Raw genomic sequence first — 144179 nt, 5'->3', positions numbered from 1 at the left:
ATGGGGTGTTTAGCAGCAGCAGCGGGGGTTTGGAGCTGTTGCAAATGGGGTGCCTGGCAACAGGGAATGTGGCTGATGGGATGTTTGACAGCAGTTGAGGGGGGAGTTGTGGTAGATGGGTTGTCTGACAGCAGGGTGTGGGGGGTGTGGCACAGGGGGTATTTGGCAGTATGGACGGGGTGGAGGGAGTTGTGTCATAATATTGGGGTGTCTGATATCAGCGAGGGGGAGTATGGCAGAGAGGGTATTTAGCAACACAGCAGGCTGGGGGGGGTGACAGATGGGGTGTAAGAACACATACATATAAGCAGGAAAACCGCAATGTACAGTATGGGTGGGTGAGACATATACATATAAGGGGGAAGCACACTACAATGTAGAGCAGCCTCGGTGGGAGAACATATAGCTATAAGGGAGAGAGCGTGGACTGTGTATTCCCCAAAAGTGATCTCATGGATACAGATGACCAAACTTACAACTCTATAGCACCTGTCAAACAAAGGTTAACTCTGACACACACTCACTGTCTTACACACACTGACAAACAAACACACACACACTGACTGCTCAGCTGATGAAGAATTAAGTTAGGATGGGTGTGATGACATTTGGGGGCGACCTATACTTTGTTGCCAGTGAGTATAACAGAATCAGCTGGGGTCCCATTGACAGAATAATAGCACCTATTGAAGAATGGAGTGTCATCTGTACCCAGTGGATAATCAATATAAAATAAAAAGGTACCCCACACGGCCCTAAAGAGATTAATTATAATAAATCATTGCTGCTTAGCAATCAATACAAGATAGTACATAGATAAAAATCAGCTTTCGACAAACATCAAGAATGACAGCTAATATGTTACGAAATTAGAGCTAGGCCTATATGAATAGAGGGGGATGTGATTGCATAGACACAGGTATGTGTTGTAGATGTTCAAGAATGCCTACAGTTTACCAAAGACATTCTGCTTGTATTAAGTATTGGCACTATGTTTTTGACACATTTACAGTACACATTTCTCATACACCTGGGAACACAAACACAATCCATATCTCATATACATACACATACATTTTTTATACACTGACACATTTCTCATTCATACTGACTCACACTGTCTCAAACACACTGACACACCAGCTCCCACATACTTACCTCTTCCTGCTGTGCTGCCTCCATCTTCCTCTGTTGCAGTGTGATCAGGGGGCATGTCTATACTCCAATTGGTTGAGTGACTGTGTGATGTCAGCCAATTGGAGCACAGTAGAGGCAATGAGTAGTTCCTGCATGAGCAACAATCTGTACTAAAGAGTAGCTCAGACTTCTCCTGAACTTCTTTCATTGTGCACAGCAACAAATGGAAGATCGTGGGGGCCCTGGTGATTGCCTTCTGATCCTCAGCAGTGGGGTCCACCAAGGATCTCCCCGAAGGGCCAGTCTGACGCTGTGTCGGTCTCTGATCTGGCCTACACACTACAGACCAGAGTGTAAGACACGGAGGAGTGAGCCAGTGGTCCTACAGGACACCTGATGTAATATAATGAACAGTGTGCACTATGCTTTAGCAGTCAATTTCAGAAGAAACTGTGAGGTTCACACATCAAGGGAAGTATGGGGGAAAAAGCATTGCATTTCCTCTATTTATTCCATATTTGCTACCGGAGGGCTGCTTTACATAGCTGTCTATCGGGAGAGGGGGATGGAGATGTCCAGAACAAGAGTAAGGCAGATTATGGAGTGGACTCATGGTATGTGATTAATTATTACCATGCACTAAAACCTTCATCACCTCTGCGATGGCAGAGATCAGCTCTGTTCCACTTATGGGCAGAGCTGTTATATGTATTACCTAAGTATTATATATGTTGAAGCTCTTTTTCAAAAATGGAGCACCAGGGACCTATGTATGTTAGTGCATAGAGACCTATGTTTGTACACATAGCTTCTGAGTAAAGGCCTGCACAGCTGGGAGTAGGGGAGCAGGGGTAGGAAAAGGTTTATCACCTGAAGGGTGGCTTGAAAAATAGATTAAATGTTTCTTGGTCTTCAAGAAAATTAAGAGAAGAAATCACTGAGCACTAATACACAATTGTTATTTACAGATGTTATTACACATATTAAAGTAATTTCAATATTCTACATAATATCAGCGAGTTTTGTGTTACATTCACAATGTGTCTCATAGAAAGAAAGGGTGTGGCTATCAGGACTAGCCTGAATAAGGATTGCCCCGAGAGTCACAGTACCCAAACTTAAACCCTAGTTGGCGCTATTGGCTGTAATGTATAAAGTAAAGCTGCAGTCACAACGGGTAGTGGGTATACCCGATTTAAATTACATATAAGAGATATTGATGGGGGTGTCTGCGCTAAACAATAACAGTAAGAGTGTAAAATATTAAAAGTCACATTCCCTATTTAATAAAACAATATATCAAATTTAATAATATATAAATATAATACATTCATAAAAAAATGAAAAATAGAAACATAAACAAAAACATTATCGATAAATAACGCCAAGTGTATCTAATAATGACAGAAAACTTATGCATCTATATGTTCATTAAAAATATATACATAGTGATAGAAATGAACCAATCAGCTGTATATCACTTGCAATACATGACAATAATGTCAGTTTGTATGAATAACTGTAGCCGGCTACTAGCAATAAAAAAACAGTCACTGATGAATGAAAACGAAAAAGTGCACTGTGCAATGAGTGTATTGAAACTCAGTGAAGTTGTAAATAAACAATGAGCCCATAGATGTTATAGTAGCATTCGTAGGTCTCCAAATCCTGTATATCGATATGGAAAGACAAATCTTAATCAAGTTCTGACGATAGATGAAGCAGGAATGAAAGGAGAATATTGCTGGCTGTAAGAAAGTGCTCAGTAGCACTGAAACGCGTCAAGGATCATACCATTTAGAACTTGAACCACATCATATACAATATTTACAGCCGGCAATATTCTCCTTTCATTCCTGCTTCATCTATCGTAATCGGTAATACCTTGTCTGTATCAGCTACAATTCTCATCAGACTTCTGGGATCAATAGTATTATATCAAATCTCTCTGCGATTATCGATTATTATTTACAACCATTGGTGACTAAGAATCCGGCTACAGTTATTCATACAAACTGACATTATTGTCATGTATTGCAAGTGATATACAGCTGATTGGTTCATTTCTATCAGTATGTGTATATTTTTAATGAACATATAGATGCATAAGTTTTATGTCATTATTAGATACACTTGGCATTATTTATCGATAAGTTTTTTGTTTATGTTTCTATTTTTCATTTTTTAATTTTATGAATGTATTATATTTATATATTATTAAATTTGGTATATTGTTTTATTAAATAGGGAATGAGACTTTTAATATTTTACACTCTTACTGTTATTGTTTAGCGCAGACACCCCCTCCAATATTTCTTACAATGCATCTCATGTTTACTAGGTACTGAAGTTTCAAATTTACACAGAAACAGAGGTGGAGGAAATTTAGATTGTCTTCCATGACACCAGATAAAGACCAGCCAAACTAGTAATAGAAAGAGTTAAAAGTTAATTGTTCTTGATTTATTCATCACCCATAATTCTTCCTTAACTCCATAACACCTCTTATTGCCTAGTATTGTTGCATATAATATTATGATCTAAACTATCTCGTGAAAAACTAAAATAATTGAAATCATGAGAACTTTTTAACCCAGAGAAAAGGTCTACTACTGCTAGTAAATCTATACATGTTTTAACAAATTTGAATTATTCACTAGTATAGGCAAGTGATCACCCCATGGAAATAAACCAGTAAATGATGTACTGGTCTCGGCACATGCTAGTAGCTGAGGCTGTTTATTTTTGATTTGTGCTCTAGAACATGACGCATCATCCCACCTGAGATATTCAAACTGCCTCATATCTGTTGAGCATCGTGGAAGTAATGGGACACAGAGACACCAGCTCCTTGTCTATCATCAGATATATGGTCCAAAGCTGAATCCTACTTGGTTTTCACACAGAATATACAGCACCTGTAGATATATATACTTGTATATACTTACACTTTGCACCAGAGAAAATACAGGTAAGTCCTAATAAGCATTTTAAGATTTGTCAGTTTAAACAACCTGGTTATTACAGAAATCATGAAAGTATTTATAATACTTTAGGTAAAGGCAGGCTGCTGGATTGATTTAAAGAAATAACATGAGCGGAAATTGTATTGATAGATAGAGCATAGATTGCTGGTACTATATATACAACTCTGAGTTACCTACACTATAGGGGGCTTGTTAAGGTGTTATGCAAATTATAATTAATTATTAATATTATCAATAATATTATTTTTTTATTATTATTATTATAGTGTCCACTACCTTTTGCTCTACTGTTTCACCCATAAATAGAGTATTTGGATGTTTTTGTTGATACCACTTTCAGCACAATCATTCTTATTATGTGTTCTTATAAGTCCAATAAATGATGTTTAATCTTTTTTGGTTAGAAATCTCACGCTGTACTTGTGCTCCCCCATTGTGGCATTGCTGGTATTCACAAAGAATCCCTATACTATTGCCTTACAAATTGGCTTTCCACTTGATATTCACACTGGCTCATAGCTGTTGAGCTTTGTGGAAGTGACCAGACACAGACAGGGCCGCCAAGAGTAATTTGGGGCCCCGGTGCTGCAATTTTCTGGGCTCCCCTCCACACACAGTGGGAGAAAAAACATACCGGACTGTGAGCCTGGGGGCCCAAGGCAGGCCGGGCCCCAAACATTTGTACCCGCTACCCCACCTCTCAGCGCCCCTGGACACAAACACTGTCTATATATCTAATCAGACATATGGTCCACAGCTCAATCCTACTGGGTTCATACATAGAATAGACAAGACCTATTGTACCAAGGTAAACACAAATGAGTTTTAATAGGCATTTGATAATTTTTGTGTTTACACTGTTGTTTCATATTATAAATACTGAAGTTCCCCAAATCCTTTACCATAAATGAAAGAAACACATTATTATGGCTATATTTAAAGATAGAAAATGTACCACAACTTATTTGAAAGATGATGTATATACTGATGATATTGTATGAACAATGTTTTATTATGTTATAAGGAATATCTCTGTAAATAATAACGCACAATTACTGCTATTTTCAAGGTCACCATGAGTTTCCTCAATAAACAGGAAATAAACTCACAACTATCCACAGTATCGAGCCCTAATGTTCCACCCACAATTATTTGGGGCAATGAGATACTAAGACCAGTGTGTGTTGTGACCTCTAATAGTGTGACTATTCTGCCAAATGACTCCAACAAGACTATCCTTGGTACTACAAATGATAGCCTGGGACGGAACAACCTCCTAACTGGTTGATATAAGAGGGTAAAAACTTGTAGTGAGGTATTGGTTACATACAAGTGTCAGACAACTTAAACCTTGACATTAAATGGGAATGTTTTCATACACATTTGTGAAAGTTACAAAATGTATTTCTATATTATGCAACTTGTATTCTATGATTATAAAAAAAAATATTGTCACTCCACGTTATTCTGCCACAAACACATTTAAAATTACTTAAGATAATTGTAACTAAATAGAATATTAATGTCTCAATTTATTAATGCATATTTGCTAATATGACCTGTTTCATAAAGTATACATTTGTCTGGTACATTATATCCCTAAGTAATTCATTTAAAATGTAATGTGCAAATTCTGGGCTTTAGGTAACTCGGAATTGTGTTTGGGGCATTTTTGGGGAATGGTTTATTTAGTTCCTATTTTTATTTTCACAATAGTAAGAGGTATGATATACAATGGATGCATCCATTGTATGACCTGAGCTAACACTAATAAGAATACAAACTTCCTATTTACTGACTCCCAGCCATAATCTTTATCAAATGGCTTCTTCCACTGAGTAAAGGTGAGGGGCGAAGCTTTAACTTGGGCTCAGTTAGTTAGTTGATGGAACATGACAACCGATACCAGATTAATTCAGCCTAAAGTGGGGATACCAGCAAGTCACATATCTGCCAGATGTAAAGGTTATAAATAATAGGTTGTATCTATATTTTTGAATATGGTGAAAGCTATAGAATACATTTTCCCTTCCCGTTCATAGAATGCATATATATATATATATGTGTACATGTATTAATATACATCTATAAATTATCGCAGAATTCATATTATTGATCTATTATTTAGATTAAGATTTTTGACATGCATGTACCATACTGTATCTTCTATTTTACATTTCGATTTAGATCTCAAATTTATGTTATATTATTTATATTGATATGTATTGGTATTCTATTACTTTATTAATACATTTTATTAAAGCTTAAGAAGTTTATTGCAATGAAAATTATGGTCATAAAGGGATAGAAAGTTGGACTTTGATGTAATGTTCACAAGTTTGTACAATCTTCACCTCCCTGCAAAAATAGGCGCAGTGTAAACGAGTTAGTCATTATCATTAAAGTGCATCTATTAGCTACACACAGAGGAAGCTGCTATTTTGTGCAGAACCATTATTCATGAGGCTTATTAACTAGATATGGATGAACTTACAGCTAAATTTTACACAAATTGAATTTCACGTTTCAACAGGAGTTTCTACAAAAGACCAAAGTAGCAATGATAAAATCTGTGTGTTTTGCTTTTTTTTCCTATTCATGGCAAAGTAATGTTACATTGTATTTACAAAGTAACATTTTGCCAAATTTATAGATATATCAGAGAGACAGTTAATTCATTCTGCTGTTTGGTATGATTGGGGTAAAACAAAACATCCTTAAATGCATAGACAGTTGTGGAATGAGGCAAATATTTCCTGAATATCAATTCAATTTAATAGGAGTCAGTGACAGCACTCTGCACATTATCATAATGGCCTTCAAAGTCTGTAGATGATGGATGCACTTTAAAATGTTTAATTTGTGCGTGAACCTCGATACTGAGATGCTGTGTTCAAGAATACAACTGTAGGCATAACAATCCATACAAATTCAATAGGTCCAAAAACCATATGGGGCTCCAGTCTACAGGAAACTTATATATAGAAAAGTTTCCTTTATGTGGCTTCAATCAGAGGTGTATGAAACTCCAGATATTATATTTCATCTGTTCAGCAAATGGCTTGTACCTTTATAGGGAAGTCAGAAAAAACAGCATCCCTACCCTTCCAGAGGGTACCAGCCCCCTGCTGATCAATGATGGCACTCCTCCTGATCGCCCCTAGGCTATGACCCAAAATGCCAACTATGACATCTCAGTGATCCAACAGAATGCACATGAGTCACTAAGATCCTTGTCCATTATACCAAAAAAGTTTTAAAACAAATAAAAAGGTTTTTTTTAGAGATTTTTATTTGCATAATCGTTTGTGGTCTCCCATTTATAGAGGAAATTAGCCCAAGTTGTCTAGCACAGGGGCTAATCCAGGATATTGAGAGGGTGCCCCCTTCTTTATTTTAAAGTGAATGGTCCTTTGAAACCTGGACCAGCAATGATGCCTACTGGGGTGGGGATGGTCCCATTACCATTATCAGTAGGAAATATGTATGAGCAGTTTTCTACAGTGGGGCAGGTTTGTCTCATTCTTCAGTGGGTGTAAATTAACTTTGTGGGCTGAAACAATAGTCCTGAGAATGTAGTACATAAATACACTAGAATCTAATGACATTGAGATATGAGGCATGAATATTGGTTCAGTCAACACAATGGCTCCCTCCACTTTGTGTAGGCAATGGGTACTCTTAAATAAACAACAGCTGAACTAGGAGAGAAACGTATTATTTGTATTTTTGCTAGTTAAAAAAATCTACATTTTTCAATAGAATTTAAATATTGGAAAAGTAAAATGCGCAGAGTACTGTCATTCCAAATCTCAATTATTGTACATGGATATTCGCATCAGCTAGAATATGATTACCAGAATCACATACACCACACTATGTGTCAGTTAGATATTTTAAATATAATATTTACAGCCCCTATGTCCCTGCAATTACAAACTGCGAACAATACTGAAGAACCAATGACAGTGAATCAAAAAACATTTCATTTTAAAGCCCCAAGTGAAAACAGAGATGGAACAGTAAATAAATTGTTTGCTAATCAAATGTCAATTCACATTACAGATGATGTTTTTGTTGTAATATACACAGCGCTTCTCACTGTTCTAGTAACACATGTTTGGAAGAACTACAATGTTTGTATAAATAATATTAAACTAAACTGTAATCTAATTTTATTATTCACAGTCCAGTACTTCGTTCCCTTACGCGTCTTCATCCTGATATGAAGCTGTGCGCTATACTGTAAGAGAATGGATAAAAACGAGTGAAGCTGATTGTAAGATCTTCTACAAGATGGCTAAGAAGTAAGTTTTTCTCCCTAAACTAGCATAACAATAGGCTATCCACTTTATTATCCCATTTCTGAACTGATTTTGTGTGGTTTAGGTTCATACAATCTGAGCAAGAGGAAGCAAAGCAGATAGAGGCATCAATCCAGCGGCAGGCAGAAGCAAGAAAAACATATGACAACGATATGGAGACAGAAGGGTCATCAGAAGCTGGCATACATGAAGAGATAACTGCAATGACTGAAACTGCTGTACAAGGGGACATCTATGACGAGCAGGCTAAAAACAAAGCACAATCAGTGATGAAAATAAAGATCAATGCAAACTCTGAGAGTCCAGTACAGGCCAGTATTCACAAAAAGAGCACTGTGCACACTAATAGACGTGTGCGAGCAGGTATGTAGAAAGAAGAATTCTCTTATCAAGTGTTTGACCTGGGCCCTACAATGAGTTTATGAAGACGTGACTTTTACATCCTGTGTACTGTGACTGTATAGAATTTTATTGACAGGCCTTCACTAATCTGTTTCTAGACTCTCTTCTTCTCCCAACAGGTAACTGGAAAATAAAACATAAAAGACAGAAGAAATTGCTGAAGAGACATCTCTATAGACAACACCGAAAGATCGCCCCAGGCTATATGGAGACACTAATTTGGCCACGTGGTGTAAAGCTCCCAAAGAGAGTAGAAGGACGCCCATCAGAGGACTCACCTGAAACAGAACATCTACATTACATAGAGACTCTGTGTGATCGGCCGGAGTTCATGTCACAGGTAAAATACTTGTTATACAGGTCACCAATGGCACCAGTCTGTATTGTATTGTTCTATATGATCTTCAGGTTTTCATTTCTCTTGGTAAAATAAGATACATTATCATCTAAAAACATACTAATGATCATTTACTAGCCACATATTATCCCGGTATTTAATTTGCACAAATGTGGTCATTTGGCAGCGGGGTGTGTAAGGAGCTCGCTCACCTTCTGCTTTGGCAAGTGTTCTCCAGCAATGTTCTACATTACTGTTTGCAGGATCGCAGTGAGAGATGGGAAGTCAGATGCTGGAAATACAGTCATGGCCAAAAGTTTTGAGAATGACACAAATATTATTTTTCACAAAGTCTGCTGCCTCAGTTTTTGTGATGGCAATTTGCATTGAAGAGTGATCAGATGAATTGCTCAGTCCATCTTTGCCATGACAATGAACTTTACCCCCCAAAAAACATTTCCACTGCAATTCAGCTCTGCCACAAAAGGACCAGCTCACATCAGGTCAGTGATTCTCTCGTTAACACAGGTGAGAATGTTGACAAGAGCAAGACTGGAGATCACACTGTCATGCAGATTGAGTTAGAATAACAGAATGGAAGCTTTAAAAGGAGGGTGGTGCTTGAAATCATTGTTCTTCCTCTGTTAACCATGGTTACCTGAAAGGAAACACGTGTAGTCATCAATGTTTTGGACAAAAGGGGCTTCAAAGGCAAGGATATTGCTGCTAGTAAGATTCATCAAGAACTTCAAGAAGAGAGGTTCAATAGTTGTGAAGAAGGCTTAAGGGAGCCCAAGTATGCCCAGCAAGCGCCAGGACCGTCTCCAAAAGTTGATTCAGCTGTGGGATTGGGGCACCACCAGTGCAGAGCTTGCTCAGAAATGGCAGCAGGCAGGTGTGAGTGCATCTGCATGCACACTGATGCGAAGACTTTCGGAGGATGGCCTGGTGTCAAGAAGGCCAGCAAAGAAGCCACTTCTTTCCAGGAAAAACATCAGGGACAGACTGAAATTCTGCAAAAAGTACAGGGACTGGACTGCTGAGGACTGGGATAAAGTCATTTTTTTCTGATGAATCCCCTTTCAGATTGTTTGGGGCATCTGGAAAAATGCTTGTCTGGAAAAGGAAAGATGAGCGCTACCATCAGTCCTGTGTTTTGCCAACAGTAAAGCATCCAGATACCTTTCATGTGTGGGTTTCTTCCCAGCCAAAGGAGTGGGCTCAATCAAAAAGTTGCCTAAGAACACAGCCATGAATAAAGAATGGTACCAAAACATCCTCCAAGAGCAACTTCTCCCAACCATCCAAGAACAGTTTATTGATGAACAATGCCTTTTCCAGAATGATGGAGCACCTAGCTATAAGGCAAAAGTGATAACTAAGTGGCTCGGGGATCAAAACATTGTAATTTTGGGTCCATGGCCAGAAAAATCTCCAGACCTTAATCCCATTGAGAACTTGTGGTCAATCCTCAAGAGGCAGGTGGACAAACAAAAACCCACATATTCCAAGCATTGATAGGCAAGAACGGGCCATCAGTCTGTATGTGGACCAAAAGTTGATTGACAGCATGCCGGGGCGAATTGCAGAGGTCTTCAAAAAGAAGGATCAACACTGCAAATATTGACTCTTTGCATGAACTTAATGTAATTGTCAATAAAAGCCTTTGACACTTATGAAATGTTAGTAATTTTACTTCGGTATACCATAGCAACATATGACAAAAAGGTCTAAATATACTGAAGCAGCAAAATTTGCTAAAAACAATACTTGTGTCATTCACAAAACTTTTGTCCATGACTGTAAATAAATGTCACTCTGGAAGTCCTGCTTACCATCCTCTCTGGATCACTCCAGTAATTAATAGCAACTCTTACAATGGATATCTCCTTGAAAACTCATTTCTATCTTAGTAAGATGAGATAATAGTAAGAGGACATTGGTTCTTTATTACTATTCATTTAAATATAGTATTTTGTGATAGTATATCTGGTTTTACATATGAGGAGATTGAAGTTCTGTTTTGTGCCCAGTCTATACTGAAAATGGAACTTCCCAATCCCCCAGCTCCTTGTATCAGATGGAGCACAGTTTTACACCCTGGCAGTCAACACCATCTAGTAGCACCAATCACTAGGAAAACCTGTATAAACAGGCACAGTCATAGGTGTATGACATCATAACTGTATTTTCTCTGCAGGGCCGCACCTTTGCACATTCGCAAATAATTCTTAATTACTATGTCCAAGGTACATTTATGTGTACTCGCGCCAATTAAATTCTGACACTTACACAGTGATAACGAATCTGTTCCTAGGTTGAAGAAATTATCCAACCGGCATTATTAGACACAATTCTGTCCACAAACAGAAATATGGATTTCCAGACCCTCATTGATGAAATGGAGCAAGAAGACAATGAGTTACCAATGGAGGTGAGGAAATGACACTTAAATGTTTTTAACTTCTAACAATTTATTCCCTAAAGTGGGCTTGGGTAAGCCATGGTTATCTGATTGTTGTAAAACTATAAGTGCCAGCATTGTGATACATGTAATTCTCTATGACTTGTATCACATTTGTATATTTTTATTTTTGTTAATCTTGTTATTTGTGGCTATAAAAATGTTCTGTTCTTCATAAAATGTACCGAGTTTCACCAAAAGTCTTTTCATTGAAAGTACAGATTGACATCTGTTCCCCACACCTGCCTATAAGTAAATATAATATCATTTTGAGTGGGCAAAGGGACTCTTCAGCCATCTACTAAAAGTGAAATACCCCCAGAAGCTCATTTATATATCTTTTTGTAAGTTAATATATCTGGTTTTACATGTAAGGAGATTGAAGTGCTGTTTTTTACTCAGTCCATAATGAAAATGGAACTTCGCAATTCCCCAGCTCCTCGTATGAGAAGGAGCACAGTTTTACACCCTGGCAGTCACCACCATCTAGTAGCACCAATCCCTAGGAGAACCTGTATAAACAGGTGCAATCATAGTGTCATGACATCATAACGGTATTTTCTCTGCAGGGCCGCACCTTTGCACATTCGCAAATAATTCTTAATTACTATGTCCAAGATACATTTATGTGTACTCGCACCAATTAAATTCTGACATTTACACAGTGATTACGAATCTGTTCCTAGGTTGAAGAAATTATCCAACTGGCATTATTAGACACAATTCTGTCCCCGGACATAGATTTGCATTTCCAGACCCTCATTGATGAAATGGAACAAGAAGACAACGTGTTACCAATGGAGGTGAGGAAATAACACTTAAATGTTTTTAACTTATAACAATTCATTCCCTAAAGTGGGCTTGGGAAAGCCATGGTTATCTAAGCATTCTGATACATGAAATTCTCTATGACTTGTATCACATTTGTATATTTTCATTTTTGTTAATCTTGCTCTGTTCTTCATAAAATGTACCCAGTTTCACCAAAAGTCTTTTACTTGAAAGTACAGGCTGACATCTGTTCCCCACCTCTGCCTATATATAAATATAATGTTATTTTGATGTGGCAAAGGGACTTTTCAGCCATCTACTAAAAGTGAAAACCCCCCAGAAGCTCGTTTGTACTATTAATCTATACTGCCCAGTCTCTGTTAGGCTGGTATGTTTCCAGCCTATCAGAGACTGGGATCTGTCGCAAAGCTGGGATATTTTTTAAATGTTTTTTTAAGTTTAATTCAAAGGGGTGGGCAGGCAGATCACAGTGGGCTCCCTTGGCAGTCTTGGCCCCTTGTCAGAGCCCCTGTCTAAATAGATAGTATCAAATCGTAGGACAAGAGGGTAGTCAGGAACAAGCCAGGAGTCAGGACCAAAGTAGCAAACAACAGGAACAAGGAAACTGGAGTCAGGAACGCTGGAGCTGGTGAAACCAATACTCTGGCACCAGAATGGTGCCTTATATACCAATATGTGACCCCTGATTTGAAGGATGTGATTTCGGCGGTCAGATGCACCTGACCGCCGACATACAGGAGATAGAAGGACCTACTGCGCATGCGTACACAGCGAAAGTCGGAAGTACGTCCCGTTGCCTTACGCGGCTTGGCACAGGAGATGGACATCCATCCCCGGCATGTATGGACAGTGCAGGGACAGCGCCTGACACCTTATTGACTATTGGGCAGCACGGTGGCTTAGTGGTTAGAACTGGGGTCAATGAGTTTGATTCCCGACCATGGCCTTATCTGTGTGGAATTTGTATGTTCTCCCCGTGTTTGCGTGGGTTTCCTCCAGGTGCTCCGGCTTCCTCCCACACTCCAAAAAACATGCAGGTAGGTTAATTGGCTGCTATTAAATTGCCCTTAGTCTCTCTCGGTCTCTGTGTGTATGTTAGGGAATTTAGATTGTAAGTTCCAATGGGGCAGGGACTGATGTGAGTGAGCTCTCTGTACAGCGCTGCGGAATTAGTGGCGCTATATAAATAAATAGATGATGATGATGACTATGTCCTAGATACATTCATATCTACCCGAACCAATCAAGTCTTGACATTTACACAGTGATTATTAATCTGTTCCTAGGTTGAAGAAAACATCAAACCAGCATTCTTAAACACAGATCTGTGCCTAGATACATATGAAGATTTCCATACCCTTAATAATGAACCGGAGCGAGTAGAGAAATTGCTACCATTGGAGGTGAGGAAAAGACACTTATATTCTTTTAACAGTTAATTCCTTAAAGCAGGCAATTGTTGTAGAATTGTAAAAGTGCCAGCATTATGATACATGTAATTCTGCAACAGCTGGAGAACCACAGATTGCCTGTTTAGGCCTTAAAAATTATTTACAACTTTGAGATGATCAACTTAATTCAAAATCAATGATGGTTTTCTACTGTTTATATATCCGCAGTTCGTGGAAATAAGAGAAACCAATCTAAAGCAAACAAACCAATTGTGTTGCCAGAGGAGAAAGATGCACCTTCTTCTAAGTTTACTTCTAATTCTCATAAGACCAATCAAACAATTCCTGCCATGAAAATATTGGAGATGTCCAACTACACTGCTGGAACCAGGAAAACAAAGGCATTTCCTAAATCGACACAATCCAGAGGCTATTCAATCATTAATGATGTCATAGTAATAGATGATGACTGACCAATATAAAAGATAGTACCAATGGACCATAGCTAATACTTCAGTCCTAATATAATATTATTTCATAAAACTACCAGTTAAAATATTTAAATAAATAAAGTTTTTAGACTTTTACCACAGCATTGATAGTATTTTTTTTTATTTTTCTTTTTAGTCCACAAAAAAAAAAACATAAGCAATGAACAGAAATGTTAAAGATAGTTGCCATTGTAACAAGATAATCAACGTTATTCACTTCACTTGCAAGTTATTTTAATGTTATGGGTGATTGGTGTATATATATACATTCTATTAATTTGCAAAAGTATTTAGTTCTTCAGTAAATATAACCACAGTCCATAATAATGATCTCCATTATATTTGTGCTGTATATAGATAGAAAATGAGCAGTTAGGAGCCAGCTGTTGATAATATCATGGTTTGTGTATTTAATGCGCCGAGAAAACAGTGTGTTCTGGCAGTAACGAGGCAGTGCAATACAGTACCAGTGTCAGTGATGTCAGGTCGTTCTACACAAACAAGAGACTTCAGAACCATGAGTGGCTCCAGATACTACCTGACTATGTCCTTTAATTGCTCCTCTTGCAAAGGAGCAGATACCCCTCAATTCACTTACCTTGATATGTCTTTGCCTACGTTCTTCCTCTACAGCTCTCTCCCTCTTTGATGTGATGCAGCAGCAACCATTCACTGATAGACTGGTAGCGCACCACATGCTAATGAGGTCACTGAGCGATATGTTTACAGCCTATCAGAGACTGGGATCTGTCGCAAAGCTGGGAATTTTTTTTTTATTTTTTTTTTAAAGTTTGATTCAAAAAAGGGGTGGGCAAGCAAGTCAAAGTGGGCTCCCTTGGCAGTCTTGGCCCCTTGTCCGCCATCAGACCCCCTGATGGTAACTCTGCCCTGACCAAACATACAAACACCACAGACGTAACATTGAATACACACATATAAATCATATATGGCTCCCAGCTATTTTGTCCTACAAAGCTTGCCTTTTCCAAAGTGTCACAATGCTCTTGTCACCCCTGCCCCTTATATTACATATGGCAACACTAAACCCATGTCATTAAAATCTGCTACTCCCTTGTCTTATGTTCACCCCAACCTCCATTTATCTATTCTTCCTTCATTATTTCCTCATGCTTGTGTCTATCTAGTGCCCCTACCTCCTTACCCCCTCCTGTCATCTGCCCTCCATGACCACCCATTATTTATTTATTTTACTTCAGTGTTAACATTATTTTGTGGAGCGTTAGAGGGGGGAGCACTCCCACGTCTACCCATATCTTATTCTCCCACCTCCTCTATTTGCCAAAGTGCCACCTCTATGCCTGGCCTGTTCATATTCCTGAGCTGTTGGGGCTGTGGGAGATAGGTGATTCTCCCACTTTTGCTGGCATCATCTTCATCACTGTGTCCCATACAGTCTTCATCCCAGGAAACAAACAGGACAAGGCTGGATAAGTGAGACAAGTAGGGAAAAGTGGAGAGGAAGGGACAAGGGACAGAGCAAGTAGTACTACTCCTTACAACTCTCAACCCCAGACTCCTAACCAGACCATCTGCCCCTTGAAACAGTTCTGGAGGTGTGAACCTATAATTTAGCAATATAAGACAACTGCCACTGGCAACTGATTTTGGAAGGGCATACAAAGCAAAGTTTCTTTAAATGTTCAAATAAATAAGTAACTAATTTAAGAAAGAATGAATGGCCCTCCTCCAATCAATGACTAGCATCAGTACTAAAGCCTGAGGCTGGTTCCCACTAAAGCAGGGATCATAGGGACAGAAACTTGACAGCAGGAGTAGATGCCGATGCACTCAAGTAAAGTGCATCTTTAATTAGAAGATAAGCAATATATAAATGGCCTTACAGTAAGGGGTACTGTACAAATATGGTGGCACACTGATGAGGTTGAGGATTAATGAATAAAACTTTTTTCATTTGAAAATGCTTCAATGTATTGGGCAGCTGATGGTGTTGTGGAGAACTTCAAAAATGTGTTGCTTAATTGTGCCTAGTACAGGGGGATACATATGTTGGACATTACCAGGAGCTGTTTGGGAGGGAATTAGGGGTTTATGAAACAAATACTGTAAAGCAAAATAACTCTTACTAATCATAATTAGTAAGAACTTTATAGAATCTAAGGAGAGTCTGCAACATATATATTCTTATGCATTTTCTACATTTCCCCATTAGACAACTACAAAGGGGAAACACAATATGGGTTAATGTATGTTTAAGAATACAATCAAATTCATTTGATAATTCTCAGCTATCACTGGCCTAGAGAGCTACCAAGACATCATTACAATCACAACCATATCCTGTATTATTATGAAGTTATTTACACCTTCTGCTGAGCAGACGTCTTCTGTACTATTGCCAAATGAAAACGCATGTCACAATTTGACATATGACTCAAAACTTTAAGTGTAAAACATTTCTCAATAATCTCTCACAACTCGGGTCCTTCCAGGGGCGGATTGGCCATAGGCCTTACCGGGAATTTTACCTGGAGGCCGATGAACTAACAAGGCCGTCTGAACACAGTGTCACGTATTTTTGTGTTTTGGTGCTTTTTTTAAAAAATTTCCTCCCGGCAACGCTTGAGATGGTGGTGGGCGGTGGGGGAATGGTAGCTCTTCTCCGATCCAGTTTTTCCTGAAGGGGCGGACACCAGTGACACTGTCCTGGCAGCAAATAAGAAGGCTGCCTGTCATAGAGAGGCTGCAGAGGATCTCATGTGACTTACTTTAGCTCCGCCAAGACGGAGCTGAGCGGCGCCGGTGCAGGTAAGTTAGTAATATAACAAAATGCGGAAAAGTGAGGGGAAAAGCGACTTCCAAACTTATGGAAGACAGGAGACCTGCTCTGACGTGGACATAATAGGGGTCAAAGAGGAAACCGCAGTGCAGATCCTGCAGGCCTTAGAACCACAACTCACACTTGGATTAGACTAGGTTAGAGTTAGGCTGCAGATTCATTTTAAGTCGGGTGCAAATTAGTGGTCCCATGGGGGAGCTTTCAGTAGGTAAGAGCATAGGGTTAGGCTATGAGGAGGTAGGAATAGGTTAAAGTTAGGTTGTGAGGAGGTTAGGGATAAACTGTTAGGAGGTGTTTGGGGTTAGACTATGAGGTGGTAAAAGTAGGTTAGATTTAAGCTGTAGTGGAAAGATTAGGGTTAGGCTATGATGAGGTAGGAGTAGGTTAGGGTAAGGCTGTAGTGAAGAAGCTAGGGTTAGTATACAGGTGAAGTTAAGCTTATGATGAGGAGAGGTTATGATTAGCCTGCAGGGGGGAGGTTGTAGCTAAGGCCAGTAGCAGGTTAAGTTGCAGCAAGGGAGATACTTTTAACACTTTGGACTTCATTCAGGTCCAGGGGCAGATTGGCCATAGGCCTTACTGTGAATTCCATGGCCTAATGAGGCTCTCTTGTGACTTAGTTCAGCTTCACCCAGACGGATGTCTCCTGCAACACGGAGGTGAGCCGAGCGTCGCCGGCACAGGTAAGCTAGTAAACTAAGAAAATGCGATTGTGGACATTGGATGTGTGCAAAATTCAGCGTTATATTGTTAAAAGTTAAATAGTACATGTGACTATAAATCTTATGCAGTTCATGCACTTTTCCTACAATAGGCCAATGTAAGGTGCATATTGGTGGATATTTATACAGTAACAGTATTACTAAAGTCATTTATAAATGTGGAGCATTTTTACTGTCTTTTTTTGTGTGTTTGTTTTAACTAATGTGCATGTTTTTAAAATAGCCACTATTGTAATATATTATTGCTATAACTCCCAATTATATCTTTTATAGCTGTGTTAATTTTCTCTCATACTATCTATAGCAACTATTCAGACGTTTGGATGCGGTGCAGTTACATCACCTTTTCCCCTTGTACCAGTATTCATAAATGTCCCAGATTGTCAAAGTTGTCAACCATTGAAACAATTATTTTTTATTGACCATTTTTTAAAACCTTCTTAAATAAAGAAAAAAATAAGTTACTTGCACATTATTATGCTGACTCCAAATTTGGACTGAAAGTAGAAGAGGGCTCAGGGATTATCAGTAAGGGGGTTGATTGTGATATTTCTGTAGTACTGTAGATTCAAAAGATAGGTCTGTTTTTTAAGTACCTCTATTTTTTCTTACTGATGTTAAAAGTGTCATCCAGTTTTTTACAGACAGTGCATAGTTTAATGGTTGGTATGTCTGTTCACTGTGCACGTTATGTGTTGATGAGGGACAGGGCACCACTGTGAATAGACAGATATGCCATAATAAAGCATAAAGTTTTATCATAGCAGAGCACATTGCATCTGTTGATTTGGTTTTATAAACTTCCTAAAAATCATTACCAACAATGGAACGATGTTGGGCAAATGTGGAAGTGTGTATGCACTCGTGACCAGCAGCGTTGCTAAACATCCGTAGAGTATACAGTGTCACGGTCTTTCAGCAGATGGTTATGAGAGATGAAGAGCACTGATCTGAAGGTAAATTGTGTAGGTGTGTACACATGGATCTGCATGATCATCGGGACTTTCAATTGTGGTAAAATCTTAACAGAAATCACATCTGAAGTAATTTTATATAGTGTTTACCCAGTTTAAGTGCAATGCACAGACAAAAGAGTGAGGTAATCACACAGACAAACCGATGCCTATCAACTCTGAATCTGAATACAAGGGGTTTATACTGAGAGAAGTATGCATAGTATTGTCCCGCCAACATCCATACAATGTCTTCTACCTCGATAAGATTTCTTCTTGGTAATGGCAGCATGAAGTATTAAGCTGCATTGATTCGTTCTGGGATGAGCACAGCAATGTATGCTAGAAGTTCTGGCAGGGGGTAGTAGCACAAATTTTGCAGGCAGATCATGAAGCTGCATAATTGCTTGGTAGGTTTTGCAGAGAAATCATTGCACAGATATATGTCTGTAGTGGATGTGTATCACTGAGCAAAAAATACATTTATACCGAATTTAAATCATCTCTAAGAAGTAATTTGTCACTTGTCTTCTGTTTCAATTAAAATATTTATTAATACTGAATACACCCAATGATTGCTATCTGTTGACTGTCGATATAGAGACCCAGATTAGGAACATTTGTCTGTGGAAGTTCAAATAATCTCGGTTGGGGCTGCAGTGTGATTGATCTGCATAAAGATTTCAGTACACAACTGGTACAGATTGAGTTACCCAGCATCATGTTGTTTACAAATGTTGGCAATTATGTCTTCCATAGTAAAATATAAGTAAATGGAATGTGATAGCTTTACAAAGAAGGCAGTAGGAGAAGTGATGATATGGCATATAACTGTTTAGCAGCCCACTTCCACAACTGGTTAATATAATTCATATCAATAAATTCATACAATAACATGCTACCTATATTATATTAAACACCGCATATTTGGTGTACTAACTTACAGAGTAGTAGCAAAAGCTTGAGTACCCATGTGCTGATCCCAGGGGCGGATTGATCATAGACATTACTTGGAAAAATCCCGCCTACTTTTGTGTTGGCCCCACCTACAGTTGATTTAGTCCCGCCCACATGAGGCCACTTCAAGAATTTTTTCCAGGGCCATTTTAAGTTCCCAATCCGCCCCTGGTTCCTTCTACTTCTTTCATTATGATTGAGTCACCCCATATAATCCCTTATTGTACAGCTCTATGGGTTACACTGGTGCCATTTAAATACAAGATGATTCTAAATGTGTTTATTAAGATTTTTGAAGCTATTTTCTAGTGTGTTTATGTTCTACAATGTTACCCTTTGTCTGATTGTCAAAGTAATTAGTGTTTCTATTCTCTGCTGAAATGTGCAGACTTGCAGGAGGAAGATGTAGACTGCTTGTCAATAAAGGATGGGGAGCAAGATGCAGACAGTAAAGAAGATATTGAGCCTATAGCACTTCCTCCAGACATTTCTATTGGTGAGTGGGTAATGGTTTACTGCAGATTTCCTGACCTGTTAGTAGTCATGAAACTAAGACCTGGACTACAATGCTTATAAATCACTCTTGGCACAGGACACTGTCCCTAGCTTCTGTCCTCTGTCTACTTTATCTGCCTGTCCCCCTACAGAACTGACTGCAGTAGCTGCTGATGTTGCACTGTGTTCCGATTGTTATAGACCTATATAGGTTCAGCATGATAGTAACATTAAGTCGCAAGCAGTCAATCACATGGCATTATCACCAGTGTAGCCCATGTATCTGTAAATCTCACGCCGATGTTCTGGCTGGGATCTCCGCTCTTTTTTCTTGCGTCCCCTTTAGGTGCAAGTAAATGAGCAGAGATTCTTACCATAATTGCCGGCAATTTGCGCAGCGAGATATACACACACCACATCACCGGCAATCAGGGCTGCCATCAGAAATCGTGGGGCCCAGTACAAATGAAACAGACAGGCCCCCCCTCCCCCCCCATGCCGACCGCTACCCCTCCTTAACGTCCCTTCCCCCTTCCTCTCCCCAACCCCCCCCAGTGCATTGGCTTGTACAACAGACAAATTGATATATAATTAATTGTACTGTAGAATAATATTATACTTTACGAGATGACATCACTGATACATGACTGAATTCTACTATTTTATTCTTTTGCATAGGATCAACAGTTATTATTCTGTGTTATATATCTGTACAACCCAATATAAAGAATAATATGTGACATAATTAGACGGATTTCAAGACCAGCCATTTGCTATGTATAAATGTAGCACAACTGTCATATTTTGGTTCACACATTAGCTCTTAAAGGAAAGATCCAATTGTTGCACATCATGTATATTTATAACATATACTCTCCCTAATCATATGGTCCAAGAAAACATCGGGCTTAAATCACAGCATCTGCAGAGTTGTTGGATTGGCATCTCTTTCATCACATTTTTGGGTTGGTGCTACCTGAATATGTCTGGTATCTACCCCCTGATCAAACAACTGCAGGCATCTTGTGGCCTCCCTAATACATATTTTCCCTAATACTTGCAAATTAGAATATTTTCCATTCTAACAAAAACTTATCACTACCATACCGCTCACTAGATCTGGTGTAACAGTCTTGGCAACCACTCCTAGTAGGACCTGATCCCAAACTTTATATAATTCCTTGCTTTTGTCTCATGCGGATGTTAAAGTTTCTTATAAAAATAAATGGGAAATAGACCTTGGAGATACCCTGGCCTGGAGGCAGATCTGGATTAAGGCTTTGGGGGGCCCGGGGCACTTAAGACAGGGGGGCCCCTAAGATCTAAAATTAAGGCAGTGGTTCCCAAACTTTTGCAGTTTGCGGCACCCTTAGAGTCATCCACACACTCTGTGCCCCTGCATCATCTCCACACACTGTGCCCCTGCATCGCATCCACACACTGTGCCCCTGCATCGCATCCACACACTCTGTGCCCCTGCATCATCATACACACACTCTGTGCCCCTGCATCATCATCCACACACTCTGTGCCCCTGCATCATCATACACACACTCTGTGCCCCTGCATCATCTCCACACACTCTGTGCCCCTGCATCATCTCCACACACTGTGCCCCTGCATCGCATCCACACACTCTGTGCCCCTGCATCGCCTCCACACACTCTGTGCCCCTGCATCGCCTCCACACACTCTGTGCCCCTGCATCATCATACACACACTCTGTGCCCCTGCATCATCATACACACACTTTGTGCCCCTGCATCATCATACACACACTCTGTGCCCCGGCATCATCATACACATACTCTGTGCCCCTGCATCCCCTCCACACACTCTGTGCCCTCTGCATCCACACACTCTCTGCCCCTGCATCATCTCCACACACTCTGTGCCCCTGAATCATCATACACACACTCTGTGCCCCAGCATCATCATACACACACTCTGTGCCCCTGCATCATCATACACATGTGAGGTGCTCCCGGGGGGCCGGGTGGGGGGGGTGTCCGAGCGCCCAAACGCCTCAGGGGGAGAAGGCCCCTGACTTTGTGTACAGAGCACTCGTTTTGCTGTAAGGGAAAGGGAGAATACGGGAGGGACAGCTCCACAAGGTGAGTGCACCAAGGGAACAGTCCTCGCCGCGGCTATACTCACGTACGCGACTCTCCGACGATGCCCCCTTGACTCCTGCCGCTACCTTGTCTTCCGATCAGCACCTGCAAGACAAGAAATACAACACAACAACAGCCCTTCCCCAACACCTCTGTTACTTACCCAATCCCGAGGGAACGCTATGGACCTCACCACACCGTACCTACCTCCGACTGACCACTCTCGCGTCCTGAGACGCTGTGCCCCCACAGGCCTACGCCCGTGGCCCGAGCCCCGGACGTTAAGCCCGCCTTCTCCTGGGGCTCAGGACTTAGGTGCCCTTCCGGACGGATGGAGGGGTTCTAAACACCGCTCCAGGACTCTACTTCGTACCTATGTAAGAACCAAGTGTTCCCTACTCTATGTCAGGACCTAGCATCCCGCTAGATCTGGGCCGAATGCCCACTGCCAACTACAAGGGCCTACTGCCCGCTCACCGTCAGGGACCTTATGTCCCTCTACCAGCAAGGACCCGGAGTCCTTGCTAAGCTACAGGGCAGCCGCCCTGCTACGCTCACGGAAGCCTATCGCTTCCCTAACCAGAGGCCTATGCCTCTCTGCACTAGAGGGCCTTGCGCCCTGTGGGGGTGGAGCCGCGCTCTTACCTGAGGGCCTCCTGCCCTGTACCCACCTGAGGGCCTTGTGCCCTGTGGGGGAGCCGCGCTCCTAGCTGAGGGCCTCCTGCCCTGTAACAACTAGGGCCTCGTGCCCTCTAAAGACCAGGGCCTTGTGCCCTTCTAATTAACTAGGGCCTGGTGCCCTCCAAACAACTAAGGGCCTTGTGCCCTTTAAAGACTAGGGCCTGGTGCCCTCCTAACAACTATGGGCCTTGTGCCCTTTAAAGACTAGGGCCTTGTGCCCTCCTAACAACTAGGGACCTTGTGCCCTTTAAAGACTAGGGCCTTGTGCCCTTTAAAGACTAGGGCCTTGTGCCCTCCTAACAACTAGGGGCCTTGTGCCCTTTAAAGACTAGGGCCTTGTGCCCTTTTGAACACCTACAATGGCCGCCCCTACCTGTGCCACAGGCCTAGTGCCTGAAGGTGTCCCCGGGCCTTGTGCCCGATCTAAAAGAGTAATTGATACTTACCTGCTCCGCGCAGGAAACTCCGCTTGTCCCGCCGTCTTGATCGAAGTCTTCTGGCGGCAGGGTAGCTCACAGCCCTTACAAGGGCTCCCTGCCACTTCAGCCGCTGGACCTCTGGACGCGGCGTCCTCCTTCTTCTCCTCCGCCGCCAGACTGCCCTCGTGTTGGCGCCCGGCGGCTTATAAAGCCGTCGGCGCGCTGACGTCATCAGTCGTCGCCGCGAGCCCTGATTGGCTCGCGGCGGCAGCGCCAGTAGTTTGGATGGCCGGAGGCGAGCCAGGATTGGCTCGCCGATCCGGCCTCTGATTGGCCAGCAGCGAGAGGTGAGCCGTGATTGGCTCGCCTGTCCGCTGCCGCCGGGACCTGTAAAAGAAGATAGAGGATACTCACCGAGGGAGCGAAGGTCTGGTGAGTCTCTTTCCTCTGCTATGTTCACCCTCTTCCCGGGCCGACGGATGGGGCACTTCTCCACACACACACTCTGTGCCCCTGCATCATCATACACACACTCTGTGCCCCTGCATCATCTCCACACACTCTGTGCCCCTGCATCGCCACACTCTGTGCCCCTGCATCATCTCCACACACTCTGTGCCCCTCTGCATCCTCACTCTGCCCCCTCCTTCATTCTTTTGCCCCTCCATTGTTGTTTCCTATCACCATTCCCCTCCGTTTCTTTACTTACCATACTTGACCTTCTTTCTTCTATTTCTTCTGTCTTTTCTTCTTTCTTCTTACCAATTCGGCGGTGCCTGGGACCCAGCATCCTCTCTCCTTGCCGCTGCTCACTGAATGTCGGGCGTGATATATATATATTAATATTAGTACAGGTACTTGTAAATTGTACAAGCACCTCTGTATAAAACGCATGTAAAATAACGCCATTGGGTATAAAGCTATAGGCATTGACACATCCTGCATTACATCACCTACAGCCCACAGTATGACACTAACAGCTCTCCCAGAGGGCTTGCCTAGGTTGTCTGCATAAGACAAATCATTGCTTCCACAAACTAAAATACTGTACATTAAAACAATCATCAAAGGCCCACATTAAAATGGGTATTGACACCACACATTAAAACTAGCATTGAAACCGCACATTAAAAATAGCATTGATAACGTACACTAAAACTCGCAATAATACCGCAAGCTAAAACTAGCACTGATACTGCAAGCTAAAAGTAGTACTGATACTGCACGCTAAAACTAACATTGATACCGCACTTTAAAAATACCATTGATAATGCACATTAAAACTAGCAATGACACCGCACATTAAAACTAACATAAAAAATAAACATTGACAACATAACACCAATTTTGACTATATATGTCTATATATATATATATATATATATATATATATATATATGTGTGTGTGTGTGTGCAGCTATGTAGTATATATCATGCAGGACCCGCTATTTTATTAATCATTATTAAAGTAATTATCGAAGCCTGCCACATATATTAAAGCTTTAATTAGATTATTTATCTAGATTATTTATTTATTTATATAAACAAATATTCATGTGTGTATGTATGTGTGTATATATATATATATATATATATATATATATATATATATATATATATACATATATTAGGGCATTGGCGCTACCAGTCTAATATTAATGCTCAATGTATATTTATTGAAACATAACTGATAAAATGAATAATCATATGTATATACATATTGAAGAAGACCCTTCATAGCAGGATTATTACTTTATTGCTTGATTAAATATGTCAAATGTAGCCTGAAAATATATATATATATATATATGCATGCATCCACTCTCTGTCAGCAGCACCACGGCTGCTATCAGCAGGTGAGGGTATGCGGGGGGCCCTTGGAGAGAGGGGGGCCCGGGGCACGTGCCTCCTGTGCCCCCCCCCTTCCTTAATCCGGCCATGCCTGGAGGACTGGTCAGATATATAGATCAGGGCAGCTAAATCCAGTATACCACTTACTGGTACCACGTTCCAGTAAGACTATGTTCTCAGATGTTTCCGAGAGGAAGCACACAGAAAGATACCCTTTTTCATATCTGATGGTGCTGTCCCAAAATTTAGAGTTCCAAATTTAGAATCTTTGCAGTGTTAGAAACCACTTATTTATGTTTTCTTAAAAGGAAACAATACAGCAACAGCTAGTTCTGAAAATCCCAGCAAGTAATCTCTTTTTATATAAACAGTTTTTATTGAGGTATACAATATCACATATACAATTGAATGCATTATGAAATAAATACATATTTTCACATTTTTTCAAACAATTCAATAAGTCATTAACATGCCCCATCTCCCATTCTCAAATAATCCATCTTGTCTAGGACTTAACCATTAGAAGGTGGAGATAAGTCAATCGGAGGGTCCGCTGAGACCATTCTTAACCCGTACCACTCAGTATTGTGGAAGCTATTCCAAACTTGTGTACGTACGATACGGGGTAAGAGAGTTATAAAGCTCTCCCATGCGTCAAAGAACTGCTTTACTCTAACCTCTTTCTGCAAAGACGTCTCTATCCAATCCATTCGGAATATGTGATAGAGCTTTTCTTTAAAAAGGGAAAACATAGGAGGGGAATCCTGGGCCCAGACCTGGAGTATGCTCTTCCTGGCCGCAGCAGAAACTGCTAATAGTAGTTTATTGCATCCTTTACTAACTTTGCAAGTATTTGGAAGTATTTCGAATATCGCCCATTCCGGAGATAGAGGCGCATAATTTACCAGGTGTGTATTAGAGAATCTCCAAATCTGGGTCCAGAATCGTTTAATTGGGGGACACTCCCAAAAACAGTGTGTCAAATCCGCTCTCGGAGACCCACATTTCGGACAACAGTGTGATTCTGATAGACCTATCTGTAATCGACGAGATGGCGACAGATATGCCCTATGATAGATATTTAGGAACATTTCTGTGTAGGTCATTACCGCTAATATTTTAATGGAATTGGTCAGTGCCTTTAAAATAACCTCTGGTGTCAGGTGAGGGAATTGTTCCTGCCACAATGAAAGGCCAGTTTTAGAATGGTTATAGTCAAATTGGGTACGTAATAGGGAATAATGCTGTGAAATGGCTTGACGGGTCAGGGGAGGTCTCGAAAGCATAGCCTCCAAGGGATTATCCCAATCCTCCGGAGAGATTTTACTCAGTACTGTATTAATGTAATGTTGGCATTGAAATATTGCTAGATGATAAGGGGCTAGTTGTGGATAAGTAGAGCTTATTTGAGTATAAGTCATAGGTTTTCGCGTATTTGCATCAATTAATGATCTTATTTTAGTAATTCCTAATTTCGCCCAGTTAGTAAATGGGAAGGAAGCTGATCCGTCCTGAAAGTTAGGGTTGGTTAATAATGGGAGGTTCATTGAAATATAAGGGCTTAAATGGTATATGTGGCAAAGCCTATGCCAAAGTTTACGCACAGTATACAAGATTGGATTATTTATAGTTTGAATTGGAAGTTCTTTTTCATGTAGATGAATAAAGGCTAATAAGCTAAGGTTAGGAATGAAATTCTGATCTAATGTAGTATTAGTATAAGTATCCGTGTTATGCAACCAGTCTTTAAGGTGTCGCAATTGGGCCGCTTGGTTATATTTGGTAGCATTTGGTAAATTCAGCCCTCCTCTATTTTTTGACTGTTGTAATTTGATCAACCCAATACGCGGTTTTTTGGAATTCCAGATAAAACGTCTAAATTCTGTATCCAATTTCATTGCATCTGATCTGGTCAATAATAAGGGTAAAACTTGTAATGGATACAATAGTTTAGGAAATATGATCATTTTAATTAATTTTATTCTAACTCCATAGGAGAGGCATAGATGTTTACAACCTTTCATCTCATGTTCCACTACATTTATCACCCTAGAGATATTAAGGTTATATAGAGAGTGAATATCTTTTGGTAGTTGGATGCCCAGGTATGGCATGGCCGACTTTGCCCATGTAATGGTAATATCCCTTGCCCATGTTGGGACTATGACACCCTTTCCCAGATACCTAGCAGTAGATTTTTCAAAATTGACAGAGAACCCAGAGACAGAACCAAACTCCACTATTTGGTCCATTAGGGATCTAAGTGAGACTTCAGGATTAGATATGTAGATCATTACATCATCAGCAAAAGCTGTAATTTTGATTTCCTGATCTCCAATCCTTATTCCCTCCAGTTGCGTCCAGTTTTGCAAGACTCTAAGCATAGGGTCCAATACCAAATTAAAGAGTAATGGAGAGAGTGGACATCCCTGGCGAGTGCCTCTATACATTTCCAGTGGGGAACCCGTGATACCATTGACCAATAGAGATGTTTTAGGGGAGGTGTAGAGAAAGGCTACAAGTGCTCTAAAATCAGTGTCAAAGCGCCTACATGAAAGAATTTCGTTTAGAAAAGGCCATGCAATAGAATCGAAAGCCTTTTGAGCATCTAAACTAAGGATCATGTTTGAGGTGGAACTTACACTTGAGGCCACAATCGCTGATATGGCTGTCCTAATACCTTTGACCGAGTGGCGTCCTGCTACAAATCCCAGCTGATGGGATGTTAACAACCCAGGAAGGATACCTTGTAAACGGTCCACCATGATCTTTGCTAAAAGTTTGTAATCTGTGTTTAAAAGAGTAATAGGGCGATAAGATCCTTCAATCATAGGGTCCTTACCTGGTTTAGGGATAAGGACTGTATGGGCTACATTAAACAATGAGTATACAGGACGTTCCCTATGTATCATTGAAAACAAATCTGCTAAAACATGAGCCAGATCTCCTTCAAGGATCTTATAATACTCTGCTGTAAAGCCATCTGGGCCTGGTGTTTTATTGAGTTTCAAATGCTTTATTGCAATCTCTACATCTCGGGAAGTGATATCTTTTGCCATAACTTCTCTCTGTTCTGGCGTTAATGAAGGCAATTTGGCCTCAGTCAAAAGTTTGGACATTAGCTGGGGATTTTGTGTAGAGCCCTTGTATAAGGCAGAATAGTAAGCCTGGAAGGTTTCTAATATATCTTCCGATTTGGTAAGAATCTTATAAGAATTATGGGCTTTAAGAGCAATTATGTGACTTTTACGTTTCTGAGGTTTGGTTATATTTGCAAGTAATTTGCCAGCTTTATTTCCCCATCTGAAAAATTTATTTTTTGAAAAATCAATTTGTTGTTTTGCTTGGGAAGTCAAGAAACTCTCTAAGAGTTGTCTCGCCTCACGATAAGCAGACCATGACATATCCGACTGGTTGGAAGCAAACCTGGCATATGCCTCAGCCGATAATTTGCTCAAATTATCATAAATTTCCTTAGCCTTCTTACGATGCCTAGATACATACGCAATTATGTGTCCCCTCATAACTGCCTTTGAAGCGTCCCAGAATAGAATTTTGTCATCCCATTGGTCAATGTTATCATCTAGATATTCAGCCCATCTGTGTCTTAGAAATTGTTGAAAATGATCTGAATTGTATAGGTAAGTAGGAAATCTCCAGTGCCTAGACCTCCGTTTTGAGTTCGGATTTTGGATTGTAAGAGAGATCATTGCATGGTCCGAGATAACTATATCAGCAATATCTGCCCTACGAACCCACGGCATTAGGGTGCCCGTGACTAATAAATACTCTATCCTCGAAAAAGATCCATGTACACTAGAATAGAATGAATAGGATCTGTCTGTTGGGTTTAAGAGGCGCCACGGATCAACCATGCCACACCTGGACATCAGACCAAAAAAGCATTCCGAGGCCCTTGGGTTAGTTGTAGAAGATGCGTTTGACCTATCATATTTTGGATCAATAACGGAATTGAAGTCACCTGCTATCACAAGGTTAGGGGTGTCACGTTGTAGGACAAGTTGAATTAGAGACTGGTAGAAGTCACGTTGTGATCCATTGGGGGCATAAATATTCAAGAAGGTATATTTTTCATCATTAATTTGTAAAAAAATTAGTAGATATCGGCCCTCAGGGTCTATGACTGTATCTAAAACTGTATATTGGAGGTGTCTAGCTATTATTATGGCTACGCCTCTGGTTTTAGTTTTATATGAGGCCGAAATACAATCCCCAACCCAGCCTCCCCGCAAGATAAAACCATCATCCTTTCTCCAATGTGTTTCTTGTAGAAACGCTATATCTATATGAGCTCTTTTGAGGTGGGTAAGGACTTTTTTATGTTTAATAGGAGAATTAAGCCCACCCACATTCCAAGATGACAAATTAAGGGTCTGTAGAGTATTAGGTTCCTGGGAATCCAGCTGCGTAGGTTGCATTTCTAACCAATACCCACAATGGGGCAATTAGTCAAACCAAAGGTGTGTAGGGAGAGGTTGCAAACAAACCCCACCAAAACCATCAATAAGTAAACTTGATCCAAACCATGGGATTCACCACCCCACATTTGTAAAATGAGACATTGGATATTTAACCTTTTTGTGAAATATGAAAGCAAAGTATATAATGCATTACATTTTCTATACCTCAAACTTTTTCTTAACATTTTCCTAACCAAATTTTGCGTGTGATCCCTGGAAGTATTACCAGAGATCACAGAACCTTCAACAATGAACATTTGTAACATAACTAAATACATACGCACATACATGTGTATACATATAGAGAGAGTTCACATTATCAACATAATCAGGTATCACATAGTCACTATGTGTTTCATCAACCTTCTAATGCCATGTTATCTAGGTCTAGAATGCTATATCATTCAAGTCAGTGCATTAGAAGGGGAGCGAGCTCCAGCTGGTGACCTTGAGTGCGGAGTAGGCACTTGAAAATGACTCTTTGCCATCTCCGGATTTTCAAAAATTAGTGTACGGCCATTCTCCACTACTCTGAGCTCAGCTGGGTATAGAAGAGCAAAACTTTTGTTATTACCAGCCAAGAATTAGCAAACTGGTGCAAACTCTTTTCTCTTCTGTGACAACATAGCTGAATAGTCTTGAAACGGTGGGCTCGTTCTATTTGTAAATTATCTAGTTCGTCATGTAGATTGAGAGCAACCACTAGATCTTGGCTAAGGTAAGAGGATAAGTCAGGCCCTTTCACCAATTCTGGAATACCTATAAACCTTAGGTTATTTCTTCGACTGCGGTTTTCTAGATCATCAAATTTTTCTTGCATTTGTGACCATCTGCGCGAATCTTGTTCAGATCCGTTTTGCAAGGCTAGAACATTATCCTCCACATCGCTGGTACGTTGTTCCAGCGTGTTAATTCTAGCCGTATTTTCTGCTATTTTGGCAACAGCTGCATCAAAGGTATCCTGAATAGCTCCGAATTTTTTGTCTATAATAGGAAGGAGAATGTCTAGAATAGTCTGAGCCGTGTCTGTACTTGTAGTATCAATGCATTTAGTAAGAGGAGTTTGGTTCCCTTCTTCCACGTCCCCCGTTGAGAGGGGCGAGGAAGGAGAGGAAGCATCTTTGCTCGCTCCAGGCTTGTTTTTGCCCGTTTTACTCTGATCCAGCTTGCTGTTTCCACGCTTGGATGAATTTTTGTTACAGTATTTTTCCATTTCTAAGCAGACCAAGTACAATTATAAGGCACTAATCTAAGATTCTGACAGAGGTTGTTATATTAGAAATTCAACAATATGCGACTAAGGTTATGTTGTAAACTCTCTCTTTTTACATTAAGCTAATCACATATAAGTGGATGAAAGAAAATTAAAATAAAAGAAGTATTAAAGAACAAAAGCATCAAAATTACTTTTTGATCCTGTAGTGTCGATACTATACCACAGTGTAAGTGTCACTCACCGGACCGTGAGTGCCTCTTCCCGGACATTTAGGAACCGTGGTCGTCCTCCATCCTGAGGGTCTGCGCATGCGCAGCCCTTTCCTATACTTCAGTGTATGTCCCTTTAACTCAATTGGCAGATCAGGCAACCTCCCTATATTAAGCACCTGTGGTCAACACCACGTTGCCTGATCTTGGAGTCTCATTCCCTATGAGTCTCTGAAGGTGTTCCTGTATTCCTCGTGTTTTCAGCGCTGCTGATTCCTGTGGTTTCCAAACCACTTCTACCCCTGTGGTTTCCAAACCACTTCTACTACTGTGGTTCCCATACCACTTCTACCATCAACTGTATCATCGTGACTGTTTGCTGATTCCTATCCGCTGCCTCCGTGCACTACAGTCCTCTAATCCACATCACGCTATTATATTTCACTGTGACTGTTGGCTGGTTCCTACCCGCTGCCTCCGTGCACTCCAGCCTTTACTTCACATTCACTCACCTGTTCCTCATCAAGTCTGTGAGCTGATTCCTATCCGCTGCCTCCGTGCACTACAGCCTCCAGCCTGCAACTCGCCTGTGTTCATCATTGTGACTGTTAGCTGATTCCTATCCGCTGTCTCTGTGCACTACAGTCTCTTCTCAGCTCTCCTGTGTTTCCTCGAGACTCCTGCTCTCATTGCCATCCGCTACTCTCCGTGATCAACAGCTCCTGGTCTACTCTGCTCTCCCGTGTTCCATCGCTACTGACACCTATTGGTTGCTACTGGTTACCTCCGTGTACCGCAGAGTCCTGCTGCTGCTGACCGCGCTATCACCCATCTACTGCTGATCCGCTCTCCACGCCTTCACGTGTCCCGCTGGTCTCTACCCTCCTGTCAGCATTGGATTTATATCTCATCAACTACTCCTCTGCTGGATCATCTCCATTCTCCTGGGTCCTCCATGAGTCCAGTTCCACGTGTTACTGATTCCTGTGGATTCGTATCCCTGTTGGTCTACTTACCTGTGCGCTGCACCTACTAGACCGCTGCCTCATCTATCCTGGGACTTCTCACCCAGCCGGCCTCTGGCCGCTCAGGTATCGCTGCACTCCTATCGGACTGCCTGCTTCTGAACCACGGTATGCATACTTCTCATTGACTGTGCTGGTGTATTGCATATCTTGCTGGACTGTGTTGGTTCTCCTCTGGAGTCTGCTATCCGCTGAGTCTATTGCCATCATTGACTGTGTTAACTTGTGCTGGACTACTTCAAGAGACTTTCTATATTTGCAGAGCTGTTCAGTCATTTATATATATTGTGCATGTTACTGTGGATTGTGTATAAGGTGCCTGTGTATATCCTGTGTTGCAGCCTCTCCCCGTGCACCCCCTCACATATATATTCAGTGGTACAACTTGCTAGTAGCAGACCACTGATCCCTGTTTCCAGTATCACCTGTTCCAGTATCCTCTCACACAGCAGTGGTACAACTTGCTATCGCAGACCACTGACTCCCCGGATACCTCCACTTGGATTCCATTCCTTCACTCCGACAGCGGTACAACTTGCTATCCGCAGACCGCTGACTCTCTCGTTTCTGTTGGACATTCCTCCTCACTATAGCAGTGGTACAACTTGCTATCGCAGACCACTGACTACCTTCACGTGTCCTTGTCCATACAGTTCCTCGTGTACTACTACCTCCATATTACCAGTGTTGCTAGTCATAGACTTTCCTGAGCATCTCATCATCCACCATCTTCTGTTCCGTGATCACCCAGCTACCAGAGTACCCTACTACCATCTCCATTGCTCTGGTAAGCCTACCACCTGGTGATCCCTGGGTAAAAACTCCTAGTGCCAGTGACAGTAAGATCAGGCCATGACAGACCCAGATACGGAACCTACGGCCAAAGAGATGCTGCAGCATCTGGTCAGCCGTGTGGAGCAACAGGATGCCCGCCAACAGCTGTTACTTCAGTGTTATCAATCGTTAACCTCCCAAGGAACATCTGGACAGACTGTGACAGCTGCTACTGAGGCTCCTGTGCTTTCCTCCGTTTCCCCAGTGCCATCCCAGGTGTCTACAGCTTCTACGCTTCACCTGCCTACTCCGTCAAAGTACGATGGGGACCCCAAAACTTGTAGGGGTTTCCTTAACCAATGTTCAGTCCATTTTGAGCTCCAACCTCAAAATTTTTCTACCCATCGTTCCAGAGTGGCCTATCTTATCTCTTTGTTTTCTGGACAAGCCCTGGCTTGGGCCTCCCCTCTGTGGGAAAGAAACGACCCAATATTGCAAGATAGTGCCAAATTCATTTCTACATTCCGAAGTGTGTTCGATGAACCAGGTCGTGTGACCTCCGCTGCTTCCAGCATCCTCCGTCTGCGACAAGGATCTCATTCAGTAGGACAGTACGTCATTCAATTTAGGATCCTAGCCTCTGAACTTCAGTGGAACACTGAAGCCCTAGTTGCCGCCTTCTGGCAGGGGCTCTCCGATAAAATTAAAGATGCACTGACTACCCAGGAGCTTCCTTCGTCACTTGAAGATCTGATCTCTCTTTGCCATCGTGTTGATATGAGATTTCGTGAAAGAGAGGCTGAGAAAACAACTTCTGCTAAAGCACCTCTTCGTTCTAACCCTCAATTTCGTCCAATTTCACCCTCTGTGATTCCCATGGAGATAGGACGTTCCAAATTATCTTCAGAGGAAAGGAAACGAAGAGTAAAGAATAGACTCTGTATCTATTGTGCTGATTCCACTCATATGCTCAGCTCTTGCCCTAAGAGATCGGGAAATGCCAGGCCCTAACTAGTTCTGGAGAGGTGAAGTTAGGGTCCCTGGAGTCCTCTCCATCTTCTATGAAATCCAAAGTCTGCGCTTTTGATGTTACAATTTCCTGCGCTACCAAAACCTTTGAGTCACAGGCATTGATTGATTCCGGAGCAGCAGGAAATTTTATTTCCAAATCATTGGTAAATCAATGGTCCCTACCAGTGATTACCTTAAAAACACCCATTACTGTGACGGCTATAGATGGATCACGTCTCATCAACGGTCTCATCACCCAGAGTACGTCTCCAGTAACCCTTCTGATTGGTGCCCTGCATCATGAAGAAATATCGTTTTTAATCCTTCCTGTTACGACTAGTCCAATTGTCTTAGGCCTTCCATGGCTTCAGCGTCACTCTCCCCAGATTGACTGGCGCACCCCTCAAGTCACGTCTTGGGGGTCTGAATGTCACCATCGTTGCCTTTCCCAAGTCATTCCTCTCAAAGTACAGCAATCTTCCATCTCATCTACCTCACCGGGACTCCCTCCTCAATATGCTTCATTTACTGATGTTTTTGATAAAGCTCAGTCTGAACGTCTTCCTCCTCATCGTTCTTGGGATTGTCCGATCGATCTTCTACCTGGCAAGACTCCCCCCAGGGGCCGGGTCTATCCACTCTCGTTACCTGAAACTCAAGCTACATCTGAGTATATACAGGAGAACCTCCAGCGTGGGTTTATTCGACCTTCCACCTCTCCCGCTGGAGCTGGGTTCTTCTTCGTTAAAAAGAAGGATGGATCTTTACGCCCTTGCATAGATTTTCGTGGACTCAATGCCATTACTATCAAGAATCGGTATCCCATTCCGCTGATCACTGAGCTATTCGATCGCATCAAGGGAGCCCGTATCTTTACTAAGTTGGATCTTCGTGGTGCCTACAATTTAATCAGAATCCGTTCCGGTGACGAATGGAAGACAGCGTTTAACACCAGAGACGGGCATTACGAATATCTGGTAATGCCTTTCGGGCTGTGTAATGCCCCCGCTGTTTTTCAGGGTTTCATCAATGAGATCTTCCGGGACTTATTATATGTATGTGTCGTCGTCTACCTGGACGACATATTGATCTTTTCACAGGACCTGCCTTCTCACCACCAACATGTGGCAGAAGTCCTTTCCAGGCTACGGAAAAATTCATTGTTTTGTAAATTAGAAAAATGTTCATTCGAATTACCCCAGATTCCATTCTTGGGGTATATAGTTTCCGGAGTTGGCCTGAAGATGGATCCAGACAAGGTGAATGCTGTACTACATTGGCCCCAGCCAACTACTCTTCGTGCTATCCAGCGTTTTTTAGGTTTTGCCAATTACTATAGACGCTTCATTCAAGACTTTTCTTCCATTGCATCTCCTATTGTGGCCCTGACTAGGAAGGGGGCTAATCCTAAGCAATGGTCACCTGAGGCTCTTCAAGCCTTTCAAACACTAAAAGAGTCCTTCTCTTCGGCCCCAATCCTTCGACAGCCTGATGTGACACTCCCCTTCTTCCTGGAAGTAGATGCCTCTAATGTGGGCTTAGGAGCTATTCTCTCTCAACGCTCGGAACAGCAAAAATTCCATCCTTGTGCCTTCTATTCTCGGGGCCTCCTGCCCGCAGAGAAGAATTATACTATCGGGGACAAGGAGTTACTAGCTATCAAAGCTGCATTAGAGGAATGGAGATACTTATTGGAGGGAGCTCGCCATCCGGTGACGATCTTCACGGATCATAAGAACTTGTCATATCTCCAGTCTGCCCAATGCTTGAACCCTCGTCAAGCAAGATGGTCTCTTTTCTTTTCCCGTTTTGAATTAATAATAACCTTCAAACCAGCTGCCAAGAACAAAAAAGCTGACGCTTTATCTAGAGCTTTTGTTACGTCCTCTGATATAGAAGAGGTTTCCAACCATACCATTCTAGACCCCAAATGTATCTCACTGGCTGCTTCATCCACCAAAACGCTACCATTTGGGAAGACCCTCGTGCCTTCTACTCTAAGGAAGAAAATCCTTTCGTGGTTCCATGCCTCTCGTTTTTCTGGACACGCCGGTGAACACAAGACCTTTGAGATCCTCTCTCGAAGTTACTGGTGGCCCTCAATGAGGAGAGACGTCAAAGAGTTCATTGCTTCCTGTGAGCTATGTTCCCAGTTCAAATCCTCCCGCAGAACTCCAGCAGGGTTGCTGCGACCACTACCCGTTCCGTCCAAACCGTGGACCCATATTAGTATGGATTTCGTTACTGACTTACCACCTAGTAAGAATCATAACACTATTTGGGTGGTGGTGGACAGATTTTCGAAGATGGCTCATTTCATTCCTCTATCTGGGTTGCCTTCCTCGTCTACTCTGGCTGAACATTTCATTAAAGAGATCTTCCGTATCCATGGATGTCCTTTTGAGATTGTGTCAGATAGAGGAGTACAATTCGTTTCCAGATTCTGGCGAGCCCTTTGTAAAACCTTGGGCATACGATTAGCACTCTCATCTTCTTACCATCCGCAATCTAACGGACAAACTGAACGTGTCAATCAAGATCTTGAGACTTTTATAAGGATGTTCTCTTCAGCCAATCAAGACAACTGGGTAGAGTTGCTTCCTTGGGCTGAATTCGCCCATAACAACATGTACCATGAGTCATCATCCAAAACTCCATTTTTTGTGGTCTACGGTCACCATCCGTCTTTTCCGGAATTTCCTGCCCTCCCGCCCACCCAAGTTCCTGCGGTGGAAACTGCTTGTCAGACCTTTAAAAATATCTGGTCTCAGGTTAAAACCTGTTTAAAGAAGACATCTATCAAATATAAATCTTTCGCAGATAGGAAGAGGCGGGCTATTCCACCACTAAAAATTGGAGATCGTGTCTGGTTATCTACTAAAAACATTCGTTTGAAGGTCCCATCTATGAAATTCGCCCCTCGTTTTATTGGTCCATATAGGATCATTCAAGTAATCAATCCAGTTTGTGTGAAACTTCTTCTTCCTAAGAATCTTCGAATTTCTAATGCCTTCCATGTCTTTACTCAAACCTCTTATTATCAACCGTTTCTCAAATCCTCCCTCAGCTCCGCAGCCAGTTCAAGTTCATCAGGAGGAGGATTTCGAGATTACTGAGGTACTAGACGCAAAAATTTCGCGAGGAGTCCTCCGTTTCCTCGTTCATTGGAAGGGCTTTGGTCCTGAGGAGCGCTCTTGGATCAAAGCTGAAGATCTTAATGCTCCTGCCCTTTTGAAGAAGTTCTACTCCAAAAATCCGGACAAGCCCGGTTCCAGGCGTTCTGTGCCCACCTTTAAAAGGGGATGTACTGTCACTCACCGGACCGTGAGTGCCTCTTCCCGGACATTTAGGAACCGTGGTCGTCCTCCATCCTGAGGGTCTGCGCATGCGCAGCCCTTTCCTATACTTCAGTGTATGTCCCTTTAACTCAATTGGCAGATCAGGCAACCTCCCTATATTAAGCACCTGTGGTCAACACCACGTTGCCTGATCTTGGAGTCTCATTCCCTATGAGTCTCTGAAGGTGTTCCTGTATTCCTCGTGTTTTCAGCGCTGCTGATTCCTGTGGTTTCCAAACCACTTCTACCCCTGTGGTTTCCAAACCACTTCTACTACTGTGGTTCCCATACCACTTCTACCATCAACTGTATCATCGTGACTGTTTGCTGATTCCTATCCGCTGCCTCCGTGCACTACAGTCCTCTAATCCACATCACGCTATTATATTTCACTGTGACTGTTGGCTGGTTCCTACCCGCTGCCTCCGTGCACTCCAGCCTTTACTTCACATTCACTCACCTGTTCCTCATCAAGTCTGTGAGCTGATTCCTATCCGCTGCCTCCGTGCACTACAGCCTCCAGCCTGCAACTCGCCTGTGTTCATCATTGTGACTGTTAGCTGATTCCTATCCGCTGTCTCTGTGCACTACAGTCTCTTCTCAGCTCTCCTGTGTTTCCTCGAGACTCCTGCTCTCATTGCCATCCGCTACTCTCCGTGATCAACAGCTCCTGGTCTACTCTGCTCTCCCGTGTTCCATCGCTACTGACACCTATTGGTTGCTACTGGTTACCTCCGTGTACCGCAGAGTCCTGCTGCTGCTGACCGCGCTATCACCCATCTACTGCTGATCCGCTCTCCACGCCTTCACGTGTCCCGCTGGTCTCTACCCTCCTGTCAGCATTGGATTTATATCTCATCAACTACTCCTCTGCTGGATCATCTCCATTCTCCTGGGTCCTCCATGAGTCCAGTTCCACGTGTTACTGATTCCTGTGGATTCGTATCCCTGTTGGTCTACTTACCTGTGCGCTGCACCTACTAGACCGCTGCCTCATCTATCCTGGGACTTCTCACCCAGCCGGTCTCTGGCCGCTCAGGTATCGCTGCACTCCTATCGGACTGCCTGCTTCTGAACCACGGTATGCATACTTCTCATTGACTGTGCTGGTGTATTGCATATCTTGCTGGACTGTGTTGGTTCTCCTCTGGAGTCTGCTATCCGCTGAGTCTATTGCCATCATTGACTGTGTTAACTTGTGCTGGACTACTTCAAGAGACTTTCTATATTTGCAGAGCTGTTCAGTCATTTATATATATTGTGCATGTTACTGTGGATTGTGTATAAGGTGCCTGTGTATATCCTGTGTTGCAGCCTCTCCCCGTGCACCCCCTCACATATATATTCAGTGGTACAACTTGCTAGTAGCAGACCACTGATCCCTGTTTCCAGTATCACCTGTTCCAGTATCCTCTCACACAGCAGTGGTACAACTTGCTATCGCAGACCACTGACTCCCCGGATACCTCCACTTGGATTCCATTCCTTCACTCCGACAGCGGTACAACTTGCTATCCGCAGACCGCTGACTCTCTCGTTTCTGTTGGACATTCCTCCTCACTATAGCAGTGGTACAACTTGCTATCGCAGACCACTGACTACCTTCACGTGTCCTTGTCCATACAGTTCCTCGTGTACTACTACCTCCATATTACCAGTGTTGCTAGTCATAGACTTTCCTGAGCATCTCATCATCCACCATCTTCTGTTCCGTGATCACCCAGCTACCAGAGTACCCTACTACCATCTCCATTGCTCTGGTAAGCCTACCACCTGGTGATCCCTGGGTAAAAACTCCTAGTGCCAGTGACAGTAAGGATATTTATATGAACTATTGATTTAGACGTTCACATCAATATTTCAACTCTAATAAGTAATATTTAGTAGTAAGCAACTCAATATATGTAATTATACGTAGCTAATTTCAGGAATGTTGTAATAGTTATCTGTGTTCTATAGGTCCGCTTACGTGACCGAACTCCGGGGAGAGAATGAAGAGATTTGTTAAAACGCGGACAACTAGGTGTACCGCCCACCGAAAGTTCCTGTTGTTAGATATTTAATCAGTCATTTAGGCAGGCCGAGTTTCGAAGCTTTTAGTTGTTATCAGCAATGGAGAGAACCACTCTGTTATATATAATTTATTCAGTTGTAGTGACGTAGCTTGTACTGAGTCAGATTTGTTGTGAAATCAAAGATGATCTTTGCAGCAGTACTATAGATGACCACTAGGTGGCATAAATCGTTGGTTGTAGACTGCTACAGACAGTAAGTAGCTGTATTGTAGAGCTTTCATATAGAGAGGTATGACAGATCTTCTGTGTTTATTGGGTTAGGATTGAAGTGTTGTCATGCATCCATAACTTTGGCCCCTTTGTTAAGTGACTGGAACTGCAATGTTATTATCACAAGCAGGTAATCGATTGGTATTTCCACAACTATTCTGCACTGCTGTAAGGTAGAATCTTCGTTACAGTGTGTATCATCTACACTGAATCAGCGTTGGTGCATCATCCCCAAAGTTATTGGGTAAAACATTTAGCAGTGTTGATGTTCACTGTCTCTGTTTGTTATGCAGCAATAATGTGATGGGGCTGTTCAGGTGGAATGGAAGGGGTTAGTTCCTCCTTACCTCCGCTGTATACCTCTTTTTTTTTTTTTTTTCCTCCACAACGTCCCAGGATGGCTCCCAGCAGGCACCACGGGGTCTGATTCACCGGAAGAGAAGGCAGTGATGGCGTTCTGCCACTTCTGTTTTCACTCCACCAGCACCACGAGTTACAGGGAAGGCTTTCAGGCGGGGATCTCTGTGTGTGTGCACCTTACATGAGGGACCAGGCTCTCTCCTCTGAGATTTCCCCTCCGCCGTCAGTCCGTCTCAACCGTGCCTCCTCTCCGGGTAGTCTCCTTTGCCCTGTCTCAGTCTCAGTCGCTGGAGCGCTTGAGCGCTTGGCAGGTAGGCGCTTTTCCTCTCACAGGACTCAGGGCTGATTTGTGTGATTGGGGCAACCACAATTTTGGCTCTTTCTGTGCGGAGCTCCGTTTAGATGCGACTGTCCCGCTCGGCTTCCAAGCCACGCCCCCCCCAAGTAATCTCTTTTAAAATATATATTTTTTTAAAATAAATGTACTTACCTAGATTGTTGATTGCTGCAGCCTCTCTTCTTCTTACTAAAGCAGCAGCTGGAACATAAGTGTGATGTCAGGTCACACCAGTAACTAACAGGGAGAGGGGGCAGATCACATGATCGCAGGGGCGGAGCTATTAGTCCCCTGCGATCCTGTTTGACAGCTGCCTGGCTGTCACAGTAACAGCCAGGCTCAGAAGCAAATGAAAGAGAGAGGGGGCGGATCACATGATCACAGGGGCGGTGCTATTAGTCCCCTGTGATCCTGTTTGACTGCTGCCTGGCTGTCACAGTGACAGCCAAGCATAGAAGCAGATGACAGGGAGAGGGGGCGGATCACATGATCACAGGGGCAGAGTTTTTAGTCCCCTGCGATCCTGTTTCACAGCTGCTGACAGCCAGGCTCACAGAAGAAGGCATGCAGCAGCAAGGATGCAGGGGAGGACAGCCACCATCAGGTACAGCGAGCCCCCATGGTAAGCCTGGGCCCCACACGGCAGTACCCCCTGTACCAGGGCCATCTTAACAACATTATGGGCCCCCGGGCAAAGCAGTGCACCAGGGCCCCTACATATATATATATATATAGATATAGATGTATAGAGATACAGATATAGATATAGATATATAGAGATAGAGATAGATAGATGTACTGGCTCAGTGACCCTTGAAGGTTTTTTTTGCAGGTTTTTTCTTTTGCAGGATTATTTATTCTAATTAAGAGCCCTGCCTATGGGGCCCCCTTGCCCTTGGGGCCCCCAGGCACCTGCCCATCATGTCCAATGGAAAAGATGGCCCTGCCCTGTACCCCCCTGATGGCGTCCCTGTGGGCAATTTAATCTCCTCCTTAGAGCATTCAATCGTCAAGAATATGGAATATATCTGCCATTTTTGTTAAACAGTCTCCTAATTACAAGGTGTGTAGTGTAAGGTGCAATAAACTGCATACATTAAGACACTTATTGTGATCCTGGTTCAAAACCTAGGAGTAAATTTATCAAGCTGCAGGTTTGAAAGTGGAGATTTTGCTTATAGCAACCAATCAGATTGTAGCTGTCATTTTGTAGAATGTACTAAATAACGGATAACTAGAATCTGATTGGTTGCTATAGGCAACAGCTTCACTTTTTCAAATCTGCATCTTGATAAATTTACCCCCTAGAGTCCGCTCTGTGAACTTAAAATAGTCACTTTATCTCCCTTTTTGTGTAACGCCAAGAAATATATTCTAAGTTGGTCAGTTGTGTGAATGTAAAAATTGTATGTCCTACATTAACATTAGCATACCTATTTTAAATAAGGTATATTGTAATAATATCTCTGGAATAATGTACTGCCCGCTGTAAAATCTAAGTATATTAGAAGCCGCAGGGGAGTTCGTGGCCATATGGAAGTTAGGGATCTTCAAAGGGATTTCTAATATCCTTTTTCGTTTGCAGTACAGGGTTTTATTCCTTATAATACACTAGTTTTATTTTGAAATAGAACAAGGTGATCCTTATATCCAGGCATGTTTTGCCTTCACTGACAGTTTTGCATCCCATTATGTAACATTTTCACAATGAACCATGTGACATCAGTGATGACCTTAGTACTCAACTTTAAGACTACATTATTATAGGGTATTTTACATATATTCATGTCATTTGTGTAATTTTTTTTATTATTTTATACTTCGAATGCATCTACTGTGATGTTGAATGTAAGAAGAGTATATGTGCTTGGTATAAATATTACAATCTTACTGTTATTATTGTTGTTGATTTGAAAGGTGTCCAAGTGCTTGTCAAATCAAAGGCTGAGAAGTCTCCTGCTCATGAGACCTTACATTTTAGTTTGAAGAAGGATAGAACCAGAGCTGAGATAGGAGATGTTAGGAAATGTGACATTGCAGAAGACTTTGTAGGTTAAAACCACAATATAGAATTGTTATTTTAACTGGAGAACGTCTTTAGTAAGCTGACCAACTTTTCATGTATTGAGAAAGGGTCTCGCTCGCAGAGAGAGGACAAACACGGATGATAAACCTGCCACTGATAACATGGTGGTAGAAATAGGAAGAGAGTAGAACAGGATACGTTTGCAGTAGAGAGAGCCTTCCCAAAGTCTCGCTAGGCATGTTTGTAGTTGATAATATAGCGCTACCATATTACACTGTGCTGTACAGAGAATATTTAGGGTCCATTTTGTCAGACTCTAATAAACCTACCACTATGTTTTTTTGGAGAGTGGGAAAAAACCAAAGTACCCGGAACAAACCCATGCAAACATGTGGAAAACATACAAACTTCACACAGATATGGCCCTGGTAAGAAACATTTTTGGACCCCATTTAAAGGTCTCTTGCAGACCACAGCAAGGTTTTTTGTTTTTTTTTACCACTATTTCTATATCTTGCTCAATCCATTTTGCCTCCTGTATTGACAAGTTTTCCACTTCTTGAAGCAGAGAGGCATACCCATAGTATGAAACTACCAGCACTATGGTTAACAGTAAGGATGGTGGTCTTGGGATGATGCTCTATGGTTTGCATAAGCATGACACATAGCCTAAAGGCCAAAAAGTTCAGTCTTGGTCTCATCGTACCATAGAATCTTCTTACATTTGGTGTGGGTCTTCCGTTCTGGTAAGTTCTAGGTGATCGTTCAAGTGCGTTTTCTCTTTGCCATCCTATCATGAAGAGCAGGTTTTTTTAAGATCCTTGGCTTTATGTGACTGTTTCTCCCATCTCATCCATATAAACTTTTAACTCTGTCAAAGTTGCCATAGACCTCTTAGGGCCTCTCCAACAAGTGTTCCTCTCGCAACGATGCTCAGTTTCTGAGGATGGCCTAATCTAGATAAATTCACTGTTATGCTATATTTTTTTTATGATGGATTTGGCAGTGCTCCAGTAATATATATATCTTATATATTTTTTTCCATTTGGTGCATTTCAATAATCTTTCTGGGGTTTGCTTTGAATATTATTTGATCTTAATGATGAAGCTCTCATTTGGAAATGCACTAGCCAATTGTGGGACCTCTCACTGACAGGTGTATTTATTTTTAAATCAATTGAAACATAATACTGATTGAGAAAGTTGGAACATTAGTATTCAAGTTCTATGTAAAATCAGAAATGGTCAGATTAACATATTATGTGTGTGCTTTCTGTCCATCCTTACAATGAGCCCAGTCAGAACAGTACATACATGATGACATTTCCCGTGACAGGGCTTCTCAGGTGCTTCAGCCCACTCTCGGGAGTTTGCAGCGGATCCAGAAAGAGACCGGAAAGACGCTGAGTGCCAAAAAATCCATTACTGTTTAATATCAGGGGGTATATTTACTAAACTGCGGGTTTGAAAAAGTGGAGATGTTTTCTATAGCAATCAATCAGATTCTAGCTGTCATTTATTTAACACAATCGACAAAATGACAGCTAGAATCCGATTGGTTGCCATAGGCAACATCTCCACTTTTTCAAACCTGCAGTTTAAAAAATCCAGCCCTTAGTCTCTGTCCAAAATGTGATGATGAGCTAGACAGTGGATCTGGTAGTCTTGTAAAGGACCAGCTGACCATACAGGAGAAAGCGGAGGCCTCTGCACAAGAAAAGATGGCAACTTTCAAGTCTTTGACATGGTGCATGAGGAGGCTGAAAGGGAAGAAGCCTATTTAAAGGTCTAGCTAGAAAGTCGCTGAATGCTAAATTTCATGATTAGCCTCTTAATGACAGGAAGGAGGAATTTCATACTTTTGTGACCAAACCACATTTTAATTTTGCTACCTATTGGCTAAACAGGGAATATCTTGACTGCATTATCTGTCCTTGTAAACTTGAATTTGTTTTTCTCAGGACAGATTGGGCTCTCCATTATTATAATAATGAAAAAGATATATTTTAATGATAAAGGCAAATTGGCAAAGAATACACTTATCTGTGATACTCCCCATAGGCACCTTTGCACAATTAGTACAAATCTGTGTAAGTAACCTCAGGTACATAGTGGTATAGGATCTAGATTCAAAGGTACATTTTTATTAAATTCTTTATTGTTTATATGCTTTATTTCTTCAATTAGAAAGTGAAGAAAAATAAACATCGTAGGTAGAACATCTGCAATCCAATGTAAAACATACAAATCATTATATAGTCATGTATATAATCATGTATATGTATTTTAGACACTGAAATATTTGTGTTTGAGTTGAGAATTTCTTAGCTTTAAATGCCTTATATCAGACAAAGAGCAAAATTAACATTGTTTGCACTTTGTCTGATATAAGGCATTTAAAGCTAAGAAATTATTTTGTACAACATTATTTGCACTCTGTTTTAGGTAAGGAGTTAAAAAGATAATATTTTTTGGTATAACATTGTTTGCACTATCTTTTCTAGTACGTGTTAAAAGTTAATATATGCTATGCTAAAAAATATATTGTTATGGATTGTTTCAGGGATGGGGGCCCCAAAGCAGTATCTTGCCTAGGGCCTCATGAGGTCTAAATCTGGCTCTGAGACCACCGCTAAGGAGGGGTGAGAGATAATACCCCCGATGAGGAGGGGTGAAATATAATACCACTGCTGAGGAGGGGTGAGAGATATTACCCCCATGGGGGGGGGGGGGTGAAAGATAATCCCCCTGCAAAAGAGGTGTGAGAGATAATACCCCGCTGAGGAGGGATGAGAGATAATACCACCGCTGAGAAAGGGTGAGAGATATTACCCCCACAGACGAGGAGTGAGAGATAACCCCACAGCGGAGGGGTGACAGACAATACCCCCACAGAGGAGGGGTTAGAGATAATACCCCCACAGAGGATGGTTGAGAGATAATACCCCCACAGAGGAGGGGTGAGAGATAATACCCCTGCAGAGGAGGAATTAGAGATATCACCGCAGAGGATGGATGAAAAAAATACCCCTGCAGAGGAGGGCCGAAAGAAAATTCCCCCGCCAAGGAGAGGTGAGAGATAATACCCCCACAAAGGAGGGGTGAAAGATAATACCCCCAAAGAGGAGAGGTGAGAGAAAATACCCCGCTTAGGAGAGGTGAGAGATTATACCCCCGCAGAGGAGGGGTGAGAGATAATAGCCCCACAGAGGAGAGGTGAGAGATTCCTCATGGTGATAGTCAGTTTCATGATACTGGCTACCCCAACAGTGACTACAACGACATGGGAAATCAAAACATTCATACCCCGACATTAAACAAAAATCGACTTACCATTACACAGATGCACTCTTTTCACAACCGTATCTGTTGCCAACTGTTGCAAATGACGTCAATTGAAAACATGACGTGCATCAACGCTCTTAAAGCGTCGATGCACGGACCCGGCTGTCAGTCATCTAATGTAAGTATTATTTTGTAGGGATTAGGGTTAGGAATTAGGATTAGGGATTATGGGTTAGGCATTAGGAATAGGGGATAAGGTTACGGTTAACCTTACCGTTACAAGCCGGGTCCGTGTAATACCACTTTAATATCAGTAGCATTTTTTTTTTTTTTAAAGATTTTATTTTTGCAAGGGTCAACCAAAAGTAACATTCTATACAGCACTGTGTTAAAAAACATCTGAAAAATACATATGCATTAAAACATACAGCGTCTTGTTAGAAAAGAGTATTAATAAGGATGTTGACCCAATTTTTTCAAGAAAGCAACTATTTTAGAAAGAGAAATAAGACTGAGAAGAGTAAAAGGGGTGGGGGGGGGAGTGGCGGCGTGGCGGGCCGCCTAAGAGTAAGATGGAGGAAAGAGTGTGGTAGAATATGGGAGAAGATAAAGAAAGAGAAGAGATGGGAGAGATGGAACAGGGAAGGGAAGAAAGGATCCAGATGGAGTGATGCTGTAGAATCACATGACAAAAGGGGTTTGGATTTGGAAGTATGAGGTCCACGGCGCCCAAACCTTAGTGAATGACTTAGAGGTATTACGGATTATGCATGTCATGTATTCCATCTGATAAACGTACCAAATCCTACTGATAATCGTCTGTAAAGTTGGAGCATTGGGCTGCTTACAGTCCGTAGCAATTTGGCATAGGGCAGCAGAGATTATGTGGCGAAACATTTTCATTTGATGTTTAGTGGCCGATGGAATCCCGAGAGGGAGAAGGAAAAACCTGGGAGAAAACGGGATGTCAATCTGCAGTAGCTGTGAAGCAAAGTCCCGAAGTTCCGTCCAAAATGGAGCAAGTCTGGGACATTGCCACCAGATATGGAGGAAGGACCCCTCTGCGCCACAACCTCTCCAACATGTGCTAGATGAATCTGGGAAGATTTTTTGTAGTTTGGTTGGAACCAAATACCAGCGATAAAGAAGTTTATAAGCATTTTCTTTTAATTTAACACAAATTGAACTGGAGGCTGTGTTAGTTCTAATTTCCTCCCAGTCTTCATTGTCTAGCGTTTCCCCCAAGTCTCTCTCCCAACCCCTCTCATGAGAATCTCGGTTGTCCGAATCAGGGACTTTAAGTTCCCAGTATAGTAAGGAAATGAGACCTTTGGTAATCAGCAGCCTTTTTAATTGAACTTAGTGCATCAGTGTATTGCTAAATTGAGGTTTGTTTAATGTCAGGGTATGAGTGTTCGGATATCCCACATCGTTCTACTCACTGTTGGGTTAGTCAGTGTTGTTAAAGGGTACTAAAGGGTGTTGTTAATACCTGCACAGAGGAGAGGTGAGAGATAATACATCCACAGAGGAGAGGTGAGAGATAATACCTCCACAGAGGAGAGGTGAGAGATAATACCTCCACAGAGAAGAGGTGAGAGATAATACCTCCACAGAGGAGAGGTGAGAGATAATACCTCCACAGAGGAGAGGTGAGAGATAATACCCCCACAGAGGAGGGGTGTGAGATGAATGTGAGCTAAAAAGCCATCATTTTAAATGTGACTATCCCATTAATATACTTCCATGTAGCTGTTATGATTTGTGCAGAACGACACATATATGAACTGTACATATTTATTTTATCACTGTAACAGTTTAAGAATGTTTTGGAATGAATAAGGAGTGTAAATAAAGATAGAGATGGTCTGGTGCCCAAATTATTGAGACATCTGATTATACTGCATCACCAAGTTACATACCTGCATGATCTTCAAAGAGACTTTGTAAAAATAACCTGCATGTGCGGGGACCCTTTGGTCATCTACATTCATGCCCAGCAGCTAGCCAGGGTTAGAGAAGGAAATACACAATCTAACCTGTGCACCACAACACTGCATACAGTCGATAATTCCTCTTTTCTTCACAATGTATTTTTATTTGGTGACTGATGTACATCATGTCTCTCTTGATATGGATTTTTTCTCACATTTATTTTTTATATACCACACTCTGTGTTTTTTTTATACATATTTATAGTATTCAATTATTTTATTATATTTATTATAATTAGGGTATTGATATTTAGAGCAGTGGTCGAAGTGAGTTGTAATGTATGGTGGTTTGCTATGTTAACACTTCTCCTACTGCCTTTATTATAGAACAATCAAATTCTATTTATTTCCATTTTCCATGCTTCCACTTCTAAATTACCACTTAATCCAATGGTTTAGAGTAATGCTGATTAGTGTTACATGACCTGGATTAGTGGAATATGATTAATTTAATGGTTTAGCAAAAATGTTTAATAAGAGATGGGATCTGATTGGTGTTGGGAGATTTAAATATCCCCCAACAGGGCCGTCTTACATAGAAACATAGAATTTGATGGCAGATAAGATCCGCTTGGCCCATCTAGTCTGCCCATTGTTTTAGTAACCTACAGTCAGGTCCATAAATATTGGGACATCGACACAATTCTCATATTTTGGGCTCTATACACCACCACAATGGATTAGAAATGTAACTAACAAGATGTGCTTTTTTTTTTTTTAAAGTATATTTTATTGACAGTTTTACAGTTTCAACAGCATACAGGTTAGACTGTAAATCAAACAATTTGTTAATAAAAGTAAGCTATCAAGAACATTGTTATATGGTACATATCAACTGAATTAAAGGTGAAAAGAAAAAGACATAGATAGAATGAAAAGAAAAGGGGGGAAGGGGGAGGGGGAGAGGGGGAAGGAAACTCAGCCTGGCATCCTGATGTCATCAAAGTGTTCATAAACCATTTGCAATCGGGGTCACAATATCTTACTTTTCATTTAACCTAAACTCTGATTTTGCTCGGTCCCTGGTTGATCTGCTCCGTAGGTGGCTAGCCAAGGTTGCCAGGTATTTTGAAATAGGGGTTTATCATTTATCATACTTGTGATGTGTTCACAACGATAAGTCTGCCATATTCTGTTCTAACAAGATGTGCTTTAACTGCAGACTTTCAGCTTTAATTTGAGGGAATTTACATCCAAATCAGGTGACCAGTGTAGGAATTACAACGGTTTCTACCGTGCCTTCCACTTTTTAAGGGACCAAAAGTAATGGGACAAACTAAACAATCCTACATCAAACTTCACTTTTTAATACTTTGTTGCAAATCCTTTGCAGTCAATTACAGCCTAAAGTCTGGAACACATAGACATCACCAGACGCTGGGTTTCATCCCTGTTGATGCTCTGCCAGGCCTCTACTGCAAATGTCTTCAGTTCCTGCTTGTTCTTGGGGCATTGTCAGACGCCGTCCCCGCTGATTCCCTGTCAGACGGGGAACGGACGTCTGATCCCCCCGTCGGCTGCCGCAGGACTTCCGGGTAGCGGGCGCATGCGCCCTGGTCTCACTTCCGTTGCTAGGCAACGTGACGCTACTCCTGTTCCCGCTGCCTCCTCCGCTCTCCACCAATCAATTCACTCTGGATCCTATTTAAACCTGCCTCTGGCGCCATTAGGGTGCCAGAGTAACAGGTTCACCACCAGTGTTCCTGGCTTCCCTATTTCCTCCATACTCCTGAGTATTCTGATTCCTGATTACCTGTTGTGACCCCGGCTTGGCGACCATTCTACTCTTCTGTGTGACCTATTCTGTACTGTGACTTCGGCTTGGCGACTATTCCTCTGGATTACCCTTTTGTACCTGATATTCCTGACTGCTGTGACCCGGAACCGTCTGACCTCTCTACGCTACACTGGTAACTGGCTAATAGGACCGCGACCTGCGTTCTCTCTGCTGCGAAGTCCAAACTTCCTTGCAGGGGTCCCTGGTGAACACCAGGGGTACGTGAGACTCCGCGCCTGTTTGACCAGTGGCACCAATACCAGTTAGTGTCATATTATCTTCAGCCTCATAGGCCTAGAGCGTGACAGTTTACTCTGGCCATGACTGACGGTACCGGAGAACCCTCATCCCGAGATCTCCTCCTCCATTTAGGAGTACGGGTAGAACGCCAGGAGGCCAACCAAGCACAACTCCTGCAGTGTCTACAAGGAGTGATTTCCCGCCTGGATGCCCTGAGCACTTCTCAGGCAGCAGTCCCAGTTCCTGAGCCCTCTCCGGCTGCTGCTCCACCAAGCGCAGCACTGGCTACCTCTAGAACACTACGGATTCCAACCCCAGAGAAATACGACGGTAATCCCAAAGGATGCCGTGGATTCCTAAATCAGTGTTCCATCCAGTTTGAACTTTCACCGGAAAACTTCGCATCTGAGAGAGCTAAGGTGGCCTATATAATTTCCCTCCTGACGGGACATGCCCTAGCTTGGGCCTCGCCACTGTGGGAACGAAGAGACGGATCTCTCCTTCATTCTGACACTTTCATTGAGAACTTCCGGAGGGTATTTGATGAACATGGTCGTGTGTCTTCGGCTGCATCCAGTTTGCTAGCTCTTCGCCAAGGTTCTTTAACTGCAGGTCAATACGCGGTTCAGTTCCGTACCTTAGCCTCAGAATTAGGCTGGAATGATGAAGCTCTTTCCGCCACCTATTGGCAAGGCCTGTCAGACCCCATCAAGGATGCACTGGCTTCGCAAGAGCTTCCATCCAAGCTTGACGACTTGGTCTCTTTGTGTGTCAAGGTAGACATTCGCCTTCAAGAGCGCTCTTAGGAGAGGGTCCAAGGTCGTCGCACTGTACGTTTGGCTCCTCGTTTTCAATCTCCAGCTCTCCCGGCGGAAGAGCCAATGCAAATTGGACGCTCTCGCCTGTCACGGGATGAGAGAGAACGCAGGATCAAGAATCGTTTGTGTTTGTACTGTGGAGAATCCGGTCATCTGCTATCTTCTTGTCCCAAGAGGCCGGAAAACTTCACCGCCTAGGCAACACCAGGGAGGTTGTTCTAGGTTCATGTCTCCATTCTCCCTCTCTTTCCAAAGATAACAGTTTTCTGATGCCTGTCACCCTCTCATTTTCGGACTCTTCCCTAAATTGTTCTGCTTTTGTGGATTCCGGATCTGCAGGAAATTTTATCTCTGCCACTCTGGTGTCGAAGCTTCACATACCCTGCACTCCATTGCCGCAACCTCTGGTTCTTACTGCAGTTGACGGTAACCGTGTCAGCAACGGTTCCATCACTGACACTACTGCTCCAGTTCAGTTGCAGGTAGGGGTTCTCCATCAAGAGTGGATTCAGTTCCTGGTTATCCCACAGTCCGTTAATTCCATCATTCTAGGACTACCATGGCTCAGGAAACATTCACCACAATTCGATTGGGCTCTCGCTCAAGTTACCTCCTGGGGCTCCTCATGCTTCAATCAATGCCTCTCGAAAATACTTCCTCCTAACCAACTTCCTTGTCTCTCTCTGGATTCCCACCTCAAACTACCAGAGCTGTATTTAGACTTTATTGATGTCTTTAGCAAAACCGCTGCAGAGACGCTCCCTCCACATCGAGCATGGGATTGTCCTATTGAGCTAATTCCCAGCAAAACTATTCCAAAAGGTAGAGTTTATCCTCTGGCTCTCCCTGAGACTAAGGCAATGTCTCTATATATATCAGATAACCTTCAAGGAGGATTTATCAGAAAGTCTACCTCGCCAGCAGGAGCCGGATTCTTTTTTGTAAAAAAAAAAGACGGTTCATTAAGACCGTGCATAGACTACTGCCGTCTTAATGATATTACCATCAAGAACCGCTATCCGCTCCCATTGATCACTGAATTGTTCGACCGGATTAGAGGAGCCAAAATCTTCTCTAAATTAGATCTCAGAGGGGCCTACAACTTAATCCGCATTCGAAAGGGCGATGAGTGGAAAACGGCATTTAACACCCGTGACGGGCACTATGAGTATTTAGTTATGCCGTTTGGACTTTGCAATGCCCCTGCAGTGTTTCAAGATTTTGTCAACGAGATCTTCAGAGATCTTCTGTATCAATTTGTAATTGTCTACCTGGACAATATTTTGATATTTTCATCTGACTTACATGTTCATCGTCTCCATGTCAAGACTGTTCTTTCTCGCCTCCGGAAACATTCCTTATATTGCAAGCTGGAGAAATGCCTTTTTGAGCGTTCACAAGTTTCATTTCTAGGATACATAATTTCTGGCACCGGCCTGCTGATGGATCCACAGAAAGTGAAGGCCATTGTCAACTGGCCATTACCTATTGGTCTCAAAGCTACCCAACGCTTTATCGGCTTTGCCAATTATTACCGGCAGTTCATTAAAGGCTTTTCATCCATTATTTGTCCAATTACAGCGTTAACTCGAAAAGGTGCCTGCAGCAAACCATGGCCTGTCAAAGCCATATTGGCCTTCAAAACTCTTAAAGAAGCATTTCTTTCGGCCCCTATACTCAAACAGCCAGACCAAGGGAGACCGTTTTTTATTAAAGTGGACGCTTCTTCAGTTGGGATTGGAGCTATACTTTCCCAAAAATCTGCTTCAGGAACATTAGAAACTTGTGGATTCCTGTCTAAGAAATTCTCTAGCACTGAACTTAATTATGGAATCGGTGACAAGGAACTATTAGCTATCAAGATTGCCCTTGAGGAATGGCGTCACTTACTAGAGGGTGCCTTACATCCAGTCACGGTCATGACAGATCATAAAAATCTTACTTATCTCCAGGAGGCACAATGTCTTAACCCCCGTCAAGCTCGCTGGTCTCTTTTCTTTGCCAGGTTCCAACTCATTCTTACCTTTCGTCCCGGTTCCAAAAATTCCAAGGCCGATGCTCTCTCCAGGTCCTTTGAGAATGACGGTACTCTCACTTGTTTAGACAACAAAATGATTCTAAATCCAATACAAACAGTGGCCATCACCAATTCCTCAGTAATCTCTACCCCTCTAGGGTGTTCATTCGTGGAACCTCATCTCCGCTCTAAACTACTATGTTGGGCTCACGAGTCCAAATTTGCCGGCCATGCCGGTTACAAGAGAACCAAAGAATTCCTCTCCAGATATTATTGGTGGCCTAAACTGGCTGCAGATGTTCTAAAATTCGTATCTGCATGTTCGGTTTGTGCACGCCACAAGGAGCCAAGACAAAGTCCTCCTGGTCTTCTCCTTCCTCTGCCTATTCCGGATTCTCCCTGGACCAGCATTACGATGGACTTCATCACCGATCTCCCTTTGAGCAATGGCTACAATACCATCTGGGTCGTGGTGGACCGCTTTTCAAAAATGTCACACTTCACTCCTTGTAAAGGACTCCCTTCGCAGATTTGTTTCTAAAGAACATCTTCCGTCTTCATGGATGCCCTCAAGAGATCATTTCTGACAAAGGGGTACAATTTGTCGCTAAGTTCTGGAGAGCTTTTTGTAAAGAGATTGGAGTCAGTCTCAAATTTTCTTCCGGATATCACCCCCAGACTAACGGACAAACAGAACGAGTGAATCAAGACTTGGAGTGTTTTCTACGGTGTTTTGCTTCTGATCATCAAACGACATGAAATGATCTTCTGTATTGGGCCGAATTCGCCCACAACAATCTTCTACATTCCTCCTCTGGGCGTTCTCCATTTTTTATTATCTACGGCAGACATCCCACTCCTCCTCTCTTGTCCGAAGCTCCCTCCTCTCTAGTACCAGCGGCTGATACTCTCATCCAGGACTTCTCTCAAATCTGGTCTCAAACCAAAGAAGCACTGTCTACTTCTGTACAGAGACAGAAGAAAGCGGCTGATCTTCATAGAAGAGTTGCTCCAGTACTAAGGGTAGGAGACTGTGTTTGGTTGTCTACACGCAACCTTCGACTTCAAGTTCCATCCATGAAATTGGCTCCTAAGTTTATTGGTCCCTTTGACATATCACAAGTCATCAATCCTGTTTCCTTTAAACTTGCATTACCTCCGTCTCTTAGAATCCATAACACATTCCATATTTCATTGCTGAAACCGCTGATTCTCAACGAATTCTTCAGAGAACCTGCTCCTCCTCCACCTATTAAAACATCTTTAGGGGATGAATTCGAGATCGAGAGGATTCTGAAGAGACGTTTCTTCCAGCGCAAACCTCAGTATCTCGTAAACTGGAGAGGTTACGGTCCGGAGGAGAGATCGTGGGTCTCAGAAGCCTTCATGCTCCTCGTCTCCTCGCAAAATTTCTGAGGAAAGGCAATCCTTCTCTGAGAGGGTGGAGGGGAGGGGGTACTGTCAGACGCCGTCCCCGCTGATTCCCTGTCAGACGGGGAACGGACGTCTGATCCCCCCGTCGGCTGCTGCAGGACTTGCGGGTAGCGGGCGCATGCGCCCTGGTCTCACTTCCGTTGCTAGGCAACGCAACGCTACTCCTGTTCCCGCTGCCTCCTCCGCTCTCCACCAATCAATTCACTCTGGATCCTATTTAAACCTGCCTCTGGCGCCATTAGGGTGCCAGAGTAACAGGTTCACCACCAGTGTTCCTGGCTTCCCTATTTTCTCCATACTCCTGAGTATTCTGATTCCTGATTACTTGTTGTGACCCCGGCTTGGCGACCATTCTACTCTTCTGTGTGACCTATTCTGTACTGTGACTTCGGCTTGGCGACTATTCCTTTGGATTACCCTTTTGTACCTGATATTCCTGACTGCTGTGACCCGGAACCGTCTGACCTCTCAACGCTACACTGGTAACTGGCTAATAGGACCGCGACCTGCGTGCTCTCTGCTGCGAAGTCCAAACCTCCTTGCGGGGGTCCCTGGTGAACACCAGGGGTAGGTTAGACTCCGCGCCTGTTTGACCGGTGGCACCAATACCAGTTAGTGTCATATTATCTTCAGCCTCATAGACCTACAGCGTGACAGGCATTTTCCCTTCAGTTTTGTCTTCATCAAGTGAAATGCATGCTCAATCGGATTCAGGTCAGGTGATTGACTTGGCCATTACGTAACATTCAATGGCCTTAAAAAACCTTTTGGTTGCTTTTGCAGTATGCTTTGGGTCATTGTCCATCTGCACTGTGAAGCGCCGTCCAATGAGTTCTGAAGCATTTGACTGAATATGAGCAGATAATATTGCCCGAAACACTTCAGAATTCATCCTGCTGCTTTTGTCAGCAGTCACATCATCAATAAATACAAGGGAACCAGTTCCATTGGCAGCCATACATGCCCACGCCATGACACTACCACCACCATGCTTTACTGATGAGGTGGTATGTTTTGGATCATGAGCAGTTCCTTCCCATCTCCATACTCTTCTCTTCCCATCACTCTGGTACAAGTTGATCTTTGTCTCATCTGTAATGGCTTTTTTAGATGTTGTTTGCCAAACTCTAATCTGGTCTTCCTGTTTTTGTGGCTCACCAATGGTTTACATCTTGTGGTGAACCCTCTTTATTCACTCTTGTGGAGTCTTCTCTTGATTGTTGATTTTGACACATATACACCTACCTCCTGGAGAGTGTTGTTGATTTGGCCAACTGTTGTGAAGGGTTTTTTTTTCACCAGGGCAGAAATTCTTCTGTCATCCGCCACAGTTGTTTTCCGTGGTCTTCCGGGTCTTTTGGTGTTGCTGAGCTCTCCAGTGCGTTCTTTCTTTTTAAGAATGTTCCAAACAGTTGATTTGGCCACACCTAATGTTTTTGCTATCTCTCTGATGGATTTGTTTTGATTTTTCAGCCTCATGACGGCTTGCTTCACTGATAGTGACAGCTCTTTGGATCTCATATTGAGAGTCGACAGTAACAGATTCCAAATGCAAATGTCACACCTAGAATCAACTCCAGACCTTTTACCTGCTTAATTGATGATGAAACAACGAGGAAATAGCCCACACATGTCCATGAAACAGCTTTTGAGTCGATTGTCCCATTACTTTTGGTCCCTTAAAAAGTGGGAGGCACATATAGAAACCGTTGTAATTCCTACACCGTTCACCTGATTTGGATGTAAATTCCCTCAAATTAAAGCTGAAAGTCTGCAGTTAAAGGACATCTTGTTAGTTTCATTTCAAATCCATTGTGGTGGTGTATAGAGCCCAAAATATGAGAATTGTGTCGATGTCCCAATATTTATGGACCTGACTGTATGGTAACCTTAAACCTTATTTGATCCCTTATTCTTTATAAGGATATTCTTATGTCTATCCCAAGCATGTTTAAACTGCTCTACTGTATTAGCCTCTACCATATCTCATGGGAGGCTATTCGACTTATCCACTATCCGTTCTGTGAAGTTTATCCTAAAATTTCCTCTGAACCTACTACCCTCCAGTTTCAGTGCATGTCCTCGTGTTCTAGTACTTCTCTTCCTTTGAAGAATGTTTCCCTCATGTACGTTATTCAAACCCTTGATATGTTTGAAAGTTTCTATCATGTCCCCCCTTTCCCTTCTGTGCTCCAAACTGTACATATTAAGTTATTTTATTTTTTCCGGGTAAGTTTTCTGCTGTAGGCCATGCACCATTTTAGTTGCCCTTCTTTGTACAGTTTCTAATGTATTTATATTCTTCTGGAGATATGGCCTTCAGAACTGAACACAGTATTCTAGATGAGGCCGTACCAATGACCTATACATTGGCATTATTACTTCTTTCTTTCTGCTACTGATTTCTTTCCCTATGAAACCAAGTATCTGACTTGCCTTGAATTTACAATGGTATCTAATTGTTCAGCATGGAGGAGGACTGTGACAGATGGGGTTTCTGACTGCAGGAGTGTGACAGATGGGGTGTCTAGCACCAGGGACGGGGGGGGAGTTGGCATAAGGGGTGCTGATAAGCAGGGAAGGTGAATGTGGCAAATGGGTGTTTTGCAGCAGGGGGTGGGAATGTGGCAGCCGGGGTATTAAAAATAGGGATAGGGAGTGTAGCAGTGTGTACCAAAAACAGCAGTTCCAATGAGTTGTGCCTTTCTGACAGTAACAAGCTCCTCATTGTGTTGTGCTATGCTCCTTCAATGACCGGGCTGTTGGAAAGGGGAAGGGGCCTGAGGTCATGGGACCCATGAAGGACTACCCCGTTACCCGGATGGGCCAGTTTGACCCTGGCTGACAGCCTTAAAAAGGTAAAGGGAAATTAATGGCACTGAATGGCTGTCAATGCCACTGGTTGGGCAGCTTCTGTGGCTTATATAAAAATATAACCTGTATAATTAAACGTATTAATGAAAGAAGTTGAGTTTGTGGTGGTAAAATATATAAAGTTGACTTTTTAGGTTCTGTTTTATAGTTACAAAATCAAGGACAATTGCTTGACAAGTAAACCCCAACCAGAAGTCAGAGGGATCGGCCACTCGGCTGGATAGCAGAGCCTGCCGAAATCACAAGAGGAGCATAAGTTGTCAATGGAGCCGAGTCTAGTAATAAATAGTGGGGAGCTGGTTTGACAGGGCCTGTGAGCCAGTGGCGGATCCAGGGGGGGGGGGGGGGGGGGGCGATCGCCTAAATCGCCCCCCCCCCCCCTAAAATCGTCCCATGTAGGGCAAATGTCTGGGTCCGCCCCTGCTGTGAGCTCATGCTCATGAGCAATTGTGTTAATTCCCCACAAGGAATTTTCTCCAGTATTAATACATGGTAGGTTTGTGAGCGATAAGTTTCAATGGGAACTGCTGCCGATACATTTTTAAGGGAAAAGGTGTAATATTGATCTGTTTAATAGCTGAGTCAAAAGCTGCTCTACCTGTATAGAAAATGTTCCATTTGTGATTCAAACAGGTATATCATTTCTGACTCATAACTATGAAATCTGACATTAGAGTTGTTTCAAGAGATGCAAGTACATAAAATAAATAAATAAATAATTAGTGACCCTATGATGAATAGTATCCTAAGATTTTGCCATAAACCTGAGACCCTGAGTCTCTGGGTCAAACTCTGGAAGTATGAAAATAGCGTTGCAAATAAGCTCTTAGAAAAGTGTTACGGCATTGTAGTAATAATAAAACACATCTACCACCATTCATTTTATTTTATTTAAATGTAATAAGATACACATCTTTAATTCCGTTTGTTAGGATAACTGAATATTTGTTCATTCAGCAAAACGAACAGCGAACAATGAAGTAGCGCGGGTTAACCTGGCCTATACTATAATATACTGTACATTCAGCCCGAGTGCGGAATCCTGGGAATTGTAGTTTTACTTGCTGCTCAGGGAAACGGCTTAGATTGAATGCTAACTACAACTACCTACATGCCCCGGGCTCCAGTCTATCAGTGGCTGGCAAAAGCCTCCAGTCACAGTCTAGCTCGCACAAAGGGCCCTTCTGCGGCAGGTATGAGGTGAGCTTATACTAGATGCGTATATATGTGTATGATAGTTGAATGCATAATGTGTTAAGCAACTATATGCTATATGTATTTTATGAAAAAGTATAAACACTTATTAGTGTATTAATAAATACATGTATATACCTATATCTGTGTAATTAATGTTTATACATTTGTATATATTATATTAATTGGGTATGTATAGTACATACTGATTTGTCATAGTCTGTAATTTGTCTGTAGTGCATAACATGCATTATTTTTCATTGAGCTTCCCAATTGGAAAATGAGCAATATACTACCTTTAGATTAACTCCTAATATACTGAACTGTCTATTGTAACATTCAACAGATTTTCTCACAGTGTCACTTAGTGGGGTTTCCACAAATTTAATTTTGTTCCTATGTCACTGAAGCATTTTTCCAAAATTTTGCATGCATAACATTTAAATAAATACTGCATTATATTGGGAAAAATGTTTTGATATTTAATCTATATATTTTTCTTGTGTAACTTATCAGCATGTTATTTTATAATTTATTTTATCCTGCAGATGTCACAGTTGCTATAGTTATCTATCATAAATAGGCTTATGTATCTTATGTGTCTGAAAACTATCAAATCATTCCATCAAATCAAATAAAAGATAAAACAAAATTCACAACCTAACTTCCAGCAATGGCAGTACACCAGGGCTGCTCCAGAAATAATACAGCAAAGATGCATTACTAGCAAAAGTTTCATACAGTGAGCTTTATGTAACATGCCAAATATGGAGGAAAGAGCAGCACATTTCCAATATATCCACAGGATGAGTGAGGATGGAGCTCGGATGCTCAGGCATGTTAATGCTTCACAAAACGGAGCACTACGGCTCTATGTACAGTAGTGTTAGGGTCCATAGTTAGTAAGTTGAAAAACATTACATTGATCCAGAGGAAGGCAAAACAACTCCTAAGGTGACAGTTGCAGTGTAGCCTCCCAGTGGTGAGGGGAAAGATTGGTTCCTGACTCCAAAAATTTCGTAAAGTTCCTGAATCAATCACCCCCGTAATATCCTCTACTATTTATAACTACAGATACTATTTCTTGTAAGACGTTTTTTACCCTGTTGTAAAGTTAATAATAAAATTAATGGCATCCAATCCATTTTAAAACTAGAGAAAAACACACACAATAGTTCAGACGCTAAAAGGTGTATAAGATAATAAATTATTTTTTTATCATTTATAAAAATAGAAAAAATTCCCAGTTGCTGTATCAGGCAATATTATTTTTTCGTCCATATGTAACACAGTAAGAGACCAACTTGCAAAAACAGCACTGTGGAGTTTCTTAAGTAGTTTTCAATATAATATAACTACTAAAAAATATAAATATATAACACACTGAATACCGTTTATTGTGAGTCTCAAAATTTTATATAGACAATAAAACAAAATGTTTGTTGTGATTTTTTTATGTGTGCTTTTTATATGATTTGTATGAATTGTATTTTGGTATTTAATATTTTTTTAAACGTATTGGTGTTAATCTCAAGCTAATTCCTCTGAAGGGAGTAATAGCTGCCTTTACATTTGTTTTAGGGTCTATATAAAATCTGATATACACAAAACGGTATTCAATGTGTTCATTTTTATAATTGTTATTATATAGAATACTTCTTGAGAAAAATCCTATTGCTGCTTTTGCAAGTCGGTATTCAATGAATTTTTAAATTGTGTTAGTGTAGTTGTCTTCACACCTTCATGTGTTAAAGAATTCTACATCTTAACCACCGTTATAGTAAAGAACCCCTTCCTATACTGAGCCATCATTCACAATTGCTAACATCTTGTCCACTGAATGTTTCTTGGAATGAAAAATTTGTCAGACAAATCTTATTTGCGCAGTATTCTAACCTCACTTTATAATTTAACCCCTGCTTTCCCTTTATTGAGATAGCCTGTGTCTGAAACCTCTCCAGTTCTTGTATGTCCTCTTTATAATGTGTTGGCTAATACTGTACTTCATATTAAAGACGTGATCTCCCTGTAAATTATACAGTGGTAATACAATATCTTCATTACATGCATTTATTCTCCTTTATATACCTCCCAGGATTATATTTGCATTTGCAGCTGCTTACTGGCACTGTGTGCTGCTATTCAGCTGTCGATCAACTAGTATTCCCAAGTTCTTTTCTATTTCGGTTTTCCCCAATTTGATTAAATTTAATGTGTAATTACAATGGTCTAGGTGCACATCTCTACATTTATCTGTTTTAGGCAGTATAAGCAGTTATAATGCACTGGCAATGTTTAGGTTATACAGAGACAAATTTCAGCCACAATTATTAGCTGTTTTCTTCAAAACACTATATCTCTGTATCCATGCTTTTCAATCTGGCAAGGACCTTTTCATTTGATCATCTCAACACCTCAAATTCCCACTTGGAAGACTTCTCTTGTGCTGCACATTTGTGTGGAATGCTCTGACTTTTAGCTGATTCTCTGACATTAAGATTTTAAGCAGTGTCTGAAAACACACCTCTCTATAAAAGCTTGTCAAATTTCAAGCTACTCTATTATCTACCAACCACCCATCTCACCTGCTCAACACACAATGCACACACTACTTTTCTCTGTGATAATTCTTTAATCTTGTATTTCCTTAGGTGCCTTGCTCAAAGCATTTATTTGTCTAAACAGAAACTAGCTTAAATGGCCTACTGAGCACTCTTAAGCAGGGGTGTAACTTGTAATTTGTGTGCCTTATAAAATAACTTATAGGGCCCCCATACCTTTTAGCGAAGTGAAAAACTCACATATACACACATGGAGCTTTGACAGGGAAGATGCCGGCCCCCCCACACCCACCCTCAGCTGTGGCCCAATAGCAGCTGTACCTCCTACACCTCTCTTTGTTGTGGCTGTTCCATTGCTCAAAATGTGTATTTTTGCCTCTTGTCACACTTCCCTTCTTCATTGTTTAGCTCATAAGCTCATTTGAGAGCCAGGCAGAAGAATAATGTATTTAGATGATGATCCTCTTTCACATTTTCTAATTAAGCAGTACATAAAAAAATAATAATATATATATATATCCCAGATGACATGTCCAATTTTACCATGTATTGACTACATATCAACCTGTTAGAATCCATTAACAGAGCGTGAATATACACTACATGGTCAAAAGTATGTGGACACTAATTCTAATTAGTGTGTCTGGTCATTTCATCCACACTCATTGTTAACAGCATACAGCCATGCAACCTCCATAGTCAAACATTAGCAGTAGAAGTAGAATTAGCAGAGTTGTACTGAAGAGCTCAGTGACTTCCAACATGGCACTGTCATAGGATGCCACCTTTCCAACAACTCAGTTTGTCACATTTCTGCCCTGCTAAAGCTGACCCTGTCCACTGCAAGAGCTGTTATTGTTATCTGGAGCAGCACAGGTAGATAATCAATCATCCGAAATCCCAGTTGGAACCCTACCAGAGGATGATGTTCTTGGGACTGCTGATGGACACCTCTCTCCAACGAGTTTACTTACCAGAGCAGAAGATTCACTTGGTTCAGAGCTCGGTCCGGTTACTTCTGGATTATTCTATGCATTTGGGCATGCGGGTCCTAGGATTAATGGTGTCCACGTTCGAGACTCTTCCTATGGTCGGTTCCATTCACGTGTCTTCCAGTGGGATCTTCTGAGATAGTGATCGGGATCTCCTCATTTGAATACCCAGTAGATTCGACTCTCCGAAAGGGCCTGTCTGGCGCTGGCATGGTGGCTTCCTCAAGAGCATCTGATGAGTGGCAGGTCATTTGCTCCATGGACTTGGGTCATAGTAACGACGGATGCCAGTCTGCGAGGATGGGAGGGTGGTGGTTCTCCATCTTCGTCTTAAGGGTCTATGGACCGACAAGGAGGCTCTGTTACCGATCAGCATTCTCGAATTACAATCAATGTTGTTAGCCCTTCAGGGAGCACAGGCTTTCCATCAGGGAAAGCCAGTTCAGCTTCAATCGGACAATGTCACAACGGTGGTGTATGTAAACCGTTAGGGAGGAACAAAGAGCTCAGGGGCTATGTAGGTGGCGGAACAGATTCTGGCTTGGGCAGAAGCCTGTGTTCCAGCAATATCCGCAATTTTCATTCCCGGTTAGACAACTGAGAAACGGATTATCTCAGCAGGCACGCAATCCTTCCAGGAGAGTGGTCCATGCACCCTCAGGTTTTCCAACAACTGGTCAACAGATGGGGTCTTCCGGATCTGGATCTGATGGCGTCCAGCCACAACTATCAAGTGCCAAGATTTTGCACTAGAGCCAGAGATCCTCTGGCGGTGGCGGTGGATGTGATGTCAGTAGCAGCATAATTAGTTGTTAACTATTTAAGTGCCAACTCCATGTGCCCTCATACAACCCCATGATGGCAGTGTCCTCCAGATGGATTCAGAGAAAGAGATTTAACGCAAGTACAAAAATCTTTTTTTTCAATGCAAACACTGGGCCTTGTTTACAAAGTGCAAAATGGCTGAGACATGGTGCAAAAACTTATTTGGTAACATGATGTGCTCTGATGAGACTAGATTTCCACAAAAGTACATTATGGCAGTATTTGTACAGAAGCAGATGTTCAGAGGACTAAGGACATTCCTTGCCAAGAATGGAGTAGTTGCAGCTAGAAAAAGGGAAAAGACACATTTTAAAGACATATTTTGCTTTGCGGAAGGGAGTACTGCAATTTTCACTCTGCAAAATCACCTACATTTTTGCAACAGCTGTGAGCTGGCGGAGTTCCAGTCTAACCCTTTACTTTTACTGCGGGACATGTTGCACCTTCCTGTTGCACTTCAGTGAAGAAGAAAATTTCTAAGTACACCAGAAGCAATGTTAAAAAAATAACACAACACACATAAAAGTAGGTGCACTTCTAGTTTGCAGAGGCATCTCCAAAGACTGCACTTTGAAGTGAACTGGGTAGACCACATATTTGCACCGATGCAGAACCAAAGCGATTTGCAGTGTGCATTCATGCAGGCCACTGTGTTCCCCAATTCAGAAGCAGCATCGGAACCTCTTTGTTTGGGTGCTGGCCATATTAATTTAGAAGAGAGGTGGTCAGTGATATGCTAGTTAGTATTTTACTACTAATACTAGTGATGTAATAATGCAAGATGTGAATGAGGTCCCCCAGTATCCCAGTAGGAAAAGATAAGAAAATACCAATAATAGTATTAATAAACAGCAAACAGAAATGCCCCAGTGTCTCCTCATCCCCAGCTCTGCAAAAATGTGAAGAATAGATGTGATCTCACGCCCACAAGAAGACTCAATCTCCCAATGTTTGCTGCCCACCCCTTTCCCTTTGACCCCCAGCTGCCACCCTAAGGAATTTATTTATGTACAGATGGAGCATACCATTGTTCCTTGGCCCTAAAACTGCTATAGACTTTGAATAAAGTGCATTTTAGATTCACTTTTCTGCATCTAACGAGCAACCAGTCCAATTGGCAGATTGAAGCTTCAATAAAACAGCACTTACATAGTTCAGTGATCCTCAATATGTTGCTAGAATTAATAAAAGTTATGTCTTACTTGAGTCTATTGAGCACCCAATGTAAGCAGCATCTAGTGGATATATGCAGCTGCATAGTAACTATATGAACCATGCAGCCGCTGCTTGTAACTTCAATCTGCCACCAACATTAGCTGTTTAGCTTTATGTCAGGTTTCAACATTTTCTGGTCAACCAGGGTTGAAAGAGAATGCCAGGGGAGAGAGAAAAAACACAAAGGGTTTTGAAAGGGAGACCGAGAGAGCACCATGGAAGGAGAGAGAGAGAAAGAGAGACAGGCCAACAAATGGAATATGATAGAAAATAACAGTGTGTGCCTTTAAGCATGTATTTATACATAAGCTGTATGTGTGTTTGTAAATATATTGTCTGTATTACAGTCTGTGTAACTAGGCTGTAATTAGTCACTAATAATTAATTTTAAATCATAACAAAACTACTTTCGTAAGACGAAATAAGAAAAGGCATAATCAGGGACGAATCATAGTGTAGTGTGTTTTGTTTTGTTTTTTAAGGTTGTAAATCAGCCCAATGTTGGAAAATTGCTCACCTGATTTGATTGTGCTGACAGGTGCAACTCCAGAAAAGGTGTGTGAGAGATTTTTGCCCTATTTACATGAAGCACTTTGGCCAGCTACTCTGTGTAAAACAATTTTGCCTTGGTACCATGACACATGCAAAAGGAAAAAAAGAAGAGATGCCTTACAATAGTGTAATTCTATAACTGGATCGTTCCAGGCAAATAATAAATATATTGCAATCACCATAGGATGTGGCTGGTGTGATGGTAGAAACAATTACTAGCTGTCAAGTGTACCATACTGCAGTGTATACATTGAGTCTCACATATGCAGTGGTCCAGATCTCTCAATCCAACTATTTAAAATGCAAGAAATTATATTTACAAAACTCAGGGTGTTTCAATGCACACATGCTTCTTCTTCAGGGAAAGGAGGTCCTATTTACTAGTGCAAGGAATTCCCATGTGCCTTATATGAGGATACAGAAGGTTAAATTCAATTGCATTTATTTTAATAAAATACTAATCACAATAGCTCACATACTAGCTTATGTATTTAAAAACAAACTCCAGGGAAATAAATAATAATAATGCATATATTTAAACCATAAGGGTTTAATGTTTGAATAGTCAATGGGACTCCCTATTTCTTACTATTTCAAAAACATGTTGTGTTAATCAGAGGCTACCCATCTGTGGTGAGAACAGGGTGTAGGGCATCATAAAAAAAAGGTTAAGCTTGCTTGGTGCCCCCTTTCATCAATACTTAGTAATTAGGAAATGTAACTGTACATACTGTAATTATGCGTATGCCTTTTTAACAATATCCTGTTCTTAAATGTAGCCAGGTGTGTTCCTTTTGTGCAGCTAGAGGTCTTAAAATGCCCCCTAAATGATTTATGGTCACTTGTGGTCAACAGGGCACCCAGCTGACCAGAAGCACCCTGATAAGTTGTGGCTGCTCTAAAGTTTGCTGGACTTCCTCTGCTGACAGTCAACAATGTTGAGCTGTAAGTGCCATTCAGTCCAGAGCAGAAAACCACAGAAAAAGACTACATGGAGTTAAACTGGGGCTTGGCCAGGGACTAATGTGATTATGCTCCTTTTGTCTGGTAAATGGATGCCTGTTGTTCAACCTCATGGACAGCTAGACTGCTCAAAGTCATTGACCACAGGGTGCTTGCTATCACTTCAGGGCCAGGGGTGTTTAGTTTACAGCCCACCCACCCCCCCATAAGCAGGTACAAATCACCCCACCAACACTCTTATGTTTACATAGTTCTGATTAGGTGTTATGGCTCCTTTTGGTCATGGATTGGCAGATTGTATCTGTAACTCTGATCATGGAAGTCTCCATGGACCCTGTCACACTTTGTGAGTCTGTCCAAAGCAGAGACATTGGACTTAGTCCCTACCTCGATAGTAAAGGAGCAGAAGATTGTGCATTAGCAGCCGGGATAATGCTCCTTTGGGAAGGATTGTAAATTAGGCGGTAGTATGGTAAACCATCTGGCATTTGTTCTGTAAAGTATTATAGTCACTGACTGTGCTGTAGGCTATAAAGCTTTTTTGTGCTAGTAACCACCTGTTTGCCTAAGGGTACTGGGTCTGGCAGGCAATCCAGTTTGCTGACAAGGCGAAAGAGCAAAACAATCACACGGTAGCACCATACCACTCAATTGGAATAACTTTATTGAGTGGAGAAATGGAAATGACTAAAATGGTGGGATATATTTTGTTTGGTTAATGTCTGTTTATTGAATAATCTATGTAAATTTTGAATGGTGCTGCCCAGTCTTTCTCTGCTTAAGGCTACACACCATGAAAGAGCAGATCATGCATTTAACATTCAAGAATGATTAACATCATGGTGCCATGTACATAGTTTTATATTCAACTCAATTGACAAGATTGATCAACTTTAGCACCTGAAGAAGAGTGAGGAGCCCCCCGAAACGCTATGCACTTTGTGATGTCCACTTGTCAGGGTAGAATAAACTAGCTCAGATGACTACAAAATGTCTGCAATCTGCAATTTTGTATAGCCTTACACAGAGAAAAATTGGGACTTGGAGTAAACGGACAAGAGGAAATCATGTTGTTTGAGACCATCACTGTCTCTATTGATAGAAAATAGAGGACTGAAACTATATACATTGTTATATTTGAATTAAATGGTGCAACGGATATATTGAATTTTACAAATACAACATACTCAGACCCACAACTCATCCAGGAAGTAACCCTTGTAACTATGGGTATAAAATACCTTATGCAGTGACATCTAAAGCTACAAATGACTTTTCTTATTTTCCAATGGTGGAAAAATGATACTATTCATCCCAGTAGAATGGATTGCAGTTTTTTTTGCATATTCTGAGACAGCTGGGGCACATGATTGGTAAATATATTTTAAGGTATGGGACATTTCAAATTATATGCCAATGTTTCATTAATAATATTGTGTAAGCAATAAGTCATAAGGTTTACTTGTAAAGCATCTGAGAATGGCATTTTTGTTAGCAAATTCGATTATAGCAAATTCTATGATATTAATTTAATACACTCCTCTTGTTTGAACCCCTTTATTCTCTTCAAGTAAACTTTAATTAATGATTTCAGCTCCTAAATATCTAATCAAGATTTTGAAATTGCACCTCAAAATCACAAGCTTGCATGCATTTAAATTATATCATTATAAATTGGGTAAACAAAATATTGGCTAGTCATTTCTTGTAAATGACCACTATAAATATTTAGTTATCTAGGTATCTGTCTAAAAGTGTTTTGGAAATAGTGGTGCATGTTTCCCCATTGCTAAGTAAAACATCTAGATTATTTTGGTAGAGCTAATTTTGGAGGTGAAAGTGATCTTTACATCATTAGAATTTACTCAATGAATAATGTAGCTTGATATTGTGCAATTCCAAATGAAAGTAACATCAATATACCTATGATTCAGGACCAAATTAACATGAAAAGAGATATTCACTTTTCTATAATGGTCTTCGAACATCCCTTTCAATAACTTGGCATAAACTGTCCTCATCGCAGGTAAAGGTAATACCTGTTTTGTTTACAAATGTATGTCCACAAAATGGGACAATTTTTTTTGTCAGGATTACTCAAACTTTCAAGGGCTCTCAGAAGGTGGTAAAATAAATGATCACTGGGATCAATGATGATGAAATCTGTTTAATCTTTAATTAGAATTTTTTCTTCATAGGAAGAGTATTTCAAACCATATAACTCTTTTTGGTAGATGAAGGGGGGAGGGGTTTTCCTTTTAACTGCATATAGTATTCCCTGAGCGGTAGATTGGCTGTATGCTTCTCGGGAGTTTTCGAGATGGACTGACCACCTCCATTTAAGGTAGAGTCTAAAGATGCCAATTTATGCATTTTCCCTATCTCCTACTGCTTTATTCTTTAGTTTCTTGCCTTTTGATCCTTACAGGACTAAGAAAATGAGTAATTTTGGTTAATAGATAGGCTTCCGTGATGGTTATTGTGTAATGGGGAGATCTAAAAAAAATGGACGATGCTGAGGTCATTGAAATGTTGCTTTGTTGTTCAAGAATGTTGACTATATTGTATCACGATGCAAACTTACCTTCCTCGCTCCAGCGCTGTCTCTCTGATCACACCCACTCTGACTGTGGGTGTGCAGCACGTCCGGGCTGTCGCATGACCGCTCCTCAAAATCTCTAGACTATTTTAATCTTCTCTGACACTGCAGTAGTGTATAGTTATACTTCCTTTGCTGTTCATGGAATTTGGACCTTGGCTTATTTAGATTACCTCTGTTTGGATTCTGAGTTTGTACTATGCTGACAGTTCTGTGTACCTGTTCATGACTTGTCTGAGCTTTCATTGGATTTTGACTTTATATTTCTGGCCTCCCAGTGTACTAGTTCCCTGCTCGTCTGACTACCTGTTGTCTCCTGCTGCCTCTGTCACATCTCCATGTTGCGGCAGTCCAGAGGACCGTGTCCTGTGAGTTACCGTCAGCAAAGCCCATCCCGCCTTGCGGCGGTTCCTGGTGAAAACCGGAGGGGCATGTTAGACTCTGCACATCTGGTCAGCCAGCGCAAATGTTGATTAACACTTGGAATCCATTTCACTTTGCACTTTCCGTGATATATCAGTAGTTAAGTTAGTTGCATTATTTCCATATTTCCAACTGGAGTATTTTGTATGCAATACTAGATAGAGAAGAAACCACTGTTGGAGGTAATATTAAACCAGTTCTTAATATTTTAATGAAGTCAATGCATTCACCGGATCAGTTCTTTGATTAATAATCCTGTTTGCACTGTATATTTACTATTATTGAAGTTAAGAGTGGATGGTTACATGTTTGCTTATGTATGTATTGTGAAACCAGTGGGTCTAATAAAAGTTGGACTTTACTAGGATACTTACTGTTATCTCTAGGTGGATCTTATACTCGACTGGGCATTAAGTGTGATAACTGGAGTAGATGATCTTTTCCAACTATTAGTGCTATCACTTGAGTAATCTAATTTTTCCCCACAAAGTTTTTTAAAATTATTACTCAAAATGTCAAATTTGTCTATTTCAAATTTGTCTGTTTTTAGGGTTAGCTTTCATTAGAGGATGATTTTTTTTTTTGTATGGTTCAAAGTATATTGTATTAAAGTAATTTCATCGTTTTCCAGTAATCATTGTCTAAGCGATTTGTGTGGTTTCGAAGCACAAGCAATTTATTTCACAAAAGCAAAAGTTTAGCAGTTCAATAAATAAGTACAATACAGTACAATATAGCCAATACATGATACATATTAAAGATGTTACATTAAAGCAGGAAAGTATAAAAACACTGAATACATTACATCTTCCTTATAGGGTTCACCCAGATTCAATGAATGCACCCATGCTCTCACGTTGCCAGCATCAAAGAGATAGAAGAAAAGCCAGCATGCTTGTATATACTTGTACAGATAATACTTAGTGAGGTCTTCATTGGTCCAGGGTTAATGATATTCCAGTTCCTTGCAAGTTATAGGTCAGTTTATTTGATCCTTACAAAGGGTGAGGGGAAACTTCCCCCACCCTATTGTTCCCATGATTTGACCCTGAATGACCAGTTCAAACTGACCCACACAAAAGTATTTTTGAGCATTAATCTCATATTGCTTGTATCTTGCGATCGCTAGATGCGATCGCTATTCGGTCAACACCGGGTTAATGCTGGTGAAATAAGCTTTAATATGAGACCAAACTTAACTTATCTTTTAAAACACCTGAACCATAAAAACCTTTACTACAGTATTATATATGCATAAATAAACAATCTAATACATTTTACTAATAAATTAATGTGGATTGGAACCTTAATAAATATGAAATATATATAAGTGAATGTGTAAGTGCGAGTGTATGCGTGCGTTATTTATAATGCGTTTGCGTCATGAAATGCAATCGCACGGTAAAACAATATTAATCAGTATACTTTCTTTCATCCAATTATGCGACTTCGACATCTCCACCCTTTGATAGTGCAATAAGCTATCACCTTAAAGATTTTATATGCAGGATCTCAGTACCACGTTTCATTGCTCTGTAATGTAAGTCCCCTTTGGTGTATGACCACGCTCTCTGTAGATCTCTGACAGGTTATCATAAAAGAGAGTCATAATCCTAGAACAATTTTACTTTTACTATAGAACATATACCTCTGGAGCTTGGAGATAATCTTATGTATGCCCTTCAAGGGTGCAATAAAACATGTAATGCATTATTTGGAATGGTAGAGGGTACGATAGAACATGTTTCAACAATATAGAATATTCTACTACAGTTCTTCATGTCTTAATAGGTTCATTCGTCCAAAGAATGTCTTTTAGTTCAGACAACATTTAGATAGTAGATGTTCATCAATAACATCATCCTATGTCTATCAACAATGTCATATACGATCTACTTTAGCTTGAGTTAGTATATACACTCTAATAATGTCATCAGTTCTTTTCATCAACACTTGTGGGGAGGGCTATTGTCTGTTTTGTTCTTCCCATTCTCCCAATGCTCAAGTTTCCCCGTAGCAGTGATCAGTTTGCCAAATATTGGGAGACTCCAAACTAAGGGACCTAGCTGTCTTACCTTTCCCCTAGTGACCTCCCATCCCATTATTCAGGTACCTGAGGAATATTTTAGTGGAAAGAGAACTAGTCCTACTTGATATAATCTCTGAGGAACGTGAGAGCACACCCAGCACTTTTTGGTCTACAACCTTAAACACCCAAGAATGATAATCATTCTCAAAGATGCCTGCTCAAGTCCGAATATTACTTTACTGGCATTGATGGATGTACCTCTCTTCAACTATGGGGGTCAACGTACTTACGGACGTAATACTACTCAGGCAATAGCCCCTCGCACTTTCTCCAGGTTCCAAGGTTTCCAAATTTTTCCTTTACCCCTGAATTAAATAGAGTAATTGGCTGGACCGATTGTGCTACCAACTTCTCCTTCATCCCCAACTCCTCAATATCAGTAACTTATCATATTATGTTGTGTCTTGTGGCAAAAATCCTACTCCAATGTTCTACACAGAGATGCACATCTGTATGTCTAACCTCCAGCAATCTCCTGACCACCCTTTGTGCATATATATAAAGGCACATTTTGTACAGGAGACAAAAAGGCAGATATGCTATCTATAAAACATGAATCATATTTCCACAAAAAAAACAAAAATCATTTCTGCTTAAAATTAGCAGCTTCTATACATATAAAAACAAACCCCTAGCTGTTTCTGTGACATGTCAATCTAGTGTGTGTATCCCTGAGTCCGTATGATGTCACAAACGTCTTAGCCCCATGAATGAGACCGTGTCTACGTCTTTTTGTATATCTATACAAGAGAAGAGAGATATACTAACAGAGATGTAAAGAAATGAGAAATAGGAGAGCAATGATTAATAAGAATACAAGGATTTGAATACAAGGATTTAAAAACAAACAGAAATGCAGAAAGGGAGATTTTACAGCAAACATGAAAGTTGGATTAGACATTATGGGAAAATGGCTGTATTTATTCCACTAATCCACTTTTCTGTTCGCTAAACTATGACCCCTCCCCATACTTAACTAGGGGGTCTTACGTCAACCGTTCAATCCAATGTCGTCCGTCATTAGTTCATATGGAACTTGGTATCACCATAACTATATACCTTTGTGATAAACTCCCTAGTTTATAATAGAGAAGTGAAAAATTAACTCTTGGTGACTTATACTTAGTATCTCATGTGTGTTTCTATCTGCAATACATAAAACGACATTTTAGAGCAAGGTATGTACATACTTCATTTTTGAATAATGACTCGCAGCCAAACAAATTATCATGAGCCACTGCAATCTAACACAAAGAGTGTTACAATGATCCATTTGTTAATTAATCATTCAAGAGTAATTTTTACACTTCTCCATTCCACCCTTTAATCACTAAGTCTATATTTCTTTTGTTTACCCTTATCTATGAGAAAGAAAAGACAAGATAGTTATTTTTAAACAACAAAGGAAACAAACATTTTCATTCCTTACCAACGGTCAGGAAAGCAAACATATGACAACATAAGACAAACAAGCAATAGCAACGAAGAATACTTTTAAATCAGTTTCTTTCTACCCCTGCACACTAATACTTACCATTAATTAGTATTTGTCTTGCCTGGTCCTAATTCCTAGCTTTCACTCTAAGATTTTTTTTGCAATCTTTCCTCAAGTGTCCCTTCTTAAGGCAGTTAAAACACTTCAAAGATTTCTGTTTCTTTCGTCCCTTATAGTGGTTTTATAAATCTGATGTTGCGAATGTAATCTTTCTAAAGCCTGGATACCCACCATCATTAGCCTATCACTCTGCGCTTTTTCCTTTTTACATATGTTTTTATCATGTTCTACGGCATGCTCTCTAATTTCATTTACTGAGAGACCTCTCCAATTATGAAAGGAGGTTTGTATCCAGGTCTTTAGATCCTCCCGGAGACCATTCATTAGTACTGTAACAGCTACTTCCCTGTGTTCCACATTTTCCTTTATATCTGGTATCCCCGTGTACTTAGTCATGGCTGTTAGAGTCCTAGCAAAATAGTCAGTTGTAATCTCACTACCTTTTTGTTTGAAAGTGAAAATCTTTCCCCATTCCACTATCACTGGAAAATATATGGCCAACTGTGTGATTATACGTCTAATATTGTCCTGATTATCATCCTCGGTTAAGGATTTATCCTCCTCCAATATACAATCCTTAATGAACTTTTGTATATCAGTATCGAGAGGAAGACAGGCTCTAAACACCACTCGCCAATCTTTATTAGTAGGCTCATGTGCATTACCTAAATGTCTAATAAATTTCTGACACTTGGCTAAATATTTTCTAGGATCAGGGAAATAAGACATAACTGTAAATAGTTCCGTCCTAGTCCATGGAAAATGCATTGCTACATGTTTTATGGGAACTACACCATCTCTGTCTGCCTTCCCATTGGGAACTGCTGTTGGGACAGGATGCAGAGCTACCAAATCACTACGTTCTGAACTAGTTGCTGGAATTGCTATTGCAGTATAATGAATGTCCCCCTTTCTATTAATTTCTATATTCTCACTGATTTGAGCCGCTGCCCCTGCTGGTGGAACCGTTCCCTTTCCTTGTCCGTGTACTGCTTCTTGTATGTTACTGGCATGGGCAATGGCTAAAATGACGGTGGGTACATTTTCTTCTTCTAAAACATTACTCTCATCATAACTTAAGACATCATACAAATTACTCATTACATTTTTAAAATTTTTGGTATTGGCTGTACTTACCGCCCTGACCGCATTTGTCGGGGGCGCGCTTGCGTTCAGTTCTCCACACTTTGCAACACTCACTTCCGGTGAGCTTACACTTTGCGCCACGCCTACTTCCGCTGAGCACGCACCCCCTTGCCTCGTGTACTCTTCTTGCTGCCACAATTTTAAACAGTCATCATGTTCAATTCTCGTTTTTGTTGATTTAATCAACCGCACTTTATCTGTAACATTATTTAACAACTCTGACTCAAAACTGCCAATGTTTGGGAAAGGTTTCACACACTCCCGGGTCATCTTGACCCATTTGTCGCAGTACGCCGTTGCATACGCACCATATTTATTATGCATAACATACTTTGCCGAACCAACCGGCCATTCCCTAGGCAGCACACAATTGGCCATCTCTTCTTGGCCGTGGACCATTTCAACAGGTATGTCCCCTCAAAAATATCAATGCCTTTCCTAGTTTGAGTACTTTATAACTGTTAGCACCCGATACCCATCACGAACATCAGTGGTTGCAGCGTATTTCCTCCCACATCTCCCAAGTCTCAATCACGGCTGCACAATCAACCATGCGGTCCGATCGCACCGCTTCCAGATACTAACTATCAGTAACACCCCATAGATTGTACAAAGCAGATATTCGATTTAGCAACACTAGATGATATAAAGGTATAAAATATTTGCGTTCTCATCCCACCCTGTGTTGGTAAACTGAAATCCGGCAGTTTTGTGAATCTTTAAGCAATGTGCCTTTTCGAGCCTCCAAATTATTAAAGTAATTTCATCGTTTTCCAATAATCATTGTCTAAGCCAGTGGTTCCCAAACTTTTGCAGTTCGCGGCACCCCTCCAAAATAATTATTGAGCAGTCCTGTGTTAGAAGAAGTTGGGTCAAAAAATTGTAATAAGTATTTAGGTCAGGACAGAAATACTTATTTAGTTGTATGCAAAAATGCCCCCTCTGCATCCAGACACTCTGCCCTCAGGCACTCTGCCCCCTCTGCATCCAGACACACTGCCCTCTCTCACACTGCCCCCTCTGCCCTCTGTCCCCCCTTCTCTGCTCTGTTACGTTGTCCCCCCTCCTATGCCCTCTCTCACAATGTCCCCCTCCTCTGCCCTCTCACACGCTGTCCCCTCCTCTGCCCTCTCACACGCTGTCCCCTCCTCTGCCCTCTCTCACGCTGTACCCCTCCTCTGCCCTCTCACACGCTGTCCCCTCCTCTGCCCTCTCACGCTGTGTCCCCCTCCTCTGCCCTCTCACGCTGTATCCCCCTCCACTGCCCCTCTCACGCTGTGTCCCCCTCCACTGCCCCTCTCACGCTGTGTCCCCCTCCACTGCCCCTCTCACACTGTGTCCCCCTCCACTGCCCCTCTCACACTGTGTCCCCCTCCACTGCCCCTCTCACGCTGTGTCCCCCTCCACTGCCCCTCTCACGCTGTGTCCCCCTCCACTGCCCCTCTCACGCTGTGTCCCCCTCCACTGCCCCTCTCACACTGTGTCCCCCTCCTCTGCCCCGCTGTGCTCCTCCTCTGCTCTCTGTCCCCATCCTCTGCTCTCTGTCCCCATCCTCTGCTCTATGTCCCCATCCTCAGGTCTCTGTCCCCATCCTCTGCCCTGCTGTCACCATCCTCTGCTCTCTGTCCCCATCCTCTGCTCTCTGTCCCCCTTCTCTTCCCCGCTGTCCCCCTCCTCTGCTCTCTGTCCCCCTCCTCTGCTCTCTGTCCCCCTCCTCTGCTCTCTGTCCCCCTCCTCTGCTCTCTGTCCCCATCCTCTGCTCTCTGTCCCCATCCTCTGCTCTCTGTCCCCATCCTCAGGTCTCTGTCCCCATCCTCTGCCCCGCTGTCACCATCCTCTGCTCTCTGTCCCCATCCTCTGCTCTCTGTCCCCCTTCTCTTCCCCGCTGTCCCCCTCCTCTGCTCTCTGTCCCCCTCCTCTGCTCTCTGTCCCCCTCCTCTGCTCTCTGTCCCCCTCCTCTGCTCTCTGTCCCCATCCTCTGCTCTCTGTCCCCCTTCTCTGCCCCGCTGTCCCCATCCTCTGCTCTCTGTACCCATTCTCTGCTCTCTGTCCCCATCCTCTGCTCTCTGTCCCCCTCCTCTGCCCCGCGACGGATTGGTAAGTTTCTGTGTTCTTTTTTTTTATGGCTGGCCCGTGGCACCCCAGTGTCACCGCCGCGGCACCCCTGGGAGCCGCGGCGCACAGTTTGGGAACCGCCGGTCTAAGCGATTTGTGTGGTTCCGAAGCACAAGCAATTTATTTAGCAAAAGCAAAAGTTTAGCAGTTCAATAAATAAGTACAATACAGTACAATATAGCCGATACATGATGCATATTAAAGATGTTACATTAAAGCAGGAAAGTATAAAAACACTGAATACATTACATCTTCCTTATAGGGTTCACCCAGATTCAATGAATGCACCCATGCTCTCACGTTGCCAGCATCAAAGAGATAGAAGAAAAGCCAGCATGCTTGTATATACTTGTACAGATAACACTTAGTGAGGTCTTCATTGGTCCAGGGTTAATGATATTCCAGTTCCTTGCAAGTTATAGGTCAGTTCATTTGATCCTTACAAAGGGTGAGGGGAAACTTCCCCCACCCTATTGTTCCCATGATTTGACTCTGAATGACCAGTTTAAACTGACCCACACAAAAGTATTTTTGAGCATTTATCTCATATTGCTTGTATCTTGCAATCGCTAGATGCGATCGCTATTCCATCCACACCGGGTTAATGCTGGTGAAATAATCTTTAATATGAGACCAAACTCTTTATCTTTTAAAACACCTGAACCATAAAAACCTTTACTACAGTATTATATATGCATAAATAAGCAATCTAATACATTTTACTAATAAATGAATGTGGATTGGAACCTTAATAAATATGAAATATATATATAATAGCGCTTTCATACTGCCGCCCCGGCAATATCCAGGGTTTTTCAAGCCGGGTTTTTGCAGGGGCTCGGAGCGTCCCAGCTCAGAAACACCATTCATACTGCACCTTGGACCCGGGAATTACCCGGGTTGACCCCATTCATACTGCACAAGTCTGTGCCCTGGCAATTTGTGGGAGTCATCACCAGAGCAGTTTTCATTGGCTGAAAAATGGTGATGTCATTGAAAGGTGACTGGTTTTTTGACGCATAAAGATGATGCAAAAGTGGGTGGTGATTGTTTACTAGCTTGATCTGCACTCCACCATCCACCATTTCTCCTAAACTCCTTCTCGAATCTTCCACGGGCTTCCACCGATGACATCATCCTCCAGAGACAGGCAGACAGCCAATCAGCTTGTTTTCTGTGCAACCCGGGTTGAAAAACCCGGGTTGCACCATTCATAGTGCTGGCAACCCGGGTCCGACCCGGGAATTACCCCTCGATAAATCCCGGGTTGAAGACCCGGGTTTTTAGACCCGGGATTTTTGACTTGTACCATTCATACTGCACCAAGACCCGGGTCGTTTGAGCTCACCCCGGCAAAAACCCGGGATCTTGGTGCAGTATGAATGGGGTATTAGTAAATGTGTAATTGCGAGTGTATGCGTGCGCTATTTATTGTGCAATTGCGTCATGAAATGCAATTGCACGGTAAAACAATATTAATCAATATACTTTCTTTCATCCAATTATACGACTTCGACAATTGCTATTATATCGCCTTCAAATAGCTTTTCTCTTTAATTTTTCAGAATGATTGATGCATGTCAATGTTATAAAAGGAAAAAAATGTTTACTGCATTAATATTTTTTTGTTAGTTATGTGTGTTTCATAATACTTAAAAGATCTGATTTGTCATTATGTGTCAACCTGTCAAATGCAAATGGTGCATTTATAAATGTTAACTATATTATATTTGGTAGATACCCCCTGATGAATATGCAAATGTAATTTGAAATGCATTAAAGTCTGGAAGAGGAATCCAAATTTTATTATATATATATAATATAAATTACTCCAGAATATATTGATGCATTCCACAGTCCAGTTATTAGTTAACCTGCAGTTGTAAGGAACAACTATAAACTTATTGAAGCATAATATGCAATGTTAAGACTTGGGTGGCTAGAAGATGCAAACAAGGCAGACAATAGTTCAGGCTTAGGCTGAGTACACACACTACAGAAAATTCCTCTTGATGTGATATCATTAACGATTTTTCCAAAGACTGAAAATCCCAATCAACATGCCAATTCATAAATACACAATATACACATTTTACATGATTTGCCTTCAGATCTGTGCTCTTCATCTGTCATAACAATCGGCTGAATAGATCATGACTCTTTAAAGTCCATGGAGAGTGTAACGCTTCGGTCCCGCAAATAATACCTGTCTCGTTACCCGCATTTTATTCATCTGGAAACTGCCATGTTCCAGCATCAGAGAAACTTCATTCATTCAGCTACATTCAGTTCTGCACAGGTGCAAGTCTATTGCACTTCTGGACCTCCCTCCTCTTGTCATTGGCTGAACATTCCTGGAGCACTATTTAAACCTCCTGGATTCACCTGTCTGATGCCTGTTCTTCAAGCTCACTACCTGTAGCCTGTGGTTCTGGTTCCTGTTCTCCCTGTGGTTCTCTGCTATTCCAGCCTGCTCTCTGTTCGTGGCCTGTGCTCAATCATCGCTGCTCCAGTACCTATCTTACCATCTCCAGTATACTTCAGCGTGACAGCTCCGGTTCTCTTATCACTACCACTCAGAGCCGCTACTACACCTGTGACTCATCAGCTGTTACTACGAGTTACCTCCGTTACTTCAGTTTGCTCTCATTCTCCTGCTTTGTTGAACTATTGCTGCTCCAGCACTGCTACTACCATCTCCAGTGTATTTCATCGCGACAGCTTCAGTTCTCTCATCGCTACCACTCAGAGCCGCTACTACTCCTGTGACTCATCAGCTGTTACTACGGGTTACCTCCGTTACTTCAGTCTGCTCTCAGTCATGGCTGTGTTGAACTATCGCTGCTCCAGTACTACTATACCATCTCTGATGTACTTCATCGTGACAGCTCCAGTTCTCTAACCGCTATCACTGTAAGCCGCAACTGCCTTGGTGACTCATCGGCTGTTTCCCTAAGCTACCTCTGCTTTCCCGTGTGTGCTCAGCATAACTCCAGTGCTGTACTCCCGCTGTTCCAGTATCTCTACCAATCACTCCTGGATACACCATTGTGACAGTTTCTGCTTTTTCCCTGTTATACCACAGGACATCCGTTCTCCTAGTGCTTCGTGTGTTCCTGTTCTGTCAAAGTCAGCAAATTGGATAAAGTCATTTCAATTAATATCGAGCAAACTTGATTGTCTTTGTCTGAAATTATGCGTAGAGCACGCTACGGTGTGAAAGGGAGTATCCAGCAGCAACACGTGGCAATAACAGTTATTACACTTTTGTATACATTCGCACAAACACACACATTTGTAAATAGTACACATTAATCGTAGTTGCAACACATAGTTATTTATGTCGAAATATAGTAGTGTTTATGTGTAATATTATAAGTTATATGCATATTAGTGATACATATGGTTCAGGTTAAAGGAAATGTGTCATGTCTGATATCATATTAATCCCCTTTACATCAGCAGCTGACTGGTGCATTCGGCGAAGAGATCGCACATTGCATACTCTAGTTATTGATGTTAGGGAATAAACCTTTAATATGATGCTGACTATATAAATGCTAATAGACTAGTTGTAACTGGAATCTTGGCGGGAAGAAAGGAGCACATCCCCTGGAGAGATGACCCCCACCTTTGGATTCTTTAGTTTGAACTAGCCTATGACCTGCAACCCCCTGGACCTTCCTGAAGCCTGGACCAATAGAAGCAAGCCATACCATCTGCATTGTTTTACTGTATTTCTGTTTGCATATAAGCAGTAGCTTTCATCTAGTGTTCAGTCACATTGACCACAGACTTCAGACCTGAATGACTGTTCACTGGATCCAGGGTGCCTGCGATAAGTAACGGCTGTACTTATTATTATTTTGCTTGAATTATTCTGCTACTTTTTCAGAATATATATTTGTGCGTTGGAAACACAATCGAGATTCGACAATCGTTATTGGATAGCGGAAAAACGTGCATAACAGTTCCCATATCATGTACCTGTGGGTTTTAGTTTCTACCCGCTTCGCCTGCCTCCTCCAAACCGTTCTGCTGTTCACCCACTCACACGACCGCGACCTGCAGGTTTGGTGCTACAAAAGACCATACCTCCTTGCGGAGGTTCCTGGTGAAAACCACCTGCCTGTTAGACTCCGCACCTGTGGGTGGGCCAAGTCATGTTCAGCAGAGCCTAGGGATCTATTTTCCATAAGCCAACTGTGACAGAGTTCAGCCTACACTGCTGGTCCTGAGTGCATACACACTGTAGAATTGGAACAACATTGTTCCATCATTTACAGAGATTTTTATAAAATCAAATCAAACTATACAATGTACTTTGGAACGATAACCTTTGATGGTGGTAGCGTACACAATAATGCAATAAAATATTAGGAATAAACAAAGAAAGTCTCTTTCTACCTAAGAAATGATCATTTTGTCACAGCAGACTCTTAAGACATAAAACTCACATCCTAATTTAAAAGCTCAGATCACATTAACTTTCCAAGAAGGCATTTCCCATTTGAAGATACAGGGTCACTCAAAAACACTCTGAAAAGTGAATGCAGAACTGAACAGGACCTGGATTATGAGAGCAACATTATTTCAACTATGTATTGCTTCCATATGTGTAGTCAAGTCGTGTAGGGTTTGACTGCAACTGCTAGAACATCATTTAACAGAAAAAAGGAAGAGAGGTCAGATTGTGGCTTCATTCCCAGTGGTAAACAAACTGCTAGATCTGTTAGATCCCATATGGGATATATTGATATGGGCAGCATGGTGGCGTAGTGGTTAGCACTTCTGCCTCACAGCACTGGGGTCATGAGTTCAATTCCCGACCATGGCCTTATCTGTGTGGAGTTTGTATGTTCTCCCTGTGTTTGCGTGGGTTTCCTCACACACTCCAAAAAACATGCAGGTAGGCTAATTGGCTGCTAACGAATTGACCCTAGTCTGTGTCTGTGTGTGTGTGTCTGCCTCTCTGTGTTACGGAATTTAGACTGTAAGCCCCAATGGGGCAGGGACTGATGTGAGTGAGTTCGCTGTACAGCGCTGCGGAATTAGTGGCACTATATAAATAAATGGTGATGATGATGATATAAGGGAGTATGTAAAATTCCACTTATCCACCCTCCTATTCCATTAAACTAGTGAGCGGGGTTTAACCAACTAAACCAATTACCCTGACCTTGATGTTTACTAGCAAAATTTGCTTTCAACTTCTCAACTTCTTGTATGTACTGATTTATAACTGCTTAAAAGTCATCGGTGTCTTTGGTGTAGAATAAACAACACTGTACACCAAACTGGGTGGACTATGTAAGGCAGTAGCCTCCACCCTGGGCTGTAAGGTAGTCCAGCACTAATTTGTGTTGAATGATCCCTTTCTGATCATTTGTAACGCTTCTCCAACGTACAGCGTACATACAATATGTTGTACTGTTTTGTGCATGTTATGTTTAACATGTGTATATTTTTCCAGTGTCATGTATGATCACAGTATGTGTGACACAATTTTCATTTTAATGCATGACAAAGAAAGTGTAAGTCTCATTCAAAGTCAATATCTCCCCCTTCTGCGCTGGGAAAGAGTTCATGCAAGTCCAGTAATATTCCACTTGTTGTCGTCAGTTTGGTAATGCATATAGATGAGTGCTTCACTCCATGGCCTAGTCCCCGATGTAGTAAGGCACCAAAAGGGAAGCACTGGTATCAGCAGGCTCAAGACCCACATAAAGGACTTCATCCTTCTTGACAGTTCATCCTGAAAAAGGGAAGGGAAAATAGGGTGAGTCTCAACATCTATCAAGACATAACAAATGCCCTATAGATGTAATTTCTCCTTTGTCTTTCAGTGTGTTTTCTAGCCAGCAAAATCCACACCTTACTCCTGATACCTCACAATCCTGCTAAAGTAACAATAACAATTTGCTTCACATGTACTACAACTCACTAGTTCTAATACCCTTTAATAAACAGGATATACAATCTATAACATCTGCTTTGTATATAACACTGAATATGTCTTCAAAACAATTTGATCATAAATGTTTGTGTTTGTGCACGTCAAATATAACTAACAAAAACATCTTAAATGTTTTAATCTCCTAAAAGTTTAATCTCTTACCACCCTCCTGATTAACAAAACATATATACAGCCTGTTCTAAAAACCCAATGTTGTAACCTTTCTATCCCTTACACAAAACAGTCACATTCACACTGTAGTATTAGAGATAATTAAGTGAGTTGTATAATTTATTTCCTATGCAAGTCCTTTGACAGTGACATTCCATCAGGATCTGGATGTGGAATACCATTAATATACCAGCATTCCTTTGATGGCTATATATCTTTCAACTTATGGGGTGATTTGCTGGATATCTTGGAGGAATTTTATTGTGATTATATCTTTATATGAACTACCATATATTTACTAGTTACATGGACATATTCATCAATTTATTCAGTTTATAGACATCATTTGTGATTTCATTTATACAGCTTTTAGTTATTATTATTATTATTATTAATATTATTTATTTATAAGGCGCCACAAGGTTTCCGCAGCGCCGAACACAGTACAAACAATGGACAGTACAGGGAATAACAGTACAGAACAATAAACGAGTAATACCGAGACTTCAGATGCTCCAGGAAAATCAAGAATATTGAGGTTGGAGCAGAAGAGAAGGTAGAGAGACAGGAGGGAGAAGGGCCCTGCTCATTAGAGCTTACATCCTAAAGGGAGGGCAACAGACAATCGGCACAGAGGGAGTCAGAGGAGGGGACTAGTTCTAGTGTTTTTAAAATGTTTGGTTTCAATTACCAGTTTACCAATTTATGGTGCCTATGTATTATATTTATTGAGACATTAAAAATATTTTTCTATATACTATCATCTCTGGTTTTATGTATCCTGCCATAGTCTCCTTTGATTTTTCAAGCTAAGGCCACACCTATATATCACTATTCAGCGCTGCTTTTTCTTTTTGGTTTGTGGTTGTTTTTGATTATGGGCTAGTAGTTGGCCCTGCTTTGCAGCTGGGATTGTGTTTATTTGGTGTGGAGCAGCCCAGCCGCGGAATTCATTTTTCTTTATTTGTTCATTTGACACACACTCAAACAGGCAGCTTTGTGGGTAATAAGGAATAAAGATGACCAGTGTACTCCATGTCATTTCTTCAAAGTTTCACAGAAATAAAAGTTTTAATAGTCTTTGTTTTGGTCAGTATAAATTGGTACTTCTCCACCCTCCGGATGAGAGTGATAAATCCACATTGTCATATTTATGCAGTTGTCATAAGGCCTTCTTCTCCAGAATCAAGCAGTGTAGGCCACATTTTCAGCAGTTGTTAAATATAACGTTTTATTGCAATGTTCCTGACCATGGATTGGATCAGTGCAATCTTTCAACTTCAGGTTGCTGGAAAATAACTTCAGCTTCGCTGTGGTTTAACAGTTCTTGCACTAAACATTTCAGCACAATCAGTGTTGTTTCCACGATAATTTGTATACCATGTGTTGTAAACAGTTCAGTTGGTTGCACACCATTGAAGTTATAGGCGTGTATATCAGCATGTCCTATGTGTTCTTCTGGAAAGCAGAATACAGAGATTCACAGAGCTTTCAATCTGTTCAACGATTAGGCAAAGAGCCATGGGTTCAACCAATTGGCTATTGCTCCTTTTTCTCCTGTCTGAAGTCTGACAGTCAGTAAAGATGGCTGCATTTCTGTAGCAAAAGTCCACACAAGTTCTCCATCAGTGTGTTGTACCAGAAAGTGCTATCTGTCTTGACAAATCTCCCAGCATAGAGACGTGCTCATAGAGAAATCCAAGATAAACATGGTAGAGATAATGTTAAGTGATTTGCAGACACAATGGAGGTGTCTAACTAGGGCACTCTGATTTATGAGAGGAGTAGTGTTGCTTTTAAAATGGCTGAATGCCTGGAACCTTTTGAGAGGGTTGTATGTGGTGAAATGATTAAACTCCAGGAAGTTACAGAGTCATTCAAGGGGGCTGTATTAGGTGATGATGAGATAGAAGTGGCTAATAACATCTGCCCAGTTCACGTCACTCTGGCATTCCCTGTTTGTGAGATTAGGGACTGCCCCTTTGAGGAAAGTACATTTTCATGGCATGGAACACATAGTGTTACAGTTAAGGTACACAGAGAAACACGTAAACAAGTGTCCTATGAGATTTTCGATATATTCAAGCTTTTTTATATGGAGGGGATCAGAGGAAGATCTCCAGAGTTTTTGCACCCACTTGAATACGAATGATCTATATATTGAGCTATCATTTTAAAGGAGTAAGACTTCCATTCACTTCTTAGATATATCAGTATATATGTGAATGAGAAGGGTCTACAAACTAAAACATATAGGAAGCCCACTGATACTGTGAGGTACATCAATTATGATAGCAATCACCATCATGCCTGGCTGAATAATATACCTTTGAGCCAGATGAAGAGGGTAAGGAGAAATTGTACGGAAAATCATATCTTTAGGGAACAAATTGACAATATGAAATCTTACTTTATTTCTAAAGGTTATGATAGAGGTGTATTGGAAAAAGAGGATAAAACAGTTTCCATTATTGACAGGAAGGATCTTCTATCTACCCAAACAATGATCCGTTCGGAAAAATCAACTACATATGATTGGGTCTTCATTTCCCAATACAATGCCAACCATAAACAAATGGAGATAATTTTTGAAAAGCATTGGGACATTTTGAAAAAAGATAACATCATAGGGAACTCCATTCCAGATAAACTGGTGTTTATATATAGGGAAGCCCCCAGTTTAAAAGATAGATTAGTGAGAAGTCATCTGCACAAAGATATTAGAAAATCTATGAGAACTATTGGATTTCACAGATGTGGGGTGTGTAGCATGTAGGACATGTAAATCAAATCTAAGTAAGGTTATGGAAGTGTCAATCAATGGACAAAAGTTGAAGATAGATCAATTTATCATATGCCACTCTAAAAATGTTGTGTATGATATAGAGTGTAGTTGCAGTAAAGTGTATATATAGGGAGAACTACTTGTCCTCTTAAAGTTAGCCTTCATGAACATATATATTACATTAGAAGAGTGCTGGAAACCCACTCTTTATCATATCATTTTAAGACTCAACCTTTGTGTAAGGTAGAACATATAAGAAATTTTTGAGGGATCCAGAAAATATATGATAATTGGAGAAATACGGATTTGGTTAGCCTTTTATCTAAAGCAGAAATGAAATGTATATTCACATTGAATACCATGACTCCTAATGGACTCAATGCTGAGTTTGAAATAAAGTGGTTTCTGTGAGATACTATAAGTTGAGGTGAATGCATTACATGTTTATAAGGATGTAATTAAGTGATATGCATTGTGATTACATTGTGATCATATAGAACTGCCATCATATATTTACGTGTGTTTTAAGTGTATCCTTCTCTGGTAGAGGGTTGAGGTACAATATGTTTGTTTAACACTGTGATCGCATGTCATTTCTTTTTGTTTTCTTCCACCAAGGAAATCGTTTATTGGGAAATAGGGGATATTTCATGCTTATCCATTAGTGTGCCCTCCAAGTTGGGTCCAGAAAGGACAATATGGAAAACTGGTTATTGAACATATCTGATCGGTTTGGGTTTCGGTAAGCGGTGTGCGTTCCAAGGTTTTCGGCACTCATTTCCTGGTTTGCGGATCAAACGATAGAGAGACGTCAGGACGCACGTTCATGTGACGTTTCATCCTCGCCTTTAGATGGAGAGGCACGGAAATGGGAAGTACTATGTAAACTCTGGAGGGACATGTATTGTCAGGCGCCGTCCCCGCTGATCCCCTGTCAGACGGGGACGGACGCCTGTCTTCCGGACGAGCGCTCTGTTGCTTAGCAACAGACGCGCTGAGGCTTCCGGGCAAGTCAGCCTGTGGGGCGTATGCCCTCTGCCCCGTTGCCCAGCAACGGGATGCTACTTTCACCACAGCGTTCCACCCACTGGCTCTCCCAATCAGTATCCAGCCTGTCTCTATTTAAACCTGGCTCTGGCGCCATTAGGGTGCCAAAGTAACAGGTTCCTGCCTCTAGCATTTCACTGGTGTTTTCCCTGTTATTACCCGGCTTCCCTGACCATTCTCCTAGTGATTCTGATAAATTGGTAAAAAGTGAGCGCTCAATTGCTCCTTTTGGGGATCAGTGGTCAGTGGTCTGGAGAGCTAAATCTTAAATGAATTGACTTAATGCATACTAAGTGTATAAAATTGCGACCACATAAATTAATATCTAAATTCTAATACTCAACATATGGATACAATGCTAACAGATAAAAACATGCATTTAATAAAATGACATAACGTGTGTCGGCCACAGCGTGAGTGACATATGACAATGTTTTAAAAACAACCGTAGATAGAGGACACTAAAACAAATTCCAATAATGCATGACACAAACTAATGTCCACCAATTGTCCAAAAGCGAGGTCCAATATCAATAGTAGTAAATCCCAGAGGGAGTGTAGTAGACGGTGAGCGGGTATTCGCGAGTCCTCGTACTCGATATGCTTAAGGTCCAGACGGACCTGATTAATAAGTCTTACTTGGAAAAACGGTGATCCTCGGTGAGATATCCTAGATTGGTAGGGAGGACTGTGACCAAGCAGCGATGACCATATGGGTAATGCACCCAGCGGCATGTATCGATAAACAGCGTGCGTTCCACAGTGAGATGCACAGATGGATTTCCGGACTTCCGGTTTGACGTCACTAAGGGGTGTGTCCCAACGCGTTTCATTTGCTACAGCAAATTTCCTCAGGGGATCGTGATGTCCATAGAAAATATGGGTTTATATAGTGTTCGTGATCGTCAGCAGACTTAGAGGACAGTGATTGAGACCGTGTGACTTGATTGTAAATTATTGCCATACAATCTATTAAAAGGAGGACAATATGCACATCAAGGAAATATGAATTCAGAAATTATAACAAAAACCATACATTGTATTAAATGGACATTGTATATATGCATGTACATTGAGATAGGGCAATTGACCTATATTTGGTCATGGTGATTACATTTTATTCCAGATATATTAATGGTCCTTTATAGATACACAGTATAGGGATGTTATTAAGATAATAAATAAATCAATCAAACACATGTAGATAATAAATCATACATATGTAGTACTATACTGAGGGGCGGTGTTTGTGTGGACCATGTATAGCCATACATATTTATGGTCCATAAGGAGACTGTGTGTTACTGTCACTCTGACAGCCGATTGATGACTAGCTGGTCACATTCCCACTTTTCCATCACCTTTGGGATAGTATTCTCAACATGCTTATCTACTATACCAGATATTCCCAAGTGGTCACCCATCTCGGTACTGATCTGGCTACACTCTGCTTGGCTTCCAAGTTCGACAGAGGTTGGGCTTACCAGAGTGTTATGATCGTAGCGAACACGGAGGTATCACCTACGGGAGGTTAGTGGGGTGTGAGCTCAGCAACAGTAAACATCATCATTCAAAATATCCAGATTGCAGAACTTGTACAGAAGCCTAAATATGGTGTAGTTGTTTATAAAGATAGGTCAACTTCATCTATCTGCGTGACCCATATTGTTCCTGCGACCTTGGCTTGTTGACTACTCTTTTGGATTCTCCTTTGTACCTTGCATTACCGGTTGGCTTGACCCGGACCGTCTGACCCTTCTACACTACATGGCTAGTAGGACTGCGACCTGCGTGCCCTGTGCAGCGAAGTCCAAACCTCCTTGCGGTGGTCCCTGGCGAATACCAGGGGTACGTTAGACTCCGCACCTGCTAGTTCAGTAGTGCTAATACCGGTTAGTGTACTTCTTCATTGCAATCCTCAGTAGACCAACAGCCTGACAGTTTACTCTGGCCATGATGGACGGCTCTGGGAACCTTCTGCTCGTGACCTCCACCTCCATTTGGGCCAGCGATTGGAATGGCAAGAGTCTAACCAAGCTCAACTACTTCAGTGCATACAATGTGTGATGTCTCGCCTGGATTCCGTAAATCTTCCCCAGGTAGCTTCTCCAGCTCCACCTCCTCCTCCTAGTGTGAATGCTGCTACCTCCAGAACTCTACGGATACCCACTCCTGAGAAATATGATGGTAACCCCAAGGGATGTCGAAGATTTCTTAATCAATGCTCCATCCAATTTCATCTTGCACTGGAGAATTTCTCTTCCGAGAGAGCCAAAGTAGCCTACATTATTTCCCTCCTCACCGGACAGGCCCTGGCCTGGGTCTCCCAGCTTTGGGAGCGTAACGATGTATCTCTTTACAATTCTGCTATATTCATCAAAAATTTCCGAAAAGTATTTGATGAGCCTGGCCGGGTGTCTTCTGCCGCCTTCAGTCTTCTTGCCCTTCGACAGGGATCCCTCTCGGCTGGTCAGTATGCGGTACAAATCCATACCTTCGCCTCTGAACTAGGGTGGAACGATGAGGCCCTGACAGCTACCTTCTGGCAAGGATTGTCTGAACCTATCAAGGACGCACTCGCCTCCCTGGATCTTCCCACCAAACTAGACGAGCTGGTCTCACTTAGCATCAAAGTGGACATCCGTCAACAAGAACGCTGTTTGGAAAGAGACCGAGACCGCCGCCTTGCTCGATTGGCTCCTCGCTTCCAGTCTTCGGCTCTTCCAGCCGAAGAGCCTATGCAAATTGGTCGCTCTCGTCTGTCCCGGGATGAAAGAGAGCGCCGGATTAAGAACCGCCTTTGTCTGTATTGCGGGGAGTCCGGCCTTCTACTATTAACTTGCCCAAAGAGGCCTGGAATCTCCACCTCCAAGGCAATAAAAGGGAGCTTGTCCTTGGATCCAGTCTCCATACTCCCTACTCCCTTAAAGATACCAACTTTCTGATGCCAGTTACCCTCACGTCTACGGATATGTCCCTGGAATGCTCAGCCTTTGTGGATTCTGGATCCGCAGGAAACTTCATCACCGCCACCTTTGTGTCCAAGCTCCGCATATCCTTTCATCCGTTGCCTCAACCATTGGTTCTCACCGCAATGGATGGTAACCGAGTCAGCAACGGTTCCATCACCTGTATCACCTGTCCAGTTCGGTTGCAGGTAGGGGTTCTTCACCACGAGTGGATTAAGTTCCTGGTCATTCCTCAGTCCGTCAATTCCATCATCTTGGGTTTATCCTGGCTCAGGACGCATTCGCCACAGTTGGATTGGCTTCATGCTTAGGTATCTTCCTGGGGTGCTTCTTGTTTCAACAGATGTCTCTCTAAGGTGCATCCACCCACCCACCTACCTTGTCTTTCTCTTGTCTCCCAAATTAAGCTTCCGGGACTGTACTTAGAATTCCTTGATGTATTCAACAAATCTGCCGCTTAGAGTCTACCTCCACATCGTGCGTGGGATTGTCCCCATCAAACTCATGCCCGGTAAGACTTTCCCCAAGGGTAGAGTTTACCCACTATCTTTACCTGAGACAGAGGCAATGTCACAGTATGTTTCTGAGGAGCTTACAATCTGATACGCATTCGGAAGGGCGATGAGTGGAAAACGGCATTTAACACTCGTGATGGGCACTACGAGTACCTAGTGATGCCCTCTGGGCTCTGTAATGCTCCCGCTGTTTTTCAGGATTTCTTCAAAGAGATCTTCTGTAACATTCCGTGATTATCTACCTGGACGATATCCTAGTATTCTCACCTAATTTGAGCTCTCATCGTCTTTATGGCTTCAACTGGCCACTACCCGCTGGTCTTAAAGCCACGCAACGCTTCATCGGGTTCGCCAAGTACTACCACCAGTTCATTAAAGGTTTCTCTTCCATTATCAGTCCCATTACGGCTTTGCCTCGAAAAGGAGCCTCCTGTAGACCATAGCCTGTAGATGCAGTAACGGCTTTCAAAATTCTTAAGGAGGCATTCATTGCTGCTCCCATTCTCAAACAACCGGACCAAGGGAGACCTTTTCTTCTCAAGGTTGACGCCTCCTCTGTAGGAATAGGGGCCGTCCTGTCCCAAAGATCTTCATCCGGCTCTTTGGAAACGTGGATTTCTCTCTAAAAACATTTCCGGTTGCAAATTCATTTATGGGATCGGAGATAAGGAGCTCCTAGCTGTTAAAATGGCACTGGAAGAATGGCTCTACCTCCTTGAGGGAGCATTACACCGCATGACTGTGATGACCGACCACAAGAACCTTAGTACCTCCAGGAGGCACAATATCTCAACCCCCGCCAGGCTCGCTGGTCTCTTTTTTTTCTCTTGGTTCCAACTTATCCTTACTTTTCGTCCTGGTTCTAAAAATTGCAAAGCCGATGCATTATCCGTTTGTTAATATGGACTCCCTGGCTCCTCCGGACAACAAGACCATTCTTAACCCTATTCAAGTAGTGGCGCTTACTAACTCCATCTCGGTCTCTCCTCCTCCTGGACGCTCCTTCGCAGATCAACATTTCCGTCCCAAATTGCTGTGCTGGGCATACAAATCTAAATTTGCAGGTCATGCCAGCTATAAGAGGACTAAAGAATTCCTTTCCAGATACTACTGGTGGCCTTCCCTTGGTTCGGATGTTTGCAATTTCGTGTCGGCTTGCTGTATATGTGCTCACCACAAGACTCCTAGACAAAGTCCTTCTGGTCTTCTACTTCGTCTTCCCATTCCTGACTCTACCTGGAGCAGCATCACAATGGATTTCATCACCGATCTTCCTCTTAGCCATGACTACTATACCATCTGGGTCGTGTTAGATCGCTTCTCCAAGATATCCCACTTCATCCCATGTAAAGGCCTTCCCTCAGCTCCTGAGCTCGCAAATCTGTTTTTGAAAAATGTATTCCTTCTCCACGGATGTCCTCAAGAAATTATCTCCGATCGTGGAGTACAATTTGTGGCTAGATTCTGGAGAGCCTTCTGCTCCAAGATTGGGGTCAAACTCAAATTCTCTTCTGGCTACCACCCCCAGACTAATGGACAGACGGAACGAGTGAATCAGGATCTGGAGTGTTTCCTGCGATGCTTTTCTTCAGAGTATCAAGCTTCCTGGAGTGACCAACTTTACTGGGCCGAGTTTGCTCAAAATAACCTCTTACACTCTTCCTCAAGCTATTCCCCATTTTTAATTTCAAATGTAACCTGTGCTGATTTAAGAATCCCTGGTAATAGCATTGGCCTCATCTGAACCTTGGAGGTAAAGATAAATGGGTTTCCTGAGAAGTTAAAAGAGAGCCAAACAACTTGACAAACAATTCTTGAATCTGCTAATGTAAATCAGTGATTTGATCTGTATACTTGTGAACCTGGCCAATAATATTGTGAACCTGATTAAGCATAATTTTTGTGCCTTGGCCTGAGTTTGCAGGTTTTGAGTGAAATCAATTACTTGCGCTAGCATACTCCATAGATGAGTCCTGATTATTCTTTAACAGCTCTGGGGGTAAATGTATCAAGGTCCGATTTTGCAAATCCAGCGATTTTCTCGGGAGAGTTGAATCTCGCAGATGTATGAAGCTAAGATTTCATGTAAAATTGCCAGAGTTGTGCTTCTGTCAAAATCGCAATTTCCAAAATTGATACAGATCAAACTCCCGACTGTTTGCCACTCTAGCTATGCAAGTCTCAAATGTATGAAGCTGCGATTAAGCAAACTCAGGAGAGTTTGCTTTCAAACACGCCAGATACAACACGCTGCTTGCTAGCAGCGTGTTGTATTAACACATCACTGTTACACTGTTCTGTCATACAGCCGGAGCTCTGGCAGCTGTAAAAACTGTTCAAAATAGATCAAAGTAAAAAACAATAAAAAGCGTGGAGTCCCCCTCTATTCACTATTAACCCTAGTGTTGCCAGACTACTGCTGGTTCCGTGAAAAGCGGGGGAAAAATTTGCGTGGGGTCCACCCGATTTTCACGGAACCAGCACTAGGTGTAACGCTCCGGTCCCGCAAATAGTACCTGTCTCGTTACCTACATTCCATTAATCAGGAAACTGCCATGTCCCAGCGTCAGACACTCTCATTTCATTCATTCAGCTATTCAGATCTGCGCAGATGCAAGTCTATTGCACTGCAGGGCCTCCTCCCTCTTTTCATTGGCTAAGCATTTTTGGTGCACTATTTAAACCTCCTGGATTCACCTGTGTGATGCCTGTTCTTCAAGCTCACTTCCTGCAGCCTATGGTTCTGGTTTCTGTTCTCCTTGTGGTTTGCCTGTGTTCCAGTCTGCTCTCAGTTCGTGACCTGAGCTGAACCATCACTGCTCCAGTACCTCTATTACCATCTCCAGTGTGCTTCATCGTGACAGCTTCAGTTCTCTCATCGCTACCACTCAGAGCCACTACTACACCTGTGACTCATCAGTTGTTACCACGAGTTACCTCCGCTACTCTAGTCTGCTCTCAGTCTCTGGCCGTGCTGAACTATCGCTGCTCCAGTACTTTTATTACCATCTCCAGAATACTTTATTGTGACAGCCTCTGTTCTCTCACTGCTGCCTCCCAGAGCCGCAACTACATCTATGATTCAGCAGCCATTGTCCTGAGTTACCTCCGTTTCTTCAGTGTGCTCAGTCTATGGGGTAATAGTGCGCGTAAATACCGGTATTACGGTACCTTTCTAGCTGGATTTCAGCTCGCTGCTCAGGGAGCTGTGAGCTGAAATCCGGCTTACTATTACCATAATACCGTAATAACGTTGCGGGCATATTCAACAATTCAATATGCCCTATGTCTAGTGTTGAGCTTCCGCTGTTCCAGTATCTCTACTACCTGTTCCTGAGTACATCATTGTGAAAGCTCCTGTTCTCTCATTGTTATACCACAGAGCATCTATTCTCCTAGTGACTCATTGGTTGCTGACCTTCAGCCTATATTATTGTTGTTCCTGCATCTATACCACTTATCTGTGGGTTCCATCGTCTCCATCCACTTCACCTGGCTCCCCCACATCGTTCTGCTGTACACTCACTCACGGGACCGCGACCTGCAGGTTTGGTGCAGTTAAGACCATACCTCCTTGCGGGGATTCCTGGTGAAAACCATCTGCCTGTTAGACTCCGCGCCCGTGGGTGGGCCTAGCTATGTTCAGCAGAGCCTAGGGATCAATTTCCAGTAAGCCAACCGTGACACTAGGCAAACCAGCCGCGGTTGGTGGCACTATAGCAGGGGGAAACGCGGCAGGGGTCCCCCAGCCATAAGGACAACCAACCCCAGGCTGTTCACTGGGCTGGATCCCCAAGGGAGTGGGGTCCGCCGAAAAAAACAAGCGGCCTCCCTCTAGGGACACCCAGCCCAGTGCGCTAGGTCGATTTATAGTATTAGGGGATTTTCCCACGTCATGGAAAAAAAATAGACCTAGCGTAATGAACTAAGTTCATTGCGTATCGGCAGAAGAGCCTAAAGCATGAAATTCCTTGGACCATTCAGAATGTTATGAAGTGCCAGTGCCTGGGGATCCATCTAGAGGAGATGTTTAATCAAGGTGTCTGGACAGAAAAACAGATATTACTGGTTTTAAATCATCAAGAAGCTAGAAATTTGAAGAACCCTTTTCAGGTACTATAATCAGGAGGGATGTGCGCATTTAGTCAATATTACTTTTGTAGCATATGTCAACAAACAAACATTTGCTTAAGCAAAATTCAATTTCCTGTTTTTATCAGAAATCAGTCTGAAAGGTAGTCAAAATATAGTGGTAAATTTTCTGAGCCAGGTGGAATTGTGTCTAAATGCCCAAGTCTTTTCCTAGATAACCAAAAAAATTGATGTCTTTACATAGACCCGTTTAAAGATTTAGGTAAACAGGGCCTGATTCATTAAGGAAAGTTAAGCAAAAAATTGAGCAAGTTTTCTTACTCACATTTTCTGTACAAAACCATGTTGCAATGTAAGGGGTGCAAATAAGTTTATAGGAAAATACTGGCTGTTTTTTCAGGTAGCACACAAATACTTGATAGCTTATTTGTACACTGAATTTAAGAGTTGATCTAGGACATGCCCTACCCCAAATATAAATCTGGCATCACATTTTAAATTTACCTCTCCCTCCAATGCAACATGGTTTTGCCTTGCTTACTTTTGCTTAACTTTCCTTAATGAATCAGGCCCACAAAGGCTAAGAAATTCCCTGAACCTCAGGTATACTACTTTAGAAAATCGATTCCCTAAAGCAGAGATGGATACTGCTCTGTTATGCATTGTGATTCCAAGAGTACTGCTCTGTTTTGCATTATGATTCCAAGAGGCGTATTCAATTGTTAGCGAGACCGCTAAAATACTCGCGCTCGAAAAATATTACTGTTAATACGGTAATTACTCGCTGGATTTCAGTTCGGAGCTGCGAGCTGAAATCCAGCGAGTAAATTACCGTATTAACGGTATTTACGCGTAGATTACCGTATTAACATTAAAAATTTTCGAGCGAGAGTATTTTAGCGAACTCGCTAACAATTAAATACTCCCCCAAGAGTCATAAAATAAATTCCCGGAAACATCAAAACCAAAAGCAATGTCAGAGGCAGAACATTGACCTTTCCCTGAAATCACAGATTATAGATTAGTTTACTTGATCCTTGGTTGGTTATTCTTAAGAAAACAGGGTAATCTCTGCAGTATTTCAAAGCAGTAAACTGGTTAGTAGGAAAATATACTTCAAGAAGCGTTATTTACATCTTCTGGCTAGAGAACACTCATGCTCCTCGAACTGCACAGATGCTCTGGTTTGCAGATGGAAACATAGCCTCTTTTTACCCATCAAAATGACTGTTTGTTTGTTTGTTTACAGGTGGTCTTATTCTTATAGATCAGCAATTTTTATAATGCAGGAGCATTTGATACAAGTAAGTGCATTAATACAAATAGTGACACTATTATGCTAATATAATAAAAATGTAGTTATGCATCTAATAAAGATTGTCCCCATGTCTCCTCCCAATCTAAATTCAGTTCATATACAAATTAGGTTGAAATGAGCAGTATTTTAGGAGGAAAATAAACTTAAACTGTGAGTAGGCATGCATTTTATTAATTTCTCCTTATAGAAGTTCAGCTAGATACATAATCCTACAAAAATAAAAGCAGGAAGTTTTTATCTCTGCCCAACATACTAATTGGCCAGATTGGTATATTAGTCACTCTGCTTCCCAGACTCTCCCAAGTGAAGTTCTGATATTATCTAGTTAATAAAAAAAAATGTTCTAATGGATATGTCTTACAGGAACAAAGTAAGTGTAAGTGCTTACTTGCACCTCTGTGATTTGATCTGGCAGTGTGGTCCCATTATAATCTGTCGCTGCTATTTAACAAAGTTAAGCTCTGTGTAATATGTGTAGCTTATGCTTGGCAATACAGTCACTAATGCGTAAGATGTGTTATAATAGAGTGCTTGTTTGTCCATGTATTTTGCGAGTATTAAGTTAAATCATTTATGCAAATAGATTCATGTACAGTATGATTTCAATTGTTTAGTTTAAAATACTGAAATTAAAATTATGATAAAGTAAAACATTCCTAAAACTAAATTTTGTAACATATTTCTCTCTTTGCTAGGTCAAGCAGTTATTAAGCTTTGATATTTAATGAATATTTCAAGTTTTTCTGGATTATGGAGGAAAATATTTCACAATGTGATCAAAGCGAGAATAATTTCCTTAATACAAATTTTAATACCAGTGACTGGGAGACATCTGTGTTAAATGCATTAGAGAGTCACAACCAAGATAAAAGGTACAGTTCTTCCATTTCCCCATCACAAGAGCCAATGGCAATATTTGGAATACCTGACAACAGCAGTACTGATCTAGAAATTGAAACATATATAGTTGATGATGTTCTATCCTCAAAGTATAAATGTAGCACTAATAAACCAGGAAGGAGAACAAAATACAGAACTTTGTCAGGACACAGACAGTATGTGTGTCTAGACTGTGGAAAATGTTTCACTCACAGTTCAACACTTGCAACACACCAGCGAACACATACAGGTGAAAAACCTTATGCATGTTCCGACTGTGGAAAAAATTTTACTCGAAGTTCTACTTTGGCTACTCACCAAAGAATCCATACTGGAGAGAGACCATATGCATGTATTGAGTGTGGAAAGAGCTTTATCCAGAGCTCACACCTTGTGTTACACCAGAGGATCCACACAGGACACAAACCTTATTCGTGTAAGGATTGTGGGAAATGTTTCAGTGACAGATCACATTTTGTTATACACCAGAGGACGCATACAGGAGAGAAGCCCTATACATGTGGTCAGTGTGGGAAAAGCTTCAGTAGTAACTCAAACCTTGTTGCTCACAATAAACTCCATACAGAAAACACCATCTATATCTGTAACCAATGTGGAAAAAGCCTAAGTAACAGGCTAACATTTGCCAGTCATCAAAAAACACACTTGGCAGATAAGCCTTTTGTGTGTGTGGAGTGTGGAAAAGGATTTACTCGCAAGCTGCAGCTGGTGTTACACAAAAGGATACACACAGGAGAAAGGCCATTTGTGTGTAATGAGTGTGGTAAACGCTACACTCGTAAATCCTACCTTATCATACATCAAAAAATCCACACTGGGGAGATCCTTTATGTCTGCGGTGACTGCGGAGAGAGCTTCCACGAACATATCCTTCTCAAAACCCACAAGAAGTTACACGTAATGGACAAGCCAAAATCTGACACAGTTTTGTGTGCAGAAAATTAATACTAAACACAAACCTAACATTGCAATAAGTTCAGCAGAAATTATATATGTACAGTTTACAATTGAAGCCCTTCTTTAGTTTATAAAACAAATATATTTGTACTGCTGTTAAAGGATAGACTAAAATTCATGTGTAAAAATGGGCAGCACGGTGGCAAAGTGGTTAGCATTTCTGCCTCACAGCGCTGAGGTCATGAGTGGAGTTTGTATATTATCCCTGTGTTTGCGTGGGTTTCCTCCCACACTCCAAAAACATATACTAGTAGGTTAATTGGCTGCTATCAATATTGCCCCTAGTCTCTCTGTCTGTCTGTCTGTCTGTGCATGTTAGGGAATTTAGACTGTAAGCTCCAATGGGGCAGGGACTGATGTGAGTGAGTTCACTGTACAGCGCTGCGGAATCAGTGGTGCTATATAAATAAATGATGATGATGAAAAATGACATCCATATAGCACCAGGGACTGGTATTTGTAGTGCATACTAAATTTGATCTACTAAAATGACAGTTCTAGGGTAGTTTATAACACTTTAAAAGTGTTTCATACATATTTTTGAATGCAGTTTAATAAATGTAAAAATGATATTTAGCAAGTGAGTGGGGCTACACACTGCAGATTTTTCACCCGATTAGCGTGCCAATAATGCAATAATATTGACTGTTCGGTCCGATATTACATTAGTGTGTATGCTCCAGCGAACATGTTTTATCAGTACAAAGGACATCTTATCATTTGATTTGCTTTTATAAATGGACTAAAAATCTCTAGAAATTATGGAATGATGTTGTGTCAATTCTGCAGTGTGTACGTATTGACAACTAGCAGTGTAGGCAGATCTCCATAGAGTTTACAGAGTTACAATTTTTTCAGCAGATGGTTATGACAGATGAAGAGCACAGATCTGAAGGTAAATCTTGTAAAATATGTAGTGTGTACACATGTATCGGCATGCTGATTGGAACTTTCAGGCGTTGGTAAAATCGTTAACGCTATCGCATTGAGGGGCATTTTCTGTAGTGTGTTTCAAGCCTAAAACTGACAATATGAACACAATGGCCCCAGCAGAATAAAAATTAAGCTCTTTAAAATCTGTTATTCATAAAGTCATTACCTAGAAGTATTATGTTCATATAATGAATTAAGCTCAGAAATTGGATGGTTTATTAGAACATTCCTCTTTTGGGACACCTTATAATATGTTTCAGCTTTAAATACATGGCCCAGTAGTTGAGTGAACAGTTGTTTCACAAGCATCTCTGTGTTAACAATGACATTTCTTCATACCCATACAAATAAAGAAAATGTCCATTATAAAGTGTCTAAAAAATACATTGTTTACTTGACTTGTATATGAGGTGCAGTCTTTGTATCTGTAAAAATAACCAGGAAAATTGATGGGGTGTCATTTAGCCTGTATGCTAATTTATGTATTTTTGCCACACTTTTCTGCTCACATTTCCTACCTAAAGCCTAATGATTGCAGTATGCAAAGAACATGGGATAGGGAGATTTAGTGCTTTGATATAAAATGTGACTAACACTACTTCATTGCCTATAAAACATATACTGTAACAAGTGTTCAACTTTTCAAACTTTTGAATTAAGTCCTTTAGTCAAGACTTATCTCAGTCAATTTCATCAATGTTCTGTTCCAAATTAACAGTTTTCAGAGTACTTCATCAGGCAAACTCCAAAGAGTAGTCCATAAATGGAAATAAAATTAAAACATTATTTTGTGTAGTATCTTCTTGCCTTCAAATGGCTTTCTCCTTATGATTGGTTGCTTTGTAATGGTCGATATGCATATAAAACAAAACAAGAGCCAAATCTGGCATAATACTCTTAAAACCTTCTGTTTAATGTAACAATCATAAAACTGGACTTACAATAAAGATAGAATTCATAAACAACATAATATGGAATCCTCATAGGATATAAGCAAGTCTACTCCTACCAGAGTCTCTTGAAGGTGTCAACGTTCTGATAAAGCTCAGGTTAAGCAGCTGATATACATCATTCCTCTGGAGGTAATTTGCTTGTAATCCTATTCACTGCTGACACATTTTAACCAGGTATCTGGGGTCTTTCTCAAGGCACATTAGTTAATAGCCAGCACTCTTATATGGCTGCCTGCCAATCAAACACTACGTTGTTTACATATAAAACCCATAAAAATCATTGTATAGACTGCACAAATGAACACAATAAAAGTACAAATGTATTAATGTTTTCTACTACATCTTTATAATATTCATACCGACAGGATAGTTCATATACGGATATATTTATATTTGGGGGGACGAGGCTAATCCCATTAATCTCTCTTCTATGAATTTACAAAAGGAAACCATGCTTGTTGATTTCGCATAGAGTTAGTGTATGTGTCGTTTGCACAGGAAGAGACATAGCGTACACATAACACCAAGCTGCGGTAGCTGTTGTCATGGGAGCCAACAGACTCTCAGTCTCTGACTAGTAGGCTCGATCTTATTCCTTCTCTACAACCATTGAACACTAAGGTTATTTCTATATCTAAACATACAGCCATCCCTCATGGACCGGCTGCTGCCAGCTAAACTAACATTGGAGATTTAAAGACATTCACAAAGCTATTTGTATTTTAGGAATTAAAAAAAAAATTATGATATAAAAAATAAGTCTTATTCATGTATTTTCCATGTTCACATATTAAACACTCTATGGGGCAGATTCAGTTCTCTGTATTGTTCTCCAGAATAACGTGGCCTCTGGATTTACTAGAGATTCTGGATTTGCTAGAAAATCTCTGATGATTTTTACCCTCGGCTAATAGAGCTGCGAGTAAAAATCAGCGGAGAAATTACCGTAGTAATGGTTATAATGTGTAGCGGCGTTTTTCTAAAGAACAACACAACTAATTCAATATGCCCCTATGACTTCTCATTATACAGATAAAATAGTTATCATAGAAACAGTTGTTATCAAAATAGACGCCTAATTTCTAACAGCTACACTAAGTCTCATATGTATAGACACCCGTTCTACACAACAATGATAGCTGTGTACCCACATAGACAAAACAGCTACTAACTAAACAAACTTTAAAATTAAGGAGACATTTAATTCATAAAATATAATTTGAACAAGTTATGCCAAAAATCACCCTGTTTATAAGATAATAATTGAAAATAGTTACAGTATATATCTTATGTATTATTCATGTAAACACAACAATTTCAGATCATATTATATATTTAACCCACCTGGAGATAAGGTATTAAAGTTATATATACTTTGCATTTCTGCTTTAGCTAATCGAATTTGTAGTTCATTGCATCTCCAATTATCCCTTAACAATTTAATACCATAGAAAGATTTTATTGAGTTTATAGAATATTAATGCTTTTCCTTAAAGTGAGCTGATACTGAATGGTTAATTTTTCCCATTTTTATATTGCGAATATGTTTACTGAATTGTACTTTTAAGGCATGGCTAGTTTTTTTGTCACATACACATTATAAGAGATATATCACATTTTTTGAGTTACATGTGATACACTCATTCATTTTATATTTAGAACCATTCACTGGATTCATAATTGATAGCTTTGTTCTTATCACTTTCTATAGATTTACACAGTAAGCAAGTCATGCATCAATGGAAGCCAATTGTCTTTCTATGGCTTCCATTATTCTCTCTAGGTATGACGATTCTGACTAATTTATCTCTCAGGTTAGGAGCCTTTCTATAGATGAACTTGGGTTTATCCGTTAACATCCGCTAACATAATTTCCAAGACTGGGTCTTTTTTCAGTATTTTACGTTATTTACTCACTACATTCTCATACGTCTTATGTTGTCTATTAAATTGGATAATGAATGCAAAATCACACTTGTTTTCTCTTTACTGTGTTTTTGATTTTAAAAGAGATGATTTTTCAATTTTTGCACTTTCATGTATGCACCATCAACTAGATTTCAGAATATTCCTTTTGTAGGAGTTGATTTTTCATAATACCTTAGTTCATTAAACATTTATTCCCCTGTGTAGTTTCTTTTTTCCCGCATGAACAGGCCCGAAATATTATCTATTTAATTCTTGTGGTGATGGCTGGTTGCCCTAATGTAGGAGTTACTGTCAGTTGGTTTATTGTATGTTTTGGAGTTACTGTCAGTTGGTCTATTGTATGTCTTGGTGTGGATCTTTTCATCTGTAATATAAATCATTACATCTAGAAAGTTGACAATTTCTTTACTGATGTTTAAAGGTGATCTAATATTATAGGGGTTTTTATTTAGATGCTGACAAACGAGATCCAAATATTTGCTCCCTTCATTCAGATGTAACATTTTCAGTGTACAGGGCACCAGATTGTTTTATATAGGGATGATCTTCCCATATGATCATGAAGATGTTTGCATAGTAGGGGGGAAATCTGGTGCCCATGGCCATCCCAATTTTTTGTATATAGTGACATTCCTAAATGACAAATAGTATTTAGTTTGTACTAATGTTTTTGTGGCTCCTATCTCTTTTGTTCTTTCTATAATTATCTATAAGGAAGATATATTGCCTGTAATGATGAAAAATATTCTAGCCACTATATATGACCAAGTTTTATTAAAATATTGCAAGTATCCTTCAAATAGGATCTAATATTAGTAACTTGTGGCTGTAAGAAGAGTTCAGGAAAATACATTTGATGTGATTGAATTAACACCTGCTATAATTGGTTTAACTGGCGGCGCACTTAAATTAATGTGCCTTGAGCAAGACCCCTGGGATTTAACATGAAAATGCTGACACCTTCATGAGACTCTGGTAGGAGTGGACTTGCTTATATCCTTTCAGGATTCAATATTATGTTTATGAATTCTATCCTTATTGCGAGTGCTGTTTTATGTTTGTTACATTAAACAGAAGGTGTTAAGGGTATTATTCCAGATTTGGTTCTCATTTTGTTTTGTATGCATTTTGTCCATAACAAAGCAAAGGATCATAAGGAGAAAGCTATTTGGAGGAGAGAAGTGTTCACAGCTATTGAAGTGAACAGCCCTGTTTGTGTAAAGTAAAAGAGGGGCTGGTGATGCACAAAAAACACAACACGTGGTGGCAATGAAAAGATATCGAGAAATCGCCCTATCAACCTAAATTTCTAGGAGGACAATTGGGATTTATGGTTTCAAAAATAATTTAAAATACTGCACTATATTATTTTTAATTTTAATCCCATTTATGGGCTACTCTCCGGAGTTCGAGATAAGTGTTGACTAAAGCATTTCATTTGAAAGATTTAAAAAAAAGCTGAACAGTTGTTACACTATATGATTTATATGCTCTCTATATTTTAGATTGTTTCTGCCTGAGTTTTACACTTATATTGATATTGTTGAAAGTAGGGTGAAGTGCCACCCATCAGTGTAATTTGGTAGCATCTCATAGGAAGCGCTTGTAAGGAGTAGTACCATCTATTTGAATACTTCCTTACCTGACCAACATATTATGATTTGTGGATAATCTACAAGTGTTATTTGGATATTACTCATTTAATAGCTGCTCATGTTAAAGGTTTCATAATATGTATCCAAACCAGTGTCTACTGTCCCCAGGCTAATAGTGCATGATTTTACTATAGCCATGTTTGTAAACAGCTGGATTAATAAATGGTGCATTTCTTTAAAGAGTTCTGGAGAGAGACCATATCTATGTGTAAAGTATAATAAACTTTTTATCCACCAACAAGGGTTTGAAGACTGGTTGCTAAGGCAACATGATTAATTTGGGCTTGGTTTTGACTACAGATCAACATTACAGTTGAAAGCAATTGCAGCATGCTGCATGCAACCACTGGTTAAAGTTGTCTGTAAAGCCCTGGCCTGATATCATAAGATACATATAGTGGACATTTCATCCGTGTGTGGAAGAAATATTGCAGACCTTTTCTTGCTTATATTCTAAATTATGCTCATAAACACAAACAATTTCTATGTGAATTAATATAAATGACCCACTATGTAAGGGAATTATCAGCTTATATAATAGTCATATGCAAGTGTAATGAGAAAAAAAAAAAAAAGTATATAAAATGTGCAGATAACAAGCTTAGTAAGAACTTAACTGTATGTGATTGAGATTGTTTGTTTATATTTACTTACTGCCAGGCGCCGTCCCCACTGTTCCTCCACGAAGTGGGGACGGTTGCCTGAGAGATCCGTCTCTGTGCCGTCGGACGCATGCGCTCTGTCTTACAGGAGGCTATTCTGTTCGGGCGGTCAGCGTGTGACCACCCCTGCTTTCCTCCAATCCCCCGGCAGCAGCCTCTATTTAAATCCTGCTCTGGCACCATTAGGGTGCCAGAATATCAGGTCTCCCGTCTACAGCATTGTTCCTGTTTATATGTTATATATATTGGTTTTGACCCGGCTTCCTCTGACTACTCTCCTGGTGTGTGTCCCTGCCTCCATTGTGACCCCAGTTTGCTGACTATTCTCCTGGATTTCTCGTGGGGGTCACTGGTGAACACCAGGGGTACGCTAGACTCCGCACCTCCTAGTTTAGTGGCGCTAATACCAGTTGGTGGTTCTGAGCTTCCTTAGTGCAGTGGCTCTTCGAGCCTGACCGTATACGTTAGTCATGTCAGACGGTAATGGTGAATCTTCTGCTCATGATCTCCTCCACTTGGCCCAACGTGTGGAGCAGCAGGAAACTAATCAGGCACAACTACTCCAATGTATCCAGAGATTAGTATCTCAATTAGACTCTCTTCAGGGATCTCTGAATCATCCAGCACAACCACCATCTACAGAGGCACCTTCCACCAGCACTAGTTCTACCACCTCCAGAAACTTGCGCATACCAGCTCCTGAGAAGTATGATGGCGATCCCAAGGGTTACCGGGATTTTTAATCCAGTGCTCCATTCAGTTTGAACTCGCCACTGAAAGCTTTACCTCTTTGAGAGCTAAAGTGGCCAACATCATTTCCCTCCTTGCCGGGCAGGCTCTGGCCTGGGCCTCTCCCCTGTGGGAATGCGATGACGCCTCTCTTCCTAACTCCTCAGTTTTCATTGAAAATTGTTACTGAGTGTTTGATGAGCCTGGTCGTGTTTCATCTGCCACCTCTAGCCTTCTTGCAGGGGTCGCTCTCTGCTGGGCAGTATGCCATCCAATTCCGGAATTTAGCTTTCTAGTTAAAATGGAATAAGGGTGCTTTGGTTGCCACCTTCTGGCAAGGACTTTCTGACCAGATTAAAGATGTTTTAGCCTCCCGTGACCTTCCTCCTAATCTGGATGATCTAATTTCTCTTAGTATTAAGGTGGAATCCATCCTCGACTGGCCACAACCTTGCAGGCTTAAAGCCACTCAGCGGTTCATTGGATTCACAAACTACTTCCGTCAATTCATCAAGGAATTTTCGCTCTTCATTGTTCCTATTACAGCTTTGACCTGCAAAGGATCCTGCTGCAAAGTCTAGCCTCAGGACGCTGTTTCTGCTTTCAAATCTCTGAAGGAGGCCTTTATTTCTGCTCCGATATTTAAACAGCCTGACCAATGGAGATCCTTTTTCTGGAGGTAGACGCATCATCTGTTGGGATAGGAGCTGTTTTATCCCAAAAAAAAACTGGATTCTTTGAACCTTGTGGGTTTCTCTCTAAAAATTCTCTATGTGCAAGAGAAATTATGGGATAGTCGATAAGGAGCTTCTAGCCATTTAAGAACGCTCTGGAAGAATTGGTGTTATCTCTTGGAGGGGGCTCAACATCCTGTGACGGTGATGACAGACCATAGAAACTTAACCTATCTACAAGAGGCACAATGCCTATTTTCTTTTCTCGTTTTCGGTTAATCCTTAACCGAATAGCACAGCTGATGCTTTGTTTAGATCCTTTGATAATTCCGACTCCCAGGGGCATCCCGACACCAAGCCTATCCTCAGTTCTGTTCAAGTGGTGGCCATAACCAATTCTTCGATGAAGTCTTCTCCTCCTGGACGCTCTTTCGTGAGCCTCATCTTCATCCCAAACTTTTAAGTTGGGCTCACGATTCCAAATTTGCTGGTCACTCGGGCTATAATGTTACACACTTACCTGTCCCCGTTCCAGCGCCGCGATCTCCTCTGCTTCTGGGTCTCGGCAGCGCTGTCACATGACCCTGCAGGGCGGGGAATTCAAAGCTGCAAATACTAAAACCCTGCTCTGACGCCTGGGCAGCGTCAGAGCAACTTCTTCCTGTTCCTGACTTAGCGATTCTCTGTGATTTCTAGTGTACCAGACCAGGCTTGCTGACCTTCCAGATTCTGCTCTCCAGTGTACCAGACCCAGGCTTGTTGACTATGTTTATCTCTCTGCTCCAGTGTACCAGACCCAGGCTTACTGACCACGTTAATCTCTCTGCTCCCGTGTACTGGACCCAGGCTTGCTGACCACGTTATCTCTCTGCTCCCATGTACCAGACCCAGGCTTGCTGACCACATATATATCTCTGCTCCCGTGTACCATACCCAGGCTTGCTGACCACGTATATATCTCCGCTCCAGTGTACCAGACCCAGGCTTGTTGTACCACGCATTATCTGTATCCAGTGTACCAGACCTCGGCTATCCTGACCACGGAGCGGTTCATATTTACCTTCCAGTTCCAGTGTGATCGTGAGCTATCTACACGCATCCTTACCTCTAGAGGCAGACCAGTGGACCGTGACCTGCGTTCCTCCGCAGCGAAGCCCATCCCGCCTTGCGGCGGTTCTTGGTGGACACCAGGGGTTTCGTTAGACTCCGCTCCACCGGCCAGCCAGCGCTGATCTAGAATAAGGCAAGTACTCCATATTTTATTACCTACATTACTGCACGTTACACAACTGTTACATATCAAAAGACTGTTGGCTTTCTCTCCAGATACTATTGGTGGCCCTCTATTGGTTCAGATGTCCGTAAATATGTACAGGCTTGCAGCACTTGTGCATGTCACAAGGTTCCCAGACAATGCTGTCCTGGTCTTCTCCCTCTTCCGATCTCAGACTCCCTCTGGACCAGTGTTACCATGGACTCTATTACTGATCTTCCCTAAAGTCATGGCTACAATACTATCTGGGTTGTGGTAGATAGATTTTTGCATGTGCCGTTGGGCGCATGCGCTCTGTCTGACGGGGCGCTCTTCTGTTCGGGCGGTCATTGTGTCTGACCGCCCCTGCTTTCCTCCAATCCCCTGGCAGCAGCCTCTATTTATATCCTGCTCTGGAACCATTAGGGTGCCAGAGTATCAGGTCTCCTGTCTCCAACATTGTTTTTGTTTCTTCATATATATTGGTTTTGACCTGGCTTCCTCTGACTACTCTCCTGGTTTGTGTCCCCGCCTCAGTTGTGACCCCGGGTTACTGACTATTCTCCTGGATTTCTCGTGACCTTTTGCCTCGGCCTGTTTGACTTCTCTGTGGATTAACCTACTCTACCGCCTGTCTCCTTTTGGATTGACCTGGACTGTTCTGACTATTCTAAACACATTACCCTGGTAACTGTCTAGGTGAACCGCGACCTGCCTACTTCTTGCATCCAAGCCCAAACCTCCTTGCGGGGGTCCCTGGTGAACACCTGGGGTACGTTATTTTCTGCACCTCCTTGTTCAGTGGCGCTAATACTAATTGGTGGTTCTGAGCTTCACAAGTCCAGTAGCTCTTCAAGCCTGACACATTACCAGTGTTACAAATATAACAGTGTAATAAGCAGAATGAATCATTATACACAAGATAGGGGGAAACCAATTCTGATCAAAGTGCTTCACTGTTTATTTTAGACCCCATAATAAACTTTAATCAGAATTTAATTTCCTCCATAATGTAAAATAGTATTTTTAGAGAGGCTGTCTAGTTCAGACAGACCCTTTTTTCACATCATTAGGAGGCCTTCTATTTAACTTTTAAAGAATACTTCTGCAGTGCAAACTCAAAACATGATAAGACTCTCTCTGGATACTATATGGGGGTCATGTGAGCTGTAGTGTTGCCCAACATTGAACTTCCCCTTTAACTCAAAAAACACAAATGTTGAAATTATTGTAGGCTTTGCTGTCAAAGGACCCTACTTCCCAATTACAACTGTCAAGTTTATAGCATTTAACTGCTCTTTCAAACAGAGCTAAGCCACAATTGATTTAATAATTGTGGTAGTGCAAACTGCTCATAATACCACCCGATCAGTATGAAAAAAAAATTAACTCCTTCACAGATTTTACTTCCTATGGAAGATGTTGAAAGTAGCTTTGTTTTTACTGAAAATTCTCTCATTTTGGCCACATACATGGTGATCCTACTGCTCAGCCCGATCAGTGTCTGTTAGCACAATGTCCAGACATTGTTGAAATTACGTAAGTTTTTTCTATTATAGATATTACAACCTGTATTGTCACGTGTAACCTACTTTCTGCTATTTTCACATGAATGTCCCAATGCTACCTGAAGCTCAACATGTCCAAAACAGAGCTTATTATCCCCCCCTAGCCAAAGTCACCACCTGCCCTCAAATATCCCTCACTGTCGATAACAATTCCCTCAGTCTCACAAGCCCACTGCCTTGGGGTCACACTTAAATCCACCCTCTGCTTTACTCCTCACACCCAGATTCTCTCCCAGTCATGTTGCCTCACCTTAAAAACCTTGCCAGAATATGCCCTTTTTTTACTCAACATGCTGCTAAAACCTCATCCATTCTCTCATCATCTCCTGTCTTGACTGTTGCTACCTCCAGTTATCTGACATCCCTGAAACCGATATATCCACACTTCAATCCATCCTGAAAGCTGATGCAAGACTGATCTTCCTCTCGCCGCTCCACATCTGATTCATCACTTTACAAATCCCTACACTGGCTCCCTGTGTCCTCCAGAATCAAATTCAAATTACTGACCATTACTACAAAGCCCGCAACAACACTACCAATGAAATAAATCTCAAATCTCATATCAAAACATTCTCCCTCCCGTCCTCTTAGGTCTACTTCTGACCTGCACCTTGTCTCGTCTCTGGAAAATATCTCTCACTCCTGCCTACAAGACTTTTCCCGTGCTGCTCCCCACTTATGGAATTCCCTAACACGCTCAATCAGACTTTTCCACAGCCTTCAAATTGTTAGATGCTCTTTGAAAACCCATCTCTTTTTTTAGAGATGACCTTATCCCCGATAACATTAATGCACCCTCACAACTGTCCCAATCTCCACTCTAAACCACATTTGCTCCTCTTGTTTCAGCTGTGCCCTCTTTCACTTAGAATGTAAGCTCTATATTTAGCAGATCCTTCATACCCTTTGTTTTCATGTATGCGCTTATTATGTCTACCTTGTATGTCTCTGTTTTATATATGTGCTGTTTTTTTCTACTGTATGGTGCTGCGGAGCACTGTGGCACCTTACAAATCTATGATAATAATAATAGACTCCCAATATTATGGTGGAAATAAGGTATTACTGTTGCATGTAGACCAGTTATAAAGGAGTTCCTAAAGTGGTTCATTACACATTTCTTTCACCCATCAAAAGGTATGCTGGAGAGCTTTCTCATAATGCCATTACTGTGTACTGTTTGGTTTCCCTAATTGGTCTGATTGGTCTGAATCTGTGAACGGGTATGGAAGAAGACAAAACAGAATCACTGGGGACCCAGCGGAGGAGCCACACACACTGTGCAAAAAGCATTGTAACCATTACCATGTCTCTGGCCCTGGCACAGCAGTTCTGTACAGAATTTTCACTGGTCTACACAGTTAAAATGTTGACTCAAAATCTCAACATAAATAAACAGATGTAAAAAATAAAAATGGCAATACATGTAAAGAAAAGAAAAACAACGTGCCACAACCCCCCCTCCCCCTCCCCAAACAACTTAGCCAACCCTAGTGCTGCCAGCCTAGGCTGGTACTAGCAAAATTGGGACAACAGGAATCTTGGGGTCCCCCCGATTTTTTAATTTCCAGCTTGAGCTGGTTCCACTGTAGCAGGGAAACCCGCAGCATGGGGTCCAAACCAGCCCCAGGCTGATCAGCATGGGGCTGGATTCCTAGAGAGGTGCACAAAAAAAAAAATGCAGACCCCCTAAGTTTAACCAGTCCCAGCTGTCATTAAGTGGTTTTGCAGAGCAGATTACTGCAGCATCCTGCGAACAGGCATCTGCTGCACCCAGATTAGGATTCCTCCACTTTTCCAAATATGATGACAATGTTAGATATATTGATGGACATTTGTGGTAGTTGGCGATGAGATAGATTAATAGATCTAGCCTGGGAAGAATTATTGGTCTTAGAGTGCAGAGAACAGTTTCACCGCTAGTGTGCAACGGAGGTGAAGGAATGGGTATTGGACGGTAGCCCAGCAACTATGGAAGCAGCGGCCCGATTGGTGGATAAGAATGTGGCAGTTCGGCCACGCTGGCAAAAGCACCAGTCTAGCAGCCCCAACGGTCTGTTTGAAATGGGAAACACTAAGAAAAACCAAGAGGAAAAAAAATGGCTCTAGGCAAATTAAGTAGGTAGCTCGGACGTTGCAGCTGTAAACATGGACCTTGCTATGTTCTGAATATAGAGAAAACTCATAAAAGGGAAAAAAAGAGGTTGCAGCGCTGACTGCCAAGAATGTGAATATTATGGTGTATATTTACTATTCTCAATCAAACATGACGATATACCAGAATGATGATCTCTAAAAACAGAGTGGTTCATATAGAAAACATTATTTCAAAAAACACATAGTGGTATATCTAAACTTAAAATATAAAATATGTACCATAGTAAAATAACATATAATAAAAATACAATAAAAGCATTTATATAATACTCCATAGGTAGCTAGTATCTATATTAAGCAGTGAGTTTTTTGTCATATAATCTGTAGGACACGTGTCTTATAAAGTTATTAGAACTTGTTTAGGATACATAAACAGTCTCCAACAGAGTATTCAACTCAATATTATTAATATTATTTCGCAGAGAATAGACATTCCAAACTCTATCCAGAAGTGATTATAACAACTCTTGATATGCAGTCTAATAGTTGAATAACTGTTAGTTTCAGTAACATCCACTTCGTACAATTTGTTGCAGATATAAGAAGGGGGTGGGTCAAACCTCAAACTGCAGTCCCTTCCGGACTCCCGACTGCTGGTTACCTATAAGGGTGGTCCAAGAGAGTGAGGATTAGATGTTAATCGAACCGCTCCCACTGATAGAAGCACTTTGCCGGAAGTTAGATCTCTCCTATTTTGGATATTCACTGGCGGCACTAAGCCTACAGTCAGCCAGCTCCACATGTAGAATCGTTACCTCACTGGGAATGCTCACTTAGAAGCTTGTAATGCAGTCTGTTCCGTGGTAGCAGATAATGCAAAACAGCTGATGGTTTCTTGTGGATATCAGTTAGAAAAGACTGGATTTTGAGGTGGATATGTCCAAAAGCCCTCTGACTTGTTTCATCTGGCTCTGTCAGACTTTTTCAAAGACAGCAATAACTAGAATCTTCCTGTGAGGGTCCTATTAATTTCCCTCTTAATTAGATGAATGAAGAGCAATACTTGTTTAATTGTCTTCTCAATCAGACGTTCATTATATATCTGTCTTTCAATCTTGGTTTCCCAACATGTCTCTTGTATAAGTATAAACAAACTCTTTCTTGTAAATGACAAAACTTAGAAGTACAAATAATGCAAAAAATCAAAACCACCTTAAAAATAGTTGTTGATATATATTTTCTTTATATATAGAGAGAGAAAGCATTATATGGGCCATATAGGGCCAACAAAATCTTAAAAAGCTAATGGACCACTCTGTTTTAACTCTGTGTCTCTCAAAGGTACTAACCTTTTCTCTCCACTCCCAGGTCAAGCTTCCGGAGCCGTATTTGGAGTTCCTTGACGTATTCAGCAAAACTGCCGCTGAGAGTCTTCCTCCACATCGTGCGTGGGATTGTCCCATCGAGCTGGTGCTCGGCAAAACTACTCCTAAGGGTAGAGTTTATCCTCTTTCTCTACCAGAGACAAAGGCTATGTCTCTGTATATCTCTGACAACCTTCAAAGAGGATTCATCTGGAAGTCTACCTCTCCCGCAGGAGCTGGATTCTTTTTTGTAAAGAAAAAAGATGGCTCCTTAAGACCCTGCATAGACTATCGTCGCCTAAATGCTATTACTATCAAGAATCGTTACCTCTTCCCCTTATTACAGAGCTGTTCGATCGCATTCGGGGTGCTAAGATCTTCTCCAAATTGGATCTCAGAGGGGCTTACAATTTAATACGTATCCGGAAAGCTGACAAGTGGAAAACGGTATTCAACACCCGCGACGGGCATTACGAGTATTTAGTTATGCCTTTTGGGCTCTGCAATTCCCCTGCCGTCTTTCAAGATTTTGTCAACGAGATCTTCAGGGATCTTCTGTATCAATTTGTGATGGTCTACCTGGATGATATTCTAATCTCTTCCGATCTATACTGTCATCGTCTTCATGTTAAAACAGTCCTCTCTCGTCTCAGGAGACATTCTCTATATTGTAAACTGGAGAAATGCCTTTTTGAATGTTCTCAAGTTCCCTTACTTGGTTTCTGACACCGGTCTCCAAATGGATCCCAAAAAAGTAGAAGCCATTATCAACTGGCCACTTCCCACTGGTCTCAAAGCTACGCAGCATTTCATCGGATTTGCCAACTATTACCGTCAGTTTATTAAAGGATTTTCTTCCATCATCAGTCCTATCACAACATTAACCCGCAAAGGTGTCTGCTGCAAACCATGGCCTACTGAGGCACTTTTGGCCTTCAAGACTCTAAAGGAGGCATTAGAAGAGTGGCGCTACCTCCTCGAAGGTGCCTTACATCCTGTGACCGTGATGACAGACCACAGGAACCTTACCTACCTCCAGGAAGCACAATGTCTTAACCCTTGCCAGGCTCGCTGGTCTCTTTTCTTTTCCCAGTTTCAACTTATTCTTACTTTTCGTTCTGGTTTCAAGAATTGCAAGTACTATCCAGATCCTTTGATAATACGGATTCTTTTGCCTTCTCTGACAACAAAACAATTCTGAATCCTATGTCGAAGTCAGCAAATTGGATAAAGTCATTTCAATTAAAGTCTAGCAAACTTGGTTGTCTTTGTCTGAAAAGATGCACATGGTACGCTACGGTATACAAGGGCACGCTACGGCGTGAAAGGGCGTACGCATCCACTACACGTGGCAGCAACAGTAATTGGTCTTTTACCATACATTCGCACAAACACGCATACTTATAAAATAGTACACATTAATGGTAGTTGCAACACATAGTCATTTATGTCGAAATATAGTAGTATTTATATGTTATATCAGAGTTACATGCATATTAGTGAAATACACGGAACAGGTTGAAGGAATCACATCATGAGTGGTATCATAATGAACCTCGTTACATATCCTACTGTTTGGTTCACTCTGCGAGAGAATCGCAGAGTACATACATAAGTTATGAATGATAGGGAATTATGAACTACTTAAGACTAAGGAATCCTGGCGGGAAGAGCAGAGCATACCCCCTGCAGAGATGACCCCCTCCTTTGGATTCCTTAGGATGAACCAGCCAATGATTGACAACCCCTTGGACATTCCTGAGACCTGGACCAATGGATGAGAGCTATACCATCTTCATTGTATTACTGTATTTGATTGTGTATATAAGCAGCAGCTTGTGATCCAGAGTGCAGACATCTTGTCCCCAGACTTCAGGATTGAATGACTGCACTGGATCCAGAGCGCCTGCGATAAGTAATGGCTGTATTTACTATGACTTGGCTTGAGCATATTATTCTACTTATTACGAATAAATCTTTGTGCTTTGGAAACACAAATCGAGGTTCGACAATCGTTATTGGTTAGAGACAATACGCACATAACAATTTGGGGGCTCGTGAGCTTTGGAGGTTTCGTTGCCGATGATACGCAAGACCAACGGATTTCGGTTCCGCAACAAAGGGTGGAGACGCGTCATAAACGGGTAAGAACGCATGGTGTTCAAAACCTGAATTTTACTCTGTGTTGCGAAACCGAATGTCCGTTTTGCATTATCTAGGGCACGCTAACTAGAACCTAGGGACAAAAGAGAAAACTGTTTCTTTTTTCTGTCATTGTGCGTTTTAACTGTATTGCATTGCTTAGCGTATGTGTATTTCCTGCTGTGCGTACGCGAACTTCCGGTAGATTTGCCACGTGGTTAAACAATCGTCTTGATAGTTATTATATGTGCATAATATAATTACTTGTGAAAACCTCTGGGACATTATTACTATTGTTGGGAATTCTATTTTCTGCGCAGAAAAGGTGTATGTCGTGTGATTTGTTGACTTTAAATACACTAAGGTTTTATCTATTGCAAAATAGAGTGTCAGTTGCTGTTTGACGAGGCAGGTGCCCAACTGGTGTATGGTACACAAGGCAGGTATACCGAGGGGCGGAAACTGAATAAGTTTTCGCGACGTGCACCCAAGGGTAATCGCATCGCTTGCGGATTAGCTTTAAGCGTTGCGATTGCACCGCACGGCAAGGAAAGCCGTGATTGTGACTTGGGAGTAACGCGGAGGAATTACGTTGGTAAGGCTGGTAATTGACTTTACCGGATGCTACCAGTTGTAATAAACTCAACAGATTTTTGTTGGAGAGTCAGGGGTGATCAGGAAGCTGATAACCCTTTAGTCCGCATTGATATTTCTGTATTAGGGGTCCTTGTTTAATACAAGAGGAAGCGAGTGGACACGGCTTGTAGCAAATACGTCCACAGGCCGGTAAAATATCTCTAGTGGTAGTGTTGAAAATTAGTGGCTGAATATTGTGTTATTTCTGGAACCCTATTTTGTGGCAGGATATTGTGATATTTCTGGGACCCTATTGTTCAATATGGGTGCTAAGCAAACGCTAGAGAAGGCCAAGGTACTGCCTAAGGAAGGTCCTATTGGTTCAGCGAGATTTCTCATGTGTAAAAAATATGGTGCATACGCAACTGCGTATTGCGACGCGTGGGTCAAGATGACCAAAGGTTGTGATGTGCCTTTCCCAACAATAGGGAGTTTTAATGCAGAGGTACTAAATACTGTAAAAGATAAAGTATGGTTGATTACCTCAACGAAAGTGTGGAATAAACAAAATGATTGTTTAAAATTGTGGCAAATGGAAGGTAACACGTGGCAGAGCAGCGAATGCAAAGCGGAAGTAGGCGTGGCTAAAAGCGCGCGCACAACGGAAGTAACCGTCGGGAAGTGTGGCGAACTCAGCGCAAGCGTGCCCCCGCCACCTTATGTGTTGGGAGGGGTAAGTACAGCCGTTGTTAAAACTGAAAATAGAAAAATTGCTAAGTTGTATCCTGTTTTAAGCCAGTTTAAATCAAGTGTATCTGAAAATGAAGATGAACCCACTGTGATTTCAGCCATTGCCCATGCCGTTAGTGTACTAAAGGCTCAGCGCAAGTATGAGAAAATGGCTGAGATAGGTGAGAGTAGCGTGATCACTAGGAGTGAAAGCGTTCTAAATCTAGAACCAGCAAATCCTGTAGTGTCCCCTGAAGTCAGTGTACCAGAGAGTGCGTTCCCAGTCCGCACAATATCAGTTCCCAATGGGAAACCGGATAAGGATGGTGTAGTTCCTTTAAGAAATGTTACAATGCATTGTCCCTGGACTAGATCAGAATTACGCTCCATTATGACTGAATTCCCAGATCCTAGAAAGGAGTTAGTTAAATGTCAGAAATTTGTTAAAGACTTAGGAAATGCCCACGAACCAACCAATAAGGATTGGCGTGTAGTGTTGAGGGTGTGTCTTCCTCCCAATACTAACATACAAAAATTTATTGAAGATTGTTTGTTGGAGGAAGATGACACCTTGACTGATGAGATTAACCAAAAGAATATAGAAAGAATTGTCAAACACTTAGCCATATATTTTCCAGTAGTGGTAAATTGGAGTAAGATTTTCACCATAAAACAAAAAGACAGTGAAACTGCAGCGGATTATTTTGGTAGAGCTCTTGCATCAATGACACAGTTTACGGGGATATCAGATATAAGGGAGAACTCACATCATAGGGAAGTAGCGGTAACAGTACTGATGGATGGTTTAAAGGAAAATCTAAAAACAAGAGTACAAACCTCAACCCCTGGTTGGAGAGGCAGCACGGTAGATTCTCTTAGAGAAGTTGCTGTGGAACATGACAAAAATATCTTTAGGAAAAGGGAAGAAAAGAGTGACAAGTTGATGACGGTGAGTATACAGGCATTAGGGGAAATGCATACACGACCCCCAGCATTTAACCCACATAACGGGAAACGCAGAATGCTCAGATGTTACAATTGCAAAGAAGAAGGACATATGAGAAAAGATTGTACAAAGGGAAGGTATAATCCTAATGAAGGGTCACATAGATATCCTCCAAGGAGGGATTCACATAGACTAGAAGACTCACATTTACCCGCGCTTATTACAGCAGCAAATGCTGCGCGGGAAATCAATAGTCAGTGCTAGGGGTCAGGTCATACCTGTAGTCTACAGCCAGTGAGGTTAACTGAGAGTCAGAGTGAAGAACCAAAAATGATAGTTGGCATAGCTGGTAGGAAACAAACTTTTCTTGTAGATACAGGGGCGGCCCGATCTGTGATAACCTCTCCTTTCAATCTACAGGTGACCAGTAAAACTATTCCAGCTATGGGGGTAACGGGAAAAGTGTTACATTATCCTCTAACTAAACCTGCTGAAGTTACTATTGGGCCTCTGCATACTAAGCATTCGTTTCTCTTGGCTGCAGCGGCTCCTACTAACTTGCTAGGGAGAGACTTGATATGTAAAATGGGATGTGTCATATACTGTACTTCTGATGGTGTGTTCTTAGATATACTGGAGAAGGTCGCACATGAGGTACAGGATATATTGGACACCCCTCAAAGGTTAATGTTACACTCTCCTGTTATAGAACTAAGTCAATCTCAAGTAAAGGGGATGTTGCTGGAAATACCAGGTTCCCTATGGACCAGAGATGGACAGGACACTGGACTGATGGCAAACGTAGCCCCTGTCATGGTCAATCTAAAAAGTGGTAGGATAGCTCCAAAAATCCCACAGTATCCATTAAAACCGGAGGTGGAACTAGGGGTATATCCTGTTATTGAGAGGCTGTTACAACAAGGGATTTTAATTCGTACAGCCAGTACAGCAAATAGTCCCATTTTCCCTGTGAAGAAGAATGGGGGGAGGGGCTATAGATTAGTCCAGGATTTAAGGGGAATTAATAAAGTTAAGAGCCAATTCCCCGTAGTGCCGAATCCAGCTGTCATCCTCATGCAGATTCCACCATCTGCCAGTCATTTTACTGTCATTGATCTATGTTCTGCTTTCTTCTCAGTCCCTCTTCACCCTGACTGCCAATACCTTTTTGCATTCTCCTACAGGGGATTGCAATACACATGGACCAGACTACCCCAGGGGTTCATTGACAGCCCCAGTATTTTCTCCCAAGCCTTACATGACTGTTTGCAATCCTTTCAACCCCACAATGGGTCTGTTCTAATTCAATATGTGGACGATTTGTTGTTGTGCTCTGATTCTTTTATGTCATGTTTACATAATACTAAATTGTTGTTGCTTCATCTTTCACAAACGGCACAAGGTGGCAAAGGATAAATTACAGCCATGTCAGACTAAGGTCAAATATTTAGGACACTGCCTCACTAAGGGGCTAAGACACCTGACAACCGACAGAATTGAGGCCATACAACACATGACTGCCGCAGAGCCAGAAGCAGATTCGTACTTTCTTGGGGATGTGTGGATACTGTAGATCCTGGATCCCAGGTTTTTCTATTCTGGCATTACCATTGCAGGAGCTAGTCTCTTCCTCAAAACCAGAACGTGTTGTACACACAGAAGAGTCAGAGCAAGCGTTCTTTAATCTTAAAGATAGTCTGACGAGAGCACCTGCATTGGGAATACCTGATTATGAAAAGCCTTTTGAGCTATTTTGTACAGAAGCTGATGTTTGTGCAGCAGGTGTCCTCGCACAGAAACATGGTGACGCTAGCAGACCGGTAGCATACTACAGTGCACAATTAGACAATGTGGCAAGATCACTCCCAACATGTCTCAGAAGTGTAGCAGCAACGGCTCTTCTGGTGAGTAAGAGCGAGGACGTAGTATTAGGACATAATTCAACTATCTATACACCCCATGCTGTATCAGCTCTGTTAAATTCAGCCCAAACCAGACATGTTTCTTCAGCTAGATTCACAAAGTGGGAACTAGCCCCGATGGCACCCTCAAACATCACCATCAAACGATGTAGCACCTTAAATCCAGCTACATACCTTCCGTATGTGTCTCTAGAGACACAAAGGGTGGGAGGTGAGGAGACCCTAGTTGATGATGAGTTAGGCAAGAATACTGACACGCATGACTGTATGGAACACCTGAATCAGACCTTTACTGCAAGGCCCGACATACGTGACACCCCCTTAGAAAACGTAGATTTTACGTTTTATACAGACGGAAGTTGCCATAGACAGACAGAGACAGGAGAGCTATGTACTGGTTACGCTGTTGTAGACGATCAGGATGTGGTAGAAGCTGAACCCCTTGGTCCACCTCACTCAGCCCAGGTGGCGGAACTAGTAGCACTAAGGAGAGCGTGTGAATTGGCAGAGGGTAAATCAGCCAATATATATACTGACTCTAGGTACGCCTTCGGGGTAGTGCACGATTTTGGGGCCCTTTGGCGTCTTAGAAACTTTACGACAGCAGCAGGTACACCAGTGGCACACTCACAACATATAAAAGGACTTCTGACAGCGATACAGTTACCCAGAACAGTAGCTGTCATAAAGTGCAAAGCCCATACCTTTGAAGAAGACCCAGTGTCATTGGGCAACAACAGGGCAGACGAAGCTGCTAAATGGACAGCAGGGCAACCTATGACTATCGACCGAGACTATGATGGTTTTTCAGACATTAGACACGCAGAAATTAGTTAAAATGCAAGATTTGTGTTCCCTGCAGGAAAGGGCGGTCTGGAAGGCGAAGGGATGTGGTCAAGAGTCCTCAGGACTCTGGAGGGATGGACAAGGTAAGCCGGTAGCTCCCCGAACATACTATCCAAGCCTGGCTGAAGCAGCACACGGCCTGACTCACCTGGGTAAAGAAGGTATGTGCAAACTGGTGAGAGCATACTGGTGTGCTCCCGGATTTTTCTCTCAGGCTGGTAAGAAAGCAATGTCATGTCTTACTTGTTTGAGGAAAAATGTTGGGAAAACTATTCCAACTGAGCCATCCCACATCCCTCCTACAGACGGACCTTTCCAGGTAATACAAATTGACTATATCCAATTACCACCGTGCAGGAATTTAAAGTATGTGTTAGTGTGTATTGATGTGTTTTCCGGTTGGGTAGAAGCATATCCGGCAGCCACTAATACTGTTGTGTTCACTGCAAAGATAATTGTACAAGACTTTGTGTGTAGGTTCGGTATCCCTAGAATCATTAAAAGTGATAGGGGTACCCATTTTACTGGTGATATCTTCCAAAATATGTGTAAACTCATGGGAATCAGTAGCAGACTTCACACCCCTTACCGACCACAAGCCAGTGGTAAGGTGGAGAGAGTAAACAGTACTATAAAGAACAAGCTGGGTAAGATAATGGCTGAAACTGGGTTGGCATGGCCTGAGGCTTTGCCGTTGGTCCTCCATAGCATTCGAACCACTCCTAGACCTCCTCTTAATCTGTCCCCCTTTGAGATACTGTTCGGACGACAACCTCATTTGATCGTGAGTCCACAAGACGACTTGAAGTGTAATAATGAAGTGACTGTACAATATCTTATAAGAATGAGTAGACAGCTAAAACAACAACAACAAAAACTAAAAATGCTGTCATCTGGTATGCCAGAGACGAACTGTCATGATGTTGAACCTGGAGACTATGTTATGATCCGCAATTTCTTACGTTCAGGTTGTTTAACAGACCGTTGGGAAGGCCCGTACCAAGTGCTGCTGACCAGTACTACATCACTGAAGGTTGCAGAGAGAGACACTTGGGTCCATTCCACCCACTGCAGGAGAGTCCATAATCCGGAGAAAGTGCAAGATAAAACTAAGACCGACGACATAGAACTGTCACTTGTGAGCCTGTTCCGGGAGACCTAAAGCCTGCAGTCGAGACACCTGAACCAGAGACGTTGCCTCAGAACTATCTTCCCAGCAATGGAGTAGCGGTTTTTGTTTTTCTTTTGTTCCAGGATTTTCCTTGTTTTTACCCTTTCTAGGACATTCTATTTTTGTAAAGGAGGAGGGAGGAGGATGGAGGAGAGTTCTGGGAGTGATACTGATGAAACGGAGGCCGAAGAAAAGTTAATAGGATACTCAGAGCAGCCCATTATCAAACTTGGTCCAGGGATTATGAAAAGGTCTGTTAGCTCAGGAACTCAGAGGCAGTGTGAGGGGCTATTGTCTGATGAGTATTGTATCTGCAAGTTCTGCGACTCCCTAGTTGAAGAGAGATGCATCCAACGATGCCAGTCCCCCAGTACTCTGAATATAGGCGGGCATCCTTTGGAGGATTATCACTCCCTGGTTGGTAAGGTACTAAACCAAACCGAGTGTTGGGTGTGCTCTCACGTGCCTCAAGGGCAGCATAATATAGGACTAGTGCTATTCCCTCTAGACATATCTGAAGTACTCGAATTGAGGGGTGGGAGGCCCATAGAAGGGAGGTACAATAACACTAAGTCCCCTAGTCTGACGCTTCGACAATACTCCATAGGCAGATCTTTGCTGTGCTTAAACATATCTCATGCAAAGCGCCTGGAGAATTGGGAGGCTGACCTATCAGATCAGACAATGGCTCGCCACACTCATTTTAGAGGGAGACTAACAAGGTCACTACTAGGCAGGAATGTTGATGGAGGTCACAAATTAGGGCGTATAACCAAACATAAGAAGGTATCCATTGGAAAAGTCTCTACAGATAAATGTAAAAATGTCATTAATGCCGACACGTGTCTAGAACAAATGGAGACACTAGGCATAGGTAGTTTTATCAAAACTCTGTGATATAATTCATGGGCATACTGCTCCTTAAGTTCTCCCTGATGATGTGTATTTTGTTTGTGGAAGGAAAGCTTATTCCTGGGTGACTCCGAGTTCCAAGGGCTTGTGTTTCTTAGCTAAACTGGTTCCTGAAATCATGACTATTACTCATGAAGAAATGGTTGGTATTCACAAGACTACATCACCACCATACATACACACACAGTATGAACACCGTGGCAAGAGAAATATGATTCCTGGTGAGGAACACATAGCTACAAAATTGATTAGTGAAACTGCTGGTTTCCAAGTTATGGTTGCTCTAGATCTCACCAGGACCGCTCGGGGAACATTAAACTTTAAATATATCCAAGACCTAGCTAAATTAATAGATAATATCACCGAGTTGTATGATGACACTTTCAGGTATACTGGAAGGGAGCTACAAGCGTACAAGAAGGAGTTGGTGCAACATAGACTGGTACTAAATTATCTCACCTCTATTACTGGTGGGTACTGTGTGACACTGGCCACCCAGTTTGGTGTCAAATGTTGCACGTACATTACTAATAATACGGATGACCCTAAAGAGGTTATAGACCGGAAGATGGATGAAATTTTACAGCTGAAATGGGAATTTCGAAAGAGCCATAATTCTTCGTTATATGAGGTCGGGGAAAAGGTGGCGGGTTGGTTCTCGTGGTTGAACCCTGTGAAATGGTTCTCCGGTCTGGGGGAGTGGGTACAGGAAATGGTTGCTAGTGTAGGTAAGCTCCTTCTCCTTATACTGGGTGTCATCTTAGCAATTGGTTTAGTTGTCAAATGTGTTCCTACTGTGTTGAAGTGTGGAAAACGGTCTCATAGGAGTAACACTGAGAAAGAGACTGAAAGGGTGGTACCAGATACCGAGATCATGGTCTGTGAAGAAGTATTGTATAATCCTGAACTTGAAACGGTGATTGGGTGATAGTTTATTACACTATCAAAGGATGGAGCTGTCGAAGTCAGCAAATTGGATAAAGTAATTTCAATTAAAGTCTAGCAAACTTGGTTGTCTTTGTCTGAAAAGATGCGCACAGTACGCTACGGCGTGAAAGGGCGTACGCATCCACTACACGTGGCAGCAACAGTAATTGGTCTTTTACCATACATTCGCACAAACACGCATACTTATAAAATAGTACACATTAATGGTAGTTGCAACACATAGTCAGTTATGTCGAAATATAGTAGTATTTATATGTTATATCAGAGTTACATGCATATTAGTGAAATACACGGAACAGGTTGAAGGAATCACATCATGAGTGGTATCATAATGAACCTCGTTACATATCCTACTGTTTGGTTCACTCTGCGAGAGAATCGCAGAGTGCATACACAAGTTATGAATGATAGGGAATTATGAACTACTTAAGACTAAGGAATCCTGGCGGGAAGAGCAGAGCATACCCCCTGCAGAGATGACCCCCTCCTTTGGATTCCTTAGGATGAACCAGCCAATGATTGACAACCCCTTGCACATTCCTGAAACCTGGACTAATGGATGCAAGCTATACCATCTTCATTGTATTACTGTATTTGATTGTGTATATAAGCAGCAGCTTGTGATCCAGAGTGCAGACATCTTGTCCCCAGACTTCAGGATTGAATGACTGCACTGGATCCAGAGCGCCTGCGATAAGTAACGGCTGTATTTACTATGACTTGGCTTGAGCATATTATTCTACTTATTACGAATAAATCTTTGGGCTTTGGAAACACAAATCGAGGTTCGACAATCGTTATTGGTTAGCGACAATACGCACATAACACCTATACAGGTGGTGGCTATTACCAATTCTTCCTCTGTCTCTCCTCCTCCGGGACGCTCTTTCGTGGAACCACATCTCCGCCCTAAATTACTATGTTGGGCACACGAGTCTAAGTTTGCAGGTCATGCCGGCTACAAGAGGACGAAGGAATTCCTTTTCAGATACTACTGGTGGCCTTCTCTGGGTTCTGATGTTTGTAAATTTGTTTCAGCATGTTGTGTTTGTGCGCGCCACAAGACTCCTAGACAAAGCCCATCTGGTCTTCTCCTTCCTCTTCCCATTCCTGACTCTCCCTGGATCAGCATCACGATGGATTTCATTACCGATCTCCCTCGGAGCCACGACTACAATACCATCTGGGTCGTGGTAGATCGCTTTTCCAAAATGTCTCACTTCATCCCTTATAAAGGTCTCCCCTCAGCTCCTAGACTTGCAGATTTATTTTTAAAGAATTTATACCGTCTCCACGGATGTCCCCAGAAGATCATCTCCGATCGGGGGGTACAATTTGTTGCTAGGGTCTGGAGGGCCTTCTGTAATAAGATTGGAGTTAAACTCAAATTCTCCTCTGCCTATCACCCTCAGACGAACGGACAAATGGAGTGAGTGAATTAGGACCTAGAATGTTTCCTGCGGAGCTTTGCCTCTTGACCATCAGACTTCCTAGAGTGATCTCCTTTACTGGGCCGAATTCGCCCACAACAACCTCCTACATTCCTCCTCAGGCCATTCTCCATTCTTCGTTGTCTATGGGAGACATTCCACGCCTCCTCTCTTATCCGAGGCTCCACTTTCTCAAGTTCCGGCTGCTGACTCCCTCATCCATGACTTTTCTCAAATCTGGACTCAAACTAAAACGTCACTGTCTACTTCTGTGCAACGACATAAGAGCCGCTGACCGTCATAGGAGAAATTTTCCAGTTTTGAAGGTGGGAGACCGTGTTTGGTTGGCTACTCGCAACCTCCGACTTCAAGTTCCATCTATGAAATTGGCTCCCAAGTTTATCTGTCCTTTTGCTATCTTGCAAATCATCAATCCTGTTTCCTACAAGCTTTTATTACCTCCTTCCCTCAAAATCCATAACACTTTCCACGTTTCCTTGCTGAAACTTCTAGTCCTCAACGAATTATTCAAGGAACCTGTCTCTCCTCCACCCATCAAGACCTCTCTGGGAGATGAATTCGAAGTAGAAAGAATTCTGAAGAGACGTTTTGTTCGGCACAACCCCCAGTATCTGGTACATTGGAAGGGTTATGGCCCTGAGGAGAGGTCCTGGGTCCCGGAGGCCGATCTGCATTCTCCTCGCCTCCTTGCTAATTTCCTGAAGAGGACCAATCCTTCTTTGAGAGGGAGGAAGGGAGGGGGTACTGTCAGGCGCCGTCCCCGCTGACGTGGACGGACGCCCGACTTCCGCCGAGCGGTTAGCAACAGACCTGCTGCAGCTTCCTGTCCCTGCCTGTCAGGCGCATGCGCCCTGCTCCCGTCCCGTTGCTAGGAAACGGGACGCTACTTTACCACCAGCGTGCCGCCCCCTGAGTCCTCCTATCAGCTGCAGCCTCTGCCTCTATTTAAACCTGTCTCTTGCGCCATTAGGGTGCCAGAGTAACAGGTTTCATACCCTGAGTTCCTGGTTCTCCTTACTCCAGTTTACTGAGTGTGCTCCCAGTGTTCCTGCTTCCTCGTTGTGACCTGGCTTGTCGACCATCCCTCATTCTGTGTGACCCATATTGCTCCGCGACCCCGGCTTGTTGACCATTCCTCTGGATTCTCCCTGGTACCTTGCATTCCCGATTTGGCTTGACCCGGACCATCTGACCCTTCTACATTACACCGGCAACTGGCTAGCAAGACCGCGACCTGCGTACCCTGTGCAGCCTAGTCCAAACCTCCATGCGGGGGTCCCTGGCGAATACCAGGGGTACGTTAGACTCCGCAACTGTTAGTTCAGTAGCGCTAATACCGGTTAGTGTCCTGCTGTTGTTTTCCTCAAAAGGCTAACGGCTTGACAGCAGCCAATTAACCTACCAGTATGTTTTTGGAGTATGGGAGGAAAGCAGAGCACCCGGAGAAAACCGACGTAAATACGGGGAGAACATACAAACTCCTCACAGATAAGGCCATAGTCGGGAATTCAACTCATGACCCCAGTGCTGTAAGGCAGAAGTGCTAACCACTTCGCCACCGTAATCACGGTAATCAATATTTTCTATATACTACAATCAGCTGCGATGCGATTTGTACGCAACATAAAGTTTATTATAACATTTACATATGTTTAATGTTTTTACAAACTTTTCATCTAAAATATAATGTGGTGAAAAAGCTCAATAATGTTTCCAACATCTAAAATACATCTAGTTTGGTATCAATGTATTCGCAATTTTATGAGCACGTATCCAGTGTTATTTGTGTAGCATTCACACATTGCGAACGGAAGTTAAAAATAATATCACTATTTCATACACCAACAGCTGGTACACAGGGGTCATACAAAAAACAGTTATACAGGTCTAGAGGCGGGAGCTTGAGGAAAGGACAGTTGGCAGTTTCAAGAACAATGACCAGAGGAATCTACCAACACCACGTCGAGTACCTGAGAGTGCAAGAACCTTCAACCAATGAATGAAGACCTTACAACTGTACCTGTATATCTTTGTGATGTAACTATTTTTACAACTGTACAGTGTATAAATTGTTGAGCTCTATGTTTTGGACCCCAGAGCATTCTCATAGAAGCTTATGTCAGTGCTGGCAGGCGCATGCTTATGCATACCAAACTTTGACTTATTATATTTTGCGAATAAATCCTATGTGCTTTGGAACAACAGTGATCACAGCTGACAATATCTATTGTAAACGATAGTTACAGACGTAACAGTTTGGGGGCTCTACTCCAGGACTCGCAGACATATGGATTTTGGTTTCTCAATAAAGGGTGGACGCGTCACAGAAGGTAATATCAATAACGCTTATCATTCTGTACTTTTTCATTTATCTCTTGTGTTGATAAACTGAAATCCTGCTTTGAGAGTCTATCAAAGAAGCTGAAGCATATCTAGGGATGAAGGTAATAGTTTTGTTACATAGTCCTGTTTTGCGATTGCTCTATACAGTATTTCTTTATTTTAATAGTGCTTATTACATTTCTTTACTGCGACAGATTTATGCATGGAGATATAAGAAATTCTGTTTTGTTTGTTATAATATAGTAAAGTACTTTGTTAAACGTATCTAAGGAAACAAGGTTGCCAACCATAAGCTATTTTACTAACAAAGTGGGTTTGTGAACATGTGCGGATGTGTGGGTTGAATTAAAGACAATAGATTTTTTCTTTCTTTAAATAAATTTTATTGACTTTTTTCAAAATAAAGTGGTACAACAGATGATGCAATAATACAACTCATAACAGTGAGAACATATAGAGTTTGTAATATAGATAGGGCACGGAAACCGGAACCAATACAGAGGGAATTGTCATCGTGAGCAATAAAATATGAGCGAAAGTGAATTGAAAGTATAATTGTTATGATGTAGCAGAAGTACCATGGAGGGAAGATAGGAAGAGGCTGGGGAGAGGAGAGATCAGAGAGGAGAAGAAGGGGGGGTAAGGAGGGTATGTTAATAGGGGGAAAGACAGAGAAGAAGGGAGGGAGGACAGAAGGGGCGAGACTCAGATCAAGAGATGAATGAAATCTCTATATTTTCATTTATTAAGAAATAGAGTGTGAAGCGGTGAAGTAATCTAGCCAACTGTGCCATGTGGAGAAAAATTTATTAGGTCGATTATTAACTACACTAGTCATGTGTTCTAGGTTATATATATATATATGTCAAACACTGAATTAGTTCGGAAATTGAGGTTCTCTCTGGTTGTTTCCATTTTCCTGGTTATTAAGCATCTGGCTGCGGTCAGAATGTAGCCCGGGAGTTTGCCAAATTATTTTGTGAGTGTCAGGAGGAAGTCGATGTAGAAGAAAGTAGGATAAATTGAATGGGGACTTTAGTTATTTTATAAATGAGGTCAGCAACCTCTTTCCAGAAAGGGATAATTTTTGGACAACTCCACCAGATGTGGGACAGGGATCCCCGATGGCCACAATTACACCAGCAGAGGTCAGAAGTTGTCGTATAGATTGTTTTCAGTTTGGATGGGGCTAAATACCAACGGAATTAGAGTTTGTAAGAATTTTCTTTTATCTGTGTACAGATTGAGGATTTGGCAACTGTCTCGTGAATCTCCGTCCATTCCTCAGGATCCAAAGTCTCAGCCGTCTCCTCCTCCCAGCGGAGCTCATGAGGCTCTTTGTCAGGCAGATTATGATTCATTAACAGAGTATAGAAAGTGGATATTAAGCCTTTAGATGATGCTTTGTTTACACCAAGGGTTTCTAGGGGGGAGGAGTTGTAAGGAACACGGAGGTCTGTTAAGGTGTTGAAAAGGTGTCGTATTTGTAAATATTGCTAAAACACAGGCTGAAAGGTGAAAGCGATTGCGGAGTTCAGCAAAGGTTGGGAAAAATCCCATTGGAACTATATCGGATAAAAACAAAATATTCTGTTTTGTCCATTGGGAAAAAGATTTTGGATTAATGGGAAAGAGGGGTTATGCCAAAGTGAGAAAATTTTCTTAGGACTAGCCAAAAGTTTGAAAGTGCGGGTGCAATAATTCCATATTTCTAAGAAGAAGCGAACTGTTGGGGAGAGAGTGTAAAGAAGGGGAACGTCTTTAGGGTCTAGCCAAAATAAGATACTGGGGGATAACATCTGAAGGAGGTCCGCTTCCGTGTCAACCCAAAGCCTGGTATGTATGAGGGAGAGAATGAGAGAGAACCGCTTGGGAGAGGTGAGACGCCAAGGAGTATTTATGGAGACATGGAATCCCCAGACCACCGTTGCAAGCATGGCGGAAGAAAACTTTGAGACAAACTCTTGGACGTCGGCCAGACCACACAAATTGTGAGATGCTTGATTGTAGATCTTTAAGAAAAAGTGAAGGGACACGTACAGGTAGGGTCTGGAAAAGATAAAGAATCCTTGGCAGAATATTCATCTTAACAGAGGATACTCTGCCATTCCAAGAAATATACTTCGGGGACCAGGATCAGAGGTCTCGCTTTAGGGCAGCTATTAGTGGGGGAAAGTTGGCAGTAAAGAGACGATCATAGGTTTTGGTAAGATTAGCTCCTAAGTATTTAATGTGATGTGGCTGCCATTGGAATTTGAAGGTGTTTTGTAAGTGCATTTGAATATTAGAAGGGAGATTGAGGGCAAGGGCTTCAGTTTTATCAGAGTTGATTTTAAGGTTCGAGAGAAGACCATATTCATTAGTTTCAGCTAATACAGATGGAACAGAGACATGAGGGTTTGTAAGGGTGAGAAGCACGTCGTCTGCGTAAAGAGCTAGTTTAGACGACCTTGAAACTGTGGATATACCAGAAATATTAGGGTTGAGGCGAATTCTGGAGGCAAGAGGTTCCATCATAAGAGCAAAGAGAAGGGGAGAGAGGGGGCATTCCTGTCTGGTGCCATTCCGAATTGGGAAAGCCGCTGAAGCACATCCATTAGCCAGGACAGTTGCTGTGGGGTTGAAATATAAGGAGGCAATTCCATTAAGAAAGGGGCCTTGAATGTTTGCTACTTTGAGGACTTCGCGCATGAAGGGCCATGAAACCCGGTCAAAAGCTTTTTCAGCATCAAGCGTGAGCACCAGAGCCGGGGCCTTAAGCTTAATGGAAGCATGGATCAGGCTGATGATTTTTGTAGTATTATCAGCTGCTTGGCGGTTAGGAATAAACCCCACCTGGTCAGGGTGGACCAAGGAGGGGATCACACGGGCCAAATGATTTGCTAGGATTTTGGCAAAGAGTTTTAAATTATGTTTAATAATGATAGCTTGTACAAAGGCTAGGATCCTTTCCTTCCTTTGGGATGACCAATATATTAGCTCTGGTGGTGGCGCTGTCAAACTTTCGGCCCAAGAGAATAGAATTAAAAAAGTCTAGAAGCATGGGTGAGAGGACAGGAAGCAGTTTTTTGTAATATATGGCTGTGAGTCCATCCGGACCCGGGGCAGATGCATTTCTCAGGGATTTAATTGTACATTTCAATTCGTCAGGGAATATTTCCTGACTAAGTGAAGATGATTGCGAATTGCTAAGCGCGGGGAGCCGACATGTATTCTAAAATGTTTTAGTACGAAGTCTAAGGTCTTTGGGGGGGTTATCAGAATGTAAATCATACAATTTGGAGTAGAATTCCCAAAAATGGTTAGCTATCTTCTGTGGGTCAAATAGCTTACTGGCATAGGTATCTTGAATGTGAATAATTATGTAGCGGGTCCAGTTGGCATGTAAACTACGGGCCAAGAGAGCATCAGTTTTATTTCCTTGTAGAATCTTTGACGAAGCCATTTCAGCATGTTGGCCGCTTTATTGGACAAGAGTTGTTGTAACTGAGCTTTAACAGCCAAGATTTTGAGATAAGTTTTGCGTTTTGGGTAACGTTGATGCTTCTTGGTGAGAGAAGCAAGCTTGGATTCGAGGTCCTGGATTTGTGCTATTTGGGCTTTTTTCTGGGCTGAGGACATGCTAATTAAGAGGCTTCGGATAGTGGCTTTATGCGCCTCCCATAGGACAGAATGCGAAATATCTGGGGGAGAGTTGAGGTTCTTGAACTCCGCGATTGCCTGCGGACACTTTTTGTAAATTTTCCGGTTTGGAGAGATGGATGTCGTGCATGTGCCAGGATCGATAGGGGCGGACAGAGGGAAGGATATCGACATTAAGAGAAACCGCCGCATGATCAGACCAGGTGACTGGGATTATATCAGAAGGACGCAGGGAAGGAGTGGTGGATTTATCCGCGAAGATCATGTCTATGAGGGTATGGACGTTATGAGGGACGGAAAAGTGTGTGTATGCGCGAGCAGTAGAGTTCAGGACTCACCAGGTATCGTAGAGATCATGTAGCTTAATTAGGGAGCAAAGATGGCGAGAGTCTCTGGAGGAGGGCAGAGAGGAAGGAGACGGCGGTGAGCAATCCAGTTTGGCATCCAATGTGGTATTAAAGTCACCACCCAAAATAACTTGCCCCTCAACTGATTGAGAGAGTTTAGCAAAAAAGTCTGCAAAGAAGGATCCCTGTCCCACATTAGGAGCATAGAGAGTCGCTATGGTAATAGGCGTCTGAGAGATAGAACCGATCAGTATTGTATATCTGCCTTAGTCATCTGGTATTGTGGAACTGACTGGTGGACTAGGATAGCAGTGCCACAAGTTTTGCAAGGAGAAGTAGAAATAGAAAGCGTGTGAAAAGGTTCTGTTTGTAAGACTTGGATGCAAGTATGTGAAATGTTTTTCCTGCAGGACTATGTGAGTGTTCAGGCATTTTAACTCTTGAAGCGCCATGGTGCGTTTCTGCGGGGCATTCAGCCCATTGACGTTTAGAGAGATTAGACAAAGCAACAGTCAGGGACAAAAGTTAAATAACAAAGATGTTAAGTAAGGAAGGGGGAATGTGTAACGAACCTTGGGGAGGGAATCGTAATCAGATAGGGCATTGAGAGGGTAATGCCATGTCCAGGGGGGGGGGGTCCAGAACAAAACCCAGAGACTCCATCTGGACAATGGCATATCGTTGGAACGGATATGAAAAGATATAAGATATAATATGAAAAAACATCTAAACATGTGGGCAATGTAACAAAGTAGCTTAAAGACTAAGTACAAGTGGGGGGTCTCCCGTCAGGCTGGCAGAAAATGGAGTGCGCGTATGTTTTAAAGGTCAAGGGTCTATATAGATGAAAACACAAAAACTAGGTGGACACAGCAATAATAGTGTATTTTAAATCAGAAATGTCTAAGAGGAAAACTAACACAACATCTGGAGTAGTGTATGCAACTATTGGCAGTTATTGGGTAACAAAAACCTATAAACAGAGATGTCGCACCCAGAGGGAGGCGCCAATGTAGAACCATATATGGAAAGAAACTCTAGGCTATCTTAAAATAAATTAGAGAGCTTGAAGCGTAACCCTGGGTAGCAACCTAGCCTCTGAGATTTAGAAAGTACAACAGCATAAACTTGTCAAAACAGTGAAAATTGAGAAAGAGCTAGAGGATATGTAGGTGTGATCTTCAGAATACAATATAGGGCAGAGTCCCCTGGGATGAGAACACGGGTATGAAAACATATAAGAAATAGTATGAAAAAACCGTCTAAATGTGTGGGCAATGTAGCCAAGTAGATTATAGGCTAAATAGAAATGGAGGGGACTCCTGTCAGGTTGGGAGAAAGTGGAGTGGTCAAAACTTTTAAAGGCCAAGGGTCTATAACGATGAAAACACGAAAATTAGGAGGACACAGCAATAATAGTGTGTTTTAAATCAGAGATGGCTAAGGGGAGAACTAACACAACATATAAAGAAGCGTATGCAACTATAGGCAATTATAAGGTACTAAAACCTAGAAACGGAGATGTCACACCCAGAGGAAGGCACCAATGTAGAACCATATATGGAAGGAAACTCTAGGCGATCTTAAAAGGAATTATGAAACTTAGAGCGTACCCCTGGGCAACAATATAGCCTCTGAGATAGGGAGAAAATACAGTAAGCACAAGAGCATAAACTTGTCAAAATAGTTTAAATTGAGGAGGACCCAGCTAATATGCAGAAGTGATCCCCAGAATACACTACTGTGTAGAGCCATGAAATGTAAATGTTACAATAGTCTGAACGTGACAAGGAAAACCAAACATATATTAATAGAAACAGTTTCTCAAGAGTGTACTATTAAGCAGTGTTCTCTGGGATGAAAACATTCGCTTGGAGAAGATGAATATATGGATTCAAGATCAGCGTTGACACGGGGGTCCGGAGAACCTGTAAAGGAAGGCAGAGAGAGAGAGAAAAAAAAGGGGGAAAACACACAACCAGTATTTATTGATGGCAGGCAGAAGCCCGACGAGGAGACCCAAAAGCAAATTAGGCTGTAGACCAAGTAGGTTAAGGAGCTCTTTGTGGAAGGGGAGAGCTGTTTCCGGGCAGGGTTGGAGGGGCCAATGTAATGTCCAACTTCTCAAGCATTAAGAGACCTTCATGAGTCTTAATCCTATGCGAGGATCCATTATGAGTAACTTGGAGAGAGAAGGGAGAGCCCCAGCGATATCGAATGCAATGGTTTCTGAGGGCTTTCGTGATGGGGATCAAATTGTGGCATTTCCTTAAAGTTGAAGGAGCTAAGTCCGGGAAAATCTGGATATTGTGACCAGAGTAAGAAACAGCTGGAGTGTTGCGTGTTGCAGCTATAAATTGTTCTTTGACAGTGTAATAATGGAATCTCATCACCACGTCCCTGGGTGGTTGGCCTGCAGGAGGTTTGGCACGGAGAGCTCTATGATCACGATCCAGGAGAAAGTCAGAAGAAGGAGTGTCAGAAAGGCATTGACGGAGAAGGCCCTCCAGGTATTTAGGTAAAGCATCAGTGTCAATGAGCTCCGGAATGTTCTTAAGGCAGATGTTGTTGCGTCTTGTGCAATTTTCAACATCCTCATTGTGATCCTGCATATCTGAGAGAGATTGGCGCATTTCTGTGAGTTGTTGGTCAGCCGATTCTTGATAGGAGCAGATATCATCCACTTTGCATTCTAAAGAATCTGTGCGGCTGCCAAGGGCTAGGACCTCAGCTTTAATGTCCTGTATGACCGCCCTCATCTCAGTTTGTATAGTGGTTTGAATTATTTTCAATAGCTCTGGCGTGGAGCAAATTACATTTGAAGGTTGGGACTCCTCGTGGTCCGAGACGGGTGATACGGGAGTTTCAAGTGTGGAGGTACTCACTTGTATTCTGTCTTTGTGGGTAAACATGGCGGGCTGGATGGCTTTTTTCGGTTTGTGAGACATGACTCAGGCAGCAGATGAAAAACCAATGAGGCACCACATAAATGTAGAACAATATGCCCAAAGCTAGATGCTAGCGTATGATCCCCATGGTTCAAGGGTGGAGTTTAATTAGTCCATAATAAGAGGGTTTTTTGCAGACAGAAGTATAATAGAACAATGGGATTCTGTGTTGTCTTGTTTAAGGATTGTAGCAATGCAGTTTTAGCCGGTCAGGGCATGTGGGCACTTGAATATATCAGTGAGCAGTAAAATGTTATATGGAGCCACTAGATGGCGCCATAGGCCAACAAACAGTTTTGAAGAAAGTCCAGAAAACCAGAGTTAACAAGTACAATTTACTCTGGAATGTCAAAAAGTTTGATCTGACAAATAAATGGATGAACAAAATATATAGACCAGGTCTGTGAGTTACTTCAGGCAGTATAGGCTTGAATAGGAGTATATTGTAGTGTAGACTGAGCTGGTGCCCCTAAGTATTCTGGCGTCAGTTCTGTCAAAATGGCACCCAGAGCGGGAGCAATGGCGGGAAGACATGGCAGGCACTAAGTGGAAATGGTGGCCAGCACCGCAAGACCCGGTAAGTTGTGGAGGCGGAGCAGAGTGAGTGCCTGGAGCAGACCCACTAAATAGTTAATTACAGTAAGATACTGTGCAGCGCAAGATCGCTGCGAAGGGGCCACAGAGGGACAGAGAGCAGCAGCTTCTTAATTGAGGTTTGTGTTATTACCTCCTGTCGGCCGAAGTCTCCTATGGACATGCCGTTCAATGAGCTGGAGCCGGGGACACTGCAGTGAGGCGGGCGGTTGCAAGGGAACTCCGGTCCGGGCTGTCAAAGCTTGCGGTGACCTCACCAATAACGAAGCCAGTCTCAAGAGAAATCCCCATGATCCAGGTAGGTTCTGGAATTGCCATGTGCAGGTGAGGTGTCTAGGTGAGGGCTTTGGGCACCAAATTATGTGAGTGCAGACAGAGCTCTCACAAGCAGCGGCCGTTCACGATGGCGGCCAGGCCACGCCCCCATAAAGACAATAGATTTTATTAATGTGCAATGCTGACCGTCAATTGTATCGTCTAGTGTGGCGAATTATTTGTATTGGTACTCAACATGGACGGTTAATGGTATTGTCTGGCTAAGCAATTAAAACCATTAGAATATATTTCAATGATTAGAATAACAAAATATACAATACATGGATATACTATATTGTATGTTATATCCTGTTTTAATAGAGAATCCTCGCTGGAAAAAAACAAACTTTTTCAGACAGGAAGAGAGAACCCTTGCTGGGAGAAAGTCCCAATGAGAAGTGCGAATCCTCACTGGAAGGAAGTGTTCCAGTGGGAAGAGTGATAAGACGTCACTTTAGAAACTTCCCGCCCCCACAGAGGCGAAGTTGTGTACGACCTGTATTGGTTATAGTTCGGTAATTTCTTAAACCTACCCATGCATTCTGTAGAACCACAGATTATGGGAGTCAGGCAGGTAAGACACAGGGCCACATTAAAACAGGATGAGTATATGGTAGAACTCCAAGGGTCTGCAGTGTACATTATGAGTAAAAACTATGGTCAGAAAGCAACGGTGTATTGTGAGAAGTGGACTAAAATAACTGCAAAGTGTGTTAAACATTTTCCTAGCATTATAAGCTTTGATAATGATGTACTGAATACAGTTAAAGATCAGATTTGTATGTTAAGTTTAAGATAATTACTTTAACATATCACGTGTTTAAATTTGTGGCAGTGAGAAGGCAAAGTTTGCTACGAAAAATTAGCACAGGCGAATAAAGAAAATTGTTTAAAACCTGAGCAGGTAACAGCGCGACCCTCACCTTATGTGGATAGTAACCAAAATGTAGCCAGGGAAAATAGTGAGCCTTGTAAATTAAATCATGTCTTGGAGAAAAATAAGTGTATGCATTTTTGTAAAAGGATGATCATGAACCTACATTAATCTCTGTGGTAGCCTATAAATTACAGGAAAGTTCATAGGTATCAGGGAGGAGGGATAGTGTCCAACCCACGTTTACTGCTGCAGACACTCATAAAACTCTCCCACATGCCAGTAAGAACAGACATATCCATTCTTCAGAAACAATAGTTCCAGCTATTGATCCTGGGTGCAGTTTTATTGCAGAAATATGTTAGAACAATATCAGTACCTAATGGTAATGCAGATATGGATGGAGTAGTTGCAGACAGGAATGTCCCTGGAGTAGGTCTGAATTATCACTGATTTCCCTGATCCTAGGAAAGGATCTAGCTAAATGTCAAAATTTCATTAAGGGTCTAAAGAATGCACAGGAACCAACCAATAAATATTGAGTAGTGCTGAAGGCTTGTCTTCCTCCAAATACTGATGTCCAAGTTTTTATCAATAATAGTCAACTGAGGGAACAATAAACTTTAACTGATGATTATGATCAAGCAAATATAAAAAATATTAGTGCCCAATTAAGTGCATATTTTCCTGTGGTAATTAATTGACACAAAATATATACCATTAAACAAAAGGATAGTGAGAGTGCTGCAGATTACTTTGCAAGGGCAATGTGCAGTGCAAAAAGGATAGGAAGCCCTTTCACTCACCGTGTAGAGACCAAGGGTAAATGTATCAAGCTGAGAGTTTTCCGGCGGGTTTGAAAAACCAATAAGATTCTAGCTGTCATTTAGTTAGTACATTCTACAAAATGATAGCTAGAATCTGATTGGTTGCTTATAGGCAACATCTCCACTTTTCAAACCAGCCGGAAAACTCTCAGCTTGATACATTTACACCAAGAGACAGAAAAATTAGCAAGGAATTGACAATAGGTTAGAGAGATATTAGCATCCAGATATGTACTCACTCAATGTCAGCAAGTGACATTAGTACACCTGCTAATCTCTGATGTCTGAGCTGCACCTGTAATCTTATCTAAGATGTTTAAATTGACTAATGATAAGAACTGAAAGTAAGAGAAAACAAAATGTGTTTTGTATCTGGCACTAATTAAACTTATTTTTCTCAGACACAGGGACAGCCAGATATGTATTAAATTCTTCTCTAAATTTATTAAATACTGCGGCAACCGTTCCAACTGTGAGGGTAAAGGAGAAGTGTACCATTATCCCTTGAATGCACCAGCAGAACTTAATATTGGACCATTCTAAACATTCTTTCTTTTAGTTGTGGTGGCTCATGCTAACTTTCTTGACGAGATTTATTATTTAAAATGGGGTGTATAATATACCGTGCTCCTGGGAGCTTGGTGAACCAGAGCTCCAGACAGCAGCAACCTTTTCTCAACAGACTACCCGGAGAACCGGCCTGGTGTTTTTAGATATTCCAGGAAGGCATGCATAGGAGGTACAGGATATGCCTCACAAGGTCTAATGTTGCATTCCACTGTCATAGATACAAGTTCATCACAGGTAGTAGAAATATTGTGATCAAAGATATCGTGACTCTCATGAACGCAGGGTGGAGGGCTGATGTAACTCCCTGTTATGTTTAGGAAGAATGGGGAAGGGACTACATGTTAGTTCAAGATTTGCGGGGGATTAATGAAATAGTTGAGAGCCAATTCCCCGTAGTGCCCAATCCAGCTGTCATCTTGATGTAAATATCCTTTCTTGCAAATCATTTAATTATTATTATTCCTTGCTATTTTACTCTCTGTTATTACATTTTTGTTTTTGTCAAGTACCTCTTTTCTTTCTCATAGAAAGGGGTACAATATAGACAGTGTCAGTATTTTGGCACAAGCCTGGCGTGACTGTTTTTTAATCTGTCCAACCAAAACAATGGGTCGGTTCTAAGTTGCATGTATGTAGGATTGCTGTGTTCTGATTTATTTATGTTATCATACTAAACACTTGTTACTTTATTTCTTGCAGACAGGACACAAGGTTGCATAGAATAAAATACAGTCAGGCCAGGCAAGGGTAAAACTACTTGAGACTCTGTGTCTCCCAGGTGAAAAGACACTTGACAACGGACAGGATTCAGGCTATACATGATATTGTAGCAGAACCAGCAACAGATTTGTGCTTTCTTAGAAATGTGGGGGTACTGTAGATCCTGGATCTCAGGTATTTCTATTCTGACTTTACCATGGCAGAGGTTAGTCTCATCCTCAAGGCCTGAGTTTGTCTCACATACGGAAGAGTCAGAGCAAGCATATTTTAACATTAAAGAGAGTCTGACTAAAGCATATGCTCTATGGATGCCAGATTATGAAAATAAACTTTGAGTTGTACTATACGGAAGCCGATGGTTGTGCAGCTGGATTCTTGATATAGACACATGATTCAACTGTCTATACGTTGCATGCTGTATCTGGCCTCCTAAATTCTACCTAAAATACAAATGTCTCCTAAGCAAGGTGTACAAAATGTGCCAACAGATGCATAAAGGGTAGAAGGAGCGGAGACTCTGGCTGAGGGTGAATTTGACAGGTATACAAATACGTATGATTGTATGGAATATTTAAATCTGACTTTTACTAAAAAGACCTGACATAAGTGACACCCCTTTAGAAAATGTGAATTTTTTTGTATGTTTTATGTTCTATATTTTTCATAGACAGACAGACGGACATGTACTGTTATACTATTATATAGATAACAAAGCGCTATAGAAGCTGAACCTTGGCCTGCCTCAATTAACCCAAGTAGCCAAACTCATGAGACTGAGAAAGGCATGTGATTTTGCAGAGTTAATATGTACACTGACTTTAAGTACGTTTTAAGTGCGTAAATCTGGGGCTCTGTGGTGAATTAGGAACTTTTATGACAGTAACAGGACATCAGTAGAACAGTCACAACACACAAAAGGACTATTGACATTGATAAAAAGACTCAATATCAATGGGTAATAACAGGGCAGACGGAGCTGCCAAGTGGGCAGCAGATTTATCTATGACAACTGACAAAATAATGGTCTTTGACATGATTAACACACAAAGATTAATTGAAATGTGAGATTTATGTTCCCTACAGGAAAGGGCAGTAAGGAAAGGTGAAGGATGTGGTCAGAAGTCCTCTAGACTCTGGAGAGATGGACAAGGTGGGCCTGTGGCTCCCATATCTTTTAGATTATGTGAAAAACTTATGGGCAAGTAAGTTACATACTCTGTATAGGACACAAGACAGTAGGAAAGTAGAGAGGGTAAATGGTACTATCAAGAACAAATTGCATAGAGTGACAGTTGAAACTAGATTGGAGTGGCCATAAGCTTTGCCACAAATCCTCCCCAGCATCAGAACCACTCCTAGACCACCTCTTAACCTTTTGAGATACTTTTTGACAATCTCACTTGATGGTAAACTCCCAAGATGAGTTAAAATGTAATGATGAAGAGACTGTTCAAAATTGTGAGACAGCAACAAATTTTGAAATACTGTCTCCTGATATGTTATACACTAACTGTCATGATGTTGGATTGGGAGAATATGTTATGGACTGTAATTTCATACACTTAAATTGTTTAACAGACAGGTGAGAAGGCCCATTTCAAGTGTTAATGACCAGCACCACATCTCTGAAAGTAGAAGAAAGAGACACTTGAATCTGTTCAATCCACTGCAGAGAAGTCAACAATCTGGAGAAGGTTCAAAATATAGCAGAGAATGACACTCGTGAATCTGTTCCAGGAGACCTAAGATCGCAGTTAATAACACCTGACCCAGGGACTTTGCAGAGACTGTTATCCCATCATGGAGCAACAGTTTTTCTGATTTTCCCTTTCCAGTGTTTTTCTCATCCTTATTTATTCCAGGACATTCTATTTTTGCAATGGTGATCAGGTGATGAGACTGGTTCAGGTAGTGATACTGAGGATGTGGAGGTGGAGGAGAATTTGTTAACACAATCAGTCCAGCTAATTACTCTATTCTATTTGGGGTAAAGCCTGCTAACCATGGAGCTTGGAGACAGTGTGAGGGTCTATTGTCTAAAGAATATTGTGTCTGTAAGTACTGTGATAGTTAAAGAGAGGTGCATCCAGCGATGTCAGTCCAGTAATAATTTGGACTTGGGCGGGCACCCGTGAGAATTATTATCTTTCTTTAGTGGGTAAGGTCTTAAAACAAACTGAATGTTGCGTGTGCTCTCACGTGCCTCAGGGACAAAATAATATAGGACTAGTACCGTTCCCACTAAACATCTCTTGAATTATGGGAGAGGGGAGACCAATAGAAGGAAGATATAATACTACTAGTTGCCCTAGTTTGAAACTTTGCCAATATTCAGTAGATAGTTCATTGTTGTGCTTGAACTTTTCACACAAAAAGAAAACTTGAGCTTTGGGAAGCAAAATGATCAGATTATAGCCCGTCCCACAAGTGTTTATGAGAGACTAACTAAAGTACGGTTAACCAGAAAGTCTGAAGGGTATCATAAACAAAGTAATTTTAATAAACATAGGAAAATAATGATTGGGAAAGTTCCTCTAGGTTATTGTTTAAATGTTATACAAGCGGAGACTTGCCTTGGACAGATGGAAATGCTAGACAGGGGGAAATTTATTAGAATATTGTGTATTGATGTAACGTATTATATTGTGCCTTATAACCTTCTGGATGATGTATTATATATGTGGGTGAAGTGCATACAAATGGTTAACTCCAGAGGTATATATTTTCTAAAGGAATTTCTGAAATTATGACTCTTTCCCAAGATAGCTCAACGGATATTCGCAGACAGTGTGATGATACTAAGAGGGAGAAATATAATAGCTACTACACAGAAGTCATTAAAAAACAGTTACACAGGGCTAGAAGCGAGAGCCTAAGGAAAGGACAGTTGGCAGTTTCAAGAACAATAACCAGAGGAATCCACCAATGCCACGTTGAGTACCTGAGAGTGCAATAACCTTCAATGAATGAAGACCTTACAGCTGTAACTGTATATATCTGTGATGTAACTACTTTTACAACTGTACAGTGTATAAATTGTTGAGCCTGTGTTTTGTACCCCAGAGCGTTCTTATAGAAGCTTTTGTCAGTGCTGGCAGGCGCATGCTTATGCATACCAAACTTTGTATTATTATATTTTGCGAATAAATCCTATGTGTTTTGGAATCACAGCGATCGCTGCGGACAATATTTATTTTAAACGATAGTTACGGACACAACAGTACTGTGCTTGATATGAATTATGGGTTTGGAATTGCCTGGATGCTTTAGGATTGTTGAGGGATTTTTTATCTGTCCACATTATTATTTTTGTCATAATTGTTTGTATAGTCCTCCACAGGGACTTCTTAATTTTTTTTTTCTGTACGTTCTTTTACGAATGTATAGGCATTGGACATATCATGCACTGTCTTGTGTAGTAGAACAGAGCAGAGATACACTCAAATTCATCAGCGCACGTATCTTCAGATCCTTTTCTGGTTGAATTTGGAAGCACACAGAGCTGATTTACATTTTTTTTTTCAAAAATGCACATTATGTTCATACTACAGTCTATGATTTCTGGGAGTGAACTAGGCGGCGAAGGGGCATTTTGCAGTAGCGAATTTACAGTAGGGGTGTGCCAAACTCGAGCACATGCAGCTACATCCAATTCAAGCTTTGGCCGTCTCAAAGTTAGTTGTTTTTCTGCTGTATCTCCTGCACCAGCTAAAGGGCTAGTCTAAGTCCTGATCAGTAATGAGTCTTGTATGCATGCTGTAACATGTGTTTGCAATCACAAGTAACTGTAAAAATGATGTTATGCTCAGTAGACATTAAGAACATTCATGAAAGAAAACAACAACAAAAAAAAGTTTTCTTTCTTTTTTTTGTTACTGTTTTAACATGAATACCTTTATTATTATAAGGTAACAAGATATTTTTTTTGTCTAATTTTCCTGTGCATACTTATGCCAATTTAGTATACACATAGGTATTGAGTAGATTACAGCAGACCTGCCCCTGATTTCAAAAGCACACGCATCTTGAGCTCTGTACCTTGTTGAATTTGGGCGGATGCAAAGCCAAAATATGTGCGTATAATACTGAACACAGGTTTGCTCAGAATACATGCCTTGATGAATCAGGCCCAAGATGTCATTGTGAATGCTCTGTTGTTTAAGTTACTGCTAATCTATTCATACATTGAATAGCTTTACCACTAAAACAGTTTGCTGCTAGTGTTAGTAACTAGAGAACAATTCCTACCAATAATTTTGAGTTTTTTAGCTTGAGGTCCTTTGTGAAGGTTGACCCTGTAGAAATCGCCAGGAGGCCCAGATTTAGTGGAATTTATCAGATGGTGGGTGATTTTCATCATATGGGCTATGAACCAGATGAGGGACTTCAGGGAAGAACAGAAGGTGGTTCCCTCTACTTTCATAATAAAAATTGCAGCGCTACAAACCAAGCTGTCTAAAGTGTGTCATATTAATTATATAAAAACAACAAAACAAAAATCACGAATGGACTATTAAATAAATGTATTGCATAAAAAGCAAACCCACATGTATAAATAGCCTATTGATTCTGTATCAACACTGATTAAGGAAGACAATGAGTATAACTGAGTCACCGTGACTCAAAAAAGTAATAAAAAATAAAAAATATATAAAATATATATAGAAAAGTATGTATAAAACACACTCACCTGAGTTTCTGACTTCACAGACATCAGTGTGCTTGAAGTGGTGTGTCAGCCACGGACCCGCTTAGGTAAGCACTTCACCGTTATACCCTATTCATACTGCACCAAAATCCGGATTTTTGCCAGGGCGAACTCAAACGACCCGGGTCTTGGTGCAGTATGAATGGTACAAGTCCAAAATCCCGGGTCTAAAAACCCGGGTCTTCAACCCGGGATTTATCGAGGGGTAATTCCCGGGTTGGACCCGGGTCGCCTGCACTATATATGGTGCAACCCGGGTTTTTCAACCCGGGTTGCACAGAAAACATGCTGATTGGCTGTCTGCCTGTCTCTGGAGGATGATGTCATCGTTGGAAGCCCGTGGAACATTGTAGAAGCTTTTTAGGAGAGATGGTGGATGGTGTTCTCAAGCTAAAGCTGAAGCAGAAGCGTTTTTTTACTGAGAAAATTGCTTTTAATAGTTTACAAAAACAGTATTTATTTACAGCAGTTATGACACACTGGATGGAGGAAGAGGTGCGTGAGCTGCTGAATGTCAGAGGGGAGGAAGAAATTAGAAGGCAAGTGACTGGGACTGTGAAGGATGCCACAGTGTACTACAACATTGCCAAAATACTCACACAACGTGGCATGAAGAGGACACAGCAACAAGTCCTGAACAAATTGAAGTCCTTGAAGAAGCAGTACACTAAAGTCCATGACCACAACAGGTGCAAAAGTGGCGCTGAAAAAATGGACTGGCCCTTTTATGACCAGTGCAATATGGTCTTTGGACATTCTCCTCTGACAAATCCAATTGCACTGTCATCTTCTAGCAATGTGGATTCGGCTATACCAACACCACCAGAGAGCACACAGACAAGCGAGACCGCAACGATAATAATAGAAGATTCTACTGAAGACACCCCAGAACTGGAGTGCTCTGCCACAACAGATGACACCAACATGTCTTGGGAGGAATTGAACGATTCACAGCCATTCCCTGCTGCGCAAGTCGTTACAGAGACTTCGCAAGAAACGCAGCCAGAACCAGTGCCGGTGTCAAAGTCTATGCCAGGTCCCAGTTTACGCTCCAACAGTAAGTATCTTTAATAATCTCACATAATAACCAACCATATATACATACATTTATATCTACATAATTGGTAAAAAAAAGAACTGTATAAACAAAAGTCCCAAAAACAGAGAACTATATCAACCGAAATGCAAGCCAAATACCCAAAAATATATCTACATAACTTTAAAAAAATGAAAAAATGTTTGAACATAACTGTAAAAAAAAGAGAAGTATATCAACATAAATGCAAACCAAACACTAATGTTTCTACATAACTTTAAAAAGAGAACAATATCAACAAAAAGCCCAAAAGACAAATATAATACACTCCAAAGTATTAAAACATCTCTACGCATATGTTGCAGTGCAAAACTACTGGGCAAGAGGGCGGAGGCCTCAAGCACATATCAGCTTACAACACTGCTTTTTTGTTCTTCCACATTATATATTCTAATGTATGTTTTACTGTGTTTTTTTCTATGTACAGTTTACAACGTTCTTAAAAAACGCAAAAGGCCCAACAAAATGGAGCAAGCAACTAAAACAATGACAACTGTCATGATGGATCAACTGCGGGAGATGGACAGCACCATGAGGGAACACGAGAATACACAACTGCAGCGTTTCATGGACAATGAGCGGGAACTGCAGGACTCTTTCCTCATGCAAATCATGAACATGCCGGAACGCGTGTTACGCGAAAATCGTGAGTGTATTATGGGATTCATGGACAGACTCCTCTCACAGGTGCAGGCACCCCCTCCAAGTCCTTACTATTATGACGGACATTATCCTATGTACCAGCGGGGCCAAACCATGTTAGGCAACAATAACCCTCCAAACCCGGTACAGAATACACAACATGTTCAACCTATGGGTAACCCCAACATAGAACACCCACCGGGTTTTCCACTCCAAACCACTCCACCACCAGAAATGCCACAATATAGGCAATTTTAATAATCATGTTTTATGGTCAAATGTTTCACTGTTAATTGTTATCATGTATGTTACGTGTGATCTGGAATCACACCGTTAGCTTCTCATATATATATATATATAACGTGAAAAGCAAATTTTCACTTACTGTTTGGGCACATTTGTGTCTTCGGTTTACTACTTATGTATATATTTTATTTTTTTCTACATGCAAGTAAGCACTTTTATATTGTGTCATTTTATATTTTTTTGTGAAGAGACATATGAGGAAATATGTACAAAACAAAATACAATATGTGAAATAAACATATATTTTTTATTTTTACATTTGTGTGGTACATTCAAACAAGTGAGGTCAAATTGGCAGTGAGGGTGGTCCTAATAAGTTCAGCAGAGGTATTGGTGCGCTCTCCTTCAAAAGTACTGGAGTCCACTGACAGCACTGGCATTTCAGATTCCTGCACATTCCACTCAGGTAGAAATTGCTCTTTTTGAATTTCACAAATGTTATGTAAAATACAGCAAGCAGCAACCACGTGGGGCACAAGCTTGGTGTCAATGTCAATGCGCTTCAACAGACAGCGCCAACTACCTTTCAAGCGCCCAAAAGCATTTTCCACCACCATCCGAGCCGATCTGAGGGTATGTGTAAACCGGATCTGTTCCTGAGACATGTGATGTTGCTGAGTGAATCCCTTCATCAGCCAGCGCCTCAAAGGGTAAGCAGCATGCCCAATGATGTGTACCGGTATCTCCACACCATCAACAAACGTAGATTTCTGTAAATAAAAACATGCAGTTTCATGTCACCATGTTTAAAATATTGGTCAAATAACGCAGTACACTTGGTACTATATGGTGAAAATGCATTTTGCAAGTGTTACATCTGTATATAAAAAGGGGCAGTAAATACATACAATATTGATAGCAAACAATAGTATATAAGCTTCAATTACAAAAACATCATACAACATTACACCGATATTTACCTCTCTAGGGAACAGCCAGCTATCTTGTCTTTCTTCAGCAATTTGGTAAAGGTCCGAATTTGCTAGAACTCTGGCGTCATGGGAACGTCCAGGCCACCCGATGAAAACATCTGTGAAACTAACATAAAAAAAACCATATATAAATATGTTTTACAATACGCATTACACATGACACAGTCACATTAAAAAAACATAAAAAATGCTTACCAATAGTTGTGGTCAACCACAGCCTGCAGAATGATGGAATGCCAGCCTTTGCGGTTGTAGTAATCTGCATGGTTGTCTGTGGGGGCAATGATGGGGATGTGTGTCCCGTCTATGGCTCTAGCACACTGTGGAAACCCACGCTTCAGGAATCCTGCAATTGTATCATCCAGGCGCTGACCTTGCGGTAAGGAGATGAAGCGATGATATAGGGCTTCCAGCAATGCCGTGGTGACTTCATGCACTAGAGTGCACACCGTGGATATCCCCACTCCAAACAAGCAGGAGATTGTCCGGTATTCTCCAGGGGTAGTATACCACCACAACACAATAGAAAGGCGCCTACATGGTGGAATAGGTTTCCCAAAGTTAGTGGCCTTCCTGGAAAGTGCTGGGGTTATAAGGTCCAGCACATAGCTAAATGTCCCACGTGACATTCTGAAGTGTTGCATCCACTGCTGTTCCTCAAACACTTCCACAGTAGACCAGAAAGCTTCTCCATGACTACGCTCTCTGGCACGCATGGTTCGGTTACTGGCAGCACTGAATCTCAAAATTGAGGCGATGCTGGCCCTGAGAAACGCTCTCCTCCTGCGCATATACAGACACCGAGTTTTCTTCTGTTGTGCCATAAACTTCGCCTTCCTCCTCTTGAACTGGGACTGCGCAAGAGTGCACAGTGTCAGCAGCTGCAGCAAACTCTCATTTGCTGCATAAAACAGCAAAAAAATACTAGTAAACATGAACTCTGGGCTACACAAAAGTGAGTCGTCGGCCATGATAAAAAGTAATGTGATAAACAATCACCACCCACTTTTGTATCATCTTTATGCGTCAACAAACCAGTCACCTTTCAATGACATTACCGTTTTTCAGCCAATTAAAACTGCTCTGGTGATGACTCCCACAAATTGCCAGGGCACAGACTTGTGCAGTATAAATGGGGTCAACCCGGGAAATTCCCGGGTCCGAGGTGCAGTATGAATGGTGTTTCTGAGCTGGGACGCTCCGAGACCCTGCAAAAACCCGGCTTCAAAAACCCGGGATATTGCAGGGGCGGCAGTATGAAAGTGGTATTAGTGACATTGTCTGCTGTCCAAACAGATATCTCTCTGCCGGAGCTCCATTTGGAGGTGAGATCGGAGCGGCTCATGGCTACACAGACGGAATCAGTGAGTAGACATAACTTTATTTTATCACCGGTTGGATTGTTATATACTGGGGGTATGGAGTGTTATTTTTGGACACACTAAACATGACGGCTACTGGAGCTCTTTGTTTATACACATCTATGCTCAGATAGAGCTATATACTGCCATCAAGACGTCACTCTCTTTTGTAGTGGGACACCTCTCCAGTGTTTATTATCAATCTATATGATTTTCAGCACTGCACCTATGAGGAAGCCTTTAGAACAGCTCCTGGATTATTCTGTTTTATTGTACATACCACAATTTCAGCTACACCAGAACAGCTGTTTATACTACACCATCTAGTAGCGTTGTGGTCTGCCAAATCTCATGAGCTACGTTTTATACATACTTTTATATATATATTTTATATATTTTTTATTTTTTATTACTTTTTTTTGAGTCACAGTGCAAGGTGACTCAGTTATACTCATTGTCTTCCTTAATCAGTGTTGATACAGCATCAATAGGCTATTTATACATGTGGTTTTGCTTTTTATGCAATAAATTTATTTAATAGTCCATTCGTGATTTTTGTTTTGTTGTTTTTATATAATTGATATGACACACTTTAGACAGCTTGGTTTGTAGCGCTGCAATTTGTATTATGTTATTGTCAGTTTTTGGGTGGACGCAGCCACCAGTTTTTTGCAGCAGCTTGTCCTTGTCTGATTTCTACTATTTCCATCTATTTG

The 144179-nt window shown here is 41.7% G+C and overlaps 1 protein-coding gene across 1 annotated transcript; it reads left to right on the top strand.

Moving 5' to 3' along the window:
• Positions 1-57980: 57980 nt before the first annotated feature.
• LOC142100768 (uncharacterized) lies at positions 57981-101428 on the top strand. The gene is made up of 3 exons (XM_075184574.1): positions 57981-58037; positions 93851-93905; positions 94615-101428. The coding sequence occupies exon 3, from the start codon at positions 94670-94672 to the stop codon at positions 95762-95764; it is 1095 nt and encodes a 364-aa protein (XP_075040675.1). The 5' UTR covers positions 57981-58037; positions 93851-93905; positions 94615-94669; the 3' UTR covers positions 95765-101428.
• Positions 101429-144179: the final 42751 nt, after the last annotated feature.

Source organism: Mixophyes fleayi, chromosome 9 (genome assembly GCF_038048845.1).
Source record: "Mixophyes fleayi isolate aMixFle1 chromosome 9, aMixFle1.hap1, whole genome shotgun sequence".
Taxonomy (NCBI): Eukaryota; Metazoa; Chordata; class Amphibia; order Anura; family Limnodynastidae; genus Mixophyes; species Mixophyes fleayi.
This window is presented reverse-complemented; position numbering and strand designations above follow the sequence as displayed.

Coding starts and splice junctions, on each gene's coding strand:
- LOC142100768 (XM_075184574.1), top strand. CDS start 94,670: ATGGAGGAAAATATTTCACAATGTGATCAAAGCGAGAATAATTTCCTT.